The following is a 144179-nucleotide window of genomic DNA, read 5'->3' on the forward strand; positions in this document are numbered from 1 at the left end:
TATTATCACGATTGTTGGAATATAGGCATTTTTTTTTCTCATTATGGTTTTCTGTATTTTCAACAGTGAACTTTTATTACTTTTTAAATTAGTTAAAAAGTAATTGTAAGGGCTTCCCTGGTGGTGCAGTGGTTGAGAGTCCACCTGCCGATGCAGGGGACACGGGTTTGTGCCCCGGTCCGGGAGGATCCCACATGCCGCGGAGCAGCTGGGCCCGTGAGCCATGGCCGCTGAGCCTGCGCGTCCGGAGCCTGTGCTCCGCAACGGGGGAGGCCACAACAATGAGAGGCCCACGTACCGCAAAAAAAAAAAAAAAAGTAAATGTAATATAAAAAAATGCAATGCATCTGATGAAAAAGTTCACGTCCAACAGCTACAGAAAGTAAACCCATCTGAATTAGCTTCCACTCCATCCCCAAACCCTAGAATATAAGAGTAGAAATACCAGGTCCTTATTTGATTTTCTTAGTTTAAGGAATTAGATTTGAGTTCCCTCATTAAGAGAAGGTAATCTTTAGCATCAGTGAAAGAGTTGATCAGGAAATGAGGCAAAAATCAGGAGATCATATTCCTTTATTACATATATGAAATATAAAAAATTAACAGAGCAATATATATATATATTTTGCAAGTCCACAGGACCTCAGGAAAAATATGTTCTGTATGTGAAGTTAATTTTATGGCACTGTGGTTCAGGTTTTATATATTCAAGTACAGAAGAAATGATATGTATAGTGGTTATGCATGAGTACAGAAGAGAAATAATAATGAAAAACTGTAATTTGGTGAACTATCACATACATTGAGTCAAAAAATGAGTGAATAGAATGACCATATACTGTTAATAAAGACAAGGAGGAAACTGTTTCCATATTCAGGTTTAAATACTAAACACAAAAATAAAACAAATTGTGTCTACAATAATTTTTGAAGTGTATACAAGTGCATTGCAAATAAATGGGCTTTTAAAATTTAAAGTCCATTTTCTCTTTATCCAAGCATTTTCTACACTTATGACTCCTTTCTCTTAGAGTCTCTTCTTGTTCAGTTTTTTTAAAAGTTTCATCATGGCCGGTATCTGTGGAATCTAACCTCTATCCCAAAGCTGAGACTTCATGCAAACATATTCTCCTTTCAGGTTGCATCTTCACATAGTTACTCTCAAGTGTTCAAGTTTAAAGAGTACAACTTCCACTTTTTTTCCACACGTAGTGATAGTGCTTCTGTTTCAGCAGGTTTTCTTACGTGCCCTTTTCTTCTTTTTTTTTCTGTCAACGGCAGTCTCCAAACTTTCACAACACAAGTGGTAGGTAGTAAAGTGCTTTATACAATGAAATACTATATACATGTGGAGAGGTTCCATTTAACACCCCACAGACCAAAGTTCACACACATCACGCAAGAGAAGGCTCTTTTTAAGAAACACCTTTTCTGATAGTAGGGTTGGGGATTCCTTAAAATCTCATTAATTACTCCAAGTAGCACAAATGTAAGTAACATATCTGAAGATGGGAGGAGTCCTTGTTACGTGCATTGCCCTTAATGGATTACTGCTAAATATCTTACTGCTATTAAAATATTCTTAATAGTTATGAATTTCAGAATCAGTCCTATAGAAAATAGGTATCGGTATTGGATTTTTCATTCCACTTTATGAAACAAACTATTTAAACATGGGCCCAAAAGAGATAGGGTAGACAAGGGCCATGCATTGGAACATTTCTATATATTTTGGCACTAAAAAAAATTTCCAGTTTCATCTCTGAGGTCTCCTTTCCATTAAATTTGTGTTTTGTACATAGAGAATTGCCATTATGTGCTATACACCTTTTCTGCTACTTGCACTCTCTTTTCAAAATATCCATGACTTTTCTTCCAAGAGATGGTTTCCAGTGCTGGACAAAACTTTTCATATTCACGACTAGTTTGCCTGTTCTTACATCCTCATGTCCTGCTACAAGGTACTCCAAACCTGAAAGAGAACAAAATTAGGGACTATGTAGTATCATAGTTTATTGAAGGGAGAGATGTGACTTTAGCAGTTTTATATATACATGGTTCACGGTTTTATAAATTCATAGTTGAAATAGGGAGTCATATGCAATAATAGCTGACACTTAGTAAATATTTATTATGTGCTAAGTGCTCTAAATGTATTATCTCATTTAATCTTGAAAATAACCCTATGAAGTAGGTATTACCTTTCTTCTTTCCTTGTTTTACAAATGAGGAAACAGAGGCTTGGCAAGATTGAGAAACAGTGTTTGCCAGTAAGCAGTGCACGCTGACTCAAGTTCAGGCCTGTCTGATTGTTGAACTTTTACTCTTTCCCTCTATGGTGAAGAAGTGAGGATTCTGTGACTACTTAACATGCTGCTACAGTTCAATATTTCTTGGAGACTCACTATGTATAGTAGTGTATATTAAGGAGGATTTTATAAAAGTGAAACAATCATTTGGGAAAACGTATTGGAAGAGAGCTATGGATTATACAAAATAACACATATCTCCTATATAAAGTCAGTGTGTTTTTGGAATATAGAATGTTTGTTTGTCATACTTAAAAAAAAGATGAGACTTGACTAGTGCTGACTTTATAATTCAAAATTCTTTTCAGGCTTCAAGTAAAAATTTTGGCTAACAAACATAAAAATCCAAAAGGACAATCTCATTATCCATACATTAATAAAAAGAAATGTGATAATCTCCCTCGGTACATGTCTGTAGTAATATCAATATTAGTATTTTGAAACAATTTTCTTTAATATTATGGGGTAGAGCAAATAAGTAATTACATTTATAAAATAAAACTTTCCTATATAAGATCAAGAGACATATACTTTAAAACTCAAGTTAAGGGAAAACACAAGATGTTAAAATTCAATTGAAAATATCAATTTAAGCTCATGGTTTAATATATACAGTCTTGTTCATTCACTAAAATGGCTTTAAAAATGTCATTCCAGTGGTAATGAACACCTGTAACAAACATAATGTCTCTAATAACAGGTCTCACTAAAGACAAAACAAAACTAAACAAGGCTTCTTGAAGAAATGCTTTTTTTAGGTCCAGGGCAGGAAGATACAAGGTAAGCATGGGATTTCTTATTGTGCTAAAAAAAGCAAGGAAGCTCTCAAAGCTTAATGGGAATCATTTTAAAAGGATACAGGAACCAGCAAGGGAGGGTTATAACTCACCAAAGTTGTGATAATTTGAGCACCAAGAATGTAATAATTGTGTGTGTGTTAATATACTGAATCAACAAAAATCCATAATTCCAAAGTGATACTCAAAAAAGAGAAATCCAGAGAAAAATTAACTTGTCGTCTTGAGACAGTTGTTAAAACCATTCCTTACTTTGGAAATTGAAAATTAAAGGAAAGAATTTAGCATTTATCGTGCTTTTATAATAGGAACTATATTTCATGGTAACCTAATAGCCCAGCTTGGGAGAGAAAGTCCTCTTACAGAATAATGTTAATTGATAAATGAAGGGAATTAGGTGAAATTAGAAAAACATCATTTCTCAAAATTCTAATGAAATTATTCATTGAGGAAGGGATTGCCAATTGAATTGGTGATAAAAATCATTAAATTGAATAGTTAATGGGGTACTGGATGATTGCTTAGTGACTAAGTAACTCATACTCATTGTTTTCTAGTCTCAAAAGGAAACCCAATGGAGAGATCAGACTGTAATCACTCCAACCCCAGAGTCAAGTTTAGCAACCCTGACGGTGGGTCATCCAGGTACTATATATCTTGTGATGTGATTTAACGTGATGTGATTTAACATGAAGCACACAACAATATCTATGATGAATTCTAGACAAAATGTTTATCTTGAGTCTATCAAGCTTTTCTTTATGATTACAAGAAATATAGGAAGTAGAGAGACAAGCTAAATGACACCACAAAGAACCAACCAGACAAATATAGAAGGCAGGATAATCTACAGGACACCTGGCCTGGTTTCTTCAACAATAATAATTTCTTCAATACTAAAAAGAAACTCTGCATGAATAAAAGATACTTGAGGGACTTAAAAACTAGATACAATGTGTGATTCTGGATTGAATACTGGCAAGGACAAACCACGTCTAAAGAACATTTTGGGATCAACTGGGAAATTGGAATATGATCTGAGTATTAGAGTATATGAAAATTAAAACTGAAGGTAAAGATAATAACTGAATAAAATAGGTTGCAGAATGAAGCATATACTTATGATTTCATTTTTGTTAAAATATATACATATATATATACGTAAGATGGATTATAAGGTATTTAAATTCTTTAAAGGGTAACCTTAGCTTCTTCATGAAAAAGAATCCCAATATTTGATTAACAGACTAGTTAAAACATAATCGTCTTAAAAAAAAAAAAAACCCAAAACATAATCATCTTGATATTGTTTGTATCATCTCTAAAATAATAAAATCCTCATTTAAAAATATGATAAACAATTTTTAGGAAACTTTCAGTGTTAAGTCTAGTATTTTAAATGAATTTACTTTGAAACTATAAATAGAACAAATATTATAGGAGTTTGCCATTACTTTGAAGTATAAATATAAATTAAACTAATAAAATGATGCTGAATAAATCCATAAATTATGGAACAGCATCATGCCAAAAGTTAGCATGGAAAACAATGTTACCTGTTGTATCACTTATTAGCATTTACATTTTATCTTCCTATCTCTGCTTTTGACATCTACCTTGCTATAAGTTTTTATTTATTTATTTATTTTTATTTTTTGGCTGCGTTGGGTCTTCGTTGCTGTGCGCGGGCTTTCTCTAGCTGTGGTGAGTGGGGCCTACTCTTTGTTGCGGTGCGCGGGTTTGTCATTGTGGTGCCTTCTCTTTGTTGCGGAGCACAGGCTCTAGGCACGCGGGCTGCAGTAGTTGTGGCATGCAGGCTCAGTAGTTGTGGCTCACAGGCTCTAGAGCGCAGGCTCAGTAGTTGTGGCACATGGGCTTAGTTGCTCTGCGGCATGTGGGGATCTTCCCAGCCCAGGGCTCAAACCCATGTCCCCTGCATTGGCAGGCACATTCTTAACCACTGCGCCACCAGGGAAGTCCCAACCTTGCTATAAGTTTGAGGGTGCAAAGTTTACTTTGTATCCATAGAGAAAGAAAATATAATACTTTAGTGCTAGTCTTGGTATTCTAATATATATGATTGATGAATGAGTAAATGTATGTATGAATGTAGGAATGAATGAATTTGCAGGGATGCCAATTAGATTACTCCTTTTCAAAAGTAGCGAAGGAAATGTTGGCGTGTAAAGTTTCAGAGTTTTCTTATCAGCTTTCTTTGACCTTAGCTATTGAACTTGTAAAATGGAAAAACAAAGTGAAATGAACGAGTGTCTGGTTTTGCTTTGGCAGGTTCTAGTCTTTTCATCAAAGTGAATAAACATGTTTTCAAGAATTCTTTGAATAATTGTGCTTATGTTTTCAATTGTGATGAGCTCAGTTGAAATCTGATTAGGAAGTGTAATTCACTTCCTGGAGGGTGGCTCAGATTGTCAAAGCTTTTGTTTATAATGTCTTACTAAAAAACTGAGTGGATTTCTTTCTTTCTTTCTTTCTTTTTCTTTTGCCAAGATAGTAGAAAGTGCTTATAGAAAGAGCCCCGGGAAACAGAACTTAAATTGATGACTCCTAGTCTCCGGTATTCAAAATCCAAGATTCTGATTACTTCATTTGTTCTTTGTAAACATATTTATTTTAAAATGTCTTTAAATTTTTCCTTATTAAAATTTAGATTAATTTAAATAAAATATGAAGAGGTATAAAAGGGTGTGAGAGATTAGTCAATGGTCAAAAGTCAAGAGTTTTATATCACTGTGTAGATCGTTTAGGTTGTGGGGAATATTTTATTGATAGTTTTTCTCTCTCTTTCTCTCACTCAGTTATCTATTTCTCTCAAATTTATTAACCAAAACCCATAAATGACTTCTTAACATAACTGTGGTTTCCTGGACTTAAATTTGAAAAGAATTAGATCCAGAACACAAATTATGCACCTGTTTCAGCAGTGCCATTAAGGCACAGCTGGCAACTTCATAAACAAGGAAATACAGAAGATTAAAAAATATATTATTTGTTTTACTAGAACTTACTCTGTGGGTACTTTGTTACTATTATTTGGGTACTAATGGTAGGCCCTGGAGATAGTATGGTCAAAAATCTAAATCCCATCCTCAAATTTAATGAGGGAGACAGAAATAAGCAGCTTACGACACAGTATGAGTGTACTTGTAGAGTGAACAGATATGAATCCCATCCTTACTTGCTTGCCTCTATGTCTGCCACAATGTTTTAAAGTGCAAATTTTCCTCCACTCCAAGTTTCTCTAAGATTCTGTAGTTTTGTTGTTGTTTGTTTGTTTTTGCTGTTTCTAATTTGAAACCAAAAGGTCATTTAATGAAAAAGAAGATGATGAGAACTTGAGAGTTGTTTTCTATCCAGGAGAAACAGATGCTTCTCATGCAACAGTAAAAATGAATTCGATATTATTTGCACAGATGGAATTTTGCATTTGAACTTCCTTTTGGGAGCAAGTTCTAACCAGGGCATCATAATAGGACCTAGCTTTCCAATACAGTATTATTGGCAGATAAATTCATGAAAGTGCTTTCCTTGCTACTGACACCTGGAACCAATCTGAGACTTCTCTTTCAGGACAGAAAATATTATATTGCTGGATTTTAAAATATTTTACTTTTATAGAGCATGTGAAAGAGAAAAAATTTTTTGATGTCAGTTCAACGAATTCCATTTGGATTTTCCCTAGATCAGATGGTGAAAAGGAGAGATACTCTTGCTGAGTTTATTTAGGTTGTGGTTCAGAGAATGTAGGACAAGCAGCAAATCAGCAGAAACACGGTAGGTAACAAGCTAGAAGAGACTAATGCTCACCAGGGTTGAGGATTGGACAAGTGCAGCCTCTGTTAGTCCATGATTCTGGATATAATGTTCGTTTTCCTCGTAAAATTTTCAATTTGGTGGATTTTAAGACTTTTTTAATCTTCACATTGACCTCAGCATGAGATCCTTTATCATGAGCTGATAAAATCTTTATTTTTAGCACTGTAACAACACAATTCCAAAAGTCAAAATGCATAGAATTTCATACTATCCTTTGAACTCTGAACAACTTAAATATGCATTTCAGAGTATAATGGAAAAGTGAACCAATGATGATAATGTGGAAATTTGCTTTAAAAATCATTAGGGATTAAGAGGTACAAACTACTATGTATAAAATAGATAAGCTACAAGAATATATTGTATTGTACAACACAGGGAATATAGCCAATATTTTATAATAACTGTAAATGGAATATAACCTTTAAAAATTGTGAATCGTTAGCTGTATACCTGAAACATATAATATTGTACATTAACTGTATATACCTCAATAAAAAGAAAGAAAATCATTAGGCTCATTGATTTTGCACTGACTTCATCTCATTTATCTATATTAACTATCCTCTTCTTTCTTAACATTTTTCAACTGCTACTTCTGTCCATATCACTATGCTAAGAGAATATCAGCCATTTGCCTACTGCAAATAAATCTTAAACACATTCAGCTATCAAATCTAAATAGAAAAAAGATGCACAGGAAGTAGAATTGTTATCCTGGTTTTTATTTAGATTCTGACTATATTATACTCTTATAGCTAGCTTTGTGTAATGTTATGACAAAAAGCAAAATGTTACTGCCAGGACATATTTTACGTATTCTAAAGAGGTTAAATAATATTATTGATTACTTAATTTTCTTCCCTGGTGTAACGCAAGCTGACTGGGATTAGGAAGCTGTCCTACGTGATGGCAGAGCTCCAGTTTTCGATATGACTCCTGATTCTATTATGTTCTTCCATCTATGAAATGGATGTGGATAGGGATCAAGTAATGGGATAAATTGGGGTGGGGAAAAACATAGACCTAAGGAACACTGAATGCAACGTTCTGTATTATTAGGAGAGTTCTTACTGGCTCATCTATATCTTGGAAGATGATGGAAGATTGTGTGTAATAAAAGAACCCTATCTTGGCTGGTACCATATCCTGAGAATATGGCTGTCAGATGGCCATGTTTTCTTTATAGATTCACCAAATGCACCAAATTATAGATTCACCAAATTTTAGATGTCTAAGGGCTCTTAAGAGCTCATCTAGTCTTGTTTTATGTATGAGGAAGCAAGTTTTAAGTGAACTGCTCAAACCTGTATGCCTGATTGATTAGAGGTAGACTTTGGACTAGAACTCTGATAAGATAAATGCATGAAAGGTACATATTGTAGTAGCCCCTTGCACATGGCCAATGCTCAATAAATGTTCACTATTATTTTTCTAGCTCAAAGAGAGCAGGAACCTTATCAATTCACTATTATAACTCAATAAATATTTGCTAAAAGAATAAAAATGAATCGAGTATTTTTTCTATTAAGTCAGAGAATGGGGAGGGGGAGACCATTTTTCCCCAAGTCTGTAGGTGTATTGCATTTAATAAGACCAAGATACTTCATGACATCATTAAAAGCATTCAAGTTCTCTTAAGCAGAAAATAATACAGTTGTATTAAAAGATATCAGTGTGGTTGTAAATTCAGTCAAAGAGCTACTGAATCTATGTGATAATGAAAACCAGTTGATATTTCTATTGAACTGAATGACTTTGGACTAAATTGTCATATTTTTTTGCTTTTAATAGTAAATACCTTTCCCTCTAAACTGACTTTTCTTTACTGGGCACTATGCATTTCAAAAGTTTGCTTCTATTATTTAACCAGGTTGGCAGGTGAAAGGAGGGAAATATGCACATAATTTTAGATAAGATTTATGAGGTTTTTAACATTTGTGTTTTTATCTTTTATGAGAATAAATACAATGTTATCAAGAACCTAAACATTTTGTTTCAGAAATCATGACTTAAAACTTTCTCTTCATTGTAATGCATAAATAATAAATATTGCTGTATACATTATGGAATAATAAAAAGATTCAGACACTAGTCAATGATATGTTGGCAAGATAAGGCATCTTTAATATACTTAATAATAAACATAAAGCCATTTAGAATTTGAAGATAGTAACAGTCTTTACTTAGGGCAATGGCATTTTCCTTTGTCCATACACTGTATTTTCCTGGCATTTGGAAGGTAGAGGAGTCTAGAGTATATAGAGAGGGCAGGGAAGAGACTCAGGCAGAGAGCTTGTCTCAAGGCCTCCCCACTATATTTCCCCTTCCTTCCCTAACACTGACTGAGTATCTAGTATGTGCAAGGTAATGTGCTGTGTGCTTTTCAAAAATCTCATTTCATGGGGAAGGTGGCGTCATCCCTATTTTACAGAGGAGGAAGTCTGGAGACGTTAAGTTACCCACCCAATAAACCACAAATAAAACCCATGTAGGTCTGAGCCCAAAGCCTGAGCTTTTAATCACTGTGAAATATACAGCTTTAAACTGATTTCTGCCTAGTAGTACTACAGGATAAACTGGCTGAGAAATCATTTAAGTGGCTAGAGACTTCCCTTTTAGATTACTAATACAAGAAGCATTTATAAGAAAGGATTACGTGTCATGATTTTTTTCTTTTTCTTGTTTGCCTCTTTTCCACATAGCAGGATAACCCTGCTTTTGCTCTAAAGCCTCCTGCTCTCACCATTACATTCAACACCATCTCTATTAGGAGAATCTAGGTCAAGGCCGACTACTATGTTTACTATTATTATATAAGACTAGTGCTTTGATTTACTGTGAATGTGATAAACCAGGCCACCCATTTCCTTAAAAACTCTTCCTACTTAGTTTGAATAGATCCTTAGAAGCATTCAAGCACTTCAAACTCACCGTATGAATATTTCATTCCACAGAATGCCTTGGAGTTTCTTAACACCTGTTCCTTACACTCACATTTACCTACAGAAAGTAAATGAACATGGTGTTAGTTATTTAGAAAAAAAGTAAAACAAAACAAAACAAACAACAATCGCAAGTAAATTCAAGAAATCTTTGGAAGACTTTCAAAATGCCTTTGTACATAGTCTATAATAGCATTCTTATACTTATTTATGTACCTGTTTCCTCTCTAGACTGTGATCCTTGAGGACGATGGTTATGTCTTATTCATCTTTATATGCTTAAAGCCCAGAATGGATACGATTTTCATTCTTTTTTTTTTTTGGCCATGCTGCTCAGCTTGTGGGATTTTAGTTCCCTGACCAGGGATCAAACGCGGGCCCTTGGCAGTGAGAGCACAGAATCCTAACCACTGGACCACCAGGGAATTCCCCAGGATTTTCATTCTTACTGATTTAACAATTAGATATAATTCTACCTCTTCCCTAACCTCTCCCCTCCTACCCTCACACATTGCATTTTATAGGCACTGAGTGGCATAACAGCAGGTAACATTTACTGGGGAGCACTTACTACATGCCAGACACTATTTTAAGTCTTTTACATTTATTTACTAAGTATTTATTTATTATTTATTTATTTATTATTTATTTACTATTTACAATAGTCTGAGATTCTAACAAATAGAAATTTGACAGGAATACAGAGATAAAAGGATGAGCAAAGAAATGTAAGAGAAAGAGGAGAGAGTGTTCATGGAAGAACCAGTTGTTCTGTTTATCCTGGGTACAGACTGAGTTGAGGATAATAGAAGGTATCATGGAGGACCTTGACTGATATGCAGTTAGGGCCTGAATTTAATTTGTTAGATAAAGGAGAATTTTCAAAGCTATCAGCTTAAAGAAGTTACATGAATTTAAAAATATATACATGAAAATTAATCTGGCATTACTGTATCAAAACTATTGGAATGGAGAAAATATGAAGGCAGGGACCAGTTAGAAACTCGTGAAATTGGTAACACACAACAGTAACTAAATTGAATACCAACTATAAGCCATAAACTTTATAAGGAATTTTATCCATATGATCTTATTTAATATTTACAGTTAGGTTATGAGATAGGTACTATTAACAAATGAAAAAAGGAAGGCTCAGAGAGGTTAATTAGCTTGTTCAAGGCAGCGTATAGCTAACAAGTAGAAAAGCCAGATTTTAAGCCTGGGTTGGGGAGAATCTGAAGCCCCCAATCTTTCCATTGTACTGTCTTTTTAAGGCAGATGGGATGTGGGTCTGAGAGGTGGCCATGGGTGTAGATAGGAAGAAATATCAAGGGATGCTGCAGAGTTAGGGTCTACAGGTCTACAAATCCTGTCACTGCATTGGATGAGGACAAGCATCCAATTTTATGAGGAAGCATAAAAATGTACTTGAAATTTTCAGCCAAGGTGACAGAGAGGATTGTAGTTTCACTAACAGAAATAGGGAAGTTAGGAGAAGGAGAGCATTTTAGGAGTGTATTACATTTTTTTTTTTGTAGTAATCAATAGTCTAACTTAATTATTGAAAGTTTATTGAGTAGCTCATAGAAAGGAGAAAAAGCCGAAGAACCAGAACTCTGAAAGGACAAGAAACAAGAGAGCGCCAGAGATCTATTGGGCAGTCTCTTTACGGCTTTGCCGTTGGAATCATGAACTCTAATCATTTTCAGAATTTGCCACTTTCAGCTCAAGATTTAAACTCTAGGGACAGAACATCTGATTGACCTCTCTAAGACTGTATTAAATGGCGGAAGAGTGGTTCCCCAAAGAAAAACTGGGTTGAGGTACCACAGAAATAGCAAGAAAGAAGGGGAAAGGGATCTGGTCAGGCAAAAAACAACAGAGGTCTAGTACGAGGAGAATATAATGAATTAGAGATGCTGACAGACATACATGTGGAAATGAGAGTGTGATTCTGGTGAGACTAGGTAGGTAGATATGGAAAAAGGAAAATATTGACATATCGGCTCTAGCTAAAGTTTCTTGAGAAACCAGAACGAGATCTGCAAGTAGAAAATCACAGTGGAATTAAATAGTGGGAAAGATTAAATCAAAGATGCTTAAAATGAGCTGTTGTGATTTGTTAAGTAATATTGCTTATCATCTAAACAAAGCAGAGGATTGCTCATTCAGAAACTGTAGTAACCTGAGTGGACAGCTCATGGCCTTTGATGATTCCACCAAAGCAGAAGAGTATGGTAACTACCATGCATATCTTACTCCTCAACATAATGCTCTTCCCTTTGTCCTTGAGCCTATAAGAACATGAGTAGGGAGGGACAATATTGGGGTGGGGGAGTGGGAGGTACAAACTATTGGGTATAAAATAGGCTCAAGGATGTATTGTACAACATGGGGAATATAGTGAATATTTATAGTGAATATAGTAATAACTGTAAATGGAAAGTAACCCTTAAAATTGTATAAAAAGAAAAAAAATTTAATAAAAAGAACATGAATAAGTCTGTTACTTGAAGACCTTTCCTTGGCTGCTTTCCAATACTCCCTTTTCATATGTTAAGAAATCAGACATTAAAATTTGCTTTTGAATAAATCTTTTTTTGATTAGGCTTCAGCCCAGATGTGTTTTCTTAAAAGAAATTTGGAAGAAGAGGAAAACCTATTTAGTTATACTGGGTTGTTAGAACGTTTCAAAAAAAAGTATTGCTTACAGTTCTCTGGTACTAGTTAAAGCCAGTTTTGTTGGACAGGAAGTGAAATTTTACATCTGATGCTCTCTACCCCACAAGAAGTGGTAGAAATTAAGAGTATCTTGGTATAGTGCATTATATTCCTAGTTATGGAAACTTATGGCAGGTAAATAGGTATGTAGGCACATAGATTTGAAAATGAACCACAGTGCTTAGAAAACTGATTATCACTTTTCTGTTGAAAAAGGTGCCCAGGGGCACTATTTTATACTCATTGGGAATATTGCTGTAGCAGGAGACTGAACAGTCTCTTCCTCAATCCGGAGCTCATCCAGATGAATTTCAGAGACTCTCTGGGGACATCATAGACCTAACAGCTGTTATGGATGTGAGAGTCCGGAGTTAGTCTGATGCCAGCACCGTTATGTGCTTCATTAGTGTGCTGCCAGCTCCCTCCCTAGTAACATGATGATTGGCTTAATGAATGTCTTATGGCACTAGAACCTTGATTTTTACAGATTTGGCTTGGCAGACAAAGTTGGAGAATTCTGAAAACGATTGTGTTAGAAAAAGAGAAGAAATCTTTCAAAAGTGGTTATTAAAGTTAACATCATAGAATTCAGACTACGTAGCATTAAGGCACAAAATTAATGGGAAAGAGTTTTCCTTTTCAAATGCTAAAAAAGATAAATATGACAACTTCATATTACCTTATCTTTCCCACCTTCTTTCCTGTTGTGAATTAAAATGAAACCAATTAGGAAAATGATCATAAGATTATGTTAAGTGAAAAAAAACCCATGATATGGAATTGCAGATACCAAGTGTTTCTATAACTTGAGTTCTTGATTCTTGAAAGGTCCATAAATTCTCTATGAGAAGGTGTTAAAACTGTGGTTTCTTACTCTGCTTCAGCCACACTGGCCTCCTTGCTGTTCCCTAAATAAGTCAGGCCTAGTCTCACCTCAGGTTTCTGTACTTGCTGTATCTTCTGCCTAAACTCTCTTTCCTCTGTTATCTGTATAGCTCACTCCCTTACCTTCCTCAGGTTTTTTTCTCAAAAGTCCTTTCATAGGACTTTTCTGATCACCCCATTTAAAAGTATGTCCCTCTCAAGTATTTCTTATCCCACATCCCTGCTTTATTTGTCTATTATATTAAACATCATTAAATATTTACTTGTTTCTTAGCTGTCTTCCTCTGCATGAATGTGAACTCCTTGGAGACTGAGGTTTTTGTCTGTTCAGTTACTAGATTTACAGCACTGGCACGTAGTATGAGTATTCAATAAATATTTGTCAAATGAATGAGTCTATAAAGCATTCCTACAAATTAGTAAGAAAATTACAAATAGGAAATTCACAGAAAAAGAAACCTGAAAGTCCAAGAAACCATGAAAAATTACTAATCAGGAAAATGCAATTAAAATGACAAGATCCCATTTCACACCCATCAGATTGGCAAAAATTTAGAGGTTTGATAACATCAGTTTTAGAAGTCCAATAAATATTGAATGAATTAAACTGTGCCTGAGTTATTAACGAGTTAGAATACTGCTTGGCCCCTTGTATGTGCTATATAGACATTTGTTAAATAAGTACAAAGTACTTATTTGTGAGGATGTGGAACAACAGGGTGTCATACTTTGCTGGTGGAATGGAAATTTATGCAACCACTTGAGAGAGCTATTTGGCAATAAATGGTAAATTTGACAATAAGCACACTGTGACCCAACAGTGTCTAGATTGTACCCCAGAACAAGGGTCAGCAAACATTTTCTATAATGGAACAGATAATAAATATTTTAGGCTTTGTGGCCATGGGGAAAAATTAAAGATTTTATGTAGGTACTTATATAACCATTTAAAATAACTTATATAACCATTTAAACCTTAGAGCAGGCAGCTTAGCCTGTAGAAAAGTAGATGGCAGGCCACATTTGGCCTGAGGGCTGTAGTTTGCCAGCCCCTGATCTAGTGAAACTCCTTCTCAAGTACACAATATAACACATATAAGAGAACATTCATGGTAGCATTATATATAATAGTGGAAAATTGGAAATTGGAAATAACCTAAATGGCAAACAATGGGAGAATACAGAGTGTTGTATTCATATAATAGAATGGATAAATCTAAAAAAAGTACACATTTAACTAAAAAAAAAAAAAATTTAAAGGGTAGGTAAGTTATCATGTACATGATATTTTTAAAACATTACATAAATATATAAATATATTAATTATATACTATTTTATATATATATATAGTAAAATAGTAAAAATGTGAAAGTGGATGATGAACACCAAAATTCAGGTTAGTGGTTATTCTGTGGAGTAAGGAAGGCTAGTCAACTTGTAGATTGGTACATCAGGGGCTTCAAATGCATCTGTAGAATTTAAATGAAAATATGAGGCAATTATGGCAAAATCAAGATTTGATAACACTAGAAGGTGTTCATATGGGTGTTCATATCACATTTTTGGTGTTTGTCGTGTTTAATAATAAAAAATATTTTAATGTTATTTTAAGTTTTATTTGGATGATTTGGTGAGCACTTTACAACCAAATGCTGACAACAAGATTTCTTGTCCACATTTGTATTTGTGACATGATTTAAGTTGATGCTAAATAGAACCACTTGAGTTTCTATGAGAAAAGAATAGAGATAGGATGAACACAGAAATTATGTGTTCACGCCAGTATCACAGCCTGCTCCTCAAATGACAGAACACGTAAACATCACAGGAAAATTAAATCAGAATAAAGAGGAGTATAGACTTGATAAACTCAAGGAATCATATTTATGTAGTAAACAGTGTTTTGGCTTCAGTAAAAATCATTTTTCATATTCAATTAATGTTAATTTGAATTTTATTAGTTTTATTTGGCTTATATTTAGTTTGTAAAATTATTTTTGTTTTATAGTTGGTTAAAAGCTTTAAACATAAGGAGTTCACAGCTAGCTTTTGCTTTGTACTGAGTTACATACACTAGGTCTGTAAGAATGTTTTTCCTTTAAATGAATCTGTACGTTTCCATTGAGTTAGCTCTCAACTGTGTAAAACAGTATGTTTTAGAGAGAGGAAGGGACTTCCCTGGCGGTCCAGTGGTTAAGATTTCGCCTTCCAATGCAGAGGGCGTGGGTTTAATCCCTGGTCAGGGAGCTAAGATCCCACATGCGTCGTGGCCAAAAAACCAAAACATAAAACCGAAGCAATATTGTAACAAATTCAATAAAGACTTTAAAAATGGTCCACAGCACAAAAAAAAGAAAAATCTTAGAGAGAGGGAAACATACCAAAGTATTAACAGTGGGATAGTGAGATTTGGAGGTTTTTTTTTACTGTGATATTCTGCATTTTCCAAATTTTCTGTACTAATTACATGTTATTCTAACAATCAGAAAATAAACAAAAGCTTGTTAAATACCATTTAGCTATGTTTAAGAGTTTTATACTTACGGGGGTCACTACTTTGTTAACCTTAGAACTAGAGTTCCCCTTGTAAGATCCAAAATCTGTTCTCTGGTTTGTCATGAATCACTGTTACTCAAGACCAGACCCGGAAATATGACTAGACGCAGTAATATCTATTGTCTCACCTGAATGTCGAAGTGCAGAAAATCCTTGCTCATCCTCCCACTCCCAGGTTGGTTCACTCTTATTGTGCATGGAATGGAAGTTAGGAATTTCATGATGCCAGTCTATGTCTGTGCTGCTAATAAAATAGAAAATGATGAAGAACTTATTAAGGAATTTCTTAGAACTTGAATGAAATGAATGTATTTCTAGAGATTTAAACCTTATTAGCTACCTTCCCATCCTTTCACTTTTCAGAAATAGTGTTGTAAAGGGCTTATTGTTAAAAAGAATAATTTATTTTGCAGAATGAACCAGGCCATCTCTAGAATCTTGCAAGAACAAATTACTTGACTCTGCACTTTGACAAAAATTTTTTAAAGAGATGTGCAAATACATCTTTGTCCACTAGCGGCATGCAACGTTTTCCAAATCACTACCAGATCTTCAAAAGAATCTGAAAGACACAGAGGTGAGAACAAGAGCCATGCACATTCACCTGCTGATGCAGTCTCCTGTGAGAGGGTCGCAGCTCCCTGCACAGTCACAAGGCCTGCAGCCATAGGCTCCGAAGCCCCAGTATCCCACCATACACCTGTCGCAATGTGGCCCTGCCACCCCAGGCTTGCAAGGGCAGTCACCGTTGCTGGGGTCACAGAAGGTCACTGAGCTGAAAGGAAGGACAGCTGATCCAACTGGATGACAGGAACACACTACAACAGAGAGGACACACAAGGACCAATGAGTAACCAGATTATCTGTGGAGATTAGGCCCAGCCATCCCAAACTGGCTTCCCTTCACCACACAGCATATCTCTGAGGCTCCTCCTTTACCCACTTGGTGTATGCTCAATGAATGAAAGCTAATTAAATGATAGATAAGAAGATATCATCAGAAAAGCACATCTGCTGCTAAACCACCTAATTTATCCTAAAATTAAAGGCATTAAATATGAATGGCTTTTGTTTGGGGTGATGAGAATGAATCAGCAAAGAAAACAAAGAAGGAGCAGTTAGTGAGAAAGGAAAAAATTCATGAGCGTGTGGTGTTCTGGAAGCCAAACAAAGTTTCAAGGAGGTGGACGACATCAACTGTGTTAAATGCTGACAGGTCCAAGAAGATGAGGAACAGGAATGGGTCACTGTACTTGACAGCATGAAGACCACCGGTGTCCTTGGCAGGAACGGTTTCAGTGTAACAGTGAGTGGCGAACCTCACTGAAGAAAACTCAGGAGAGAATGGGAATAGAGTAATCTGAGCAAGAGAACAGACAGCTCTGTTGTGAGCTTTTCTATAAGGGCACAGAAATGTGGTGGTAGCTAATACCGAACGGATATATGAACTGAAGTGAAGGTTTGAATTTTTGTCTGTTTTGATAGTTTTAAGATGGGGGAAATTACAGCATGTTTGATGTTGATGGAAATGATCCAGTAGAAAGGGAAAAATTGATGAGTAGAAGAGAGATGGGAGAATTTTTAAAGGGATACTTGAGTGAGGAAAAAAAGGATGGGATTTGGTGTAGAAGAGGAGGTGTTGGACTTGGGTAGGAGCGTGATTAGTTCATAGTAATAGGACAGAAGGCAGAGCATATGGATACAAATGCAGGGAAGTGAATAGATGCAGTGGTGGGAGCCGATGGGATTCTTCTTCTGATTGCTTGCACTTTTTTTTGGCTGCGCTGGGTCTTTGTTGCTGTGCCCGGGCTTTCTCTAGTTGCAGCAAGTGGGGGCTACTCTTTGTTGCGGTGTGCGGACTTCTCGTTGCAGTGGCTTCTCGTTGCGGAGCACGGGCTCAGTAGTTGCAGCATGAAGGCTCTAGAGCATGCAGGCTTCAGTAGTTGTGGCACGTGGGCTCAATAGTTGCAGTGCGTGGGCTCAGTAGTTGTGGTGCACGGGCTTAGTTGCCCTGCAGCAATGTGGGATCTTCCCAGACCAGGGATTGAACCCGTGTCCCCTGCATTGGCAGGCAGATTCTTAACCACTGTACCGCCAGAGAAGTCCCCTGATTGCTTGTATTTTCTGGATGAAATAGAAAGCAAGGTCATCAGGTGAGAGAGATGATGAAGAATGGGAGTGGGAGAGTGAATGAGACACTTAGGAAGTGAAGTATAATTGCCAGCAGCATAAAGGCCACCTTTTGAGGTTAGTAGTCATCAATTTATAGTGACCCCAGATAAAATGATAGGTTGTTTCTCCAACCCTATACAAGTGGGAGAGTTCAGGTTTGGTATAGGAAGAAAGCTTAATTTGATTTGTTGAACGTTTGTGTCCCCCGGCTTCAGATTTGTATGTTGAAGCCTAATCCCCAATGTGATGGTATTTAGAGGTGGGGGGCCTTTAGGAGGTTTGGATACAATTTGGGGGAGATGAGATTGGTGCCCTTATAAGGGAATGAAGAATGCAGAGCTCTCTTCTTTGTGAAGGATGTGAGGCAACAACAGAGGTTGGCAGTCTGCAACCCAGAAGAGAGCTCTCACCAGAACTGGACCATGCTGGTACCATATTGCGGACTTCAACCTCCAGTTATTTCTCCAACTGTGGGAAATAAACGTTTACCTTTTAAGCCACTTAGTCTATGGTATCTTGTTATAGCAGCCTGTATGGGCTAAGACAGCTCCTCAGACTAGAATCTATAATCAGCCACTTCTGCAAGTCCTTTCTATTAATCAAAAGTCCTTCCCCTCAGCCCTCTCCCAACTCCTGCAATTGCCTACTGCTCAGTTTGACAATCCCCAACACTTTCTTTGTTCATGGGCTAGCAAGGGTAGCTGAACAAAGTAAAAAAAAAAAAATGTGCTTGTTGGGTTTATCACAAATTTGTGTACCCTAACCTCAGTAAGGTCCCCTAACTGATGCTCATTAGCCCTATTTATTCAATTGTCCCTGCCTATTTTTTTAAAATAAAATTCCTCACAGTGGGTGTCCCAAAATTTCTCCAGGCTTTTTAATTCACCCTCACCACTTGGTCTGAAAATTCTGATTCACTGATAAGGTCCTCAGGTAATCTTTTCTCCACCTCAAAATCTCTTTATCTTCAACTTTCCACACTTTTCTCTAAGAATCAAATGAGAAAGCTGGAAGAGATCTTGCTTTATGGCCTTGTCTCTCACAAGCTCTGTGATTTTGGACAAAAAATTTAACTTTTGTGAATGTCGGTTTCTTCATTTGGGTATCTACATTACACGGAGATTTGATGAGGATGAAACTATTTTAAATGAGATTACTTCAGCAAGGTGCATAGCACAGAGTCTGACACCTGCCGGGCCAGCTCTTCCTTCTGAATCTTCTCAATTAACTTTCTAGATCCCACTCCCTCCTTTATCCCCTTGGAAACTTACTCTATTGATTACTTTCTTTGTCATTAAAAGCTCTGTTTGGCTTCAATCTGGCTTCACATCAACTACTAACTGTGTGACTTTTGGCAAGATACCTAGCCTCTCGTTTTCTCAGCTTTCTCTTCTATAAAATGGAAAAGAGAACAATATCTACCCTCATACAGTTGTAAGGGTGAAAGGAGATCACGTATATAAAGCACTTAGTATAGTGTATGGCATATGGTTAGTTAATCGTGAGTTAAATAACTAATGAATTCATTAGATAATTCTTGTAGAAGCATAGAGTCTATGCCTGTATAAGTTATGGTGACTCACGGATATGAGTCAAGGAGCTCATATCCGTGTGGGGGAAACAGAGGAATAAACAAAACATTTCCATAATCTGTGATTAGCACTCTGATAGAGCTCTATAAGAGCACAGAGGAGGGGTGCACAGGCTGAGGGTCTCACATAGGATCCACAAAGGAGGGGTCATTTAGACATCTGAGTTGATTCTAAAAGATGAGTAGGAGTTTGCAAGGTAAAAAGGAGGGGAAGATAGGCAGTTGCTTATTTCAACCTGTCTTTAGATTCTCTCCCCGTTGCATTTCTTTTAAATAATTAAAACAAAATTTTAATTGTGGTAAAAAACACATACCATAAAATTTACCATCTTAACCATTTTTAAGTGTATGGTTCATCCTCATTGCATTTTATGTTTCTGCATTATATGTGGAAGCTCTTCCTGCTTCCTGAAAACGTGAAACTCTTTCATGCCTCAGTGCCCCTGGCTGTGCCTGCATTGTTTTTACCTTTACCCTTCCTTGTCCCACGCCTTCCAGACAATTAACCACCCTCTCTTCTATGCTGCCTCTGTTCTTTGTATGTATTTCTATTCTGTGTGTATCACAGTGCATTATTATTTATGTGCCTGTCTCCCTTATTACTGGACTCTGAACTCATTGACAGAAGGATCTTTATCTTCTTATTTTTGCTTTCTGTGCCCCAGAACAGAGCCTGGTACATAGTAGATGCCCAAATAAGAATTTACGGAATTGACCTGAAGGACATTCCAGGCTGTAGGAGTCATATGTGAAAGGGCCTATTTGGACACTGTGAGAAGGTTACTGTGTCTAGAGTGTACATTGAGTGGAAAGCAGTTGGAGCTGATGAGTCTGAAGAAAAAGCTATAGAGCTACGTTTGGAGCCAGACTGAGGCAGGGCCTAACCCAAGAAGTTGAATTTTGTCTTATGGGTATAAAGAATCATAGGACGTAAAATGTTAAAAAAGCAGAATTACGACATGGTTATAATTTAATTTTGACAGTTACTTTGGCATCATTGTGTGAAATAGACTGCAGTAGGGGGAGACTGATGGCAGAGAAACCAAAGAAATGAGAGAGAACAAGGAACTTGACTAAGACAGCAGGTGAAGGAATGGGAGAAAACCTTATTTTTTTTAATAGTGAATTGATAGGGTTCGGAGGCCATCTGGTTTAGAGGAAGAATGCATTGTTGAGGGACAAACAGAAACTGAGGAAGATTTTAAGGTTTGTAGTTTATGAAAGTGAATGACTAGAGCAGGTTGGGATAGGTGAATCCATGTTGGGGTGGAGATAGGGAAGGGAGGGAGAAGAGAGTGAGTTCAGGGTTAGACATATTAAGTTTGAGATGTCTGAAGGATGCACCAATAAGTTATAATACACAACTGGAAATAATAATCTGAAGTGTAGGAGAAGGTTGGGGTCACAAATACAGTGTTGAGAGTTGTCAGCAGATGGGGATTGAAACTAGGAGGGCTGGATGAGATTTCCCAGGGATAGTGTATAGAGTGAGAAGGCAACCAAGGGTGGAACACTGGTCCAGGCAGATAAGGACCAGATAGAGAGGGAAAAGAATCAAGTAGGTGTTGTTATAGAAACCAAAGGATGAGAAAGTTTCAAGTGATTAACAATGTAAGACAACACAGAATGAGTAAGTCACATAAGATTTATAATAGGACAGTAATGCTGTCAAACAGGAAGGTGTTGGTGACTTGTGAGAACAGAAGCTGAAGAAATGCAGGTATTGATGGTGTAGTACTCTGTTTAGATCTCTTTAATTTTGTTAAGCCTATAATCATTAGTGCAGTGGTTCCCAAACCAGCAGGAATGTGAGAAGTCTGCAAAAGTTCTTTACATCTTACATATGTGAAACACACCCTTCCTCTCCTCCCTTATGCTCTCCTTGGTTGAGAACCACTACAGTAAGGGCATGGAATATTGCCTTTTTTTTTTTTTTAAACAAAAGGTATAAATTATCTTCTTGAGAATATTCATTTATTTGCTTACTCAACCAACATGTGTTAGTTAATAATTCTAATGTTTACGAAGCATTTGTAGTCTACAAAACACAACTGCCCCTTACTCAAACATTTAAGATCCTTCATACTATGGCCCTAGCCCACTTTTCCGGTCTTACTTTTCATTACTCTCTTGCCTATAGCCCTTATTCTAATCGAATGGGATGAATTCTTGCAGCTAGCCTTTATTCTAATTAAATGAACCCTCAACCTTTCCTGTTTCTGTACCTTTATTAATTTCAATAAGGAAATCTTTTCTCCTATATCTATCTTCCAAAATTCTACACGTCCTTTAAGATCTATTCAAGTGTCACCCCTAAAGTTGTCGCTGGAAGGGTATGGTCAAAGCGATTCAACCATTTGGAGCAGTGGAAGTGCTCAAGGTAGCAGCTCTGTTTGCACCTTTCTTGTAAAGACAGAACTTCAAAACTCATATTCAGTGATATTCAGAAAAGAGGTGCAGCACCCTTCCCTCTGCTACCCTCTCCCACCTCACCAAGCATGAAGCCCAAAGCAGCCATTCCAGTTACCCATCTAATGGACAAGTTTACCTTCTTTGAGAAGTCATTCCTTATTTCAGCACAGTTGAATATGATTTCATCCTTTCTTTGAAACCCTCTAGTGCTTTAAAAATAACACTTCTTCTTATCGCTCTGGTCTCTTCTACTTTGCATTTCAGACAGTCAGAGGTTTACTTTTCTCTGTCAAACCGGTATGTAAATTCCTTGAAGGTGAGCATGGGTCTCACTCACCTATCCCCTGAAGGGTTTAGTGGAGGTAGACTTGGGTGCAACTCCTAGCTAAATTTTTACCTTTATGAGCCCCGCATTTCTATTTTACCAGGTGGTACCGAGAGTTAAATGAGCCATGATGTATGTCCCTAGCACTTAACAGGCAATTAGCAGATAGCAAATTATGGCTGCTCAAAAAAAGACTGTTTTTGTTTGTTTTTATTCTTATTCCTCTTCTGTGAAGTCTGTCTTCTTGATCTTTCCCTATTTTCTATTGGATTATTGTTCTAAAACAGACTGTTTAATTGAATTAAAAGGCAGTGATAAAAGAAACTATTTACAAAGGACAGAGGAGGAAAACACCATAATAGATTTTGTTCGAAAGGATAACAATGTGTGTGTTTGTTTAAGGCAGCATTTATTTATCTGTTCACTTACTCAACAGACATTTAATGAGCATCTACTATGTGCTAAATACTGAACAAACTCCTAGGGATAAGACAGTCTTGGCCCTTAAAGAGATTCATAATTTAGAAGAATAATTATTACAAGATTAAAAAAAAACTTACCTAACACAAGAGAGAAGTAAACATTTTGCTTCTAAAACGCTGAATTTCTCAGGAGACCAGTTTTATTTTAATTCATACAGTTACGGTGATCACTATTTCCACATTAAATCCCCAGATATTTTTTCTTTTGGTTGGGCCTCATTATGAAAACATTAGGCATTTTCTCTTAAGATAGCAAAGCACTTTTGATTTTTCATTTGTTTTTAATTAAATAATTTGGAGGTATTATATAGTATGTAACATGAATGTATCAAAATGCTATGACTTTAAATTAAATCCCATAATCCAGTATAAACATTTCATCATTTTGAGGTGACTAAACCAATAGTTACTGTATGATTCAGTTAAGTCAACTTGGTTCTTGACAGCAGACAGGGAGCCAGAAGAAAGACAATGTAGGACTCTCATCTATTATTATATGGTATTCCACCACCACCACCATTATCTTTTACTCTAATAGAAGATCCAATCCCTTCTAGGATTTGACCTCTCTGTACTGCCATGTATTTTATTTTATTTATTTAATTTTTAAATAAATTTATTTATTTTATTTTTGGCTGCGTTGGGTCTTCATTGCTACAAGCAGGCTTTCTCTAGCTGCGGTGAGCAGGGGCCAATCTTCGTTGTGGTGTGGTGGGCTTCTCATTGCGGTGGCTTCTCTTGTTGCGGAGCACGGGCTCTAGGTGCACAGGCTTCAGTAGTTGTAGCTCGCGGGTTCTAGAGCGCAGGCTCAGTAGTTGTGGCGCACGGGCTTAGTTGCTCCGTGGCATGTGGGATCTTCCTGGACCAGGGCTCGAACCCGTTTCCCCTGTGTTGGCAGGTGGATTCTCAACCACTGCGTCACAAGGGAAGCCCTGCCATATATTTTAAAACCTACACACATTTCAGGAATGGCCAGGGAAGAATGTGATTCTATCACATGTGCTAGTGGATTTCTGTCAATGTGACTTTTCACATAATTACAAGATAAAAATACCATTTGGAAACTATGCAGAACTAGCTTCAGGCAGAAGGCCCTGACACCTTTCATGGCATACTTTTTCGGACTGCACACGGAGGCTTGCCTTGCATACCTATCTCTTGAAGTTTGTATAGCAGGCAATATCTGACACACATAATCTACATTTCTTATTTTCTTCCAAAATGCAAATATATTTTCTTCTTGCTTGGGGGGAAAAAAAAGTTTCTTCTTAGATTCTGGTTCAGGTTCTGATCCTCCAACATATATTTCTTTTTTTTTTTAATTTATTTACTTTATTAATGTATTACTTTTGGCTACGAGTCTTCGTTGTTGTGCGCAGGCTTTCTCTAGTTGTGGCGAGCGGGGGCTACTCTTTGTTGCAGTGCGCAGGCTTCTCATTGCGGTGGCTCCTCTTGTTGCGGAGCACGGGCTCTAGACACGTGGACTTCAGTAGTTGTGGCACGCAGGCTTCAGTAGTTGTGGCTCGCGGGCTCTAGAGCGCAGGCTCGGTAGTTGTGGCACATGGGCTTAGTTGCTCCATGGCATGTGGGATCTTCCCGGACCAGGGCTCGAACCCGTGTCCCCTGCATTGGCAGGTGGATTCTTAACCACTGCACCACCAGGGAAGCCCCAACATATATTTCTTACCAATTGTTGATTCTAAAATGCAACCTAAGCACTTACTTTTTATGCATTCATTATGATGAACGTCAAATTAGAACCCAATTGCAGTGACATAAATCCTTGACTTCAGCTTTCTCCTTGTTAGACATAAAACCCAATAGTAAAGATTGAACTAACATCATATACTATTATTCTAAACTTATTTGTTTCATTACCACTTTTGGTATATTCAGCTGTGGTAAATTGTTCTTGACAGCCGAAAATTGCCTGGTAACCAGATATGTTTAGAAACTATGTGGTCTACCTAGGTAGCAAATCATTACTGGAGTAATTATTACCACTACCCCCCAAAAGAAAATTTGCCCTAGGCTGCTCTCACATAATCATATTGGCAAAGCAAAATTATTAAAAATGTCATTTTAATTCCTCACTATTGTCACAAGATTTCTTTAATAATGAAAACATCTTATTTTAAACAGTATGTTCTATACTGGTATGTCCTGTTATAAGAAAACATGACATAGTAATACAAAACTTCCAGAACAGATGAGATAGAGGAAATGGGTACTTTACAAAAGATTTCACAACAATTTTCCTTCAAATAATGAATTTAGATAATTGCTAAATGTTGTACAAATTTTACAAATATATATTAGATATATATTTGTAATTACATCTATTTTGTGAAGTATTGTCCCTCCATAGAGCATGCACAGAAAAGAGGACATGAGCTGCTTTTCTCCTAGGAAACATAACTATTAATGAAGCAATGGGTGAACACGTTTTTAAATAACCTTGTGTATCTGTAAGGCTCTAAACTAATAATTGTTTCAATCACAAAGGCTGACAATAAATACAGCTGTCTGGAAAGTACTTGTAATATCTCAGGAAGACATAAAATAAAGCAAAGGCAATGTAATAGAGTTGGTAAGGGCACAAACTTAGGAGTCAGACTAGAAGAGTTCAAATTCTGGTTATGAGGCTTATTCCTTATATGACTGTGAAATTAACCCCCTCAAGTCTCAGTTTTCTCATTCATGAAGGAAGAATAAAAATACCTAGGCTATAGAGTTGTTTGTGTGAGGACTAAATGAGATAGTGTATATGTGTAGCAATGTTTCAGGCATTTAGTGGTACCATATGCTTAGATAATAACTATTATTGTTATCTGGATGAAACATATTGGTTTTAAAATGTCCATCATTCATTCATTCATTCATTCATTATACCTTTACCAAAGAGTTCTTGAGCTTTAGGGTTAACATGAATTATGCTAGGGGCTGAAGATACAAAGACAAATACAGTCATATCTCTTCAGAGAGGGAAGAGAGATATGCAAATAAATAATTACAGGGCAGTAAATGTTAAAACAGAGGTAGACCAGGGTGCATGGAAACACAGAAGAAAGAATAATAACTGCCTCATTATAGATATGGGTTGTTTTTTTAAGGAAATTAATGATCTAACTGGCTTTCAAAATATGCTGAAATTCCTTGCTTTGCACCTGTGAGGAACTGGTGGCAAACAGCTTTCTTGACTAATCTAAATCCTATAGAATTAGGTTACTCTCTTGTTACATGTTCCTTTCTTTGCTTAAAAAACAAATGAATCGGCTATTACTTTCATTTTTTGGATCACAGTATGTTGAGAAAAAGTAGGGTATTATCTATGATCCTGCTGCTTATAGGGAGATACCCTGCCATGGAATGTAGGACAAAAGTCACAGCTGTCAATCTACATGAACATAATAAGCATGTAAACATGGGTACAAAATGGCCAGGAACATAATGGAAGAGTTATGGCTTCCTTTGTTTTGATGGGGTTGCTAAAGCATTTGGTGGTAGAGTCGCAGGAGACCACTGCTGCCTTTTCATCTTTATTCCCACCTTCACTTGAGCTCTATGAGTCTTCACATCTTTCACTCAGAGTGATCCACAGTGCCAAGTGTGCAGCAGAAACAGCCTGCTGAGTTTAGCATCTCACCTTTTTTAAATTGCCCGAACTCCTTAGTATTACCTGATGGCTCTAGCTTTTGCCATTTTATTAGTAAAAGCTACACTTGGAGCAAAATACCCTGAAAGTATTTGCTCCTGATTTAGCTTTTCTAAAAACAGAACTCAAAGTTCAAGGCCCTCAGCTGTGAAAGAAACTGCTCGTCAAGCCCTTTCACCACTGCTCAGTGGCCACTCCTTCAGCTGCGCCTCCCAGCCTCCCAACATTGTTTTCTCCTGCAAAGGCCAAGGCCCTACAGAATTTCTGATGGAGAATTTTTAATATCAAAGCCATTTTGAAAGCTGTCCAGCTTCCTGCCGAGGTTCTTAGAAGGAACAGAAGATGACTTTGAGATGCAGCTCCAAACAGAAGGAGACAGTATGAACTGTCATTACTATATTAAGTGTGAAGTTAAATGTTAGATAAAATGAAGTCTTCTACATTTTTTGGGCATTATTTTCTCCTTCTACTATCAACTGGTTTTTTTTTTTTTGCTAGTGGATGGATAGCTACAAATAATAGAGAAAAAACTAAATGAACTTTACTCAAAGACAATATGGTTTTTACCCCTTTACTCTCCTAAGGAGCATCTTTTTATTCATCCTTTAAATGTTATATACATTGTATTCAAAGATAGCTTGTTCCACAATATTCAATATGTTAATTTCAAAAAAATTACACTAGAATAAATTTAATAAGAAAATAATCTAAATTAGGATTTACCTATCAGGTACTGAAATGTAATATCTCCTGAACTGTACATCACACACAAAAGAAAGAGATCCATTTATGCATGAGATCTATTCATTCTTGCCTCTATTAAATGCTTTTTAAAAATAAATATAAGGTATTTAAGTGTATTTCCTATCTGTCTTCTATACGCTTTTAAATGGGCAATGCAAATAAATACAAAAGTCATGCCCTTTAAAATTTTTTTTTAAATTCAATTGTTTGAATATACTCCCACTGAATTTTTATTTTATTTATTTACTTATTTTTGGCCACACCACGCAGCATGCAGAATCTTAGTTCCACTACCAGGGATCAAACTGTACCCTCTGCAGTGGAAGCACACAGTCTTAAGCACTGGACAGCCAGGGAAGTCCCAATGCCCTTTATTTTTAATGCTTCACTATGTGACCACTGCTCAGACCCTCAGTTTGATTTCTGTATCATTCCTTTCCTGTTTACTAGTTGTAACTGAGCCAGTTCCTATTTATTTCTGAGTATATCTAAGAGATCTTAGCAAGCTAAATAGCCAATTTTATATTCCTAGGTTGCTACTTTAGTTAAAATTGAAGAAAGTACTTTTGAGTGTACAGACAAATTTTACTATGGGAAAACTTTTTAGTATAATTTTGGACAATGTATTTTGCTTTGGAGAATTTGGTTTGATCATACACCATTATCTTTTTTGTTGAAGACAGTCTTCTATATTCCCAGGCCACTCAGGTACCACTCAGGTGCCTAGTTCCTAGCTAGGCATCTAGTGAGAAACTGGGGTCATCTCTAACTCCTTTTTCCTTTGGAGAAAGAATCCCTATTTACTCCATTTATCTCCATGGAACTGATGGGTTAGCCTCTGCTAGATTCTGTCATGGTACCCTTTTCTTCTTAATACTTAATGCAGTTTTTAATTTACATATTTACTTGGGTAAATTTATTTATAGTTTGTTCCCATGGGGTAAGGGACTGTTTTGTTGTATATACCGTGAATAGGATAGGGCTGCCACATGATAGGCACTGAGTAAATCCTTGTTGAGTTTTTTAAAAATGGATTAATTATAGCCAGTTAATAGATATTTCTTAATGACTGATGGTCTTCTGGCCTCCAATGTAATTTTGTTATGATTTTTCGCCTCATTGCTGTCTCCATAGTACATTGTGAAGGCCTAGAAGGTAGGGGCCATGTCTTTTCATCTCTGTATCCCCAAAACCTAGGACCATGACTGACCCATTTTCAGAACTTAATCTCTGTTGAATGAATGTGCCTCTCAATGAGCAACAACCAGGAAATGATTTTATGTTTTGATGAACCTCCTAAAAGGCTCATACTATTTCTTTTACAGGTTTTTAGTATCTTAGCATCATAGCATTGCAACACTAAGATATTAGAAACAGAACAAACACAGCAAATTCATAAAGAACTGAAATGGTCAAACAGAACAGAATATTCTGAATCTTCCCAGTGCAAGACTGTTCCCTGCATGAGTGCAAGACTGCTTCCTACATTTAATGCTACACTCAGTCAAGTACTGTTATTTATTATTTGCAAGAAAAGTTCTTTATTCTAACTCTGTGGGAGAGATTCCCCACCCCTAAATGCCTCTCACTGGCAGCAAAGCATTTTTTTTCACATTAATCAATCTGAAATTCCTTTCCTCACTTTCATCCAATTATATATAATTATGACTCATTGTTCTAGGTAAGTTAAATTATTCTTTGCCCCTCCCTATGTCCCCTTATACCTTTCAAGTATATGTAAAAAGTTGTTGTATTCTCCCTGAGCAGTTTACTAGTTGATCTAAGAATATTTATCTTCTTTCATATTTATTCATTAGTATCGCTCTTTTCCTGACTGTTTTGTTGGTCTATTTGAAGCACTCTCCATTTACCTTCACCTTTCTTATACTAAGATTCCTTAAGATAAATACAGCTCTTAAGATTCAAGAATGCAAGTGTGTGTGTGTGTGTGTGTGTATATATATATATATATATATAAAATTTCCGATTATTTCTGCTTTTGTTTACTCATTTTGTTTTCGTCAGTTAGGTCACAGTATGGAATCAAGTTCTTCGGATCTTTATAGGTCTTTGGATCAAAGTTTTTGGGGTCAGACAAATCTGGGTTCAAATCTCTGCCTCTGACCAGCTGTGTGAACTTGGACAAATTATGTAGTCAATTTAAGCCTTGGTGTCCTCATTTATAAAATACAAAAGATACCACCTAACTTGTAAAGATTGCTAAATGAGAAAACTTATGTAAATTGCCCAGCACAGTGTCTGACCTATAATAGCCACTCAACAAATGCTAGTTCTCTTCTTTATACCCCATCTAGTTTTGTCTAGGCTTTCTGAGAGTTTAGATATTTTATAATTATTTGCTTGATTATTTAATGCTTCTTCTCATCAAATGCAGAATAGCATATTATTTATTTATTCAGTGAACTGTTCTGGAGACATTTTAGAGAATTCCATGACCTCTCCCACTTCTCTTCCAAAATTTGACTGACTTTTATTATTCATCAGTTCATAAAATGTCTCCTTTTTGTGGTGAATTTTAATGTTATTTAAGCTTTTTAAAGGATAGTCCTAGTATGATTATTACATAATGATATATGTATTTTACCTAGCTCTTTCACTTCTTAACCTTCCGGTTTTACATCCTAGATTTTTTTAAAACTGAGATTAAAGTTTCCCAACTCTTATTGCCAAGTCACTGTTCTATTTAAAGTTTGCTTTTCAAAAACAGTTACTTCATATTGGTTCTATGCTGGAATCATTCACAGTTGCTTCCAAAATAAAACAAAGATGTCTATGTTGTTTATATGACATAAGATGACTTCATGTGGATTTGCTAAAACTACAATTTGAAAGAAAAAGCCCACTGAGCTACTACTGGAAGAAATGTCAGTGACCCTTGGGGAACAATTCTTTTCTGAGATGGACTGGAATACAGGCACAAGAATGAAAAATGGAAGGTGATATTGTGATAAGGTATTCTGAATTTTATTAATTTAACAATTATACTTCAAAGACAATTTGAAGGTAAAGAATAACCATGCTAAAGGTAGAATGAAATAATTGTTAAATAGAGGTACAAGCAGAGAGAGACAGTGATTCTTCTTGCGACCATGTTGAGAAGGTGATATCTGAGTAGACTGTGAAGGATGGAAAGATGGTCTGCAGCAAGATAGTCACCCACTCAAGGCACTTGTATTTCCATCAGTTGAACAGTTTTCATCTAAGCCAGAAAGAAGAAAGAAGAAATAAAAAGCAAGAAGGAACACAAGAGAGATTTGAATGGATGATAGAACTCTTTCTTTACAGAGATAGCTTGCTACTTAGGGTAATGGTAACCAAGTAACCAGACACTATCTTGGTAAACATTTGGTTTAGGTTTTAGGGCAGAGGGACTAAGTTTATTTTTATTCACTCTCTGCTAAAAGGTAGTTGAATACATTTATTTTGTCCCACCAGGGAAGAAGGAAGGGCATGTCAGTTCTTCAAGAGGTTGTTTACTCTGACAGAGAATGAATGATACTTTCTTTTCCATTTGCTGATTTTTCTTTAGATGTAGAAAGAGACTATGCAATAGTCAAAAATATGTCTTGACATAAAAGTCAATTCATTTGTTGTAAAGTAACTAACTGGCTCTTTCCCAAAAAGAGAACTAATTCTGTTCTATAAAGCATTTCTTCTGTTCTATAAAACATCTGTTTCAATCCACGTGTCCCACTAAAGGAAGGGAAATTTTCTATAGAAAAATGTCATGGACTAGCTGTCAATATTCCATACCCAATCAATTTCCCACCCGTTGAACATTTAACATATCCTTTGGTGTTAAAAGAATAGGGAAGCGGGGGAGGATGGGACTTCATGAGTACTGGCTTCAATATTTATTTCAATACCAACATAACATACTTATACTAGTTTAATGCTATGTTCTGGAATATGTAAACATGGAAGTAAAAGCAAATTGTCAATGTAGTGATAAGCTAATTTTATTATAAATTCCAATCTCATTATAATAATTCACTTTAAAGTATGAGGGATTTATGGTAAATAAACCTGTACACTATGAGTAAGGGAGTCCTGTGAATGGAATTGCTTGGTATTTATTTTGAAACTGTTACATGAAAAACAGACATCCTAGAATTCTTCCAGAAATTTTCTTGGAGAAAAGCAGAGGTTCTGAGTTAGACAGCCTTATGTGGGAGAAGATAATTGAATGAATGCTTACCAGCATTTATATCTATCATTGAGTCAGGAAAAACATGTCTAGCCAGAGTTTTAGTAATCCTTTAGGATTTTCCACCAGAGATATGGCTAATTCAGGGAGTGGATTAAGTTATAGATGATAATTAGCTCAAAATCTTTGATCCAAGGATGAAAGTGAACAGAGTTCACACTAGAAACAGGAATAGTATGTGTAGTGGTTCTCACATGCTAGCCTGGAGACCAAAAGGCTGAGTCAGAATCACCAATGATGCTTTTTAAAATAAAATATGAATTTCTGTCCCCATCCCTGTTGGAGATTCTGATTCAGCAGATCTAGGGCAGGGCTCTGAAATTTCATATTTCAGCAACATTTTCCCAAGTGATTCTGGTCCACGTACAGGTTTGGGAACCAGTTACTAGATAGCAACAGTGCTTGAGATCAGATAAGGGGGCTGTGAAAGTGGAAGCCAGACTTTGTTCAAAGGAGAGAAACCATCCCACTTTTGGTTTAGAGTCTGAATTCCTGATATTAAAAATATATATATGGTAGCTTGAAATAGGCCATGGTGGGAATATTTATTTATTTATAATATTTATTTATTATTTATTTATTTGGCTGCGCCGGGTCTTAGTTGCGGCACATGGGATCTTCATTGCCACGTGTGGGGTCTTTGTTGCGGCATGCAGGATCTTTTAGTTGTGGCACGCGGGATCTTTAGTTGCAGCATGCGAACTCTTAGTTGTGACATGCATGTAGGACCTAGTTCCCTGACCAGGGATCGAACCTGGGTCCCCTGCATTGGGAGTGTGGAGTCTTAACCGTGGACCACCAGGGAAATCCCCATGGTGGGAATATTTAAACCATAGAAATTGACCAGTGCTACAAATCAGGGCTTTCTCCCCCCTAGAAAGCCAGCGTGCCACTGTCCAGTAGGATTATTCTATTTTTAATATGCTTGCCATAGGAAAATCTACTTAGGTTATAGGCTACTAAAGGCACATAAGTGACTTTAAAGATTTCAAGTGAGCTACTCTAGAAGAAGCTTCTCTTTATTTATTTTTTTACACAGTAGGTTCTTATTAGTTTTCCATTTTATACACATTAGTGTATATATGTCGATTCCAATCTCCCAGTTCATCACACACACACACACACTCACACACACACACACACACACACACTTTCCCCCCTTGGTGTCCCTACGTCTGTCTCTACATCTGTGTAGAAGAGACTTCTCTTTTAGAACAAAGAGACAGTATTCCTCCAAGTGTCTCAGTACACAGTGATAGTTATATTTCTCATGTATCTTAACAACCAGTTTGCGCCTCCATTCTGCTCTCAGCCCTAGATTCAGCTGGAGAGATTCACGTTGTCTCTTGTGTTTATAGACGTTAAATGCACTGTCTTTAAAAAAAAAATTTTTTTTTCTGAGTTGTAGAAATAAATTCAGTTTCAATGATCTCCACTAGTCTTAAAAAAGAACAAACAACATCTCTAAAATCCTCAGAAGTAATTTCTTGACTATGAAAATGTGTAGTTGATTGTTTGGGTCCCGCAGTTGACTCTAGTTAAGGTTAAAATAAAGAGGAATTGAGAACAAAGATGATTTAATTTCTCACAGGAATAAATCTATTGGCTAGTAGATTTGGTTCAGGGCCCTGTTTATTCAGCTTTGGTGAACTTATGGCCATTAACTACAAGTGTACACATAAGGACCATAGTATTTAGCATGATGTTTGTCAGGAGGAAAAAAATAGCCTAGAACATCCATGGGGCCAGTAAGTCCTGAGTATTCTGTTCAATGTATAGTATATAGATTCTGTGAGGAAGAATAAACATCAATTCATTCCCTTTTCTAGATTATCTCGTTAAAGGCAACAAAGGCAATCATAGATTAGAAAGTAGGACAAACTTTGTATTTCAGCACTTTAAAAGGAAAAAATAAAAACAGCCACCAAGGAAGTATGGAAGGCATCTTTCTAAGGAAGCCTCCCCTTAATTGCCCTCACACCACCCCCAAACTCTCCTTGAGGCACTTCATGTGTCACTTTCATTGCATTTTCCTCATATGATGGGGGGACATTAATACTTTTGTGCTTTTGTGAAAGTTAAGTGAGTTACTAAATATACAGCCCTTTGAACAGTGAACAGAAAAGAGTAGGCACTCAATAAATGTCAGCTATTACTATTATATCATTACCGTCACCACAGTGTATTGAAATGATCTGTTACTATAAATTTCTCCCCATCTAGAATGTAAGATCCTTTAGGGAAGACCTTTTCATCTTTTTCAGAGCTAGTGCTTACTGCAGTGCCTGCCATAGAGGAGATGTTTTTCCAATAAGTGCTTCTTTGGCTAAATTGAGCTATGATTTATAAACTTCGACCTGCTGTTTCAGGCTTTCAATAGTTCCAACTCCTGAGAAGACATAAACTAGGAAATAAGGGTGAGAAGGTTTTGATACATCGTCGCTGATAATCCAATAGTAAACTTTGACCTGCTGTTTCAGGTTTTCAATAGTTCCAACTCCTGAGAAGACATAAACTAGGAAATAAGGGTGAGAAGGGCTTTGATACATCGTCACTGATAATCCAATAGACGGTAATTGTCCAGGCCTATTTAATATTATGTTTGTAATTATTTCACTGATAGAAATATAAAGTTTATTATTTCCTTGATAAACAGTTGTAGGCTCTAGCACTTGGAAATGAGGAGCAAACATACAGAAGGAATCTTCTAGGATATGTCTTTGTAAGTGACTCTTCATATAGATATGGCCACAAGACAATAGCAGTATTTCCCATGCATTCTGTAGAATGCTGGTCCTAAAAGATGCTCTGTAAGAAAAGCATTCTCTGATTAGATTTGGGAGACAGACTTCAGAGCTCTATAGGAGGTTTATCATGAACACTAGCATATTAAAAGCTCTGAGAAATCCTGAAGAAAAGAAACCTTTGATTAATTCACCACTTCCTGAATTTGAAGTCTGTAGAAAAATTTCCCCGAATCTAGTTCCTATTAACACCTTTCGGAGTTAGTGTTCCATGAATCAAACTTTGGAAAATGCTATATCATAGAAACACATTTATCCAGATTTCCATTTTTTTCCTCAATAAATCTCTATGTAATTCATTAAAAAATCTAAGTCTATGTGCATACAAACAGAGATGCAAACTCTGGTTAATTTGGATGCTAAGGGAATAGTGGGATATTCTGTCTGGCTAACTAATTTTTTAAAATTAACTGTAGAGTGAATGCTAACTGCATTTAACCCTTGATGAAAAGTACTCTGCAGCATTCTCAAACTTTAATATAACACAACCACCTGAGAATTTTGGTAAAGCGCATGTTTGATTCAGTAGGTCTGGGGTGGGATCAGAGGTTCTGCTACTTCTAATCAGCAACTGGATGATGCCAGTGCAGCTGGTCTTTGGACCACACACTGAGTATCAGGTTACTTTTCTGCCTTGGTAAGCACAGTAGAGTAAATATAATAAAATTGTTACTTTGAATAACATTGTACATGCTGTTGATGGAACCACACACTGAGATAGTTTAAATTTTTAGAGATATCCACTTGTTTTCTTGATACTACCTTCCTCATAAAAGTAAAGTGGGACCCAATGGGCAGAAAAGTTGTAGCTCTAGCGATATTTCTATCAGCACTTAGCGTGAAATGTGGTGTACTGTAGGTACTTAATAACTGTTAAGTACGTTAACCTATTTGTCATACACTTTATTATCAGCCTTGGTAACTGTAAAGGTGATATAGAGACACATCTGCTAAGGAGGGAGTTAATGATAAGAAAATATTACTAAATAAAAATGAAAATGTTGCCAAACATTGCCAATCAAACAGTATAGTATAGAAAATACTTGAAAGAGAAAAAAACTGAATGTGCTAATAAGTGGTGGAATTTACCCCTGGCGCAGAAAAGGGAAGGGAAGAACCAGAATAATGTTCTGGAAGAAGGTGCCAGTAAGAAAACCCATGCTAGGGAAGTGGACACAGGCATCTCTGCCCCAAACATATGCTGGAATAGTCATAAAGTGAATGGAGATACGCCTTCCTCAGGCAGCCTACCCAGGATCAAGGGTATGTCTAGAAAACGAAAAAAGGAAATACAGATCTTCCATACTAATCCATCCACCACCTACAAATTATGCTAAAAGGACTAAATTGGTACCAGTTATTTTCATAATCCCCCTACTTGGTGCAAGTATTGTGTACATGTTTTTAACTAGGAATGATTAGCAATATGAATTATTGGTAGTAGCTTCTAGCTTGAAGTCTTTCAGTACCCCAGATGCAGGGGAATTCTATAATTTAAGGGGTTGAGAAACTAATCCAGACAAGTATGTTACAATTGTCTTATAATGTTTTCTTCCTCCCTCCCTCCCTTCCCTTCTCTTTCTTTCTTTCTTTCTTTCTTTCTCTTTCTCTTTCTTTCTTTCTTTCTTTCTTTCTTTCTTTCTTTCTTTCTTTCTTTCTTTCTTTCTCTCTTTCTTTCTTTCTTTCCTTCTTTCTTTTAAATATATTAATGTGCTCTTCATGCAGTTTTCATTAAAATAGCTTTGATACCTTTGGTCTTCGGACACTTGGATATTGCCTATAAATATCAATTGGCAGGGTCCAGGTAATTATACTAAAGGTACCTATTGACTGATTATCATCTACTTGTGGATAGTTCAATCCACACCATCTCACTGACTGAGGCGTCCAAGATGAGGGCACCTCTAGCCAACCACCCATCTTCTCTATTTCTCTCATCCTCATACTCCTTTAATGTCCTCCCCCTCGTTTTTTGCCTCTATAACCATTCTGAAATTTTTTCAGTTCTTTGAACATGCTATAGTCTTTCTTCCTTCTGCTCCTTTTTAGCACTGGTTGTTCTCTCTGCTGGGAATATTCCTACCCATGTTATGTTGATTCCTATTAAACTTCAGGTCTCCTTAATCAAAAAATTAACTCTTGTTCATTGCCCCTCCTATGAGCTGCCCTGTACACTCTCTAAACAATACTGGTCATACTTGTGTGATCTAACACACACACGTATATACCACTAGTTGCCTATACACACACACACACATACATACACACACACACGTGTGTGTGTGTATATATATATATATATATATATATATATATACACATTTATATGCACATACACACACACTCATAAGCTCTTTAAAAAGACTGTGTCTCTTGCTAATTCCCAAGAATTAGCACACAGTAGTGTTCAATAAGAATTTGTAGAATGAAAGAATAAGTTTTTTAAATGTCCTAATTTTGCTCAAGTCTATTGACCTTGGAAATCAAACACTATAATATGGAAAATACTGTCTCTATTGACATTTTCACAGGCTAAAAAATAATAAAAAGTTATGTGTTTTGTTAGTTTTAGCTACCTTCTCAAATTTTGCTTATGTTTTTATAGAACTGTAGTTTGGGGACCAAAAACCTATAAAGCCTTTTCGGCACAAGTCCCTAGAAGAGCTATATAAGTAGTGGGGTAACTTTTAAAATAATCTCCTCTTTCATGCTCTTTTTATAAAACTCTGAAGCCATGAGCCCTCTAGGATTTACATAGTTAGAGCTGGCAACCTTTTTACGTTTTGTAAGAATATGAGCAGTAGCTTGAACATAGAACAGTAACAAAACAAAACAAAACACAAGGTATTTATCTTGGCTCCAAGTCTGCCAATAAACCTTTCTATTTCTCTTTTTATTGGTAAGACACAGACATTTTAAAAAAAAGTCACAGTTTTAATCTTTTGTACATTTACCTTACAATTTTATAAAGCTGCAGAATTTAAAGTTTGATTAGTAAAGTAAAATGCAGTGCATAATATGCAATGCTTTCAAATTAATCTGAACATTATATCAGTAAAATATATTTGAAATATATGAAACTTTCCTAATTAAATCACTTGGCCCCCAGTACCCTAGGGAATAAATACTAAAATCTTTAGGATAGCATACAAGACTCTCTAAAATCTAGCCCTAATCAATGTTTCAAAGTTTTCTTTCACTGTTCTTGTAGATCTTCTACTTGTTACTCTAATGAAAGTGACCAGCCATTTGCTATACCAGAACATAGGAGATACTTGAATGTTAGTTAGATATTAGAAACTGGGTTTGTTTTAACCAATGTAAGTAAAATTGGGGGAACCTTCAACTAGACCAGTGTTTCTCAAACTTTAGCTTGCATCAGAAACACCTGGAGGGCTTGGAAAACTCAGATTTCTGGGCTCCACCCAAAGAATTTTTGATTCTGGGCTGGAGTCTGAGAATTTGCATTTCTAACACATTTCCCACGTGATGCTGTTGCTGATGGCCCTGCAACCACACTTTGAGAATCACTGGTTTGCTTGTTAACTTCAACTAAGTTAAAAAAAAAACAGAAAACCCCACAAACTTCCAGTTACAAGATAAATAAGTTTTGGGGTTGTAATGTACAACATGATAACTATAGTTAATACCATACTGTATATGTGAAAATTGCTAAGAGAGTACATCATAAAAGTTCTCATCACAAGGAAAAAAACTGTAACTATGTGAGGTGATGGATGTTAATTAAACTTACTGTGGTGATCATTTCACCATTATACATATACTAAATGATTATGTTGTACACCTTAAACTTATACAATGCTATATGCCAATCATTTCTCAATAAAACTGGGGGAAAATAAAAAAAAATACTGCATCTTGTCACTCCTCATTCCAAATCTCTGGCACCTTGGATCTTTCTTAACTTGTTTTGGTGATAAAAGCACTTATCACCTTCTAACATACTATATATTTCACTTATTACTTATATTTATTGTATGTCTTCTCTGCTAGAATATAAGCTCCTTGAGCACAGGGGTCTTGGTTTTGTTCCTGAACACATCCTAAGCCCTTGGCACATAGTAGGCACTCAATGTATATCCATTGAATGAACGAATGAATGAATGAAGGAATGAATACATTAGGTACTTTGTACAACATACTGTTTCAAGTCAGTGCTATATAACAGTATCTTTTTGAAAATGTTGTCTGTTGCTATACAAGACAGTTACAAGTATCTAAGTTACTCAATGACAAATGAATTTCCTTTCCTGTTTCATCTGCTCGTTAGTCCATACATTCTTATTTTTAGACATTTCTACTAGTGGTCTGAGGATGTGGAATACACACATACATATCTATTTAAATATATCCTGTACAAATGGTGTTAGGGCTGAATATATTCTAGATTGAAATTTCATAAGCAGACCCTTCAGTCAGCACATGGAGTTAAGGAAACTACATTTTAGTCCCTAAGGTACTGTGGATTTTAAAGAAGTAATTATCTTTGACATAAGGTATATTTAGTCAATAAAGAGTAGAAACTCTATAGTATTATTTCCCACTGTCTATCTTATAGGACAACAGTTATTATAATACTAGTTTTCATTTCTTGGGGGCTTACTATATGACAAGCAACGCGCTAAACACTCCACATACTTTAGCTTATGTAGTTCTCATTACAACCCTGTTGGGAGAAGGAAATCGAAGTGCAAAGAGCTTCAACAGCTGGCGTAGGATGACACGGCCGTAAGGGGCAGGGAAAGCTTCTACTCTAGATCTGTTTGAAACCTATTAAAATGAAAGTCTGAGTACAATAAGGAGCAGGAGTAAAACAGAATTCTTGGAGAAATGTTATGACGTAAATCCAAATTTGGGGCTCAAGGTTGAAAGGGAGCTGTTGCACATTCTATCTTCCACAGTCTAAGAGAGAAAGCTTGTAACAAGGAAGACCACTCATATTTCATGTAGGTATCTCCTGCTTGAGGTTAAAACTGTATTTTCAAGAGCAATAGAATTTTTCCTTTAAATTAAAAATGAACCCAAGATTTTAAATGATTGTTTCCCATTGTATTGCTCCTTTCCTGTCACTGTTTTTGATCTAGAACATGGAGTCCTTGGCAGGGAAAGGAAGGGCATGATCATTCATCTCCATTAACAGTCTTGAGTGGTTTCTGTTATCTAATAATTTCTGAGTTGACAGACGTGGAAATGCTCATGTAGTTAAATGACTATTCATCCACACTGGACTTCTACTTAAGCTCTGCATATATCTTTCACAGTCATGTTTCAGGTAATGTCTCATTAATTGAGCAGATCTTTGAAGATTCTACTCTTTTTTCAAATAAACCTCTTCTTGGAGTTATACCAACAAAAAAGCAGAACCATTCTGTAACAGTTTAGTATTTGGGGGGAGAGTAGGGAATTATTGTTATGTTCTAAATTTATTGCTACATTAGAGCAGAGTCAACCAAATTGCGTTCACAATGAAACCAAAACCTGTCATTTTTCAGGTGTTCAAATTCACTGCAGAGATGAACACTAGAGTGACCCAAGTGCAGATAACCACTCTTTCTTTCGTCTATTTGAGTCCATTATTGTCTGCGTCCTACTCATATGTTTGGTCTTAAGATGATCTTAAATATATCTCCCTCTTCATCATTCTTTTTTCTCTCTTATTAGACATCTTGTTTTCCAAAATGTGGTGCTATAGGAAACAATTTTACTTCATGGAGAGTAAAGGACATTGTCTTTAAGAATATTATACTGTTTCCACCTAACAGATTGAAAATTCTTACCCCTTATCAATGAAGTTAACTGATGGGTGTGAGTGGATTGTCTGAGAATTTCATGACTTCTCTCCCATGCGTGAGCAAATGAAGGATGGAGAGTCATCTCTTTTGTACAAATCGACCTTTTTTTTTTTCCAGTAACCATTAATTCACTTACATTTGCAAGCATCTGGGGCAGAGAAAGGTCTTCGGAGGTCCCGGTAGAAGCCTGGCTTACATCGTTGGCAATGCTGACCTTCTGTGTTGTGCTGACAGTCATTGCAGACGCCACCACTACGATTCCCTGATGCCTCCCACACATTAATGTCAAAGTGACAGGCATCAGCATGTCCATTGCACTTGCAGGCTGGGAAAAAGAAGCATGGGAGGAAAACAAAGAATTAAAAATAAAATGACAGGTTCTCTAATATTCAGGCAGTTAAAAGTAGGGTAAGCTGATTCCTAATTTTTAAAAATTTAGTTTTTTCACATTCAGAGACAGAGAGAACAGACTTGTGGTTGCCAAGGGGGAGGGGAGATGGGGAAGGGACGGAGTGGCAGTTCGGGGTTAGCAGATGCAAACAATTATATATAGAATGGATAAACAACAAGGTCTTACTGTACAGCACAGGGAACTATATTCAATATCCTGTGATAAACCATAATGGAAAAGAATATTTTTAAAAGAATGTATATATATGTACATACATCTATCTGTATGTATAACTGAATCACTTTGCTGTACAGCAGAAATTAACACAACATTGTAAATCAACTATACTTCCATTAAAAAAAATTTAGTTTTTTGAGTAGTATACATTTTCACAGTACAAGATTCAAAACAGTATAAAAACATTTATACATTAAGAACTCTTTCACCCCATTTCCTCTGGCCTTCAGCAGCTGCTTTCCTTTCTTCCTTCCTTCCTTCTCTTTCTCCCCTCCTTCCCTCCCTCCTTCCTCCAAGCCTAGAAGGAACCTTCTGGTGGACAGGGTTTAGTAACTTGGCAGATAGATTGATTTACCTTTCATGAAGTACTATTCCTCAGCTATTGCTGTACTGGTGAGTACGAGGTAGTCTCCTATAGAAGCCTTAATTTTCTTATAGAAGAGGCTTGCAGAGTTTCTCATATAACAATTTCTCAAAGGCATTTCTAAGATTATCAGTCAATAGTGCCAAGTGACAAGTCTCTGTGTTCTATATGTGTTTAGATATGCAGCTGGTTTCGGTGGAAAGGGCCAGAATGGCACTCTAGGAATTTAGGAGAAATTCTTTAGATTCTCTTGATGAGTGATTTGAATAAGGATCCAGACTTTTTTCTGGAGGTCAACTGCATTTGAAAATGTTTGTGCTATTGTTTTTCATTGTTTCCTTGATGTGTTATGATACTTTGACCAGACTCATAGTCTTTAAAAAGCATATTGTAAGATAATTTAAGAGTTATGCTTAGAGGAAATCCTTTACATTTCCTAGAAACTAAAATAAATCAGTTATGATTCCAAATTATGTAAGGGAAGAGACTTCTCAGTTTTACCCACTGTACTTGCCTTTAAATCCTAGTAAAACTGAAGTCTGTGAGTGTAAACATTGTTAAGGCCATGTGTATTTCTCTGTGCATGTGTATTTCTATTTCATGTATATTTCATTTTGAATTGCAAAGAAAAAAAATGATTCATGTTCCCATAGTTTTTACCCTTCTATCTAATCTCCAACCTCAAACCCAAAGTTAGCCATGGCAATGTTAGTCTCATTCTTGATGAACTGGCTTAGTTTTAAATCTAATTTGTCACTACAAGTATCATAAGTGAAAAGAAAGGCATTATGGTATTACAGAAAAAAAAGCATTTAATTTGGAGTCTGAAGAGCGGGATCAAGTCCTGACTCTATCATTTACTAACTTTGGCAAGTTACTTAATCTTATTGAGCCTCAGTTTCCTGATCTCTAAAATGGGATTAACACCACCTACTTTATAGGGTTGTTTTGAGAACTGAATTCAAGATAGCTATTTTCATGATTATAATTCAATATCTCAGCTATGATGGTAACTGCACATTCTAATCCTCAGTTGCTCTTGCGTCTAGCCATGTTTTATTATGTCAAAGTCTCAGGGAGGGTGCTTAGGTCCCACATAGTGTCCTAGCAAATGGGCAACACATTATTGGCAAAATAGTATATCGGTGATTTTGCAAGCAGTATTGTTTCCAAATGGCTGAAGTTACAGTGGGCAGTGATATGGTTTATGTTTGATATGGGCTACTACCTTATATTGTGTTTCTAGAGACAACAAGGAGTCCATAGATGTTTACTTTACAAAGAAGGCTCTGAGTCTGTGGTTTGGTACTTACTTCTGCACTCTTTTGGAGACCCTGTTTTGCCATCAGCTGCCTCCCAGGGGCGGTCATTGTATAAAGGTGCACAATGTTGGCAGTGGGTGCCTGCCGTGTTGTGCTTACACATACACTTTCCATGGACCTGCAAACAAAAATAAGTAAGCACTATGAGCACAAACAGTGCTAGGAAAGAACACTCTTCCCACAACCTCATCTCATTGGTTGGCTTTAGCCATATGACATTCATTCATTTTTGCTGAGAAGTTAGTCATCAAGATGAAAGATCCTTTCTTTAGTTTGTCTTGTTGTTAATTCATATCCTTGGCTATAGAATATGTGACCCTAAAGAGCAGTTCTGAGATACTGGCTAGGCATTTACTTAAATTTTTTTGTTTTGTTTTGTTTTGTTTTTTTGTTTTTGGTTATTTATTTATTTATTTGTGGCTGCGTTGGGTCTTCGTTGTGGTGCATGGGCTTCTCATTGTGGTGGCTTCTCTTGTTTCAGAGCACGGGCTCTAGGCGCACGGGCTTCAGTAGTTGTGGCACACGGGCTCAGTAGTTGTGGCTCGCAGGCTCTAGAGTGCAGGCTCAGTAGTTGTGGTGCATGGGCTTAGTTGCTCCGTGGCACGTGGGATATTCCCGGTCCAGGGCTCAAACCCGTGTCCCCTGCATTGGCAGGCGGATTCTTAACCACTGCACAACCAGGGAAGCCCTACTTAAATTTTTAATACCTTTAAATTATTTTATTCTTTACACAGAAGTAATACATCTTCAATATAGAAAACTTAGAAATCTGTAATCCCATCACAAAGTGACATCATTATCAACATTTGAAGCATATATTTGAGGCACTTTAAAAATAAAATTATATTTAATAAAATTTAAAAAAACACAATTATATTTAAAACTTCTTTTTTGGATTGAGATCATCATTTCATGTCATTAAATATTCTTGTACAACACACATTTTAATGGCTCCCTTGTATGATGTAAAATTTATTTGACCAATCACCTATTTTTTGTCATTTAGGCTTTAAAATATTTTTACATACTATATTTTAATTCTATAATGAATATCCTTGTAGCTAACAATTTGTGTACATCTTTATTAGGAATGTGTTTTCTAGAGGTAAAATTGAACAGTCAACATTTGTATATTTTTAAGGCTTTGAACACATTTTGTCATAATGACTGGGCATTTTCTTTTAATCCCACAATTCAGAATAGTTGAGGGTTTTTAAAATAGTATTTCTCACAGGGAGGAATACTTTAGTGGAATTATCTGGGATCTGAGAGTTTTATGAGAATTTTAATATTTTTTGTATTATCTCACCAATAATTTCTTTTTTAAAAATTTTATTTATTTATTTATTTGGCTGTGTTGGGTCTTCATTGCTGCACACAGGCTTTCTCTAGTTGTGGCGAGTGGGGGCTACTCTTCATTACGGTACTCAGGCTTCTCATTGCAGTGGCTTCTCTTGTTGCGGAGCACAGGCTCTAGGTGCGCGGGCTTCAGTAGTTGTGGCTCACAGGTTCGGTAGTTTTGGCTCGCAGGCTCAGTAGTTGTGGCTCGCCGGCTCTAGAGCGCAGGCTCAGTAGCTGTGGTGCACGGGCTTAGTTGCTCTGCGGCATGTGGGCTCCTCCCAGACCAGGGATAGAACCCGTGTCCCCTGCATTGGCAGGCGAATTCTTAACCACTGCACCACCAGGGAAGTCTCCACACATTCACAGATTTCCCCTAGCCTCCTAGCACCGCAGCTTGGTTAATTTTGTTTCCTCTTCCTGGAAAGTCTCTTCCCTTCTGCCTGTCAGAAATACTGCCCAACTTCAAGAACCATCTCAAAACCCAGTCCCTCTCATGGTCCTCAACAACTGCTAATCTATGGTGATTTCTGCGTTCTTTGAATTCCAACATCATTTTGTTTCTTAGGTATTTATTTATTGTCTTGTTTATCTGTAATTTTTTTCTATGTAAATTTTTTTTTTCTCCAGCTACATCATACTTTGCTTAAAGACAGAAAAAATGTTTTGTAATGCTTTGTGTACCAAACATTGCCTAACATAGCAACTCTCTCTTGTAGATATTCATTAAATAATTGTTGACGGGTTGATATAATTTATTACCTTTATGCTGATTTACCTCTTATACTGTTTCTCAAGAAAACAACAACAATACCTCATAGATCCAAATTTGGGAATCCCATTCTGAGCTGCTTTACAAAACGTTCATTTGTACAGTCATGACATCATGTGTCAATAAATGCATTTTGCTACTGGAATTCAGGGCAATACTTAGTTATTAGGAAGTATTCCAGATGATCCCAAATATTAATTTTTAGAAATTTATTCTATCAAATAGTTATTCTATAAAATAACTTCTGCATGGTAAGATTCTTTTTTAATTGAAATATAGTTGATTTACAATGTTGTGTTAATTTCTACTGTACAGCAAAGTGATTCAGTCGTGTGTGTGTGTATATATATATATATATACATATATATATATATATTCTTTTTCATATTTTCCATTATGGGTTTTTTTTTTGTGGTACGCGGGCCTCTCACTGTTGTGGCCTCTCCCGTTGCAGAGCACAGGCTCCGGACGCGCAGGCTCAGTGGCCATGGTTCACGGGCCCAGCCGCTCCGCGGCATGTGGGATCTTCCCAGACCAGGGCACGAACCCGTGTCCCCTGCATCAGCAGGCAGACTCTCAACCACTGCGCCACCAGGGAAGCCCTCCATTATGGTTTATCACAGGATATTGAATATAGTTCACTGTGCTATACAGTAAGACCTTGTTTATCCATTCTATATCTAATAGTTTGCATCTGCTAACCCCAAACTCCAACTTCTTCCCTCTTCAACCCCCTCCTCCTTGCTAATCACAAGTCTGTTCTCTATGTCTGTGAGTCTGTTTCTGTTTCGTAGATAAGTTCATTTGTGTCATATTCTAGATTTGAATGGTAAGATTCTTTAAAGGCTCTAAAAAGATGGATGATCCTTTGTTTACTTGTACTAGATCCTGATTTCAAACAAAATGGAGTCTTTTGAAAAAATGAATAAGAAAAATCTTCCAAAGTTGAAGAGTTTAGTGAAGCGAAGGCATACTTATGTAGCTGGCACAAGTTAGTAGCATAATGAAGATTAGCAGAAAAAGCAGTTTTGTAACTGTCTAAATTCTATAATAACCTGTGAAAAAATAAAAAACAAACCACTACGTACAAAACACCCAGGATACAAATATTTGATAGAATTAGAGTCCAAATTCCTAGAATAAACCATCCCTAATTCATCATTGCTGTTACGGAGATTATATGGAATACTATCTGAGGAGGGCATTTGAAACAATGTTAAGAAATCCAAAGTAAATATAGTAGAGACCAAGGTCAATAATTGCTATCTGTATAAAACTCTAAGTGTGGTCCCTGAGGTTGTGTCTTGAAGAGTACATAGGATTTTCCTTAGGGAGCAAAGACAAGAAGATAACCCCAAAGGAACATTCTGAATAGTCAGTAAGTAAACCAGAGGACATGTGTTGAATAAGTACGTTCTATCTAGACCACGGAATACATTATAGAGCTTAAGAATGATGAATTTATCCTGTAATACTGAAGATCCATTGAAGATTTTTGAGTAGGAAGTGATTGAAAGGTATATTAAATATACTTCATTTTCCTCTCTTTTAAAAGATTTCCTTTTATCTCCTATCTTGTCTGTTATGTTGTTTCTTCCCCCTCCTTTATTATTTCTTTTCCAAAATTTTTACCCCAGCTTATACCTTCCAACAGCCAATGGCAGTCAAATGTATTTTCTGATAATGTTTGGAATTTTAAAAGGTTGTTAATTTTTATTTTATTGCTTTTTTGTATCCTTTCTACTTTTAAAACAACCATTTATTGAATACTATATAAACATAGATGCTGCAAATTATTGCTACTTTTCTTTAGAGGAACTAAACTATCATCATAAGTCAGTTTATCTGGTTTGGTCTTGGAATGCCCAAGGCCTATATGTAATTTCACCCAACTCATAGGTTAGTCCTGGCCCACAAATTCCAGGCCTCAGGAGGCCACAGACATTTAGGGAAACCTCATCAAACATTCACATGTATCACAAGATAATGTGGACAGGTCAGTTCCCTCTGGAGTAAAGATTTCAGAGCATTCCCTCATTCCTGCATGCCAAGGATTGGGATGAACCTCCCAGGGTCTGAAAGATGCCAGCCCAGCAAATATTTCTACACACAGAAAAATTCAAGGAGCTGTCATTTTGAGAATTACCAAAAATAGCTGTAAATCATTACCTAGACCATTTGAAACAAGAAATCCTTCCTCAGCAATACAACTGTTACAGTTCAAGCTTGAAAGATCACCCACTATTTGATGCTCGTGAAAAATGTGCAAGTAAAACTAGGTCTTCACTGAAAAAAAACAACAAAACAGAAAAAGGAAAATTTAGTAACAAGTTAAACATAGCTCTTATTTGGTACACAAACATAAGCTAGATAAAGAGCAGGAAAATGGGATTATGTATTTAAGGCTTAGTTGAAGAGTGGTGTCTGGCTTTATAATTGGAAAATGAGAAATCTATTTCAACAAAAAAATCTACAACTCCTAATTATCTAAGAGGTATACCTCTTAGATAATACCTTGGCATTTTGGATATTCTATGAATTTCATAAACTCCTTTGCTATGCTGAGAGTATGTTTTTTCTGTTGATGTCAAAAGTTTTCCTACCTATATCTGAAACCAAGCAAGACCCTGTGGGACTCCTGGGCATGAAAGCCTTTCTGTGTCCCCTGTTTTTTGTTTGCAGGGAATAGTCTTCAGCCTCCATGACCTTCCCTGAGTTCCAAAGAGCAGGTCCAAACAGTTGCTAATCAAGGAATGGAGGCGATGCAAAGATAAGGGAGGAGCAGCCAAGAAACAGTAGTGCAGCCTTGGGGCAGGGTCCTGCTTCTGCCTCAAGGGACGCACATAACAATATCTTTAAGCTCTTTACAGAACTAAAATTCCCAACAAATGGAAGATGTTAGCATTCTTCATTCCAGAGAAGCTTATCAAGAGAGACTACCTGAGGCCAGATTAAAGGAGTGCAGGCCCTGCACACACCCTGACCCTTATCAACAATTCCGCCCTTGAACCATTGCTATAAAACTCCTCACCAAATCCTCCCAGGTTGGGACACACACTTTTGAGAGGCACGAGCCCGCTGTGTCCCTCTTTGCCTGGCAAAGCAATAAAGCTATTCTTTTCTAGTTCACCCAAAACTCTGTCTCCAAGATTTGATTCAGCACCGGTGCACAGAGGCCAAGTTTTCAGCCTCATGTCTAATAGTATTTATTTGTTACTAATATTAACCTACTTGCAAGTCATTTTTAGCATATTTATCTTACAGGGAGGGAATCATACAAACTTTGAACCAGTAATTTAAGGAATTACTGGAACAGCTTGCTCATTAATACCTGTGCACTTTGACACATATTATATATTAGAGGCAAATAGACATGGAAGAGAAAATACCACTCCTTCATATGTAAGGCTATAGAAGTAAGAATCTAGGTGGGTGCAAAATGAGGAAATGATTCTTTCAAATCCGTCATTGGAAGATACACATCTTGCTTAGAAAAGCTGCTTTCTTTTTTATTTTTTTTATTTATTTATTTTTGTCTCTGTTGGGTCTTTGTTGCTGCGCACAAGCTTTCTCTAGTTGTGGGAGCAGGGGCTACTCTTCGTTGAGGTGTGAAGACTTCTCATTGCGGTGGCTTCTCTTGTTGCGTAGCACGGGCTCTAGGCACGTGGTCTTCACTAGTTGTGGCTCATGGGTTCTAAAGTGCAGGCTCAGTAGTTGTGGCACACAGGCTTAGTTGCTGCACAGTATGTGGGATCTTCCTGGACCAGGGCTCGAACCCATGCCCCCTGCATTGGCAGGCAGATTCTTAACCCCTGTGCCAACAGGGAAGCCCGAAAAGCTGCTTTTTAATTGTTCTCTTTGGGGCAGTAGGCCTTCTAGTAGTCAGCAAACATAGAGTTGAGGAAATTGGCCATGGCAGGAGGTTGTGAGAATCTGGTTGTTTGCCATGTCAAGCATATGGGTTGGACAATCACTTATCAAGATGTTGTAGAATATTTAAACATTAGATGGAAGATTGGCTTTGACAACTTGTAAGGTCCTTCTAGTCTTAAGGTTCTATGATTCTAAGCCCTGCTGTTCTGTATTGTGAATACTGCCTGGTTGTAGGCAACTACCCATAATCCTTTCTGAGCTACCAGATAAGATTTAAATGTCATATGGCTGGGTCCTGTTGGCATCTCTCCAATGCAGCATGTTTCCAAATGATGTGAAAGTCAAACAAGGGAGAGCTAGGAGAATATCTCATCTTTTTTGCAGGTACTACCTGATGTGGCACAAATGAAAAATAAATGTTAATAGTCTCTGAAGATGGATTTGCATTTGTCAATAATGACTATACCTAAACTAAATTGTATTCTTTCTGATTTTTCTTCTACTGTTTTCCTCCTTCTGAACTGCATTTTCCCCATTGGCTTGTGACTAAAGTAATTGTAGACTGTCATTCTAGCACCTGCCTTCCAAATAAAGGTATATTTCATCATCTAGTGATGCTCACCACAGACATTCACCATAATGGAATTACCAAACCAAATAATCAGTCTGGTTAAAGCTTTGAAGGACTCAAATTAACTGAATTGTTTTGTGAATGTCTGATAAAATTTACTTCCCAACTGCTTTCCAAGAAAGAAAGGACCAACTATTGTTCATGTCCTACTAAACTTTATAATGAAAGCGGAAAAAAAGATTTTACAGCTAAATATTCAGAAATTCCTGAATTTCATCAATTGACTAATTTCCTTGAGCTCTTCTGCCATTATTGTTTACATATACATGATTTTATTTTCATTCTTTGAATTCCAATGGGAAATGAATATTCTTTCATACCATCATTGGAACTTTAAAAAATGTTTGTGAAAAAAGGATACAAACAGTGCCTATTCTATGAACCTAAGAAAAATGCCCACTTAAAGGCAGCTGTGGCAATTCACGGACCTCCATTTAGCTATGACAAATGATTTAGAAAGTGGAACAATGCTTTGTGGCACCTTAAGACAAAATGTAAAGGCAAAAAACTGATTTAATTTCTAAAGAGATAGTATGTCCCTTTTAGAGAAAAGGATTAACTTCTAAAAGAATGAACTTCTTATGCATGAAAAGAGATAAATTCTAATAACGGCCAGCCTGTTAGAACCTGCTCCTCTTAAGCAGGGCAAAAACAGGCACAACAATGCTACAGCATAAACCTTTGAATAGAAAGCATTGTGAGGAAAACGCGTCTTTTCATTAACAAATAAAATATTCCTCTACCCCTATTAAAGGTTTGCATGTTTTAATTTAACAGAAGAAGCGGGAGTTCTATGGTGAATATAAAGCATAGTAATTGAGTTTGGTAAAAGGGGGCTTGAAACATACTGTCAGAATGAGATAACACAGGCTGAAGCCCGAGGATTCCAAACCCTTGCCCAGTAATACATACAGCAAGGATGTAAGAAGTTGAAAAGCTCTACAGTCTATTCCTTGGTCTATACTTTAACACTAGAGAAAACGGGTCTTGTAAGAAAGCATGGGCAAAAAAATAGAGGTATAGAGCAGAAACAATTATGAGTAAAGAATGAAAATCAGCCACGAGAGGCTTCCCTGTCAGCCTGTTGCCTGAAATTCTTCCTATTGGGACTCATTCCTTTAGCTTCTGAATGGTGCTTTAGGTTCAAGAGCTCCCTACAAAAATGTACTTAAGCTCAGAAGGCGTAAATCCTTAAATTATTAGCAACAAACATATCAGCAGGGATTATAACCATCTGTTTTCAATCCTAAAACTGTACTCAGAGTTGCTTAAAGGAGGAAGTAGTTTCCTGGTGGAAGGAAAGGGAATGTCTAAAGGGGAGAGGGAAGGAGCCAAAGACAAACTGTGCCTACTTCACTATTTTGCCAAGAACCTTGCTCTGGCTGACAAACCTGGAAAAAAAACAAAAACAAAAAACATGCATGGAGCCAATACAAATTTCATAGGAAAACTGCATGTAAGTACACTGTATGGTAATCGTGTTTATATACCTCTCTCCACTAAACTCTTGCAGGGAAGAAACTGTGGCTTAAATTTCTTTGAATCCCCAGTAACTGGCATATAATAGGTTTTCAATCAATATGTGTTAATTTTATTCAGCCAATGTATATTCAAATGAGCATTGAGAACCTTAGTTATTGAGTTTAGTTCCATTTTAAAAACTTCCCAAGAAAGCAGGGTGCTAATTATTCACTTGAAGTGGGAATAGGATACTTTTGTTTGTCACAGAGCAGGATTTCGGGCAGAGTAGGATTGAAAGACATTCAGCTTTGTCCAGAGTGCTTCTGGTCAAGGAATATTGGTAAATATGATGTTACATAGAGTGGTCGTCTATAGTTGATCTGGGAGAACTACTGTAGGCCCAAGGAACATGGATTAGTCAGGGAGGGAAATGGGACAATAAAGATGAAGAAGAAGATGATGATAATGATGATGATAAATAATAACAATTAACAGTAGTAGTTAATATTGATTAGCATTTACTATGTACCAGGCACTGTTCTAGGCATTGTATAAATAGTCATTGGATTTACACAAGAATAAGGTAGGTATATTACTTCCATTTCATAAATGAGGAAACTGAAGCCCAAAGAGTTTAAGTAATTTGCCCAAGGTCACAAAGCCAGTAAATGGTGGAGCTATTTGAATTCTAGCCATCTGACTCCAGAGCCACCATCTTAACCCTTAAACTATACTATTCTGAAGACCCTGGGGAGTAGGATTTTTGAGGGATCTACTTTGGCCAGATCTCTTCAGTGTGTTACTTAAATAATATTGGTATGTTTCAAACCAATTTGTCCTTGAAGAGCTCCTTGGGACAAAGACTGGTTTGGACTCAAAGTGAGCCATTTCAAGGGTATTAAGTTCTTGAATGGATTATTTGTCCTATTCCTCTGGGAGAAACCTAGCAGTTTTCAAGATGGGTGAATATAGGAAGATTGGCCCCCATTTCCCATACCTGGCATGAATAAGTTCAGTGCATGTACTGGTGGAGAATACTTTTAGATTCTCATTGGTTCAGTGTAAAATCTGTCTGTACACTGAAAATTCTGATGCCTCCTAGGGGCATTTCTGGGCCACTGCAAGTATTAACAACTCTTTAACTTATCAGAAACTCCCCTGAATAAATTTGCAAATGGAGATAATAGGAATGTAAATGAATTCTAATTAAAGATTTGCTCTTTGTGAACAGCCTCCCTTTTGTTATGTGCTCTCCCTATGAGATATGATTTGGTAGGGATAGATAGTAATATTATGTAGTGTGATGGCTTTTAAACAGTTAGTTTTAATTTATAAAGAATGGTAAGTGAGAACACTGTGCATAGCCTAATGATTCAGGTTCATTTTTAGATTCAGGTTGCTGGCTTATTTCCATTTTTTCATGTACAAAACTTTGTATGCCCCAAAGCTTTTATTTATATATCGAAATGGCAGTTTTTCTGTGCCCTTGTGCATGCTATTTATCATATGAAACCAGGAGTTGAAGTAGTATTCAGAAGCGTGAATCCACACACACACAATCTCCAAATGCTACTAAATCTGTGTACTCCAAATTGTGGACATTAATTTTAAGATTTCGTAAAGATGTGTTTCAGCAGACCTCTGTTTTGTAGTATTACAGCTAGAACTAAGAACTAAAATCAAGTTTTGTGGTTTATCTTTGAACATTCATCATGGTGCTTTCTGTGAAATTAGATGATTGGTCAAAACCAAAACCAAAACAAAGCCCAAACAAACTTTCCAAACCAACTTCCCTGCAGAAAGGAAGGCAGAAACTGCTCCAGGACAGAAAAAAGCATTTTGGGCTTTCCAAATAAATTTCAAAACACTTTTGAGTTAAAAAATAGGGTTAATAACGTAACCTTATTTAAAAGCCACATGAAAGAAGGTTTTAAAATATTCCCATTGTTTTAAAATGTACTATTAGCTCAACAATGGTTTTAAAGTGAGCACTTTAGTTTAAATTTTGGGTTCTTCAGTAAATTTTAGGTAGGATTCTCTCTTACCCTTCAGTGATGATTTCCTAGAATAAAGAAAATCTCTCTCTCTGTTAGTCCAGGTGTAGGGACTACTTTTATTTATAACAATGGGCTTAAAAGGTTCAAATGTAGCAAGTTTTGGGAAACAACATTATCAACATTATCAGAATAATTTTCTTTGCATATTTCCCTAATTAACAAATAATGTTCTTTTTGTTTGGTAAAATTCAGATAAACTTCGAAATGCTGCCCCCCCCCCCCCCGCTCCAACCCCACGCCAAAAAAAAAAAGACTAAGTGTTCTGGCTAGCATACTTTTGTGGGTTATCTCTGCTTTTTTTTTTTTTTTAAACATCTTTATTGGAGTATAATTGCTTTACAGTGGTGTGTTAGTTTCTGCTTTATACCAAAGTGAATCAGTTATACATATACACATGTTCCCATATCTCTTCCCTCCTGTGTCTCCCTTCCTCCCTCCCACCCCTCTAGGTGAACACAAAGCACCAAGCTGATCTCCCTGTGCTATGCGGCTGCTTCCCACTAGCTATCTGTTTTACATTTGGTAGTGTATATATGTCCATGCCACTCTCTCACCTCGTCACAGCCTACTCCTACCCCTCCCCATATCCTCAAGTCCATGCTCTAGTAGGTCTGTGTCTTTATTCCTGTCTTACCCCTAGGTTCTTCATGATTTTTTTTTTCTTAGATTTCATATATATGTGTTAGCATACGGTATTTGTTTTTCTCTTTCTGACTTACTTCACTCTGTATGACAGACTCTAGGTCCATCCACCTCACCACAAATAACTCAATTTCTTTTCTTTTTATGGCTGAGTAATATTCCATTGTGTATATGTGCCACATCTTCTTTATCCATTCATCCGATGATGGACACTTAGGTTGCTTCCATGTCCTGGCTATTGTAAATAGAGCTGCAATGAACATTGTGGTACATGACTCTTTTTGAATTATGGTTTTCTCAGGGTATATGCCCAGTAGTGGGATTGCTGGGTCGTATGGTAGTTCTGTTTTTAGTTTTTTAAGGAGCTGTCATACTGTTCTCCATAGTGGGTGTATCAATTTACATTCCCACCAACAGTGCAAGAGGGTTCCCTTTTCTCCACACCCTCTCCAGCATTTATTATTTGAAGAATTTTTAATGATGGCCATTCTGACTGGTGTGAGGTGATACCTCATTGTAGTTTTGATTTGCATTTCTCTAATAATTAGTGATGTTGAGCATCTTTTCACATGCCTGTTGGCCACCTGTATGTCTTCTTTGGAGAATGTCTACTTAGGTCTTCTGCCCATCTTTGCATTTTATTATCATATCACTGAACCATTTTACAACTCTGTAAGTTGTAGAAAATGAATAATAATTCAAATAACTCTTGTCCATAGAAATGCAAATCAGTTGTGTCTGACAATGCAATTGATCATTGCCCTTCATATTGACCTATTTTGCACCTCTTTGTATATTTCTTCATTTACCAGTGTATGTGTGGTTCTTCGAATTTTCCTTTGAAGCAGTTATAAGGTCTTACCGGTACCTCGTTAATTACTGAGTTAAGTAAAATGGTTGACACATGTTTATTTTATATCTGTGTGACAGTCATGGCTTTACTCTTTAAAAATGTATCCTTGGGACTTCCCTGGTGGTGCAGTGGTTAAGAATCCGCCTGCCAATGCAGGGGACATGGGTTCAAGTCCTGGTCTGGGAAGATCCCACATGCCGCGGAGCGGCTGGGCCCGTGAACCATGGCCACTGAGCCTACGCGTCCGGAGCCTGTGCTCCGCAACGGGAGAGGCCACAACAGTGAGAGGCCCGTGTACCGCAAAAAAAAAAAAAAAGTGAAAATAGCATTAAACTAAAAATTGTGATGCTCAGGAAGCTTATGAAGATTATATTTAGATAAGATCATACTATTACCAATTTATGTGATGTTTTTTCTATCATTACTTCCTTACATAAAACTATTTTTTATTTGCTTTTTGTTTCCAATGGTTTTTAAAAATTATTTCTGACTACTGGGCTTTTAAAAATGATGTCTGTCCAACAGGTATATTTATTTGGATAAATCCTACAAATGAATAGTTAGGTTACATGCATAATTTGGTTTCAGATTTGCATGTGTACAATGCAATAAAGTAAGGTACTCTGATTTTAAGACATTTATTTCAGTGTATCTAAGGAATTGCCTCATAATATCAGATTAGCTCCTTTTCTCCTCTATAACAGCTACAATTTCTTCAAGATAAGATTGACAAATATCATTAGAGTCTTGCTGCAGTTCTTTTTTATAGGCAGACTTTGACTTTCCTAAAATACTATATAAGAAACTATCTTAGTATACAGCTACGGCATCTGAAATTTCTTTCAAGCCCGATTACTGCCTGCGTTACTGTGTTGAGTCACTGGGACAGTTGCTGTCATACATAGCAGTGTGACCAATCCATCTCTGCTCTTCGTTTGATCTCAGTTAAGTCTTGGTTTCATAAGTTCACTTTGCACTTGTCTTTTTATATTTAAACTTTTCCAAGGTCACAACACAAATCAGTGGCAAAACAGGGAACAGAACTCCCAAGAGAGTTCTAAAATATTAGAGGCTTCCATCTTAGAACAGTGATGTCATCAGGAAGATTTTTTTTTTCCTTCCCACAAACACCTAAAATAACTTCTTATGATAAAATCTCTGGAGGGAAAAAGGGATCATATCAATTTCAATTTTTTAGTATCTATTTAATTTGAATAATCTTAGAAAGAAATAGCAAAAGTAGAATTAACAATATATAACTTCTCCTATGCTGTTAAAACTATCAGACAAGAACCTAAGAAACTAAGTGAAGGGAAAAACTAGAACTCATTTTGTAAGCAACTTATCTGTCAAGCAGCATTTGATGCAAGAAAGAAGGAAGGTCTTGTGGGGTTTTGTTCAATGTCTTTGAGGATTTAGATGGGTTTTTATAATTAGTTGGGGACCAGGTAAATTCTATTAGAAATGCTGTGGGGGATTATTAAGTACTTTTCACCACATTGACATTCGCTTGCTCAATGTATTCACATAGCTTTTGGTTATTTTAAAGGAAAATTCCTTGTCACCCACTATTTTGCATTCTTATACAAAGTTTTTTCTTTCTTTTTTTTAAAATTCATTCTAGTTCACATTTCCCACTGTTTTCCTTTTTTCTTGACAGTTCTGTTTAACTGTCACTCAGTATTCTATACAGTGCAGAGGGTGTTACAAAAGTTGACTTAAGATAAATGAGCCCCTGATTATAGTACAAGAAGCCAGTTGCTAGGGCATGTTTTCTTCCATAGTCTTTTGTTGTTGAATTAATTCATTCAGGTGCTTCTTTTCATATGGGAAAATTGCTTGTTTCCAGGTGAATCTTGTAAAATATTGTCTTCATTATTGAGTATGCTCATATGAAAGATTAAGGTGGAAGTACTGATATTAAAAACTTATGCTTGTTTGGTAACTCTATCAGAAAGCAGTCATTACCACATCTGTGATCATTTGAATATGTCCAGAAACAACAACCACAGATACTGAAAGATGGTTTTCTTCAATACCCATCCATCCAAAGGTACTGCTTTTTAAAACAGTCGGCTTAATGACTGGGACTTGAAAAGAAATATATTCATTTTGTAAAGTTCCCTTATAACCAGCCATGCGTTGGTTGGTTTGTTTTTTAGCTTTTGCTTTTTTTCTTATTGAGATTATATTCACATAGCATAAAATTCATCATTTTAACAATTGTAAAGCATGCAATTCAGTGGTTTTTAGAATATCCAAAAAATTGTGCAATCATTGCCATCACCTAATTCCAGAGAATTTCCATCACCCCAAAAAGAAAACTTGTGCCCATTAAGCAGTCATTCCCCATTCCTCCCTGAGCTCCAACTCCTGGCAACCACTAACCTACTCTGTCTTTATGGATTTGTTTTTTCTGGACATTTCATAGAAAAGGAATAATACAATATGTGGCTTTTTGTGTCTGGCTTCTCTCACTTAGAATACTGTTTTCAAGGTTCATTTACGTTGTAGCATGTATCAGTACTGCATTCCTTTTTATGGTTGGATAATACTCCATTGTATGGATATACCACAGTTTGTTTATTCATTCATCAGTTGATGGACACTGGGTTGTTTCCACTTTTTGGCTCCTATGAATAATGCTGCTATGAATATTCATGTAAAAGGTTTTGTGTAGACATATGTTTTCAATTCACTTGGGCAGATACTGAGGAGTAGAATCGCTGGATCATATAATAACTCTATATTAAACTTTTTGAGGACCTGCCATACAGCAGCAGCACCATTTTACATTCCTGCCAGCAATGTATGAGGGTTCCAATTTCTCTACATCCTCATTAACACTTGTTATTATCTGTCTTTTTGGTTATAGTCGTTCTAGTGGATGTGAAGCAGTATCTCATTGTGGTTTTGATTTGCATTTCCCTAATGCCTACGAATGTCAGGCATCTTTTCATGGGCTTATTGGACATTTGCATGTCTTCTTTGGAAAAATACCTATTTAAACCTTTGCCCATTTTTAAATTGGGTTCTTTTCTTAGCATTATGTGGATAAATGTGACATAAAGAGAATAAATTTTGGAATTAGATACATGGGGTTTCCAATCCCTGCTCTCAATAATCTTGGATAAATTCCTTAATAACGAGACATAGTTTCCTACCTATAAAATAAGGATAATAGTACTGGCTCCATGTATTTGAGGATTAAAAGAGAAAATATATGTAGATGTGTGACACAATCAAGAACAGTCATTATTATTGATATTTTTAACATTATTATCTGAAATGAATCTCTTATTTTTTCAATGCCATTGATTAATTCATTCATATATTGACTGGGGATTTTTTGAACCCACTATATGCTAGACATTGTGACTATTCCAGTATCTGCCATTAAAAAATCAGATAGTTTAGCAGATAGGGAAAGCTGGATATGTAAGCAAATAACAGAGTGAAGTAAATATTTTAATCGTGATAAGTACAGCGGACTCTTGGAGGTCTGAGGAATGATTGAGGCCTTGTGTCAAGGCCATTAATAACCTACTTGCTTGATAAAATAGACTGTCATTCTTTGCTTTGCATGTTAGTGAAGTTAGATGCCTAAGTGTAATTCTCTTTTTATTACATATGAGAATTGAATTAAATTACAAATGAGAATTAGAAGATAAATATACTACAATTATGATCTTTAGCCTCTATTCAGCATATGGAAATACTACAATTCCATGTTTCCTTTAATTTTAATGCCTACTAGGGGCTTATCTGGGAAACAATGAAACCATTGCCCTTCAGGAATTCTGAGAGCTGACTGAGCCAGCTAAGTTACATGCCTGGTACTGGTGCCCTTAGAGATGCAAAAATTGAAGGACAAAGACACTTGATCAGTGTTTACTTTTACAAATTTCATAATTGTTTGTATATATAACATATTTAATAGTAGGAAAAAGTAATCATTTTTCCATTTCCATATACAATATACTGTAGTTTTTGAAACCATAATTTTCTCTGCTTTTTCTATCTAAAGAGCTCGAGAGTTAAAAAAGTATCAGAATTCTTGATTAAAAAATATGATTAAAATAAAATATAATTAATTATTATTTTTATTTATTTATTTAATTATTAATAATTATTAATCAATTAAAAAATATGATTAAAAAATCTTATTAAGAATTAACAAATACCGTACTACTTCTGTATCCCCACACATGTACTATTTTATTCCATTAAATATTTACATTGCTAAGATGACTCTAGCTCCAATTATAGCATTAAGGTTTTGAATGCCAAGATTAAGAGACCTTGTCTTCCTCACTATTTGAAATGGCTGTGAAGTTCCTCCATCTTGTGGAATAATTATTATATATATCTATATACTTGTCTGTATGTGTGTGCGTGTGTGTATTTTAACCTTTAACTAAAATTCGCCTCATAAGAGGGAACAGGACTTAAATTACAACTTATCTTCTACTGAATGTAATTGTTTTAAGACAAATTGAAGTACATTTCCAGCTCTTACAAAATTGGCAAGACACAAATGAAATACCACAGAGATATGAGACCTGGGGTTGTGAACCAGAAGTCAGATAATCTGTAACCTCAGCTTTTCTCTTTCCATGTAGCTTCACCCTCCACTCACTCCATTATCTTAGCAATTAAACAGGGAGACTAGGCTTTCCAGATCCAGAGATCTGACTCTAGGCTCCCAGCTATCCACAGGATGGACCCCCAAATGCTACTGGACTGAAAAGGAAATATTCATAAGAAAATCGGCAAAGTGAGATATGCCTTGAATATCTGAGGAGTCTTTTACAGTAGGAAAAATGTCAAATTTAAGTTGTTTCCCAATCTATAGAACTAGCAGCTTAAACCTGTTAAACTCATTTTTGTATCCTTACAGTGCCCAAATTTAAGTTGTTGTTTCCCAATCTATAGAACTAGCAGCTTAAACCTGTTAAAGAAACTCATTTTTGTATCCTTACAGTGCCCAAATTTTGACCTAAAAATACATGTGATTCACTTTCTGTAAAGCATGTTCATGAAAAGTTGAATGTACAAATATTATACTATTTGGAGAATCAACCTACTTTCCTATTGGCTTATATTTTACTTTCAGAGATGTCAGCTCTCACACTAACATTTTAGCTTTCTGGTATTTTTATCCTGCAACCTCTCTGTGAAGTAGTCAAAAGCCTATAAACAAATACTTAAAATGTTCTGGGGGAACCCTTGAAAGGAACCCCACAGGGAATTCCTTTCCTGAGTGCAAAAATTATTTTGTAACGCCTCTAGGTTTAAAGTCTTCTGGTTTCCTAATCATCAAATAAAAAGAGTAATCTCAGGCAACTTTTGCCATTAGAAGAGAGTGTGTCTTACTGTTTAGAGGGAAAATAAGGCTAGATTCATTTGCAATCTTATAGTCAAAACACTAACAATTTGCAGCCATGAACATGTTTTACTGACTTGCCCTGATACTAGGAAACACAAGGTAGTAAATGAAGTATAAAGAACACTCTGTACACCTTGTATGTAGTTATTCACTGCCAAGGAACGACTGGCAAAGTTATACTATACTAACGTAGGAATAGTGAAAGAAGAACTCTGAGACCTTGAAATGAATTGAGAATAGTCTCACACTAACTGCATCAAGCTGACAGTTTCTCTTTTGTTAATATTAGGAATACAACATTGCATGCCCCTTGGTGATAGGATTACCCATTCCTCCTGGTCTAATGTGACAAGTGAACTGCTTGGGATTGCTGCTGCCTTTCATTAGCAGTGAAAATGATTTATGGCTAAAGATGGAAGTAAAGAATGGTAGATCCAGAAATCCCTCTTCCTAATAAAACCAAAGATACTGATCAAAGATGATTCATACCCCCCAAAAGATAGTCACTTCTGAATTATTTTCTTTGTAGATTTTCCAAACTTATTGCTTTTACTCTTTCTTTTTTCCCTTTGGGCCATTTCAGTAATGAATAGAAGAGAAGAGAGAATCAATGATAATTTCTGGTTCAACAGAAATTAGATGACTTGGATAGATTACCTATTCCTATAAAAATAGTCTTTTTAATGAGAGTTTTTTTCTTGGTACCATATTGGTGGTGGAGGTAGGGTATGGTAGTAAGAACTCTGAATGTGAGAAATTGCTCCCTATCACTGTGACTACAAGCAGGTAAATTAATCTATCTGTACCTCAGTTCCCCTTATCTGCAGAATAGAAACAAAAATGCTTATCTTCTAGGATTGTAGTAAGGATCAAGTGAAATAATGCATGGGAAAGGGCTTTATAAAATATAAAACAAGGAAACTTTGGTTGTGGGACTAGTGTTTGCTCTCTTGTGTCCTCACTTCCCTCTTTGCTCAGTTTATTTTTTATTTATTTTTTGGCTGGGCCACACAGACCCATGCCCTCGGCAGTGAAAGCTAACCACTGGGCCACCAGGGAATTCCCTTTGCTCAGTTTAGATTCCATGATCCATGATGATAATCAATCGCTTGAGCCCACCCCTACCACACTTGCCCTCCTGTGCTTTCTCCCCTCTTTTTTACTCTGTTCTTGGCATAATATCAAGATAGATTAAGTACAGATTAAGTTTTTAACAACACAACAACAAAAAGAGAATGGGTGGTGAATTTAACCTGAGCTCTACTTTTTATTAACTTTTGGGAAATCAGTTAGCATTCCCAAGCCTCAGGCCTCAGTTCCTCATCTATGAAAGAAAGTGATGATGATACTTCATGCAGTTGTTGTGAGATTAAATTCAATAACATTTGTAACATGACAGCACAAGACCTGGCACACTATAAGCATTTAAAAAGTTGTAACTATTATCAGCAGTATTTATAATCCATGATAATTATTTTTTCTCTGCTGAGAAGACCTGACACTAATTTATAGATGTTCATTTCCAAATATACATGCATGTTTGCTCTATGAAAATATTTTAAAATTCTGATTTAATATTCTCATTTAATAACTTTACTGATTGTTTTTAAACCCTCTGCTCTTTTCCTTAATACCTTGAAGAGCCAAGAGCTTTCTAATTATTATTGTCCATTTGGCTTATTCACAGTACAATAAAGAATTTTTAAAAAGAAAACTATGGTCTTAAATCTGTCCTGAATTTATAAAACATGACATATAAGATATGCAAATATAATACATGAATAAATGTATTCAGATTCAGATGAGAAAAATTTTTGTAATGAAACTTTATGAATGATTCTGAAACTTGCCTTACACAGCTAGGTAGGCTAAGTAATATTTTCCTCAAAACCCACATTATGGTTCCATAGGTTTTAATGTTTTCTTTTAGATTTAGAACACATTAGTCAAAATGTTGACACTCTTTTATAATGAGTTTCTGGTTACAAAAGAAAAATCCACTTTAACCTTAGTGTAACTCAAGGCATTTAAACAATTCTCCACGGCATTCTATGGCCTCTTGTTATCCAATGAATGATATTTTAGTAAAACAATGAAACGTTCCATGTTCCTTCTTATTACCATCCATCATCCAACAGCTGTAAAATCACCAGCTGCTGGGAAAAAGAGAACTACATCAGTTCTCCCCAGCTGCAAGGAGAAAAAGCTTGAGATCTCCTCTTCACATATTTTCTGGGATCCCAGCAGGCTGGAATCAAAGTACAGTTTTCCTTGACACAAAAACTCTAGCCTTGTAAACATGTCAAAAAGCACACACACTATGATTTATTCCTGTCGCTACTCGGGAGAAAGTGTCTGTGAGAAATGTGGTAGAAAAGGCTGAGATAATATAAGATAACAGCAGCAATGTAGATAGAGGCTACCATACGCCAGGCACTGGCTATCATATTTTTAAGCCTCACAATAACTATATAAGGTAGACATTGTTCTCATTTTCTTAGGGAACTGAGGTTCAGTGAGACATTAATTTAGTAAATGCTGTGGGGAGTCAAATCCAGATCTATTTGACTCCAATGCTAGGGTCTTAAACACTGTGCTGTTCTGCCTTCCAGTGACATGAACAGATAAGGAAAAACTGAACTGGTGAAGGCTAAATGGAATGGATTGGGAAGAAGGGGAAACATGGAAAACGTGGTACTACTTTAAAAGACACAGGAGGAGTGTTTAAAGGTAAATGAGGTTGCGAACTGGTACCCCACTTCATGCCTTTTCCTACCCGCCTCTTCCAAAGAAGGAAAATGGCCCTAAAATCTTATGTAGCTTAAGAAACAGACTAAGTATCATTTCCATTAACTTCCCTAGTTCTCTGTCATTAGCCATCAAAAATTCTAGCCCGTAAAACCAGATTTCATTAACTAATTACTCATCCTCACAACATTGGCTGCAGGGGATTTGGCATAGTCTATAAAGCAGCAGCTCTCAAACTTTAGCAAGCACTGGAATCACCTGAGGGCTTGTTAAACACAGATTCCTGAGCCCCATTTTTAGAATTTCTGATTCAGTAGGACTGGATATATATTTGCAATTATAACAAGTTCTCAGGTAATCCTGATGCTGCTGGTGCAGAGACCACACGCTGAGAATGACTGATATAAAGAAAAACTGTGCTAAAGAAAGTCAGATTTATACACACATACCTATGACAAGCTGACTAGTAAAAGAATGCTGTCTTAAGAGGCTACCTTCTGTTCTGCAGGCACAATTTATGAATCTGGTTATTTACAGCTGCATATGTATAATGAATGGTGTTCACAGATACACAAATATGGGAGGACAATTGACCTTATGACCATGCTCTTAATAAAGCAAAAGACTGTGCTTTTAATGTGCAATTTGCTCAGCTAAGCAATCATAGGGATAAGAATATCACATTCAAACCAGGCAACTATGTCCAAATTTAATACCAGCTCTTTATAATCCAGAAAAAATATATACATGAAAATAAAATGCACCTAAGCTTAGGGATGGGAAAAATCTGAAACCAGAACCATTCACATTTCCAGTCATAAGCCTCTGCTGGTCCAATTGCTTATGGCTTTTTTTTTTTTTTTTTTTTTAAAGAGCGTCGAGACAGCAGGAATTCTTCTGGAACCAGATCCCTGCAAGTCATCATGGCCTTGGCCACTTACCTGTTTCTAACCCCTTACCTGGCCCTAGCTCCACGTGTGACTTGGTCTTGCCTGGTTTTGGTACATGCTATAGTTACAGCACTGGGGGCTACCAGCATTGTTGTAGAAGTTGAAATCAGTACGTAAGCTGGGGAGTAGGATGTCACAAGATGAGTATTATTTTAAGAAGATATGGCTTCCAATTTCAAAGGAGCCTGAGATGAGTAAGGAAATGAGGTTTCCATCCCATAGGGTCTTCTAGGATGGAGACTTCTCATTCTAATATCCTTTTGAAATGGAAAAAACCATTTACTATACAATCCCCTTTTCGTGGTTATCCAGATCCTCTTTTTAGGTTGATAGTTAGCTATTTGGGTGGCGGGGGGCAGGGTCTACAGTAACTTTAGTGTAGCAGAGAAACCAAGCTGCAATAAGTCTACATGATTAGAGCAGATGAAGGTTACCTTTCCAAAGGGTAAAGCCTAAGCCTAGCTGGCAGCACACAAAGATTAACACCAAAGCCCAGGGAATTCTCTTGTCTGGTACAACACTGCATTGGCCTATTCATGATATGAAATGAGTGACTGCACAACCACGTTGAATGAAAGTATGAGGTCCGACTGGCCAGAGGCAACATCCCGACAGGAGATAATCACTGAAGAGGTTGCTGAAATAAAGTGCAGTTACCTACTCTCCACTACTCCTTGCTGAGAGAGGTGAGGGTATGGGATGAGCAGTAAATGATGTTCTTCATTCTTCAAGTAAGTAAATCCTGATAGGATGGGGTTGATGGTCAATCAAGTAGTAGAACAGGATGAAAATCTAGGCTAGTTCTAGATCTTTCTAAGGAAAAGAACAGCAGTGATAAGGGAAAAGAGAGGAACATTAAAAATGCCTGCAAGTATTAAAAAGGAGAGCCTTCTTTCTTTTCATTTATGTAAGACAGGAGACGGCATCTTTTCTTTTTCTTGTGGCAGTGGCAGCAGACTTGCTGGTTTTCACAGAACACGATTTCTGTAATATGGTCTGTTGACAAGGCTCCTCAACCACTGGAGGACAAACAGGCTGACCGTTAATGTCAGAGCTAGGTCTTCTCACGAAGCCTTGGACAGGGGCTATTTCACATGCTGGATCCACAGAGGAACCCCCGACACTGCAGGGCGCTTCAGTTAAAGCTTCTGAAATATTACAATGGAGTGATTGGCAGGTTTGGGGGGGCTCTTACTTCCTTACACATGTAAATTCTTACAGAAAAGCTGGAAATATAAGTATGGGGAAAATTTTGTTTAGAGCCACAAAGTTCCAGACACCAGCCACGGATGTTTCTGCCCCATTTCACTACATGTTCTTTTCTGAGAAACACATTGCTGAGTGTTAAGCACTGTGGCTGAAAAAAATGATTCACCCTCCCTCATCCTCTGTGTGAATCTCACAACTGCAGAGGCTGAAGACAGGAAGGTTGTCTCTGTTCCCTCTCATCAGGGGACTCACTTGGTGACCTGGTGGATGTCATGAGCAAGGTAGCCCAGTTGTCTGTGTCCCCTGCCACAGAGATGTGGCTGACCTTTGTCACGTAGATGGAGAATTCCTTGGTCAGCCACTCCACCTGTTCAGGCATTAGCCCTGTGAAATAAAACATGCCACGTTGGTTAGCGATGTTGCTGCCCATTGTGGGAGAAGCCCTCTTTCTTGAGGCTGGAGACAAGCTGAATCCGAATCTAATGACACAGTTGGCCATGCCTTTCACTTCTTGCAACCATTGTTTTTGCAAATCCAGGCTGGTCACAATGGTTAAGGCAGTCAGGGCTCCATTGAGAATACATGGGATGGATCGAGATCTTCAAATGTGACTCCACCCTTTTGGCTTCATCAGCATCTTTGTAGGACCACAGTGAAGGCTCCCACATGCTCACCATGTAAGCCCGTGTTCTTGGCATAGGATCGTCAGAGACAAACACTAATGCCCTCTTGAATGAAGTGGTGCACAGCCCAGACATCCATGTTACCATCACCACTGTCCAAGCCTTGGTAGGCTGGCAGATGATTGTAGAGAACAGTTGTATTTTAAGACTTTTGCCATCAGCAGACCAGGTCAGAGAGGTGTACTGGGTGGCTCTGCTTTGCTGCTGGTACTGATAACTTCTTGCTTCAGTTCATTTACAGTGACCTTGCCCTCCAAGTCCCAGAGCTGGGTGTTGGGGCCCATGGTGGCACAGAGCCAGCAGTGGTTGAGGCTGAAGCACAGGGAATTGATGATGTCCCCACCATCTGGCATATAAAGGTGCTTGCTTTTATTGAGGTGCCACAGCATGACCTGGCCACCCTTGCCTTCAGAAGCACAGAGGGATCCATCTGGAGAGCAGTCACAGTGTTCAGGTGGCCCGGGGGGCTGATATGGTTGGATTTCAGTTTGCAGTATTCCAGGTTCCATATGTTGACCAGCTTGTCCCGGGCACAGGAGATGATGATGGGATTGCTGCTATCGGGTGAGAAGCAAATGCAAGATACCCACCCCCAGTGGCTCTCACCCTGGACAGTCTATTTGCATATACCCAGAGTATATAAAAAAAACTTCCAGAATTTTCTCTTCAGCCTAAGAAAGTGTTGCTAACTCTTTGAAAGTTTACATTCAGAGGATTTACTTTAAAAAAAAAAAGAAACCACTGCTTTTTTTTTTTTTTTTTTGGCCATGTGGCATGCAGGATCTTATTTCCCCAACCAGGGATCGAAACCATGCCCCCTGCAGTGGACGCGTGGAGTCTTAACCACTGGACTACCAGGGAAGTCTCAGAACTATTGCTTTTAAACGCATACTCATGAATGCTTTATAAGGCTCTTGAGAACTCTGGTAATTTAGTTCGGTTGACCAGAGCCATTCAGGTTGTCTCATAGGTCATGAGACAAATCAGATATGGCCTATTCTGGGCCATGTTTTGGGGGCCTCTAAGCTTGTATCTGTCCTTTTGCTCAGGACTCTATCCTGAAATAATCCTATAAGGCTTGGATTACAAAGATAGTTGAGGAAACAAAAGGCCAGTGTCATGGTCCGTTTGGGCTGCTAGAACAAAGTTCCATAGACTGGGCGGATGATAAATAACAGAAATGTATTTCTCACAGTTTTGGAGGCTAGAAGTCTGAGATCAGAGTGTCAGCATGGTCAGGTACTGGTAAAAGCATTCTTCCAGGTTGTAGACTGCAGACTTCTCACTGTGTCCTCACATGGCAGAAACAGAGTTAGCTGTCTGGCCTCTTCTTTTAAGAGCACTGATCCCATTCATGAGGGCTCCCCTCTCATGACCTAATTACTTCCCAAAGGCTCCACCTCCATATACCATCGCATTGGGATTAGGGTCTCAACATACAAATTTGGGGGTGGGGACAAAAACATTCAGAACATTGCAGCCAGCCGGCTCTCCTTCACTAATGCACTTAAATATAATGGCAGAAATTTATTAGCATCTTACCTCATGCAAATTTTCCTGTTTCAGTCTAGTTGGTTGGCATGTATCTAGAATATCTAGGTTATTTTCTATTTGAATAATACCTGAACCCAATTAACTTAGGTATAACAAATTATTCCATCCTTTATTTGAAACAATATTGGTTCAAAAGTCCATTAATGAGTAGAAACTAGTAGATGTTTGTTGAATGAGTATGGCACTCCCTTCAACTTGGAAGCCCCAGCTTCACTTCTAGAAGTAACAGCATTGTTTCTATTTTTGTAACTTCCTGGCTACTGTCCTAGTCATTTCAGTTACCCCAATGCTATTCTGCACCCCAGCAACTCAGCCCAGCTAACACAGACTGTCCTGCTGGCTAACTGGTTCATGGTCCCTCACGGCTGTACCTATATCAGGGCTGGGAGAAAGAAGACAAATGTGTAAGTCTACTCTTTAGGTAATGAAGTAAGGATATTCTGAGGCCTTTTAAGTTTTATTTATTTATTTTTGGTTTGGTTTGATTAGAAGTATCAGAGCAAAACATAAAAAGAAAGAATTAGAGTGCTCTCCTACTTGCCTAATCCTCATTCACAGCTCTGGATGCATCCCAACAAGGTACTTGCTGTCTGAGCCACTCTGTATCTTTTTTGGAAGAAGATGAGGTGAAGACAATGACAGTAATTTTCATCATCTCCCTATTCCTATGTTGCTATCATTCAACCAAACACCTACTGAACACCTTCTTCTGGCTCAGGTAATACACTTGGTCCTGAGGATATGAAGATCACACAGTCCCTGTCCTCAGGAAGTTCGTGATCTCCTGGGAGATGCAAACAAGTAAAAGTTCAGAGGAAAGCGCAATGAGAAGTGTGAGCCTAGAGGAGAGAGCATTTAAGTCTGCCTTAGGGTGAGAGGCTACTCTTTACAGAGGAAAATTACTGTTCATTCTACTGGCTGGGCATTAAATTGAAGTTCTTATTTTTTACACTCTAAAATCTCCTTAACAATGGCACGCATTTACTGTCAAAGCTGGTTTCCATGTGATAATGCCACAAATATGATTATGCCAACCTCTTCTACTGCTCGCCTTACACTTTATATCTGGAAGTCATGGTACTAAAAACTGGCATGGATGTTTTCCAAGGAATATGGTTATCATACTTGACTATTTATAATTCTAAAATGGAAGATTAAAAAACAAGTTAATAGGCACTTTATAGGATGGGCATGGAGTCAGAGGAGTGAATCAGCAGAGGAAGAAAGAAGAAGAACCATGTAAGCACAGACGCACTCTAAGGGAACTTAGACTACCAAATGATTTTTTTTCGTAAGTGAGGACTTGTTTTACATACCACGTGGAATGCTCCAGGGGCCTTGACAGGTCTGAAGCCATCAACAGGTATACACTGATCAGCGTGGCCATTACAGAAGCAGCTGCCCTTGACAATGAAATCATAGATTGCATAGTGCGTAAAATGTTGAGGCTTTGCATTCAGGTTGTTTCTCTGACAGGGACAAGACTGTCGTTTTAGCAGCTGCACACGGAGGTTGGTGATCTTTAGCTGCTCCTGCACTTTGGCACTGTAAGGGTTCTCCACATCATACGGTGGTGACAAAGCTCTGAAAATAACCTGTAAAGAAAAAGAAAATGCTGTGCATATATAGGACTGTGTGCAAACCCTGAACTATTTGCCCCGTGTAGTTCTGTTTTGATTTATACCTTTTATTATCTGCAAGTGATAAGATAACAAGAGGTTTTCAGACCTTGATCACCCCTGGGGAAGAGCTGCCCTGTTATTCTAAGGAACAGATGTGCTGCCTGTTGGGATGCAGAAGAAGTATAAATTGAGTAATCAGCAGAAATCTGACTCTTGGGTTGAAGGCAGCCATACAGAGATCTTGGGGGAAGAGCATTCTGGGCAGAAGGAACAGCCAGTTTGAAGGCCTTGAAGTGGAATCAAGCTTGGCTTATCCAAGGAAGAACAAGACCAGTGTGACTAGAGTTCAGGGGACAAGGGGGCAGTGGAGAGGAGGACAGAGGCCACGTATGACAGATCATGAATAGAGAGCCCTTTATAGGCCGTGGTGGAGTTATCCTAACTGTAGTGGGAAGCCACTGGAAGGTAATAGGCAGAGAAGTGATGTGATCTGATTTGCATTTTTAAAAAAGGTAACTCTCTCTTGCTTCTGCGAGGAGAATGGATTATAAAGGGTAAAGGATAGAAGCAGGAAGACCAGTTAGGAAGTGACTGCAAAATAAAGATGCAGGCACTTATATTTCTAAATGAGGAATGACCCTTTCAAAGACTCATCAGTTATTAATTGGGACCACTTTCGCTATGAGTATTTTTGATTCTCCTTTTCTGGATCTGCCTTGCAACTTGTGGCATATATTTGGAATATTTTTACTGGAAGTAAATATACAACCCTTTGAGGGTGGATTTGATTTCTAAAATTAGTCAGAAGTCACTTGAATCCAAGGCAGTGAGTAATGTACCTGATCAAGTTAGTTAACAGCACTTTTGGTTAAATGCAAGGTGTAACAAAGTAATGAGACTTTTTATTGTGCAGGTTATAGACAGACTCTACAGGCAACTTAAGGCTTTAGTTATGAGGAGGAAACCAGAGGGAGGAAGGCTCAGAAGGGACAGACTTTGGACATGTCTGTGAGTCTATACATTATACAGGGGCAATAAAATGGGCCTTGGGGTGGGGTGGTGCAAATTCTCTAGTGGACCTGTTACCTTGGAGGAGTAGAGGTTAGTGGAAAGGGAAATCACTGCCCATGGAAACCAATGAATATAAATATAATGTAACATGAAGCATTATTATAAGGAGGGCAACACTGTTACAACTCATTATGCAGTTAAAAAAAAACACCTCAATCAATCTTGTTGATTTATATAGTAAGAAATACAAAGCTCCTCTGAAAAATTCTTAAGCATCTCTTGACTTTTTAAAAATATGTCAAAAAAACCCTATTTACAAAAAAACAGAAATATTTTGATAACCACATAACGGTCGTCCCTTGGTATCTGTGGGGGATCGGTTCCAGGCCCCCCTGGATACCAACTTTTGCGAATGCTCAAGTCCCTTAGTTGGCCCTCCATATCTGCAGATGTGGAGCCTGTGGATACAGAGGGCTGACTGTAGTATGAAAGTAAAGTAATTATTAAAAAGTAAGCTTTGGATAAACTCCCATTTAGAGAGAATGTACCTAAAAGTAACTTTCCAGAAAAAAATTTTTTTTCTTTAAGGAATACTTTGGATAGAAAAATTTCATTTTATAAATTGCTTTTGCACGGAAAGTATGAAAAGGCAAGAATCTACTCTGTAGGATCACATCTCCAGGTCTATTGGTACAGAACTGTCCTCAATGAAATATAACTTAAGGGAAGGTGATAATCAGCACTAGGCCTCCTATAGCCAATTCTCCATCCAGCAGCCAGAGTGATTCTCTATTAACAGAAATTGGACCATGTCCTTGCTTAGATCTACACGCACCTAAAGACCTACCATGTCTCTCAGAATAAAATACAAAGTCCTTATAATGGCCCTGCTTTATTTTTTTTTCTTAGTGCTATTACCACCTGCACATTTTAGTTGTAGTTGCTTAATGTTTTACTGTCTTCCCCGTCTAGAATGTAAACTTGATTTTTTTTTGGGGGGGGCCACGTGGCATGCAGAATCTTAGTTCCCAGACCACGGATAGAACCGGTGCCCCCTGCAATGGAAGCACAGTTTTAACCACTGCACCACTAGGGAAGTCCCTAGAATGTAAACTTCTTGAGCGGAGTCACTAGTGTATCCCAGGACAGTGCCTGGCACAGAATAGCTACTCAATAAATTTTTGGTAAATGAATTGATTAACTATAAAATTGTTCTTGGCACTCAAATAATAGGTGAGAATTTCAAATAACTTCCTTTTACAGGGTCCTAAACAGATTGACACACTGAATTCATGTCATAGCACCAGAAGGGGACAGGTGAGAAGTTGTATTAAAGCAATAGTTACCAATAATGAATTACTAACCAGTATCTGCATATGTAGCTAATTTTGAACTTGCAAAACTTAAAAAGGTTTATCTTAAACAATATTCTGCACCATTTATTCACATGGAAAGTGGTAGAAAGCAACATAGTATGGAATAAAATTTTCCAATAAACAATATGTCGCCTATTTGAAAGTCAATATAGAATTAATGTCTTTTTCTTTTAACAACAGCCTAAATCAGAACATGATTTCACATTTTGAATCATTAAAAAAAAATTTTAAAAAGCATTGAATCCATTGTGAGCTTTACATGGAGTTTATTTTCCATATGACTCCCAAACACTGGCATTATGTTAGACATTTGTGAAGAACTCTTGCTCTAAATAAGATCAGTGATGTGGCTGCCTCCCAATTTATCAAGCACAGTGGTGCAAGGACATGGAAAAAGGTAACCAGTGCTAACTAAATAAGTATTCCACTGAAAAGTCTATTGCATGCTACACTGTCACCCACCCATCCTTTTCCTGAACATTGGTGGCAACTGTTTGCTGTCTCTGCTCCTGGCACATACTTACCCTTGACATTTACCCTAGTTCCCTCTGTCTCCCTCCCCGTGAGAATTGTTCAGCACATGCAGGACTACAGGAAGATCTGTCAAGGTTTGTAGGAACTTAGAAGCTCTTTTGCTTCCTGGACCCAGACTGTGGAAGCTGAATGGCGGCTCTGTGCTTGGTGTGCATGACACCACAGTTGGCACGCTGATATCAGCAGGGAACGGACATCATGACCCCTGAGGCTGCGTGCTGGAAAGGAGACAGCGGAGTGCCACAGACACAAAAGTGGATGGGAATTTAAACCATGAAATCTTTTTTCCAGAAAGGAGACGCCTTAATCTGATACCCTGGGAAATGGATCTACCCTGTGTCAGGAAACAAAGAGTGTGCCAATCCAGATGCTTCAAACTTCTGGCAGGTCGCCTTTTGGGTCCCACCCAGTTTTTCTTCAAATATCCCCAGAAGAAGCCTGTATGGCACTACTCAAATGAAGGAAGAAAAAGTGTAGAAGCCCTCCATATAATATCAGCCTCTTCTGTTTTTGTCCCCATCAGGAACTGGATGTACCTATGGGCCCATCACTGTTCCTCTGCCTGTGATTGCCTCTGAAGATGCACTCCTAACAAGACATAGTTAAAAAGCCAGAGGAGGATTAGGATCAAGCCCACTTTGATGTTTCCAGCTAGTTAGTGCCATTGGCCAGGATTTCATGATCTTATTTTTTTAACTAAGAAATTTGATTATGTTTTAGTGATTAATACTATGCTCATTACAGAAAAATCTGTCACTCAAAATGTAGAAGACATTAAAAAACTACAATTCAATCCATCCTAAAGGCAACCAGGGATACCAGCTTGATAATATTTTTCCATCTAAACTTCTATATGTATAAATACAGAATATAATGTAAACAACTTTGTTTCAACTTAGCAACACTTTGTGAATATTCTTCCAAATCGTTAAAAATAACTCTACATACATCAGTAGTTCTCAAAGTGTGGCCCCCAGACTAATATCATCAGTATCAACCTGGAAACTTGTTAGATATGTAAATTCTTGGGCCCTACACCAGATTGACAAATCAAAAATTCTGGAGATGGGGCCCAGAAATCTGTGCTTCAACAAGCCTTCCAAGTGATTCTGATGCACAATAAATTTTGAGAAACACTGCTACATAATTTAAAACCTGGTTAGAATTCCATTGTGTGGATATGACATAGTTTATTCAGCCAGACTGCTACTGTTAGTCATCTAAGCTGTTTCCAACTTTTCAGTATAACATTACAATGTACAGTCTTGTAGCTAGAATATGGAAGTTTATAATAATATCCTGACACATTTTCAAATGAGAAAATCAAGAGTTAAAGGAATGCATAGTTGTTTTTTTTTTAAATTTTTTTAAAAAAATTAATTGATTAATTTATTTTTTGGCTGTGTTGGGTCTTCGTTTCTGTGTGAGGGCTTTCTCTAGTTGCGGCAAGCAGGAGCCACTCTTCATCACGGTGCGCGGGCCCCTCACTATCGCGGCCTCTCTTGTTGCGGAGCACAGGCTCCAGACGCACAGGCTCAGTAGTTGTGGCTCACGGGCCTAGCTGCTCCGTGGCATGTGGGATCTTCCCAGACCAGGGCTCGAACCCGTGTCCCCTGCATTGGCAGGCAGATTCTCAACCACTGTGCCACCAGGGAAGCCCCGGAATGCATAGTTTTAAAAGCTATCTGAGTTTCTTGAATGAATCATGGACCCTTTCCTACATAATCTTTGGAATCTTCACATTTCTCTGGTCTTGCCTCACTTCTCTAATCCTGGAATCCCTCAAACTTTGCCTAAGGATCTGGAATCTTGGCTTAGGTTCTGCCACTTCTTATGCCCCACTAAAACAAAGAGATCTTTAAGAAGTTCTGAACAGGTTAGAATCACCTATATGTTCTTTCTTTTCTAGAATACTTACAAAAAACTCTCAATAATACTGAAAGTTAGTAAAAATTGTATTCTTTATGTGTTATTTATACTCTGAGATAGAAATTTCAACAGAGTATTAACACAGTGTGAACAGAATAAGAAGTAGAGGAAGTATTTGGTACGTAATAATCAAGGAATTCTTTCAGTATTGAACTCATACCTGACATATTGCTTTGTACCTAAAATTTTATTGCCTGTGTTGAATCATAATAATTTGAGAAACTTAGTTATCACATTAAAAAAAAACTTTTCAGCTGCTAGCTTGAGGAATATTTCAGGTCCAAGTTCATTACCATCCCACGGACTCCTCTGGCACTTGCTCTTTCCATGACAGCATTTTTACACTAGTACATTGTTATTGCCTATTTACTTGTCTGTATCTCACATTAGACTCTGCTCAGTGGGCAGGCACCTTGTTTGTCTGGTTAACAGCTGTGTCCCCCAGCATGTCCCACAGTCTTTGGCATATTGTAGCATTTCATAATTATGTTGAACGAATAAATGAATGAATGATTTCTCTAAATAGCATTTTTAAAAGGAGAAGCCAAATAGGGAATAGGGTTTAGAAAAATAAAGAAAGCAAGATGGTCTTACCACCAGTTCTGCACTCTTGATGAGGAGCATGTGAACACACACATTTGCATAAATACCTATGTAAAAATAGGTAATACATTTCAAACGGCTTTATGGATTCTTTCTCTTCAGTAGCACACAAGATCTTTCACGTTCTTCAGAAAACAAATCAGGCAGGCATGAGCAAGCACCCAAACACATACAAATACTAGATATTTCCCATGGTTTCTGGTCTAGTTTTCTTAGTTACCAAAAATAGAAGCTTCAGGATCATAACTGCAACTGTTATTTAATGGTTTTTGAAACCCTAGACATCTTCATATTCTCAAAAGAGCAGCTTTTGGTTTCAGTGATTTTCTCTATTTTTCTATTTCATTTTTGCTTTTATCTTTATTACTTTCTTCTGCTTCCTTTGGGTTTAATTTTCTTTTCTTTTACTAGTTTCTGAAAATGGAACTGTAGATCATTGATTTGAGACCGTCTTTTCCCCTAAGTGCTTCTTTAGCTGCAGCTCATAAATTTTTCTATGTTGTGTTTTCATTTTTAATTCAGTTCAAATGCTTTCTAATTTTCCTTTTGATGTCTTCTTTGACCCATGGGTTATCCAAAAATATGTTATTTAACTTCCAAATATTTGGGGATTTCCCAGATACCTTCCTATTATTGATTTCTAAGTAATTCCTTTGTGGTCAGGGAATATACTTTGTATGATTTGAATCCTCTTACATCTATTGGTACTTGTTTTATGGCCCAGAATATGGTCTATCTTGATAAATGCTCCCGTGCCCTTGAAAAGATTGTATATACTACTGTTGCTGGTGAAGTGTTATATAAATGTTAATCAGATCAAGCTGGTTGACAGTGTTATTCAAATCATCTATATCCTCACTGATTTTCTCTACTTGTTCTGTCAATTTCAGAGAGAAAGTTGTTGAAATCTCCAACTATAATTATCAATTTATCTATTCCTTCTTGCAGTTCTTGCTTCATGCAATTTGAAGCCTTGTTATTAGGTGCATAAACATGTAAGGTTGTTATATTCTCTTGATTAATTGGCTCTTGATCAGTATGAAATGTCCCTCTTTTTTTTTTTTTTGCGGTATGTGGGCCTCTCACTGTTGTGGCCTCTCCCGTTGCGGAGCACAGGCTCCGGACGCGCAGGCTCAGCGGCCATGGCTCACGGGCCCAGCTGCTCCGCGGCATGTGGGATCTTCCCGGACCGGGGCACGAACCCGCGTCCCCTGCATCGGCAGGCGGACTCTCAACCACTGCGCCACCAGGGAAGCCCTGAAATGTCCCTCTTTATCCCTGGTAATATTCTCTTATCTGAAATCTACTTTGTCTGATAATAATATAGCCACTATCAAAAGCTTTTGATTAGTGTTAGCATGGTATATCTTTTCCCATTCTTCTCCTTTTAACTTACTTATGTCTTAATATTTAAAGTGGATTTCTTATAAGCATCATAATTGTGTCTTTTAAAATTTTTTATTCAATTTGATAATCTCTGCCTTTAATTGGAGTGTTTAGACCTTTTAAATTTAATGTGATTGTTGATATGGCTGTGTTTAATCTACCATCTTGCTTTTTGCTTTATATTCTGTCCCCTTCTTTTTCTCTCTTCTGTTGGATTGAACATTTAGGGTCCTTTTTACTTCTGTTTTTGTTTATTAGTCATAACTCTTTTAGAAAAAATAGTGATTGCTTTAGGGTTTATAGTATACATCTTTAACTTAGCACAGTCTATCTTTAACTAATGTTTATCACTTCACATATACTTTAAGACACTTACAGCAGTGTACTCCCATTTCCTCCCCTTAATCTGTGTGGTTTTCATGCATTTGACTTCTATATATATTATAAAGTCCATAACACATTGTTAATATTTTTTCTCTAAAAAGTCAATTATCTTTTAAAGAGATTTTAAAAATAAGAAAACAATTATTTTACATATAGCCACCTATTTTCCCTTTTTGATGATCTTCATGCCTTTGCACAGATCTAGATATCCATCTGGTATCATTTTTCTTCTGCCTAAAGGACTTTTTTTTTAACATTTCCCATAGTGCAGCTCTGCTGGTTTTTTGTTTTTGTTTTTGTTTTTTTGCTTTTTATGCCTGAAAAATTCTTTATTTCTTCATTTAAAAAATATTTATGTATTTATTTATTTTTGGCTGCATTGGGTCTTTGTTGCTGCTGCGCACAGGCTTTCTCTAGTCGCGCTGAGCGGGGGCTACTCTTTGTTGCAGTGCACGGGCTTCTCATTGCAGTGGCTTCTCATGTTGCGGAGCACAGGCTCTAGGCGTACGGGCTTCAGTAGTGGCGGCGTGTGGGCTCAGTAGTTGTGGCGCATGGCCTTAGTTGCTCCATGGCATGTGGGATCTTCCCAGACCAGGACTCGAACTCGTGTCCCCTGCATTGGCAGGCAGATTCTCAACCACTGTGCCACCAGGGAAGTCCCTTCTTCTTCATTTATGAAAGCTATTTTTGCCAGGTATAGAAGTCTAGGTTAACAATTTTTTTTGCTTTCAGGATTCTGCCCCACCGTCTTTTGGCTTGCATTGTTTTTGTACAAAAGCTGCCATTCTTGTATTTGTTCTTTTGTACATAATGTGTTATTTTTCCCCCCTCTTGCTGCCTCAAGGTTTTCTCTTTACTATTGGTTGTTAAACTATTTGATTATGATGTGCCTTGGGGTATTTTTCTTCCTGTTTCATGTGTTTAAGCTTTGTTGTACTTCTTGGATCTGTGGATTTATAGTTACAGTCAAATTTAGAAAAATTTCAGCCATTATTTCTTAAATTTTCTGTTCCCCTCCTCTCTCTTCTCTCCTTCATGGACTCCAACTACACATATATTAGATTGCTTGAAGGTGTTCCACAGTTCACTGATTTATTTAAATTGCTGATTTATTTATTTATTTTTCTGCATTTTTTTCTCCCTGTGTTTCATATTGGATCATATTTCTATTGCTCTATATTGAACTTCACAAATCTTCGCTTCTGTAGTGGCTAACCTACTAATCCCATTCCATGTTTTTTTTTTTTTTTGTCTGTGCCACGCAGCTTGTGGAATCTTAGTTCCCTGACCAGGGATCATCAAACCCAGGCCACCAGGGAAGCCTGTGAATTTTACCTTGTTGATTGCTGGGATATTTTTGTATTCTTGAGTTCTTTTCTGGGGTGCAGTTACTTGGAAATAGCTTGCTCCTTTTGAGGCTTGCTTTTAAGTTTTGTTAGGTGGGGCCGATGGATTCATTAGTATTGGGCTGGCTCTGTACTTTTACTCAGGCAGTACCCTTCTAATTACTCTACTGATGCATCACAAGGTTGAATTATAAGGTTTTCCATTCTGGCTGACTAGTCCTGGTCCTATATAACCTCTGAGGATTTTCTCCCTCTGTCCTTTAGGGTGGTTCTTTCTCTGGCCTCAGGTAGTTTTCTTAAACACATGTGTTGATCAGTACTCAGTTGCAGACTTGAGGGGGACCATCTGTAGATCTCTGGAAGCCTCTTCCAGTGCAGCTGTTTCTTCTCTGGTACTCTGCCCTGAAAACTGTAGCCACCTTGGCCTTCCCAGACTCTCAGCTCTTTAATTCAGGAAATCCATTAGGCTCCTCCTAGGTTCCTCCTCCCTGTACTCCAGCCTGGAAACTCCAGGCAATAAGCTGGGGCAATCATAGGGTTCACCTCATTTGCTTTTGCTCTCCCAGGGATCACTGTCCTCTGCTGCCTGATGTGCAGCACCTGAAAACATGGTTCATATATATTTTGTCCATTTTTTTTTTTCCAAGTTGTTTCAGGCAGTAGGGTTAGTCTGGTTCTTGTTATTGCATCTTGGCTGAGAGCTGAAGTCTAAAGAACCAAGAGAGCTTAATTGTATAAAATACAATTTATAAAACTGTAATTGGACTAAGCCCTTATTTTTGTATAAAAATATCATAGAAATGACATATTGAAATTTTCATAATAAAGCTAGAAGTGTGGTTCCATTCTGCAGTTAAAAAGGCTTGAAGAACAAATGAGTTTTCTTATGGGGCTTATCAAACTAAGAAATAGGAAAAATAATTGAAAACATAAGCATTTAAACTTTATAAGTTTATTCGATAATTCAATTTTGGTAATTTGTATATTTTAATAGACAGGTAAACCTTCACTATAACTTTCTTTATAATTTATGATACTTATTATAATCTTCTACTTTATATTTTTATGTTTATGCTATGCTGTGATGCATCTTTGTATTCCCATGTACTACTGTCTGATAGATTCTCAACAATACATATTGAAAGACTGAGTCAATATAGAATCATGTTAAGACAGATTTATTTTTATTTTCTGATACAAGAATAATAATATGGGAATTCCCTTGCGGTCTGGTGGTTAGGAATCTGCGCTTCCACTGCAGAGGGCACGAGTTTGATCTCTGGTCAGGGAACTAAGATCCCACACGCTGCATGGTGTGGCCACCCCCCAAAATAATAATAATATAAATGTAATAAAATTTTATTTATATAATGTGAATTTTATTCATAAGAGAATATACTAGGCACATAGTACTTCACAAGAAACTTTATCATCTTAAAGGTATCTTAGTTGTTTGGTAATCTTATACCACTTAAAAGTTTTACTTAAAAATTTTACTTTATTGAAAAAAATGGATTTACTATTAGTCAATATGAAAATACTTTTTGAGTGCCAAATTTGAATAATGTATTTTCAGTAATAAATTTACACCAACTGCCAGGATGACAACCCATTTAGAGAGGAATCCCTGGTACTTTTGCCTAATATAATCTACAGTAATAACTAACTCTATATTAGAAAAATAATCACACTTCTTCCCTACTCTGCTTAAGCCTGGTTAGAGTAACATCTGTATTAAGAAATATTTCCTTTACAGATGCCTTTTTTCTTCTTGATTTCATTTTTTTAAAATATGTAAAACATTTTTGCTTCCATAGGCAAAACTATAATATAGAGTCTATCTAGAAAAGTTTCATATTATTGATGTCCTCTCCCTCCTCTGAAGGCAGTGCCTTTTATTTGTTCTTAGTTTTCCTTCCAGTGTTTCTTTTGGAAATATATATATATATATGTTTTATTCTCTCTTAAAAATTATGTTAAATATAAAAATATATTTACCTCTTTTTCAATGGAAAAAGAAAAAAAAGAAATATTTCCAATTACATTATAAAGCCATCATTTGTTTTATGTGGTTGTTTACTAGTTGTTTACAAATAGCATCTGATAAATTCATTTGAATCTCATAACTACTACACATTGACAACTGTTCTGTATATTGTTAGGTTGATGACACACCTAAGACCTAAACACAGAAACTGATATATTTGTCTTCATTTCTGCTGTTTATCAAGCTATCTCTAAAGTGCAAATTCCCATACTTAAAAAGTTCCTAAAATTTAGTGCGATCCACACACTCTAGTTTTATACTGTCACCACGCAAACAAGGATGGCTTTATGTCACTTGACTTCTGAAGTTAGTTGCTGGCACCATTTAAGTTGAGGTTTTAGGAATTTGAGACGAAAAGCTCAAAGAGCACAGATTCTTTGAGTACATGTACCCTAATATGTTTCTGAAACCAGCTTTCTGCTTTCCTGGGTAGGTAACCTTTGGGAAAGTATGTGAAGTTTCAGGCTTTTTAAGGGTTGCCGTGAGTGGAGAGTTCCGGTTTCATGGAGAGAGAAGGCTGGACAAGGAAAAGATAGCATAATTAACAGGTGGGCATCTGTGGCGGAGCAGCTGGTTGGTTTAATTTTAGAACATTTGTCCTTGTCTGTGCCACTTTAAGTGGAGCACCTGCTTGTCTTAGAGAAGTGTGTCTGTCTTTGGGCAGTGCCAAAATCCTTTTGCTTACACTCTAGAGCATTAAGCACCCTTTTTCATCAGATAGCCCACCTTTTAAAGTGGGAGAGTCTTATCTACTCAACTAGTTCTTCTAAGATAGGACAATATAAGCTAATAAAGCTCTCAATGGAGCAAGCTGAGGAATGCAGTGCACTCAAGTGACTTATTTGTACTATAATAACCTCGATTTGTAAGTACACAAAAGCCTCTTTGCATGTTTCAAGGGCATATTTACAGTTTTAAAATGATGAAAAGGCAGCTTCTTAAATATCTTCAGGGGGAAGGGAAACGACAGAACTGCAAGGAGGAACAAGAAACAAGACAGAAGACCAAAATAAAAATAAAGATTGAGGCTAAAAATAAAATTTAAAACATTTTTCAATACATTTGGAATCCCAGCTTTTCCTTTGCCCTCAGTACTTGGAGTCATAGGATTTGAGTGTCAAAAGAGTCCTTAGCAATTGATGATCTAGTCCGACTAGTGGAAACTGAGACGCAGAGTGCTTAAAGTGATTTGCCAAAGGTCAATCCATAGGCTTGTGACAGAGCTAAGACTAGTACCCAGTTTCCTGACCTCCAGTCTAATGATTTTTCCATTATATCCCACTTTATACTTGTTTGGCAGCTAGCCATTCCTGAATTAAAGTTAAATTTAAAGTGGAGGATTAAGGAAAATATTATATATGATTTATCCCATTTCCACTTGTCATGTTAATAATGGATGGGACTAACTGTGCCTGCCACCTTTATTTTATTAATGGATGTGAATAACTGTACCCTTCATAAAGGTAACGATAGCTACTCTTGTTTGGCTCACAGGGATACAGTGAAGATTTTTAAAAAGATATCAGATATAGAAACACCTTGAAAAATTACTGCTCTTTATAAATAAAATTGATTGGTGAATAGCTTTTTATTAGGGACCTGCCTTGTTTTTGCCAGTCTCTCTTCTTTGGGACTGAGCCCTATCAGTAAATGCAGCCCAGTGGCTAGGATTCATTGACGGGCCCTTCAGATGTGGATTGTATGTCAACCTGAGTAACTTCTCAGCATTTACCTTCTGTTTCCTAGAACCATGTTCAGCCTACAGTCTGGAATACCCTCTGCTTCATCTTGGGTCCCTGATACCTTCTGTTTGCCTCACCGATGCTGGAAATTGCATGCATGATCTCTCTGCTTTCACTGCCTGTGAAAATTCCAATTCTTGCTCACTCTCTGTGTACTCAACTTTATATACTCCAGTCATACTGAACACTTTCTGTTCCTAGAAAGCGCCATGGTCTCTCTCCCTTCCCTTCCCAGCCTATGCCCATAAAATTCTACTGCCTGGAATACTTTTCACACCTCTTTGCCACTGTCACCCACTGCTTGACCCCCTTACTTGGCCAACTCATTACCTATCTTTTAGGTGTCATCCTAGATGTCACTTTCTTCACCATTCCTCTCCACTGCACGCCTAGACAAGATGTTCTTCCAACGTGCTACTTCAAGCACCTGTTATTTCTTTCAGACTTAAAACTTAACCATGTCTATTTTAATTGCTTATATTCCTCTCTAGACGGTGAGCCCCATGAGTACAGAGGGCCTTGTTTGCTTGCCTACCAGTGTACAGCGAATGCTTGGCACATAGAAGAGTTAACACATATTTGTGGAAATACAATACTCATGCTTGATAAGGATTTACATGTCACAAACTGCGTTCACCTTTATTTATCTCATTTCATCCTTACAGTGAACCTATGGTGTGGTTATTATTCATTTCCATTTTTCAGATATAGAAACCCTGAGAAGGTGTTAGTTGACATGTCCAAACTTACCTACCTAGTAAGTGACAGAGCTAGTACTTGAACCCAGGTTGTTGGAGTCCAAGTTCAGTGTTATTACCATTACATCACAACTAATTTTGTTTGGTTATAGAATAATTAAAAGTCTAAAGCAAGTGATCAGGGGATATAAATAATTGGAGCAGGAGAATAAATCTGGCAAAGAGAAGAGCTTGAACCATGGTGGAGGCAGTGGGGGAAGGGCGGGGCAGAACACCCATAGGTGAGAGGCAAAAAAAATGAATATTAGAACAAAAACTAAGAACTAAAGGCTCAGTTTTAGGGGCCACTCATAGTTAGAGGCCAGAAGAAAGGAGATGAGCCAGAAATAATACAAAAGAAGGATCAGTGAGCAATGTAGGAAAATAATGAAAATTCATTTTCCTAAAAGCCAAAGGAAGTGAGAATGCAAAGAAAGAAAATGTAGTTATTAATGGCAAATTCAATTCAGGAGGCAAGGAAGAAGATTGAGGAAAAAAATGGGGGAGGGGTTGGCTGGCTCACAGAAGACTTTTGAGAGCCTAGATGGAATAAGGAACGGTTTGTAAAGGTTTCAAGAAAGAATAAGGGACAAAGTAAAGGAAGCAAGAAAGAAGCAATTGAAGAATTTTGGCAGTTTGTTTATTCATTCATCCATTGATAGACATTTGGGTTGTTTACAGATTTTGGCTATTACGAATAAAAGTGCTAAGGTCATTCACATAGAAGTCATTGTGAGAACCTAAGTTATTTTTCATGGGTACTTAGAGGAATTTCTAGGTGGTTTGATAAGAGCGTGTTTAACTTTATTGGGAATTGCAAGTCTGTTTTCTAAGGTAATTGTACTATTTTGCATTTCTCCTAGCAATGTATGATGAAAATTGTAGTTGCTACACGTTCTCACCAGCACTTGGTATTGTTAGTCTTCTTAATTTTAGCCTTGATAGTGAACGTGAACAGTCTCTCATTGTGGTTTTAATGTGCATTTCCCTGTTGACTAATGGTGTTGAGCATCTTTTCATGTGTTTATTTGATATACATCTTCTTTGGTAAAGTATCTGTTCAAATCTTTTGCCATTTTTATTCTTGTTGTTTTTCTTCTTGTTGAGTTATGAGTTGTGATATGTAAATATATATTCAGATATGTGATTGGCAAATACTTTCTTCCAGTCTGAGGTTTGTCTTTTTCATTTTCTTAATGGTGTCTTAAAAGCAAAAGTTTTTAATTTTTATGAAATTCAATTATAAATATTTTCCTTTTATGATTTGTGCTTTTTGTGTCCCAGATAAGAAATTTTTGCCTAACTCAAGGTCATAAATATTTTCTCCTAGAAGTTTTATCGTTTTACCTCTTACATTTAGATATGCAGTCCATTTCAAGTTAATTTTTCTATATGGTGTGAACTAAGTGCTGAGAACTAAGTTCTTTATTTTCTTTCTTCTTCTTCTTCTTTTTTCTTTTTTTGCATGTGGATATCCAATTATTCCAGCACTGTTTGTTGGAAAGACTAGCTTTTCTTCATTGAATCACCTTGACGGCTTTGTTTGGTATAGTTTTCTTCATGTTTCTTTTGCTTGAAGTTTATTGATCTTATTAGATCTGTGGATTTATACTTTCCATCAAGTTTAGAAAAGATTTGCCTGTTATTCCTTAAAAAACATTTTTTTTGTCCTCTGCTTATCCTTTTAGATTCCAACTACATGAAAGTCAGATCACTCAATATTGTCCCACAGTTCACTAATACTCTTTTCATTTAATTCTCTTTTCTCTATGTACTTCATTAATGTATAGTTTCCATTGTTATGTTGTTGGGTTCACCAGTTTTTTCTTCTGCACTATCTAATCTGCTGTTAACCCCTTGCAGTATATTTTCATTTCAGATATTGCATTTTTCATCTTTAGAAGCTCCATTTGGATCTTTTTTTATATCTTCTATTTCTATCTTCAGTGTTTGTGTTTTCTTCAACATATGGAGCATATTTATAATAGCTGCTTTAATTGCCTTTGTCTGCCCATTCTATCAGCTGTGTCATTTCTGATTATGTTTCTATTAATTGACTTTTCTTCTGATCAGGAGTCATATTCTCATGGTTGTTATTTTTTTTTGATCTTTTATGTTATTTTATTTTTATTGGAGTACAGTTGATTTACAGTGTTGTGTTAGTTTCTGCTGTACAGCAAAGTGAATCAGTTATACACATACATATATCCAATCTTTTTTAGATTGTTTTCCCATTTGGTCATTACAGAGTATTGAGAAGAGTTCCCTGTGCTATACAGTAGGTTCTTATTAGTTACCTATTTTGTATATAGTAGTGTGTCATGGTTGTTAATTTTGATTAATCATTAGACATTTGTAAATATTATGTTGCTGGTTGCTGGATTTTGATGCATTTCTCTAAGTAGGGTTAGACTTTGTTCTGCAGTTAATTTACTTGGGGTCAAATTGTTTTGAGCATTGTTTTTAATTTTCGTTAGGGTGAATCCAGTTTAGTCTTTATTCTAGAGCTAATTTAACCCCACTAGTAAGGCCATCTGAGGACCCTTCTGAGAACCCTTCCCAGTGCCTGTGAATTATGAGGTCTTTCCACTTTGGGTGGTAGGAACATGAACTATTCTCAGCCTTCTGGGAATACTAGGAATTGTTCAGCTAGCCTCTGCATTCTATCAGTTCTTTTCCCCCTCTCATAGAGTTTTAGTTCACACATAAGCAGCTCAGTATTCAGCCAAAGATTTGAGGGGACCTTTGGACAGATCTTTGGACTTCTCTCTTTCTGCAGCTTCCTCTTTTCCAGTATTCTTCCCCACAAATTCTAGCTGCCTTGGCCTCCTTGAGCACTGATCTCCTCAAGTCAGTGAGATCACTGGACTCTGGGTTCCCCTTCCTATGCCATGCCTTAGAAATGCCCCATCAATAAGCTGGACAGTCACAGGGCTTGTCATATTTGTTTCCCCTCTCAGAGATCAGTCTTGTGCTGCCTGTTGGCCAGTCTGAAATAATTGTATCACATATTTTTTCCTCGTCTTCTAGTTTTTTAATGTGGAAAGGTAATTCCTACAGCAGTTAATCCTTCACAAGCAGAAGAAGAAATCCCATTTCAAATTGCTAACTTTTAATATGTTGCAACTTCTTGAGTGTCAGAAATGAGACAAAAGGGAAAACCTAACTGATTTTAAGGAGATCACTTTGAATACTTAAATGTAATTATTCTTTCTTTCTTATTCCTTCCCTATCCATCTCCCTTTCCTCCCTAAAGGGTAGAGGATTCTACCTGAGATCTTTCCCTTGAGCAAATGAAACTTGCAAATGAAACTGCTTTCTATAATTTGTTGTATTTGGAGGTGTACTCAGTACTTAAGGAGCAGAAACCATAGTGTTGCAGATATCCCCCCCTTTTTTTTTCAAAGTAGATGATATTACAATAGCTCTGGGTAGCTATTTCACTTACTGAATTAAAAGTTCCTAGGGTTTCACTTTGGCCCTGCTGTCATTCAACACGATCAGAACAAAGCTCTTTACCCTCTTCTATGCCTCAGTTGCTTAACTGTAATATCAAGGTACTTTAATGCAGAATGTAAAATTGTGCACACGGAAAAGTGAATTTTCCTGAAGCACAGCAATTGAGATATTCCTTTAAATGAAGTGCACTAGAAGAGTCAGCCTTGGATCTCCAGTTTACTTACAAAACCTACCCACATTGAAAAAAGATAAACCATGAACACTCAGTTGTTAACACCCAGAAGAATTCTCTAAGTCTACTATATCTACATTTCTATAAATACGTAGTTCTTTTCTTTTATCCTCCTCTTTAAGAGTAAGACAACTCAAAAAAAAAAAAAAAAGAGTAAGACAACTCTTAAACGCTAACAAGACTGAATGCCAGGAAAATTGTCCATTGTGGCAAAAATTTTCAGCCATTTTTTCATGTTAAAGGCTTTAAAATTTTTATTCCCCTCTGTTTATCTCCTCAATTAATCTTCCTTATAAAAATGCATATATACGTATAAGTTAAAAACAAACACTTTCCCTAACTATGTACCATAGAAAACCACAGATGGCAATTAGCTTGACTTTATTTTATTTTATTATTTTTTACTATAAATTTATTTACTTATTTATTTATCTGTCTGGGTTGGGTCTTTGTTGCTGCACGCAGGCTTTCCTCTAGTTGCGGCATGCAGGGGCTACTCTTCATTGCAGTGCATGGGCTTCTCATTGCGGTGGCTTCTCTTGTTGCAGAGCACAGGCTCTAGGCACCCGGGCTTCAGTAGTTGTGGCATGTGGGCTCAGCAGTTGTGGCTCTTGGGTTCTAGAGTGCAGGTTCAGTAGTTGTGGTGCATGGGCTTAGTTGCTCCACGGCATGTGGGATCTTCCTGGACTAGGGCTCGAACCCATGTCCCCTGCATTGGCAGGAGGATTCTTAACCACTGTGCCACCAGGGAAGTCCCAATTAGTTTGACTTTAAAACTAGCTTTCTTATTGAACATTTGTGTGCCTATTGGAGGATTTTCATAATGCAAACCTCCACTAGAATGTGCTTTCAACTTTTCATTCAAGAGACTTAATCAGGAGCAACCAAAATGTACTGCTTAAGGTTTAAAAAATATATCAAACTTTAAACACTGTTACCCTGGAGGGGAGATCCTGGCTACAAAACAAATAGACTTCAAAGGGACCTCCTGACTTTCTCTAAACCACAGATAAATATTTGCTATTACTATGGTAATAGGTAGCATAGGGCCACTTTGTCCTTCACTTGTAGGAGACCTTGAAGATAGGTGTTGATCGCCACCATGAAAAGTTTTCCCAGTAGAGATAAATCTCATACACCTTTTCCCATTAAGTTCTAGTCTGACATACAAGGATTAATTGCAAGAGATTAATTAAAGAAGAGAGCTGAAAGCTAATTAGAAGGAGAAACTTGCAGAAATAAAAGCCAATAAACTGGCTTAAAAGATAAAAAGTAGATATTATTTTCTCTACTTTGACCTACATGTAATGAAGTACAATCAGTTCAACTGAAAGACTGGTATCCCTAATTTATATGTTTGTAGAGATAGAAAACAAGGGACTTCCCTGGTGGCGCAGTGGTTGAGAATCTGCCTGCTAATGCAGGGGACACGGGTTCGAGCCCTGGTCTGGGAGGATCCCACATGCCGCGGAGCGGCTGGGCCTGTGAGCCACAACTACTGAGCCTGAGCGTCTGGAGCCTGTGCTCCGCAACAAGAGAGGCCGCGATAGTGAGAGGCCCGCATACCGCGATGAAGAGTGGCCCCCGCTTGCCACAACTAGAGAAAGCCCTCACACAGAAACGAAGACCCAACACAGCAAAAATAAATTAATTAATTAAACTCCTACCCCAAACATCTGAAAAAAAACAAAACAAAACACCATGTTCCGTCAACGAGCCAAGTTCTTTCACAATATTATTATTTATAAAAAAAAAAAAAAAAGAATCCGCCTGCCAATGCAGGGAACACGGGTTCGAGCCCTGGTCTGGGAAGATCCCACATGCTGCAGAGCAACTAAACCCGTACGTCACAACTACTGAGCCTGCGAGCCACAACTACTGAAGCCCGCATGCCTAGAACCCGTGATCCACAAGAGAAGCCACCTCAATGAGAAGCCCGTGCACCGCAACAAAGAGTAGCCTCCACTCGCCACAACTAGAGAAAGCCCACGCAACAAAGACCTAACGCAGCCAAAAATAAATAAATAAAATAAATTTATTAAAAAAAAAAATCCGCCTGCAAATCCAGGGGACACGGGTTCAAGCCCTGCTCCGGGAAGATCCCACATGCTGCAGAGCAACTAAGCCCGTGCACCACAACTACTGAGCCTGTGCTCTAGAGCCCACGAGCCACAACTACTGAGTCTGCACGCCTAGAGCCCATGCTCCACAACAAGAGAAGCCACTGCAATGAGAAGCCCGCACACTGCAAGGAAGAGTAGCCCCCACTCGCCACAACTAGAGAAAGTCCGCACAGAGCAATGAAGACTCAACGTAGCCAAAAATAAATAAATAAAAAATTTTTAAAAAGATGGAAAACAATAAATACTATAAAATTAGTCTATGTTTCCTTCCACTCCAGAGTAGAGATTTATAGAGAAGAACTGGAAGTACAGAATTTTCAGGATGTTTAAGCCATTGAGCTTACAGAGCATGAACGCCCATAACAAAAATCCCGACCTCCAAAGAGAAACAAATTAAATCTCATTTCAGTTTCTAAAAATGTTTTTTTCTTATACTTTAGATAAGAAAAAGACATTTCCAACCTGGATAGATTGCAAGCTTGGCTAATATAAATCCTAATTGTGTCTCTTATCAGCAGTGTCATTTCTGAGTGATGACAGAGCTGTGATTAAAGATAAAATTCCAGGTCTATGTGACATTAAGCCTTTTAATCAAAGAAGCATTTATTCATTCAACCATTATTTATTGAGGAGATACTTTGTATCAGGCACTGTGCTAGGTACTCTGGATACAAAACTGAATAAGAAAAATCAGTCATGCGTAGGATTTCAGTTGTTCCCGAATTCTTGAAAATTGAGCGAGCTCTGTGAAAAGCGGTGTCAGAAAACAGCCCCAAATATTATTTTTTTAAATCAGAAGAGCACGTAAGGCCGTTTAACCAAATTTCTCAATGCTGGAAGTTCCTCTAGAATGGCTGATACCCATCTGTTCTCTATTAGATCCCACACCCTCATCAGGCAGCATATTTCATTTTTTGATGATTCTAATTATCAAAAAGTTCCTCTGTGTTAAGCTAGATCTGTCCTCTGTAACTTCTAATACTGATCTTGAAGCTACACAAAATAAGTCTATTTTACTTTCAACAAGCAAGTCCTTCAAACATTTAACGGCAGCCACCAACTTCACTTTCATTTTCCAGGTAAAATATCTACAGTGTCTCATATCATGTAGTTTTTAGACCATTTACCACTCTGGCTAGGTAGCAAATGACCTCTGTTTTATTTATATATGTAAGCAACCAATGACACTATTTTCCTCACATTTCCCCCTCTAAGATGTCAAACAAATTCTAAACTCTACTGCTGAACATTTTTTCCCAATTCTTTTTCAATCCAAATGCATTTCAAAGGTTTTTCTGTAACCTAAGGAATATTCAGATTTTAAAACACCTATAGTATTTCAATACAGCTATTTGGGAAGAAATGGAGTTGATGAGTAGGGACAGTGGTATGAAAGTAAAAAAAAAAAATGAATTCGCCATGAGAATATTATTTATGTAGCCTACTGAGCACGCACCTACAATCACGGTAAAACAGGGAGGCAAGATTGCCATTCCAGTGTCATTATTTTGGGAGGTAGGGAAGGGAAGAGTCACTTCTATATGTGAATAGAATGTCGTAACATTATCTGCATATTTCCATAGTATCTGTCATTGTATTATTTAGTTCATGAGAAAATAATATTTCTGGTTACACACCAACTAAACTGACAGGCAAACTGGCAGGTAAGGCTGACGTAACGAAGCGGAGTTGGGGGTGGCCACAGCAGTCTAAATATTCAGTAGGTACATATGAACAGAATTGGTTCCCCCTGTCTCCATAAGCAGCTGAAGGGATGAAGGTGACTGGTTGAAACTGACCAGGAGATTAAAATGGCCTCTGAGGATGAAAGTACCAGCGGCCAGCTCCACAAGTAACATAGCCTTCTGGTTACACTTACGGCACCTGCTAGAACGTCCAGAAGTAGCTAAATGCTTTCTCAACTGGGCTTTTTAAAAAGGAGAACTAAAAAGGAACAGCAATAATACATCACTGAACTCTTGGCCCATGAATTTCCACGTGCGCCTGGTGCATATTTTATAAAGTTCTTGGAAAACAGGTGTTTCCCACCTGTTCTGGTTACAGTATTTCAAACTGATAATCTTTTAAACATGTTATAACTCCCTGACTAACTTGAACAGGACTTCAAGAGAGACTTTTTCAAGCATATTGTTTTAAAAGACCATTTATTTTAACAACAAACCTACCATACAAAGTCACGAAGAGTATCTATTCTTAACAAAAGAATAAAGACAAGTCCAAATAGGGAATCCAGACCAGGGTCAGGAACTGAACTTTGCTCACTCACTCTGAGTTCCCTACAGAGCAACCTCTTACTGGGATCACTTGGAGATTCCTCCTTGGAGTCCGAAATACCAACAAGGTGTAGGTGGATACATTTTTTTTCAGTTTTGATAAGAAGTTTTACTTTAAGCTCATACTTATCTCTTAACATAACTTTGCCATCTAAAAATATCTTTTAAAACTTAGTTCTTTATCTTGTACTTGACATTCATAATATAGTTTTAAAAGAATTTGTAGAGTCACAATAGATATGTAGAACTAAATATGGAATGAAGAGACATGAATTGTTCTTTGTACATCGGATTTGTTCATTTTTCTCTAAATCTAACTCCTTCTAGTCTATTTTTGCCTGTTTGTGAAGATGACTGGGCTACTGCTTTAATAAAAAAAGTATATAATTCTTTATATTCACTCTACTATGAAATGACCAAGACTGATGTGTTCTCTAATTAAATAGCTGTCCAAAAGCACTAAGCAAAAATGTAGACCCTTGATGCTCTTGAAAAACATTGACAGTTAACCAATGTTAGTACAGGATGTCCCTAACTTACAAGTGGTTTGTGTTCTAAAAATTTATTTGTAAGTCAGTTGCCTGGCCTTTAGAATGCATTTTATGTCTATTTTTGTTTACTACTGTATCCCCAGAGCCTGAGATAGTGCTAGACACATAGTGGGCATCCAAATATTTGCTGATTGACTGGATGAAGTGACCTAAAAGTGCACTTCACTAATAACGTGATTGAACTATATTATTGTTAATAATAATTAGCATTTATAGAGCACTTAGCCATTTATAAAACACATTTATATGTGCCTTATTTTGTCCTTTCTCACATTGATTCAATTTACAAATGAAGAGTCTAAGACCCCTAAATTAAAGAGAGCCATTGAAGCTACTTGAGAGGATTGGGTGTGAGATGTGGAACTTGAATTAAAGTGGTAACAGTGGAGGTGAGAACCAATTAGAGACAGAACCACCAGAACCTGGTGATGGACCTGATATGGGCCTCCAACTCCTACACTTATGCTATCACATTGCATTAGAAATACAAGCTATAGATAAAATATCATCTATACATACAAAATAGAGACTCAGAGAGAGTAGGGACTCATTTCTTTTTCTGCTGACACCCTTTTCTTTAGCAGTTAAGTGACTTCCTTATGTTCAGTGGTTAAGAAGAAGGACCCATTCACCTTGCAAGAAATGAGATCTCCCCAAAAAGATTACACCAAAATTGAGGGCTCCTGCCTAGCTAGCAGGAAGACTGATGTGACTAGCTAAGCAGTATCCAGCCCAAGACCCCTGCTATTGGAGTAGTTTGGATGTAAAGAATTTTCTTGTCATTTACTCACTCTATGGCATAACCCATGTATTCAGAGGTGGATGAGACATTAAGGGGTCCTGAGACAAATCTTCAAATCTGTACACAAATCCTTTCTGTAACATCTCTCATAGAGGCTCACTCAGCCTTAGCTGAAACATTTCATGGGATGAGAAACTCAATGGATCTCACTTTGTCTTTTGGATACATCCGTTTTTTAAAAAAGTCTTTCTTTGGTCAAACTCTTGCTTTCTGAAAGCATCAGAGTCCATTTAATCCCTCTTCAAACATCTGAAGAATGCTAGCAATTCCTGAACATCCATAAATCCTCTCTCACAGGCGAAATATCCCAAGTTAATTGTTCATGATATAATGAGGTTTCTAATTGATCTCACCAATTCTGCTCAGCTTTCTCTAAATAGGAATATCTTGACCTGAACATAATATTCTAGCTGTGCTTTGACTACAGAACACAACAAAAGGACTATTCTCTTTTTGTTTGGAGCATTATTTTTCTATTAATGCAGCCTAAGACTGCATTAGCTTTTTTGGCAGTCGTGATGTATTGTTGACTCACATTGAGATTACAGTCAAACGAAACCCTCAGGTCTTTTTCACATGAATGGCTGATAAGTCACACCTCTTTGGTGGTATTACAGCTGATTTTTGAAAAGAGGAATTTATCACTATTAAGTTTAATCTCATAAGTTTTGCTCAAGAATCTTTCACAACGTTCCCTGAGTTGTCTTTCTTAAACAGTTCTGATTATGTTATCCTTACCCAGAGCTACTGATTGATCTCCACTACCCACAGGATCAAGTCCAAAATACTCTGCACACTAGACCCTGTATAATCTGAACTGAGCCTTCAGGGTTAGCCTCATCTTCCCTCATCCCTCTCTCTTCTCCATTCCCCACCATTCCATACTCTCCAACCATTCTGAGCATTGACCTTCTTCACACATGTGCACTTTTCCATGGAATTTCCTTCTCCACCTTTCAATTATTTTTTTATACTTTAAGAGACAGCAATTTAAAAGTCCCGATCAGACTGTGAGCTCCCTGAAGGCAGGAATATACTACAGTGATGTTCAGATAATAAGAAAGAGACATAACTTACAAGTTTTATATTTTTAAGTTTTTTTGGTTCGATTTTTCAAAGAAAAGAATATTTAAACCTCTTTCTTCAAAGCTAGTTTCTCCTCCCAGCTCTAGAAATGCAGGTGAGTGGGGTTTGGCTTACTTGAAATAATATTTCTTAGGGATAGGGAGTAACAACTTTGGCAGTTTATCTGAGTGAACCAGATAGCTGCACAGGTTTGTCCAGAGGCCATGTCATAAGGTGATTGTTTTCCAGAATCACAAAAAAACCCCACCTTTGCACCCAACACAGCATTGTGAAAAGAAGCCCAGCTGGAAGCACTGCAGGAGCAGAAGCATGAGGCCCTCTATTCAATCACTTCCAATGATTTCAATGAAAAACTAAACAAAATCCCCCAGTTAACCTTTACGTGCACCTTCTGCTGTTTTCCAACAGGTGTTGATAGATCTGTACCTTTCCATCTAAACTGCAACCCTTTGTACCAGGCCTTTGCAGATTAGAAATAGAGCCCATGGTTTGGGTTTGCAAAGGGATGGAGGCTACGACATTGTTCTTGTTGAGAAATTGTACTAATTAACTATCTGCCTTAGGATCTGTCATCCTAAATGGCTAACTTAACAGACATTTAGCAAGTCATCTCTCAAACAGACTGTTTAGTGTGCCTGCAGACCAGGTGCTCTGCCATAAAGATGAACAACAAAAGGTAACAAATAGTTATTATAGATAATCTTAACAATAATAATGCCTCAGAGTTCATATATTTGATAAACAGCTATTTAGCAGGCAACATGTTAGATGCAAGTCTAGTGTTTCTCGAAGTGTGGTCTGGACTGCCTTAAGGAGCTCACAGAACAATGCGATAAACGCCATGACAGAGGTAAGCGTGTGATAAGGGTGCACAGGTGTAAGGCACATACATAGTGCACCTAACCCAGGATTTTGGAAAGAGGTGAAGTTTAAGGAAAGTCCTTAAGGATCAATAGCAATTATCTATCCTTTCATCCATCCATCCAAAAATATCTGAGTGACAACTTAGCTAAGTGGATGAGAGGTAGGACTTGGGGAGAGGAGCATCTCAGGAAAAGAAAGCATGTGTGCAAGGGTCAGAGGATAAGAAAGAGCATGGCACCTTGGGGTAATACGATGGTTCAATAGATAGAGCTGGAGGCTGGGGTATAAGCGGCAGTGAAGAGGCTGAGGCAGCAGGTATTAGAGAGGACCTAGCGTGCCCCATTAAACAACGTGGACTACGTTATGAGGAAACTGGAGAGTCAGTGAAGGGTTTTAAGCAGAGAAGTGACATTTTAGATTTCATAAAGATCCTTCAGAGTGTGGTACAGAGAACAGATTGGGAAGCAAGCAAGACAGAGTAGAGAGAACCTTCAGGAGAACATTGCAATAATACATAGAAATGATTTGCACCACCATTTGTAGCTGTGGGGATGGAGAGAAGCATACGTACTCAAGAGACACTGCAGTAGCAGAATGGGACAGGCCCTGGGGACTGGCTGAGGCTGGGTGAAGGAGAGAAAAGAATCGAGAATGAATCTCAGTTTTTGCCTTGATGGGTCTTTCTGGGTTAGACAGTGATGCTGTTTGTTTAGGTCTTTATTTTCTCAGTGAGGTAAGAGGCAAACTCTGGCTGAGAGCAAGCAATGGGTGTGAGAAGGGGTTTTAGGGAGAGGAGAAGACACTTTGAAAGAGTCATTGCAGGAATGAAAGGGAGCTGACGGAAAAAGGACTTCCAGGGAAGTTTGAGGGCCAAATTCAGGCTGGAAAACATAAATCTGTAGAGGTATCTCTCAGCACAATTGTGTTATTATTTTTCCCATTAGAGTTCAGCTATTTAGCTGAAGGAGCGAGAAGGCGAACAGTAGAATTGATCTAGAATGGGGATGTGATGGACAGACAAGGGGGCAATGGAGTTGAGAGAACTGACAAAAGATTCCAGAGAGAAAATCATGGGAGCAGGCTAGGTATCATGTCCATTTTTGCAGACAAATAGATATTTGGGGGCCAAAGAAGAGATAAAAGAAGTGGTCTAATGTGACATAACTAAATTGTTAAAGAGAAGAAATAAAAATTAGAAAGAAAAATGGCCAAAAGTAACAAAGAGGATTGATAGAGCATGTGGGCAGGAGTTGACGATTACTTCTGTTGTTGCAAACTATACCTCTTCACTACGTCCCCTGCCCCAGAAAGGATTCCCCAGTGGGCCTATGTTCTTCTGAACTCTGGTAATCATCAGAGAGAGAGCTATTGTTACAACAGGCTGAGTGTAGTGTCCTCCCCCTTTGGGTGTGTTGGGATGGTGAACATGGGTTGTTGGAGAGTGAGGTGCCTAGTTCTTCTGACAGAGAAGTGGTTGATGTGGCCTCCATTTACTTTTGCTTTTTATTTGGAGGTGGGAGTGGAGTCAGAGGGTTATTCATTGGGACACAGGATATGAGAAAAATGTAGACATCAATTACAAAAGGAACTGATGGAAAGCCTCAAAGACCTCAGCAAGGTCAGGTTGGCTGAAATAAAAAGAAACACAAATTCTTAATGGAGATTAAACAGTATAAGGGAGTGATTACATTTTCTCTCTTTGATTTAATTTGAAAACACTGAAACCTTTTTCAGTAGCTGCCGAAAGACAGAGTGTTAGCACAGATGATGTCATGCAGAAGGCATTTGAATGTTTTTCATACTTTTTTTGTTTTGTTTTAGGAACTGTGATTATGAAGTGTAAAGTAACATCGGCAAACATAGCTGATGCCTTGAAAGACTTCTGCTCCTGTCAGTTACAGGAAAGTTAGGAAGACGAGTGAAATAGGACATAGAAAGAGGGTTGGTGTTTTGTTTTTGTTTGTTTGTTAACAAGACAAACTATCCAGGAAAAGAGCTTGTTTCTTAGAGATAAAGTGAGATGTGTACAAAATGCCCAACATAATAGAAACTGGCACATTATACTGTGATCTCTAAATGATGCTTTTCTCTTCTCCTCCTTAATAGAACAACTAAACATTAATACATAAGCATTAATAAAAACATTAATATTTTTCAAGATTGTGAAAATGTAAATACTTCTACATAAACGGGATTAACTGCACAGCACCCTTGCCTTAGGTAGATGTTCTCCATCACATTTTGCAAATTAAATTTCACAACCCACTAAGCAGAAAAAATGTGTACAATGCTATATTTTAATTTCATTTCCAATACTGTAATAGCTCAGGGGCATTTAAAAAATGCCTTTTAAAAAAAATCATTCCAAAAAATTGCTCCTATAGCTGGAATTGTGGGTCAAAAAAAGATTAAAAGTTGGATGGGTCAAGATAAAATGGAATGTGAGGCCCTTAAAATCTGAAAGCACCTAAAATCAACATTTCTCTTTCAGCATGATATTTTCAAGGGTTATCATTCTCCTTCAATACTGTTCCCTCTCCCTTTTCTATCATCATTTATTACCTGCTCAGTGCTTTCCCTTCTCCTCATTTGTTTCGGTTCATCTTTTGAAAACCTAAAGTTGCAGTTCTCATGCCTTCCTTCTGACTTTTCATTTTAGATTTGTACCCTCTGTTTCGACTGTAGCAAGTCAGTGTTATTCGAATTCATGTTGTTGCTTAATTAAACAACCATTTAATTACCAACCCGCAGATTGGTAAGACTGGTTCTTGTATAAGCCTGGGCAGTTCCAAGCGTTTATGGTAATGGCAGCATCAGTGGACTTAACTTTGATCCTCTCCTGGGCTCAGTTCTTGGACTTTCCTCTTTTCTATCCACACCCATTCCCTTGATGATCTCATCCAGTTTCATGGCTTTAAACATCATCTCTGCACTGATGACTCCCAAGTTTATATATTTAGTCCAGAACCCTCCTCCTAACTTTAAGCTCACAGATCCAACTGCCTACTCGGTATTTCCACTTGGATGTCTCACAGGCAACTCATACCTAACGTGTCCACATATAAGCTCCTGGCATTCCTCTCCAAATCTGTCCCCTCTAGAGTCTTCTTCATCTCAGTAATTGGCCATCCCATTCTTCCAGGTGCTCAGGCTAAAAACATGCTTACTTCTCTCTTTCTCTCATACCCTGCATCCAACCTGTCAGCAAATGCTGTTGGCTTTTATCCATAAAACCGATCCAGAACTCAACAGCTTTTTACCATTTCCACTGCTACCTTCTGTCCAGGCACCATCAGATCTAGCCTGAATTACTGCAACAGCGTTCTAGCTGGTCTCCCTGCTTCCCCCTTTGGTCTTTCCTTAACACACAAACCAGAGAAATCCTATTAAAAATAAATTGATCATATTGCCCCTCTGCTCAAGACTCCACTGGCTTCCAGTATCATTCAGAGTAAAACTCAATGACTATAATAACTTATTGTCCAAACTGGGATCTCTTTGAGAGTGAAAGGGGATGCTACAAATAATGAACAGGATTTAAGTGATCTAGGTGTAAATTTGGGCCATCCTGGGCACCTGTTTATCAGACTCCACATAATCTCCCACACCTCCCCGTTATCCCTCTGACCTCTGACCTCACCTGTTATACTACACCTCAACCCCTCTGCTTCAGCACCAGCCTCTTCACAGTCTTATCAGTAGGAGGCAGACTTCCTCAGGGCCTTTGCTCTTCCCCTAGACATGCCCATGACTCATTTCTGCTTCCCTTCAGTTCCTAATTTAAAAGTCACAGTGAGGCTTTCCCTGGGAGCTCTGTCTAAACATTTAAAACCCCCTTCCTACTTCCTAGCCCCCTTCCCTGCTTTTTTTTTTTTCTTTCTTAATTTACACTGATTATTGATACTATCTAACATTCCATATATTTTACTTACTTAACTTGTTTAGCACCTTACATTTAGAATGTAATCTCAGGGGCAGCAGTTTTTGACTTTTTGCTGTGTGTCCGCAACTCCTAAAATAGTTGGCACATAGGAGACACTATACAAATATTTGTAAGAAGAATGAACGAATCATGACTAGTTTGAATGGATACTTAGGAGTCGTGTAACATCCAACACAATTAGTCAACAGTATTATCATTTTACAGTTATTTTCCTATAATTCAGTTCAGCACCAGCCCCCTCGCTGTCCTGAAGTATTCTCCACATGTACTCTGGACATTCATGCCCTGTGGGGATCTGTGCTAGGTTCAGAGGTTGGGGGCCTGGGAGCCACAGAGTGAATACAAGGAGAGAGGAGACAAAGTTCCTCACGAAGTGACCACTGTAGGAATAGAAGAGACGGGGGACGTGATATTATAGTTACATGTGAGTGACCAGGGTGCATGGGAGTGCAGACCAGAGAGACATTACGTTCAGTGACTTTTCAGACAATTCTGATTACTGATCAGAAGCAACAACTTCCATATTCTCTGGCATGATTCATTTTCCTCATCTTCCAGAGCCCCCAACCTCTAATACTCCCAGCCTGGTTTATGTTCTCCGCTCCTTGGTAGGAAGTTACCTTGTATGCCCAGATATACCTGACCTCCAGGTGTCTGTTCCTCATTGTCTGGCCTTAATTTTTCAATATGAATCATCAGTTACTAACGCAGCATTTTGCAATCTGATCTCTCAAAGTTTCCAGAAAATTACAACCAAATACTGGCAAAGTTAAACCATCAAGTAGAGCAAATACGAAGCAAGCAGATGCTAAACAGATTTTTTTAATAGCTAGAAAGAAGGTATTTGGTGGGGGGGTATTCACCCATTGAAATCAATAAGTCAAAGTTTATTGATTTAATTTCTGGGTTTGTTCGAATTTTTAATGTAGCTCCTTTGAATAATTTTATTTGATAACCATCCTGTGGGTTTTCCTTAAACTAAAGCCATTTTTTAAAATGTGCTGTTGTAAGTCTCTAGCCTCACCCCTACAGGAAGGGAGTAGCCCCAGGGTGTGGATAATTGAAACACTCTAAACAAATATATACAACATTTTATTTTCAAAAAAGTTCAACAAAATTGTAGCTGAGAATATGCTTCAAAGCATAACATTAATAACTTAGAAGAATTACTTAAAGCGGTTACCAACTAGATAAAAAGTATTTCCCTTCCACCCAACAAACAAATCAATCAAATAAAAAGTATGCTAAATGGTACTGAAGAACTGTAATACTCATTCCCATATAGTTTATTTTAAATGATCTTGGGTAACATTAAGTGCAAAGAATCTTTACTTGTTATTTTTCTATCTAATGTAAAAAAAATTAACTTTATTATGCAAAGTTCACAAACCCATATTACAAATTATCAATTAAACTGTAAGTTTTACAGTTTCATAATTACCAGAGCAATTTAGTTTTAGTTTTGTTTTGTTTTTAATTTTGGAGTTATAATAAAACCTAATCATATAAATAATTTTAAAGCAAGCTAATCATCCCAGCTCTGGCACAGGTTAGCTCATTACTTACTTACTCTGACCCAGTTACTCTGACTCACTAAGTCTCAGGTACTTTGTCTGTAAAATGGGGTCAATACTTGTACCCAACTAACAGGGTTCTTGTGAAAATAAGGCATGCAGAGGACTCTACAGAATGCCTGGCAGATGGGAAAGCTTCAGTAGATAAGAGCTGCCACTATGACTCATGACTGATGCTGCTGAAAAAAGAGGCATGAGCGCATTTCAATGACTGAAGAAAACAAGTAGCTAACCAAAGAGTAGTGTTTAGAAAGCATTTCTACTCATGTATTACTTTGTTTTATCTTTTCAGTTTAAAAATCCTAAATATTGTCTAGGACATTATACATATAAATACCTGTAAAAACCTGATTAATTTATCATTTTCTGCACATTTGTGCCATATTGACTTTATCACAAGGTATCACAAGGTATTGAAATATACTCCTTTTCAATGGCCTAAAGAGACAAACAGATACTCAGATCTTGCAAAGCACATTATTTTCACAACATACTTGGGGAATTAATCATGCACTACCTCATATTATTTAATCAATCAGTCCATAAATTATCACATGTAATCTCTCACCCACTGGACTGTAAGGATTACGAAGGAAAGGAATGTATATAGTTTTTGTATCTTTCACACTACACAGCTTGGTACAAAGGAATTTCAAACTAGGATAATGGAAACAGCACTGGGCTAGAAGTCAGGAAGTACGAATTTCAGCTGAGTAATTGTAGACAAGTCACTTAACTCTCTTCAGGCTTCAGATTACTCATCAGTCATGTGCTTTTCCATCAATGACATTCAGGTTCCTTTTCAAATGCTCTCATTTTAAGAAACACTAGCAAGAGGGATTTTTACCAGTGTTTGTCATTTTAATACACAACTTCATTTTTCCATATCAACAGGTTGAAAGAATGGGACCCTTAAGTACAGATTTTGTTCACTCAAGAAAACTTGCCAGGAACTCAGATTTCTTGTCACTGTCTGTTCCATCAAACACAAATCCTTCAACCTGTTTTAAAAACAGCAAGCCCTCCCCTGCCAGCATTCCCTATCCCCTACCCTGTTTTATTTTCTCCTTACTACCTATCACACTCTGGCATACTGTATATTTTACTTAGTTATTTGTTCTCTATCTCCCCCTTCCCCACCCCCATTCCCAGTACCATGCCAAGCACCACATCTGCCTGTGCCTTTTTTAAAAATAAAATGGAGGTATATTTGAAAATTAAGAATTGCATGTATTTAAGGTGTACAATTTGATGATTTGATATACATAAATATTGTGAAATAATCACCACTTTCAGGTTAACATTTCCATCACCTCAGATAGTCACCACTTTTCGGTATGTGTGGTGAGAATACTCCAGATCCACCCTCCTAACAATTTCAAGTACGCAATAAAGTATTGTTAACTATAGTCATACTGTTGTACATTAGATCTCCAGAACTTGTTCATCTTGCATAACTGAAACTTCGTACCCCTTGAACAACACCTTCCCCATCTGTGCCTTTTACCAGGATTTTGGGAGCACTTAATACCTCCACCCCAGCATTTCCCAAGTTGTGCTCTGAGGATCTCTAGAGTTCTGAAAGATAGTCATCGGAGTTCTGCAAAAAGAGGGTTGCATGGGCAAGTAAGTTTGGGGATGTCCCATCCTATACTTCCCACTTGGAGACAGAGGACACATAATGAGAATATTTATATACTTATAAATGTCTAATTTTGTTAAACCCAGTCAGTGTTTCCCAATCTGGTTTGGCCATGGAGACTTTCATTCCCAGAACACCACTGACATCTCAGAGGACATTCCTGCTCAGGAGAAAGCCATCTGGCAAATTCTTTTTCACCTTCATGTCACATCCAAATGAATAGCAAATGTGAGAGAGTGAGCGAGGAGAAAGGCAGATAGCTCTTTGCTAGCAATTCTTAGAGGTAATGGAGAGAGAACATGGTTTTCTGAAACAAATACTACACTTAAAGTCAGAAGACTTGTGATTTAGTCCTAGCGCTGCCACATAACTAACTAACTGTATGTCGTTGGGCAAATCGCCCTACCTCTGAGCCTATCTCCTCTCCTGTAAAGGAGACACATTTTAGGATAACCATATCCTATTCTTTGAAACTGCTGACCAGTTTAGAAAGTTTCTGTGTAGTAGATTTGACTTGGATTTAAAAAGTATTTAAATTTAAAAATTATTCTTGGATTTAAAAAGTATTCTTCTGGGTGGATTTTTCGGGCCTATATTTTTAAAGTCCTTTTTCAGATGACTGGTGCCTTCCACTCTGAAGATGGGCATATCTGATTTCTTAGACATGAAACTACAGGACTCTCTAGGGCCCTAAAAGCCCAAAGAAATATTTTAGAATGAATAATGGAAACAAATTAAGTCTGGGATATATTTATGTTAGTCTGAGTAGTAGGATAATACCTAGAGAAAGCCTGAGAAGTCTTATATAGAATGGAGGAAGATACAGGTCTATAGTATTATAAATAAGGAGTAAATGAAATTTGAGACTACTTATTTGATGCTAGATTAATTGGCTTATTTTTCTGATCACTCAGTTTTCAAAGAGAGTGATTGAGGATACAGGGTTGTACTGAAAAATTAATTTGTAGCTCAGCACTAATTTATATTCCAAAGCAACATGCGAGAGGTAGATAATAATCATTTCCTAGGGGGCTTCCTCTGGTCCTTACCTTTGAGGAAGACTCTCTTCTACTCTCTAACTCAGGAGGGAAAGATTCATTCTCAAACCTGTCTCTGAAGGGAAGAAATTCTATGATGGTTTAATGTACACTTGCAAATAATGCTCTAGAGAGAACTAGGTGGCCCTTGATGTTTTTCTTGCCGTTGAAATATGTCTGCTGAAATAACAACTACAGTAAAAAAAATTTTTTTAACTGGATATAAAAGGTGACTGCACATTGAAAGATCTATCTAACGTAAATTTTAGTCTCTGCTTGAAATTTGATGTAAGCGTTGATGACAATAAGTAGTTTGGCTTTAAAGAAGACAAGATTTTGCTCTGCTATAGGTTAAATAAATGTTCCTTTAGTCATCTCTAAGTAATTGCTGGGCCATTGTAATACATTCAATATGATATTTGCTAAGCAAGCATGCCTGCCATCTGGTTACTGAAACTCTATTTTTGCTACTTCATAGGTACACATGGCCCAGTAGCACTGAGATGCAGGCAACTGATAGGAGCCTGTGGATCAATTCCAAAGCAATTTGAGAGTTCAAGCCATTCATTTGTTTGCAACACAAAGTGTTCTCCACGGAAGAAAACAATGAGTCTAACTTATCTGTCTCTTTCCTGTCCTGGTATCTTTAAAAATGTCCATCATGACAGGGTGCATGCAGGTTTACAATATTAAGCCAACTTTAGAGAAGAATGGAAAGAAGACTAAGAATGGAAAATAGTCTGTGTGCTGCTTGTACCACATCCTGCTCGGCTCTGGTGCCAGCAACTCTGTTCCTGGTCTGGGGAGTGTCCACAGAAGAAGAAGTAGCTGGGTAACATGGCAAAAGTCCATATGGGTCTGTGGTAGGAGGGAGAAGAAGTTTCCAAACCAGTCCTTCCATCAAGTCCCTGGCAAGCACCCCTGTCCCCCAAACCAAAGACAGAATTAGCAGCACTGAGTACAATGCCTGACACACATAGTAGGGGCTCAATGAATGTTTACTAAATATAATCATCTGGGAAGCCTGTGAACAGTAATATAAATGACTGCTAGAAGAATGATTATGTTAGTCTCTGAAGCCATTGTAATACATGCATTGGATATATGCTTAACACCTGGTCCAGGCTTTCTCGGCTTTGACACTATTGACATTTTGAGCTAACAGTTCTTTGTTGGGAACAGGAGTGGGAGGGATGCTATCTTGCCCACTGTAGGAGGCTTAGTGGCATCCCTGGCCTCCATCCTGTCCCTCTCCCCAGCAAAAATGTCCCCCTCGTGATGGGGGGGTAACAAAATCACTCCTTGTTGAGAACCACTTATCTACTCTGTGTGTTTGTGTCATGTACTAGAATTAGAAATACTATACTCTCTCTTCTCTTTTTTCCTGCATTGATATTTCTTGATCTACACGTTGAAGGTATTTTATTCTTTTAATCTGCTTTCTCTCAATTGCCTCTAAATTCCATGTTTTCACATATCTCAGTGGGGGAGGGCTTTCTAGGTACATCTGTACAAGTTAAAAAAGACATGTTTCCCCCTTAGGAGAGGGGAAATATGAAACAAAAAGTAAACATTCCATACAGAAATTGGACTAGTAGCTAAGGAGGCTGTTTTGCAGAATGATATTGAGATGGTCTTGCGCCCAGGATAGACCCCAGACTCTAAGCTGCAACTATTGTGTATGTGTGTCCAAAAAGAGTTTCTGCATCTTAAAAGAAACTACCTTCATTTGTTTGCTATGCACTCTTGCAATCTTACCAGTAAAACTTCTCTGTTATATAAAAGTATCCTTCTGACAAACATATTTTTTTCTCCCTTGGTTTTGTTTTTATTTACTTCCTATTTATGCTAACAGTTTCAGGAAGATACCAGCATGGGCTCCAGGAACAGGCTGTCTCAGTAACTCTTGCCTCTTCAGAAGCACAGTAATCAGTCCTGCTAACTGAAGAAATCAGTAGCCTTTTAAACCTCTAAGGCAAAATGATAATGTTGTATATTTCCTCTTTCTTAAAATGAAAAATATTAAAATCTTAGAAATCTGACTTAAACCTAGCCAGTGGGCAACCTGCTTGAAAATGATTACACATCCATGTCTAAGGGTGAGAAATAATTTAGACAAATAAAGCTCATGAAAAATTCTAATTTCACTCATGTTGCTACAAGTATACCTTCATGCTTTAAAAAAAATGTGGGCTGGTAACATTTTTCTACCTTACTTACAGTGTAGAGTTAAACATGTGCCCTTACCTCTCCTCCAGTGCACGGGAAAGGATTGGAGTATCTAGAAGTGCAAATAGCTCCCTTCTTGACAACATCATCTTCCAGGCCAAATGTAGCCGGGCAGTTAGTTGCAAAGTACTTGTAAGGCTTCCATGTTTTCCCAAAGTCCTGGGACCGGTCCAGCACCATGGCTGCCGGCCTAGGGGACTTGAACACCATAATCAGATGAGTGAAGTAGAATTCAGCTTCCAGGTCTAACTGGATCTTTTCTCTGTGCACATCCTCAGCAGACTGCCACCACGTGCGAGGAAACCTGAAGGATGAGTCTGCCATGGCAGCTGGCAGGTGAGCCAGGTGAGGCTGGGCAGCACTGCATTTGTCACATTTGGGCTGCTGACAAGTCAGATCAGTGTTCTCACTATAGAAGCAGTACAGTTCAGTGGCGTTCTGACCACAGGTGGTGTCTGCCCAGAGTTTTCTTCCTAAAGCCAAATTTCCCATGCGAGGGTTACAGGCTTTTTCACAGCGGGAACTCACTCCAGCCACTCCACTCAGTCCTAGAGATGGGAGAGCATATGTTATTCAAGACAAACCCATCTGGAAACTTCTTTTGTCCACCTAGTCCATCTTCAACAGTCGAGTTATCCCCATATTGCCCCAAGGCTTTCAGTAAAGAGGAAATGCTACCGAATTTGAGCATGAATACTGTTCTGCATTTATACTATTGGCATATGCAAGTGTGTGAATGTGCATGTGTGTGTGTGAGTGTGTGCCTGCGTGCCCGTTTCATGTAAAATTCCCATAGAAGAAAATAAAATCAGTTTGGGTAAAGGGCAAGAGGAAGGAAAGTGGAAACATTGGGTAAAGATAATGGGACTGCTTTCTAACAGTCTCTATTTTTGAAATACACTCATTTGCTTTTGAAGTCATGACATAAATAATACCAAAAACCAACAATGTTTTTAAGATCACTCAATTTAGTCTTTCAGATATAATTTGAGTCTTTACCATTATCTAACATGTTTATGAGAATGCATTAAGGAGGAAATGTAGAATTCTACTATATTTTTAAGACGAAAACATGAAAGGACCAATTCCCTAAGAAAATCAATATGAGGTATTGGTATACAATGGGATCTCATTTAGGGATACAAAGCTAGAGAACACTGGAGCCAAGATGTGCAATATCTATTTTTAATATCAAGTAAATATAAGTAAGAAAAAACCCTCTAAACTGCCAAATGACAGAAAAGCTTATTTGACACCCTCTCTGCCTCTTGAGTGCTTCTACCTATGACAGGTTCTACAGTAGTTACCTGTTTGCTTAACAGGAGAATGTTTACAGTCTGGCAGCCACTAACAGGACCTTTAAACATAATCTGTGAACTAAAACACCTTCCTAAAGAAACATGCGCTTCCACCCAAACAAAGGTCCAACAGACTTTAATGTTTCAAAATTACTTAAAATGATAAACATTATACACCTACTAACATCCTGACTACATAATATAATCCTTAATTTGGGCTTGTCATTTTAATTATGAATACCTGAAGCAAAATTATCTATTTTAAAAGTTAAAACAGAGAGGGAAAAAAAGGAAAAAGAAGTCAAACCCCAAATTCCGGCTAATTGAACGTTTCTGCTTCTTAAGAGGGAGCATCTCTGAATCGTTATCACTATACTGTTGGAGAAGCCAAATGACAGCTTAGACCAAAAGAGAGACATTTCACACACTCAACTGACTATCACGAGCCTCACGAGCCTTATGGTTCTTTGCAACCATAAGAAAGGGCTTCCTTAGGCATATTTTTTAAATGTCAAATTCAAGTGTGCGTTATGCCTGGACTCTGTTTGCCACTTTTCTGATTAGCTGGGGCAACAGTTGCTTGTGGCCAGGATCACCCAAACACACAGTGTGCTATGACTCACCTGTAAAGCATTTCAGGGAAAATCATATACTGCCCGTACAAGTATTTTTGACTTGAAACACTTGCCTTGTGATATTTATTTACAACCTCTTGATTGCTTGCATGTTTTTGCCATAACACGGTTTGAAAAGGGAAAGGTTTATTAAAGTTCACCTTGTGGCTGGGGGAGCATGCATAACAGCATGCAGGGGTGCATAAGTAGCAAGAATTAAAGTAAAAGCTTAGACCTTTAACGGCTCCTTGGGAAAAGTACTGAATAATTTTAGATGTCCCCACCCCAAACTAGGAAGAAATCCAGAAAAGACTGGAGCCAGATAAATAATCGGTGGACACAATACTTAGAGATCCCTAAAGAAGTGACCATCCAAGTATAGCAAGGATGCTTCTAAGAGTCCGACGCGTTTGGGATGCAGACTCCAAGCCTGGCTTTTACTTCATGCTAGCGTCTCTGGGGGCTGAGTGGATGAAACCGAAGGGAAGGGAGAAGTGTGCCAGTGCTCTCTCTCCACCAGTCCGTCCCTCCAGCCCACACTCCCCTTTCTGGAGCAAGCGAGATGCGTTTGAGAGACCAAGTGGCCAAAGAGTTCCTCACTTTCTTTCCCCCTTACACCCTGAACCGCACTTACGCCTAGCTGGAAACCAGGTGACCTGCAAGAGGAGGGAGAGGAGCAAAAGGGGTTCCCAAATTTAGAAACGGCAAGCTAGGAACGGGTGGCCAAGGGCAACCCAAGGCAGCCGGGACGGGAGTGGGAGGGAGAGCGCATCTGACGACGCCTCTATCGGTCGTCCAGTTACCGAGACAGGAAGCAGACCCGCCTCCGACCTCCCGCGGAGCCTCGGCCAGGGTACCAATTCCCCAAGGGCGGCAGGCCGGCTCCGTGCAACCCGGGGCGATCACTACCTATCGTCCCAGCCCGGGGTCTCACTGAGTTCTAGCCACTGCCCAGGGAGAGGCCACTCACCCCGCCCCAGGTGTCCCTACCTGGCTCCCTAGTACCCAGCATGAGGTCGGGGACAACGGCGATCGCTCTCAACAAGAGAGCGGCCCCGGCCCACGCGCGCCCAGGGTCGCTGGGCCACCCCTCCCCATCATTCCTCAGGCCATGAAGTGCCGGGGGATGGCGAGCTTGGTCCTTTGTTCCCTCACAAAATGGAAAGGCAGTTTTTTACAAGTCCAAACCGAGAAAAAAAACCAAGGTCGCGCTGTCTCCGGCAGGGCGCACCCAGGATATCGGGTTATCCAAAGGCATGTGTATCGCAGTTGCAAAAAAAAAAAAAAAAAAAAAATCAGTAGTATTTTAAACTGCTGAGACCCGGGGAAAGGAGGCGGAACATGGCCACTCATTTCATCCTTGGGAGCTGAGCTCTGCGCTCTCAACCTGCACTCGCCCGCACCCCCGAGTTCTGAGGTGGGGCACACAAGGGGCGAAGGAAGGGGGTTGGGGGCCCGGCAGCGTCACCACCCACCTGCGGCCACCGCGGAGCAGCCCCAGAGCAGCAGCAGCCGCGCGCAGCTCCCCATGGCCGGGAGGAGCCGGGAGGACCCGGGCCGGGCGGGTGCGGGAGGGAGTCGAGCCCTCGCGGCCGCGGGATGAAGCGCCAGCAGTCCTCGGGAGGAACCGGGCTCTTTATTTCTTCCTCCTTCTAGGGCGCCAGGCTCGGTCAGTGGGCGCCGGCGGCGGGGAGCTGCGGGCTGGGGCCGCGCCGGGCGGTGGGGTGACCCTCGCGCACCGGCCTGGAGGGGCGCGGGCACCTCGGGGGCGGCGGGAGCCCCGGCACCATAGCCCGCCTGGCCACGCTGCCCCGCGGAGCGGTCCTGCGAGCTCCTCCGCCGCTAGCCCGGGGCTCGGCGCCCGCAGCAGCCGCTGAACTTTGCGAGACCTTTCACTTCCCGGCCGCCTCCGCCGCCGCCGCCGCCGCCGCCACCGCCTCCTGGGCGTCCTCCTCCGCTTTTACCACGTCCTCTTGCTGCTGCGTCTCGGTCCCGTCCTTCTCCATGGGCAGTTCCATGGGATGCATTTTTATTGCACCGACACCGCGGCGCTCCGGTGCCAGCCCTCCTCCCCTCGCACCTCCACCCCTTCCTCCCGCCCGCCCCCCGCGCTCGCTTGACAGCCCGGGCGCAGTAGTCCTCGCGGTCGGGTCGCCGCCGCCGCCCGGGGAGGGATCCTCTCGCCCGACCAGCCGCCCCCGCTGCCTCGCTGCCAGCTCCACCCGCCCGCCTCAGCCCCCGCGCGCGTCCGTCACCTCGCACCCCAGCTTCTCTCGTGCCCCTCCCGTCTCTTGCCCTGCATCTCCCTGTGTGACCCCCCTGGTGCCCTCCAGCACCCACAGGCCTCCTCTGGAAGCAGTCTCCCACCTTCTCCCGGAACATTCCAGAGAGCAGTTGACTCCCTCTTGATCAGGTCAGGGCATGCCAAGGGGCTTAAAAAACCGCGAAACAGGCTAGCTCCTACTTCCTACATCCCCCAACAAAAACAAGCCCTCCTCTTCTCCCGCCACCCCTTCTCCCAGAGTCTAACGACCCAGGGATGGAACCCCTGATCCAGTCCGGGGTCAAGGGCAAGGGAGAGCTCATTAACTGCTAAGTGGCATTCGCCGCTTCTCTGCTGACTTTCGGGGGGTGGGGGAGGGCATCCTGGCTAAACAATCAATGCTTACTTCATCCGAGGTGTATCTGTTTTGATGTAAAACGTGTTCCCTAATTCAAACTCAAGGTGCTAAAAGAAAAGGGTCACAGGATTAGCTAGTACCCAGTTTAAGAACATCCTTGTCTAGGGGCAGGGGCACGACAAAGACAACCTCTTTGGTCCTTCCAAGCACTCTCTCTCCAGTTGTGCTGCGAAACAATAATGTTGTGTAATAACGTATGGGGAACAATTTAGTAGCGACGGCAAGCAGCTAATTGTGGATAGGATTGCTCAGGGCTGCTGCTTATGGAAGACGATTACACAGCCCTTGAGTCTGGGACTTTTGCAAGTTCTGTGAAGATATAATTCTACGTACACATCCAGGGAAATTGGTTAAAGTTAAGTAGAAAGCAATTTTTTATTGCAGTGTTCATTTTGTGCCTTTAAATATTTTCCAGAAAATTATCTACTTTACAGATACCATTCAGTTGTGTGTGTTACTGATGACGACAGTTCAGAGCTCTGGGGCATATGGATATTATTTATGACTCAGCTGGGGACACGTAAGAAGTTTATATCTCCCAGGAGGGACTGGGGCAAGGTCAGCATCATCCATTTGGGAGACATTAAAATTATTCTGGCCAACACTGGGAAGTGGCAAAAGGTGTGGAACAGCAATTTATGTAACACTTTAGAAAATAAACCCTTTGAATTTTTCAAATATTGGTAGTGTTAGGGCTTTCTTCATATCTTATAGACATGTTCCCGATGAAGTCAGTGAAATACGTCCCCAAATTATTTTTCTTACCAAATAAATGATAGGAAATTATAACAACCAAAGGCTCTAAGCACCAATATTAACCTAATTAACAAAGCAAATCTTTAAAAAAAAGAAAGAAAATGCACTTTTATTATTAACTTCTGATTCTACTATATTGAGGCAGAACTACTCCATTTCTCATTACAAGTGTTAGGGGCATAATATCTGCACCAATCCTGCCTTGATAATATACTTCCTTGATTGCTCTGTAACTGGTTCCTGTTTCCTTTAACAAGAGAGTAAATGCCTTAATGGTCAAGCAGTCTTTTATACTTAGTCTATATAAAACATTATTATGTTTTTCTTTTATTCGTAACTGAGAACACCTGCTAGATATATAGTAAATTTTCATTAAATGTTTTTGACTGAGTAATGTTAAAATTATTACTATATACTAAGAGCAGGGATTAAGAAGAAAACCAGTGAAATCAGAATGATTCTCCATAGTCTAAAGAAATCTGTATGTTTATACCAAGATGAAGCAGCTCAGGAGAGAAGTAATTAGCATTCTAATAAAGTTCATTTGGTGGTATAGTCTAATTTAGTTATAAATTTTATTTTCATTTAAAAATTTTGTTTTTCTTTTTTTCTATTTTCATTTTGAAGAAACTATACAGGAAAAGTTTACCTACCTAAGGAAAATTTTGCTCAGTGATCAGCATATATTGCCTATGATTAAGTGTTTTTGAAAATTTTAGTAATGAGTTTAGAATTTTTTTAAAAAATTATGAATTAGTAGGAAGCTTAGCATGGAATTTTGATAACCAGTTTTCAGAAGCCACATAATTGACAAATCTAGACTACTCCTGAGAACTTGAAAGAAAGATAAAAGGGCCTTTAAGAACTAAAATAGATGGCAAAAAGTCCATGCACCAAAGACCTTACTCACAGGAGAGCTCTTTAGGTCTTCACTTAAATTATTCATGCAATGTTAATAAGTTTGGTTATGCTGTTATCCTAGACCATAGCATATTAGAAGTAACAAAGTAGAATGAAGCAGAATCCTGTTAAAACAAGGAATGAGTTGCAAAGTGGTAAGAAAAAAGTAGCCATAAGGACCCAAAACCCCACAGCCATCTGAAGACTTTTAGTTTAGAGGCAAAGCACCAAAAGGCTGCAAAGGTATCATTCGAGTATAACTTAGTACAGTAAATGAGGTTTCTAATGGATCATGGGATTATTTTAGCATCAAAAGGAACCTTAGGGGTCTTTGAGGCCAACTTCTTACCCCATCGTGAATTCTCTCCACAAAATCTCTGTCCAATGGTCATCCAGTTTCTGTTCTAGAAATCTCAGTAAACAAAAGCAGCCCTTTTCATTTTTGGTACTATTTTGTTTAACTGTGACATCTTTCTTCTTAAAATTCTTCCTATGTTTATAGTTTAGTTGTCTGCAACAATACAGAATAGGTCCAATCTCTTTTCTAATAGGTATTTGAAAATTTGAAGTCAAGTTTTATTGCTCCTCCTAACTATTCTCTTCTTCAAGTGTTTAATTGCCCATGTAGCATGATTTCCAAACCTTTAACTATCTTATTCACCCCTCTTCAGATATACTACAGTTTGTCAATGTTGCTTTTATACTTTGCATCTAGAACTCAACTCCAGGTTTGTCTGAATCGGTGTGGAATAAAACTGAACTAGTAGTTCCTTTAACTTAGGTCTAGGGCTTATATTTCATTAGCCTAAAAATGTATTAGAAGCTTTATGATGTCAGCTGATATTATGCTTGAAGCAAACTAAAATCCCCTTTTTATATACTGCTGTCTTAAAGAGTCATTAATAGAACATAAAACATGTTTTGTTTAACCAGAAGGAAAGAGTTCCACTAAAATACACTGCAGATAGCAAGCATTCAATAAATATTAAGGAAAAAAAGCAACAAATTCAAATTGCTAAATTTGAAAAATGGTTAAATTCTTAAAAGGAAACTGTTACTCCTGAATGGGATAAGTATCTATTTTCTATAAAAATCATCACTTCTATGGAAAATTTGATTCAATAACACAGTATACATTGGTATTACTATACATTTCCAAGGAAAGGAGGGACTTTGAAATAGTGATATTTTTAGTATACCTACTATCTTTCCTCCATGGAACTATAAACAGTATCTCATTTATCCTGGAAGCATCAATGTGTGGGAAGGAACAGGTATAATTTTGCACATTTTCAGAGAGAGAAAATGATATGAAAGATATAAATGCCAAATTAAGATCATCCAATAAATATACACCAGAGATAGGACATGGGTTTCCAGATTTGTTTGTTTGTTTTCATCATTGCTTATCCATCAATTTTCCGTGAATACAATCTTCTCTTTTTGAACTAGAAGACTTTTAGGAGACAATGAAATGGAGAATTGTTTCCATTGAAATAATCCTATATTTTGTTTTCTACCTGGTCTATGCCCTTCAAATGCCCTTTAAAAACACCGTCCTGGGAATTTCCTTAAGCTTTAATCTAAGCCTCCTGCCACTGGCACTGTGTTTCTTATTTCATCTGCTTCCTGGCTACAGCTGCTCATTCCTAGGAAGGGAGTAAGAGCCTTTGAAAACACATGTGCTCTTCCAGGAAGGTAAGCAGTACTTTCCTTAAAAAAAAAAAAAATGCACACATGTTCTCTCATGTTCAAATTAATTATATGGAGTCTAGAAAGTTCAAATAAACAAGAACAGTTCTGTTGTTGTTACAGAGATAGCTACTCTGGACAACACTGTATTGGCACGAATTTTAAACATTTTCTCTTCAAAATAGCTCTTAGCTAAAACTTTCTATACATATTTCTATTTCTGACATTAATGAAAAGATGCTCAGAGACAAATAACTACTTTTTTAAACGTAGGGAAATAGATAAAGAAACAGCTACCAAAGGCCTCATGAGGATGAAAGAACAGTAAGCAATATGGGTAATTTCTCTTATTTATATCTTTTATATAGCAGTATAGTAATTAGGAGCATGGACAATGGGGTCTGACTCCCCAGATTTTAAGCCTGGCTCTGCCACCTGCTAGCTGTGTGAGTGTGGGCAAGTTATTTAACCTCTTGGTGCAACCATTTCCTTATTTGCTGTATGGAAATAATAACAGTATCTAATTAATAAGGTTATTATGAATATTAAATGAGTTTATATTTATGAAATGGTAGAAAAGAGCAAGACACATTGGAAGCACTTTAAGTTTTGTTAAATACATAATATAGTAAACTACAAATCCATCAAGTACATACAGTCTCTTTTGACCTGCCCTAGAATTCCATCTTCAAGTTATATATGGATATTTAATAGGCAGAAATGAAATCGTTGCCCTGGCTTAATTTTAAGTGCTGTTTTAGTTGTGTAAAAGGCATTGCACAGGAGGTGAAAGTATGAAGCAACAAATCTTTTTTAACTAGAGGGAAAGAGGGATTGGCACTGATGGAGCAGCTGCAATTTACCAGGCACAATGTTGAATACTTCGTAATTCTCACAGCAACTTTATATGGTTAGGTTGTCAACCACTTGATGAGAAAACTGAAGCTCAGAGAAGTTAAATATCTGAGCCAAGTTCAAACAGCTAAGTAAACTGACAATGCAGGATCTGAACCCCCAGTGTGTCTGACTTTAAGCACAGTATTCTTTCCGTTTCCTCTTTCAAGAGAGGTGGCATAACAAGGCAGTTAAAGAAAGTGTGTGAGACTAGATTGCCAATTTCCTCATTGGTAAAAACACTCATAGAATATTTTCTACCTTAGCAATTACCGTTGAACCCACTGAGCCATGGATTTAACTACCACCTACCTTGTTTACTCCCTAACGTCACTCGTGGGCCTCAGCGCTGTCAATGGACACCTCCACGTAGACATCTCAAATTCAACACATTTAAAACTAAACTCACTATCTTTCTCCCCTAGCAGGTTACTCCTCCTGTGTTTACTATCTTAGTAGAAGGTCACAGCTATCCATCTACTGGATCAACACAAATGAGTAGTATTTTCCAAACTTCTGCAGAATACTCATGCTCGGTGAGATATACTAAGTGTTCTGAGGAAAAACAGTTCTATTGTCAAATGATATCAATATTAGGTCAAACAAAATTAAATAGGACTTAGCACCTTTCCTATGCTAAGTTCATTGCCAATCTTTAAGAAATGCACATAACATTATATTACATAGGATTGCATTCAGTTGCGTGGACTCAACTCACTAGCTTAACCAAATTGAGATTGATTTTCTTCCCATGACAGGAAGTCAGGAGGTAGACAGTCCAGAACAAGTGCAGCTGCTCAAGGAAGTCATCAGGACTTGCGTGGCTTTCTTCTTCATGGTCGCAAGAAGGCTATTCCACCTCCAGGACTTGTATCCCCCTTCTAGGCAAGAGAAATGGAACAGAGAAAAGGAAAAAGAATGTACGCCATCTGAGTCTTAAAAAGCTTCCCCAGCAGCCCCACCCACCTGCTTATATCTAATTTCCTGAACTGGGTTATGTGGCCTTTCCAGACCCTGAGGAAGTCTGAAGAGGTGAATATTTTAACTGGGCACATTGCCACCCTTAAAAAATCAGGCTGCTTCTATTAGAAGGAAGAGGAGATTGAATGTCAAGTAGACGTACTGTGTATGTCATCAAATTGTTAGTAATATTTCACTAGTGTATCTGACCCAAGCACCTATTAACATATTTCATGGCTCCACACCTTTGACAGATGGAATTCATGCTGCTTGGCACCCAAACCTGCTGTGATGTACCAGTTCCTGCCACAGGGTCTCTGGCTCCACCCAGAGTGAACTTCCTGCAGTCTCTGAGTGGGTAACGGGCTTCATGCCTCTTGTTTCTGCATGCTCTCTCCCTTCCTTTGCCTCCTCTTCTCCTGGCTAATTCTGGCAGGTCCTCGGAAATTCAGTTCAGACAATAACTACTATGACACATTTCTCTCTTGCTCTCTCCTCTTCCAGCAGGGTTAGTTGCCCCCTCTATCATCCCATGGATCACTTCATTATCCTCAATTATAGTTTTTTTCTTATATATTAAGTGGGGGAAAACAGGAAGCAAAATTATGTTTATGCTTTAGTTAGAACTATGGGAAACATACATATGAAAAAGGCATGGAATGTATCAAAAATACTAGAGATGCATGTTTCTCTAGCTTCGAAACTTTCAGCAATACCATATAGTTGTTATGATCACATTTATTTTGTTTGTTTGTTTGTTTGTTTGCGGTACACGGGCCTCTCACTGCTGTGGCCTCTCCCGTTGCGGAGCACAGGCTCCGGACGCGCAGGCTCAGCGGCCATGGCTCACGGGCCCAGCCGCTCCGCGGCACGTGCGTTCCTCCCGGACCGGGGCATGAACCCGCGTCCCCTGCATCGGCAGGCGGACTCTCAACCACTGCGCCACCAGGGAAGCCCTGGATATTTTTTAGTACTAAACTTGGGCTGCGATTTCAAACACAAGCACTTTTCTGCATGTTTTTATTTCAAATCTCACAAGATTACAATGCAATTTAGAGGGCAAAATGGTGACATAATTTCCTTTAACCCTAAATTCAGTATAATGGACCTCATTGTAGAAGAGAGATTCAGTTACCAGGAACATCAGAGAACCTCATTAAATAATGTCGAACCATAACACCATCCTCAGAGCTCAAGGTAACAGCTTCAGGGTATTAATACATTTTGAAAGCCTATAAACTGAGCAGTAAAGGATATTGGAAGGCTATAGCCACTCAAGTTTACAATAAAAATAATTTCATTTATGTTCCTGCAAAATTCAAAATAGCACCTCCAATGTTCTACTTTAAACCTTCTCTACTTATAAATGCTATTTACTCACAGAAATAGTGCCTATTAAACTTGAGGAATAAAGGCCTTAAAGCCAAAGTTAATACAAAATTAATATGAAAATAGTCATTGCTCTGGTGAAGTCTAAGCAATTTTTCATGTATGCAGTTAGTCTCTCTAACATAACTGTAGAAGATTCCTTCATCATAAAGGAATAGTACATCATTTTCCCACCTTCTTCCTTCCTTCAAGAATGTTTGAATGGACTTCCCTGGTGGCGCAGTGGTTAAGAATCCGCCTGCCAATGCAGGGGACATGGTTTTGAGCCCTGGTCTGGGAAGATCCCACATGCTGCAGAGCAACTAAGCCCATGCGCCACAACTACGGAGGCTGCTCTCTAGAGCCCGTAAGCCACAACTACTGAGCCTGCGTACTGCAACTTCTGAAGCCGGCGCGCCTAGAGCCTGTGCTCCACAACAAGAGGAGCCACTACAAGGAGAAGCCTGCACGCCGCAACCAAGAGTAGCCCTGCTCGCCACAATGAAAAAAAAGCCTGCGCCCAGCAATGAAGGCCCAACGCAGCCAAAAATAAATAAATTAAACAAATTATTAAAAAAAAAAAAGAATGTTTGAATGAAGGCAGGTTTTATTACAAACAGAAAAGAAGGAATCCTCTTTTAAAATGATAGATTATTGTTAGAATACATGATATCCCTATTATGGACAGAACTCTGCTTTTGGTAATGAAAGCATATAGAATTATATGAACACTTTTAAAGCAGTATTAGAATTTATATTAAAAAGAATCCTGAAGCAGTAGGAGATTTCTCAGTCTACTAATGACCCTATAGGAAGTTTGCTCTGAAATTATCATATTCTCTGTCTTCCTACCGACCCAACAGGGGAAAAGAAAGAGGTACAGATTACTATCTCTTACTCTGGGAAAAAAAAAATCAAAACCTGCAGACTTGAAGTAATATGTAGCTAAACAGTAGCTTTGAATTCTTTTCTCAGTCTCACTGGTGTGGTCCTGGGTATATAGTACTTTTGCTTTTTCCCATGCCTCTTTGATGCTTCTTTTGTTTATTTATTTATTTATTATTTATTTTTTTAACATCTTTATTGGAGTATAATTGCTTTACAAGGTTGTGTTAGTTTCTGCTGTATAGCAAAGTGAATCAGCTATATGCATACTTTTAAATACGTGAAGAGAGTCAAATACATTTGTGGTTTTCTAGTATGTACTTTTTTTGTATACAAAAGGATATTTAATGGCCCCCTATGGACTCAAAATATCCTGCAATCAGTAAACAAATATCTTGAATATGCATGTAATCCAAAGGGATCAGTAAATAGAAAAAAAAAATTCCCTATGCAAATTTGGATGAACCTGTCCTAATGTGCTTACTCTCGATGGGACATTGTTTTTTAAACTATTATAACCGGTAACAATAGCTAGTGTTTACTGGGGACTTAAAGCACAGCAAGCCCTGTGCTAAACAGGTGACATACGTTATCACCTTCAGTCCTCACAGTCACAATAGGGAGAAACCTTCAGTCATCATCCTCACTTTACAAATGAGAACTGAGACTCGCACAGCAGAGCTGAGACGGTAATCCAAACCACTGTTCTCCAAAGCCACTATGTCCATCATGGGTCTTTGGAAAATATGGAAAAGCGGCAAAAAGAGCAAACCCATCATACCAAGAAACCAGTTTTCATTTTGGTATATTTCTTTCTGATTGTATTTCTATCCATACAATTTTTGTTCCATACTCTTTCACTTATTATTATTAATTTATTAGAAATTATTTCAAAATATCAATTTTCATGGCCATTAACTATTCCAGTGATTGGATATTCCTTGTTCAACTTAATGCCACACTTATTTGGACACTTGGGCTATTTTCAAATTTTTGCTATAAATAATACTTTTATAGCTATTTATGTGAATTAAATATTTTCTTAATCTGGGATTATTTGTTTATGATCATTAAAATGGAAACACCAGGTCAAATACATACATTTAAAGGCCACATTAAATACATTTAAGATCACATTGCCAAATTTATTTTCCAAAAAGATTACATCAATCTGTACAACTACCACCAATGTGGTGCCTATTTCACCTCACCCATACCAGCATTGGGTATTATACTTTAGAAATACAAATTTCCTAGTTCAGTATGTGAAAAGTGATTTTTTTATTTGCTTTTCTTTTACTGGATTATGTGCAAAATTGAACATTTTTTTCTATGCTTGCTATTCAGTTTTATTTTACCCTTTTCACTGGATTCCTAGGGTGGAAGCTTTGATTATTGTTTTTAGTTCGCTTTTTCTGATATACACATTTAATGCTATAAATTTTCCTCTAAGCAAGTTGATTCTGCTGTGTCCCACAAATTTTGATAAGTTGTACTTTTATTTTTTCTTTAATTCAAAATATCTTAAAATTTCTCTTGAGATTTCTTCTTTGGCTCATGAGTTACTTAGAGGTATGCTGTTTAATTTCCAGATATTTGGGGATTTTCCAGTTATCTTTCTGTTATTTGTTTCTACTTTAATTCATTGTGGTCTGAGAACATACCATGTTTGGTTTCTATTCTTTCAAGTTTATTAACGTGTGTCTTACGGCCCAGAATATGGTCTATCTTAGTGTATACTTATTGTGAGTCTGCTGTTGTTGGATGGAGTATTCTGTAAATGTCAACTCGATCAAATTGACTGATCTGTTCACGTCATATATACCCTTACTGTTTTCACCTTTTTCAAATTATACTCGCTTAAAAAATTTTATTTGTTTATTTATTTATTTTTTATTTTTGGCTGCGTTGGGTCTTCATTGCTGTGCACGGGCCTTCTCTAATTGCGGTGAGCAGGGGCTACTCTTCGTTGCGGTGTGCGGGCTTCTCATTGCAGTTGCTTCTCTTGTTTCGGAGCACGGGCTCTAGGCGCACAGGCTTCAGTACTTGTGGCACATGGGCTCAGCAGTTGTGGCTCACGGGTTCTAGAGTGCAGACTCAGTAGTTGTGCCACATGGGCTTAGTTGCCCTGCAGCATGTGGGATCTTCGCGGACCAGGGCTCAAATCCATGTCCCCTGCATTGGTAGGCGGATTCTTAACCACTGCGCCACCAGGGAAGTCCTATACTCACTTTATACAACTAGTGAACAAAACAACAGAAGAGAAAAGTAAATTAAAAAACTTAATTACACTTAAAGTTTATAATGGAGGAAACAGATTTCCATGCATGCTTTTCATGAAGTTTTTCATTTTTGCCTATTACCTCTTTCTAACAATGAAGAGGATGTATGAGAGGAAAAGCTGGGTGAGAGTGTAAGTCAGAAACACAGAAGAAAATGTTGAAAGGAAACACCAATCACGTCACTAGTCTGAGATTTTTCCGTATTCTAAATGATGGTTTCATGCCTATTGAAAAAGAAAAAGCTTATTTTATCTTTGTCTTCTTGAGAATTCATAATTTTTAATTAAAAAGTAATAACTCTTAAAAACAACATCTATAATCCATATTTTGAACTGACCCTGTTTTCACTGTAAAATACCAGAAAATCACAGTTATAGAGTCGTAAAGGTAACTGTAGTACAGAAAGTTTGACTGATTACATAGTGTTATAGTTTTAAGAGCTCCTTCAAAAGCAATCAGACTATTTGGAAAACCTCTTTCATAATATATGTGTTCTTCCTTTAAAATGTAAACACTGGGCTTCCCTGGTGGCGCAGTGGTTGAGAGTCCACCTGCTGATGCAGGAGACACGGGTTCGTGCCCCAGTCCGGGAAGATCCCACGTGCCGCGGAGCAGCTGGGCCCGTGAGCTATGGCCGCTGAGCCTGCGCATCCGGAGCCTCTGCTCCGCAACGGGAGAGGCCACAACAGTGAGAGGCCCGCGTACCGCAAAAAAAAAAAGTAAACACTGAGCCAATCTTAGAAGCAAACACTGACTGCATACTTATATCAAGTCAGTTGTTGCACTTTAGTTATAGCAATCCAAAAACGTGAACCATAGGTTTACTTTTTAACTCCAACCCTGTTCAAAGATCACTTATTGGCCTCTGAAGGAACAGGTGGCATGTCTGTTATAGTTTAACAAGTGGCCTTTGAGTGAGGTATAGTCATTCAGATACCTCTGGATGCTTTGGATGCTCTCATGTGTGGCAGGGTACACTTGCTAAAACATTCTCCTCTCTAGATCTGGAAACCTAGAGTCTGTATCTTAGGCACTGGGCTGGTATTCCAGACTTCCCTTCTGAGTCATAGATGAAAAATGCCATCTTGCAACTGAGATAGCACTTCCTTTGCCAAGAAATCACATTCCTAATTTCCTAATGTTGACATTACGATCCAGTTCTTGGTATATAAGACAGCTTTTCTCTTTGCAGTGTACATATATCTGAGCATTCATCTTTCTGATAACAAACTTTACAGGGATTTTTTTTTCTATCAGAGGTACCGTTAATTATATTAGGCTCCCCAGAGAATTCCAGAATCACTTCAAATACCAGCAACTCAATTCTATTCCACTACTCACATCTGTTGAGTTGGGTTGAATTGGAATTGTGTTACATTAAAAGTTAATTTTAGGAGTATTTACGTTTTTAGGAAATTGAATTTACATTTTTATGCGTATGGTATAACTCTCCATGTATTTAAGTCCTCTTTAAGGCATTTCAATAGAGTTTTATGCTTTTCTTCATAAAAATCTTGTCAATCTTTAATCAGACATTCCTAGACACTATTTTTGGTTATGTTTATAAATACCTTTTTAAAAATAATATTTTAAAAATCGTTGTTGGTATAATGGTACATAACTGATTTTTTGTGTATTGATCTTATATCTAGCAACCTTACTAAATTCATAGTTCTGATATTTTTACTTTTTGGATTTTTCTGTATAAACAATCATATCATATGTGTATACACATGGTTTACTTCCAATCCTTAAAACTTTTGTTTTTCTTTGCTAACTACGCTGGCTAGAACACTTAGTACATTTTGAATAGTCACAATACTGGAGGACTGGTGATTTCCCTTATTATTTTGTGAGGTAAGCAATGTGTTTAAAAGATTTTTTTTAACCCAGCACTAGGTGTTTTGCACTGAGAGAAATCAAGTTGTCTAATCTGCCCTATTGCTAGTCATATCCTACCTTAATCATTTCCCATACCCTTACCTTCTTTTTCTACTAGGTGAATTGCTCTTTATACACTTTCTAAGTCCATGTTTTAAAATCACTTTTCTCATTTCCAATGGTGTATTTTTTTTGAAATTGATTGTGAAATCAATACCCTATTGAGAAATTATCTTTCTCTTTACATTCAAATTACCTCTTAATATTCATGGCTTCCAGGAAAAACTTAATTAAAAAATGAAAGTACTTTCAAAGACAATGAGATGACCATGGGTCTACCTAGCACATTAATGAAGCATTCTTTATATCTTCCTACAATATTTCCGGTACTTCCGAATGTGCAGCTTGCTTTGTTGCACAACATCAGAGGCACCATTCACATCACTGTCTCTGTGAATGGCGTTTCCTGAAATTTTCAGTGCACAACCTGCAAGGCTGATGTAGTGGCCTTGCCTGTGTGTTTCATTTAGGACTGTGGGTTCTCTCTCAAGCAAGTAGTGATAATCTGCAAATGTCTGGCTCCAAAAATAACCCTAAATGTGTTTCAAAAAGATTCTTTGGCTGCAAGCAGAAAAATAGTATGTCTAGGAGATGGGTTACGATAATACAGCTTTAGTAGGGTAGCCTCTTCTTCCACCCCAAATCAGTATTGATTCAGTGTTCTTTAACTTTAGTATTATGTAATTAAGTAAATTGTCACTTCCGTTTATATAAACACACAATTAGGATGAGGTAAAAAAAAAAAAGGAAAGTCGGGGCTTCCCTGGTGGCGCAGTGGTTGAGAGTCTGCCTGCCGATGCAGGGGACACGGGTTCGTGCCCCGGTCCGGGAAGATCCCACATGCCGCGGAGCGGCTGGGCCCGTGAGCCATGGCCGCTGAGCCTGCGCGTCCGGAGCCTGTGCTCCGCAACGGGAGAGGCCACAACAGTGAGAGGCCCGCGTACCGCACACACACACACACAAAAAAACACAAGGAAAGTTGGGTGAATTGCTTGGGGGAAGAGTCAACATAAAACTAATAAATTACAAATCTCACTAGTAGTAATAATATTTGTGATTAGATAATGGTAAGGTGGTAATGATAATAATGAATCGTAGTTGTTTGGCTTAGTTCCCTTTTTTTATTGAAGTTATAGTTGACTTACAATGCTGTGCCAATCTCTGCTGTACAGCAAAGTGACTCAGTCATGCACATATAGATACTTTTTTTCATATTCTTATCCATTATGGTTGATCACAGGATATTGAATATAGTTCCCTGTGCTATACAGTAGGACCTTGTTGTTTACCCATCCTATATATAATAGTTTACATCTGCTAATCCCAAACTCCCAGTCTTTCCCTCCCCCACCCCCCAGCCTCCTTGGCAACCACACATCTGTTCTCTATGTCTGTGAGTCTGTTCCTCTTTTGTAGGTAGGTTCATTTGTGCCAATATTTTAGATTCCACATATAAGTGATATTATATGGTATTTGTCTTTCTCTTTCTGACTTACTTCACTTAGTATGATAATCTCTAGTTGCATCCATGTTGCTGCAAATGGCATTATTTTGTTCTTTTTCATGACTGAGTAGTATTCCATTGTATATATGTACCACATCTTCTTTATCCATTTATCTGTCGATGGACATTTAGGTTGTTTCCATGTTGTGGCTATTGTGAATAGTGCTGATATGAACATAGGGGTGCATGTATCTTTTTGAATTATAGTTTTTTTCTGGTCTATGCCTAGGAGTGGGATTGCTAGATCATATGGTAATTCTATTTTTAGTTTTCTGAGGAACATCCACACTGTTTTCCATAGTGGCTGCACCGACTTACATTCCCACCAACAGTGTAGGAGGGTTCCCTTTTCTCCACACCCTCTCCAGCATTTGTTATTTGTAGACTTTGGCTTAGTTCCAAATTTAAACTGCATTGTGGCTTAGTTTCTGCCATAAAAAGTTCTTGAGAGACAGAGAAAGAGAGAGGATTATATAGCATAGCTGCTACTTTCTCACTAAGAAATGTCAGTGTTAATGATGTATGCCAAACATACAATGATACCAGATTCTCAACTGTTTGAACTATCATCTCGTGCCCAAGCAATGTCAAAGTTAATTTTATCTGACTGAACCCATAAAGTTCTCTTTAGAAAGGCAGGTCTTTAGTTATAGACTAAAAAGGGCAAAGATTATAGCCAATTCATCTTTATAGCTGTACATCTGCAGTTTTAAGTTATATATATATTTCACTTGCTCATTCATTCAGTATTGGATAGCACAGTTTTAGACCTCACAGCAGGTAATACCACAAAGGGAATAACATGTACTGGGTGCAAAGTAAGCGCATGCAACCAGCTTGCGCTATCAGAAAAAAAGCACTGGATGGAGCCAAAAGAAGAGTGTAGATCAATCATGACCTTGATAGAAAAGGATAAAGTTTGGATGCTTGGACACATTTGCAAATAATGATGCTAGCATAGAAGCTAAACAGAGGGCTAAAATAGAGACCACAGGTTATACGAAAAAGTTATGAATAGTCAAGAGTTCGAAAGCAACTTAAATGAAAAAAATAAAAACAGTCTGCCCTGGCAATGTGTAAGGTATATTAGGCTTGTCACTAATATGAGGTGGCTAGGGACATCAACTGTATTACTTCATCCTTATATCACCAGTGCCAGGCACAGAATAAGTTCTCAATAAATACTTGTTGAAAATGGAAGAAGGATGATCAATTAGATACCTATGTGACCTAATTTAAAATATTCTGGGACTTCCCTGGTGGTGCAGTGGTTAAGAATCTGCCTGCCAATGCAGGGGACACAGGTTCAAGCCCTAGTCTGGGAAGATCCCACATGCTGCAGAGCATGCACCACAACTACTGAGACTGTGCTCTAGAGCCCGCAAGCCACAACTACTGAGCCTGCATACCACAACTACTAAAGCCTGTGCGCCTAGAGCCCGTGCTCCACAACAAGAGAAGCCACCGTAATGAGAAGCCAGGGCACCACAACAAAGAGCAGCCCCTACTCGCCACAACTAGAGAAAGCCCACGCCCAGCAACAAAGACCAATGCAGCCAAAAATAAATAAATTAATAAAATAAAATAAAATATCCCAACTCACAAATGTCACATGTGGCTAAAGAAAAATCTGTTTCTGAGTTGTTTTTATAGGTGTGGTTCAGCCAGCATTGGTGACACATCAGGAAAGATGGCAAACAGACTGAGAACAAGCTGTAAAAAAGTGATCTCACTGTAAGCAGCATGGGTGGGCCTGGTAGGTCAGTTCTCATACAAGCACATTCATTCTAGAAAGTTCTCATATGACTAAGAAGACGCTAACAGAAATTGAACAGATTTCATCATTAAATAAATAGGAAACATCAAATAGGTAATGGAAAATGTTGAATGATGATGGGAGAAGACATTTCTAGATAATTTATAACCTCCTTCCTTTCATTCCCTTTCACATGTTGACTTCTCCTATTCCCCTTGACCTCTTCCATCCCTACCCTATGAGGCAGGGATGTTTCCCTGTAATCCACTCAAGAGCACTATCTTTGGAAGTTAAGTAACTTGCCCAAGATCACCTAAGAAGAGACAGAGCCAGGATTTGAAAAATTGGACTCCAGAGCCTGTGGCTATTACCATTCTGCTAAACTAGATTATGCAGTAGTTACATGGCAGGTAGAAGGTAAAATGCCTTAAAGTTGTCATGGGTTTTTTCCCTATTCTGTCATTAAGCAGCGTTATCCTTCAACTCAATCAACGATTCCAACCTTCCTCACCAGAAAAAGCCACCTAAACATTTCTAATTACCTAACAATATAAAACAAGAGAACACCAAAGATCCAGAAATCTCCAGGAATAAAGAATAGAGGTGGGAGGGGACAGTGAGCATTTTACTGCCCACTTAACCTCATTCATAAAATGGGAATAATAATAACATGTATTTTGTAGGTTTCCATAGGATTGAATGAGTTAATTAAAGCACTGAGAATAATGCTTGGCACATAGGAAGCATTTAATAAGAGTTAACTATTATTTATTTTTTTCCTATCAGGGGCAGTGGATTGTTTTTTCTACAAAAAAATTACAATAAAAAAAATTACAATATCACTACATGTTTTCAGTTCCTGTAGCCCAAGAATGTGATTTCTAGCATGTACTCATATTTCTTAAAATCCTATAGAACTTATTTGGATATTCCATGTTGTAATACAACATACCTTAACTTACTATTTTAACCAGGAATTCATATTGCTTTAACAAAAATGAATTAAAAGATTATTGATCATGTTGCAAAGGCAGAATAGTGAGATGCTTAGAGACCAGACTCTGGCATTCTAACTCTAGAAGAATCCCAGATCTTCCACTCATTAGCAGAGTGACTTTGGGCAAATTATCTACCCTATGTATACCTCAGTTTCCTCATCTGTAAATTAGGATAGTAATAGTATCTACGTCATAGACTTGTTATGAGGATTAAATGAGTCATTACAAGTAAAGTTCTAGGAATATGCCTTGCACATAGTCTGCACTTACATGAGTTATTATTTCTTTTATACTTTTTCCATATAGTTGAAAAATGTATTTTGTCAATTGATTTTTAAAAATCTATCAGCAAAATGTCCATAGGAAAATATTCAAATTCCCCTACTCTAAATGCCTAAAATATATTTAATATGTGGTTGAAATTCAAGCCTTTCTATCTGTCTAATTTTAGTATATTGTAATTATTGCTTTAATTCTATTTTAATCCTCAGATACTTAATTCGGAGTAGTTGCCTTTTACTGTCTCAGCCTGTTACTTTTCCTAAAATCCATGCTTAGGTTTAAACTTGCTTATATAATTTTTTTAACATCCTTATTGGAGTGTAATTGCTTTACAGTGGTGTGTTAGTTTCTGCTTTATAACAAAGTGAATCAGCTATACATATACATATATCCCCATATCTCCTCCCTCTTGCATCTCCCTCCCACCCTCCCTATCCCACCCCTCTAGGTGGTCACAAAGCACTGAGCTGATCTCCCTGTGCTATGCGGCTGCTTCTCACTAGCTATCTGTTTTACATTTGGTAGTATATATAAGTCCATGCCACTCTCTCACTTCGTCCCAGCTTACCCTTCCCCCTCCCCGTGTCCTCAAGTCCATTCTCTACGTCTACATCTTTATTCCTGTCCTGCCCCTATGTTCTTCAGAACCATTTTTTTTTAAGATTCCATATATACGTGTTAGCATACGGTATTTGTTTTCCTCTTTCTGACTTACTTCACTCTGTATGACAGACTCTAGCTCAATTCACCTCACTACAAATAACTCAATTTCATTTCTTTTTATGGCTGAGTAATATTCCATTGTGTATATGTACCACATCTTCTTTATCCATTCATCTGTCGATGGACACTTAGGTTGCTTCCATGTCCTGACTATTGTAAATAGAGCTGCAATGAACATTGTGGACATGACTGTTTTTGAATTTGGTTTTCTCAGGGTATATGCCCAGTAGTGGGATTGCTGGGTCACATGGTAGTTCTATTTTTAGTTTTTTAAGGAACCTCCATACTGTTCTCCATAGTGGCTGTATCAATTTACATTCCCACCAACAGTGCAAGAGGGTTCCTTTTCTCCACACCCTCTCCAGCATTTATCGTTTGTAGATTTTTTGATGATGGCCATTCTGACCGCTGTGAGGTGATACCTCATTGTAGTTTTGATTTGCATTTCTCTAATGATTAGTGATGTTGAGCATCCTTTCATGTGTTTGTTGGCAATCTGTATATCTTCTTTGGAGAAAAGTCTATTTAGGTCTTCTGCCCATTTTTGGATCAGGTTGTTTGTTTTTTTGATACTGAGCTGCATGAGCTATTTGTAAATTTTGGAGATTAATCCTTTGTCAGTTGCTTCATTTGCAAATATTTTCTCCCATTCTGAGGGTTGTCTTTTTGCCTTGTTTATGGTGTCCTTTGCTGTGCAAAAGCTTTGAAGTTTCATTAGGTCCCATTTGTTTATTTTTTATTTTATTTCCATTACACTAGGCGGTGGGTCAAAAAGGATCTTGCTGTGATTTATGTCATAGAGTGTTCTGCCTATGTTTTCCTCTAAGAGTTTGATAGTTTCTGGCCTTACATTTAGGTCTTTAATCCATTTTGAGTTTATTTTTGTGTATGGTGTTAGGGAGTATTCTAATTTCATTCTTTTATATGTAGCTGTCCAATTTTCCCAGCACCACTTATTGAAGAGGCTGTCTTTTCTCCATTGTATATCCTTGCCTCCTTTGTCATAGTTTAGTTGACCATAGGTGCATGTGTTTATCTCTGGGCTTTCTCTCCTGTTCCATTGATCTATATTTCTGTTTTTGTGCCAGTACCATACTGTCTTGATTACTGTAGCTTTGTAGTATAGTCTGAAGTCAGGGAGCCTGATTCCTCCAGCTCCGTTTTTCTTTCTCAAGATTGCTTTGGCTATTCGGGGTCTTTTGTGTTTCCATACAAATTGTGAAATTTTTTGTTCTAGCTCTGTGAAAAATGCCATTGGTAGTTTGATAGGTATTGTATTGAATCTGTAGATAGCTTTGGGTAGTAGAGTCATTTTCAGAATGTTGATTCTTCCAATCCAAGAATATGGTATATCTCTCCATTGTTTGTATCATCTTAATTTCTTTCATCAGTGTCTTATAGTTTTCTGCCTACAGATCTTTTGTCTCCTCAGGTAGGTTTAGTGCTAGGTATTTTATTCTTTTTGCTGCAATGGTAAATGGGAGTGTTTCTTTAATTTCTCTTCAGATTTTTCATCATCAGTGTATAGAAATGCAAGAGATTTCTGTGCATTAATTTTGTATCCTGCGACTTTACCAAATTCATTGATTAGCTCTAGTAGTTTTCTGGTAGCATCTTTTCCGATTTGGATTCCTTTTATTTCCTTTTCCTCTCTGATTGCTGTGGCTAAAACTTCCAAAACTATGTTGAATAATAGCAGTGAGAGTGCGCATCATTGTCTTGTTCCTGATCTTAGTGGAAATGATTTCAGTTTTTCACCATTGAGGACGATGTTGGCCTTGGGTTTGTCATATACGGCCTTTATTATGTTGAGGTAAGTTCCCTCTATGCCTACTTTCTGGAGGGTTTTTATCATAAATTGGTGTTGAATTTTGTCGAAAGCTTTTTCTGCATCTATTGAGATGATTATATGGTTTTTATCCTTCAGTTTGTAAATATTATTTATCACATTGATTGATTTGCGTATATTGAAGAATCCTTGCCTTCCTGGGATAAACCCCACTTGATGTGCTGTTGGATTCTCTTTGCTAGTATTTTGTTGAGGATTTTTGCATCTATGTTCATCAGTGATATTGGCCTGTAGTTTTCTTTCTTTGTGACATCTTTGTCTGGTTTTGGTATCGGGGTGTTGGTGGCCTCATAGAATGAGTTGGGGAGTGTTCCTCCCTCTGCTGTATTTTGGAAGAGTTTGAGAAGAATTGGTATTAGCTCTTCTCTAAATGTTTGATAGAATTTGGCTGTGAAGCCATCTGGTCCTGGACTTTTGTTTGTTGGAAGATTTTTAATCACAGTTTCAATTTCAGTGCTGTGATTGGTCTGTTTAAATTTTCTATTGCTTCCTGGTTCTGTCTCGGAAGGTTGTGCTTTTCTAAGAATTTGTCCATTTCTTCCAGGTTGTCCATTTTATTGGCATATAGGTGCTTGTAGTAATCTCTCATGATCCTTTGTATTTCTTCAGTGTCAGTTGTTACTTCTCCTTTTTCATTTCTAATTGTATTGATTTGAGTCTTCTCCCTTTTTTTCTTGATGAGTCTGGCTAATGGTTTATCAATTTCGTTTATCTTCTCAAAGAACCAGCTTTTAATTTTATTGATCTTTGCTATTGTTTCCTTTATTTCTTTTTCATTTATTTATGATCTGATCTTTATGATTTCTTTCCTTCTGCTAACTTTGGGGTTTTTTTATTCTTCTTTCTCTAATTGCTTTAGGTGTAAGGTTAGGTTGTTTATTTGAGATTAAACTTGTTTATATAATTTTATAGCAATTTCCCTTACTAACAAAGCAAACTGTTAAGATATAGTGAATGTGATAAGTACTTAGAATATTTTATTTTTTGTACAGACTCTGCTAAACGTCATAAATCTTAGAGCTCAAAAATTAAGCAAAATACATGTACTTTTTTGTACATATTTTTAAATTTTATGCTTAAGTACCGTTTATGAGTATTGAAATTAACAACAGGCTCAAATCAAGAAGAGAAATATGCCAGTGACTCATCACATTTAAAAAAAATAATAAATAAATTTATTTATTTATTTTTGGCTGCGTTGTGTCTTCGTTGCTGCGTGCGGGCTTTCTCTAGTTGCGGAGAGTGAGGGCTACTCTTCCTTGCGGTGTGTGGTCTTCTCATTGCGGTCCCTTCTCTTGTTGCAGAGCTCGGGCTCCAGTAGTTGTGGTGCACAGGCTTAGTTGCTCTGCGGCATGTGGGATCTTCCCGGACCAGGGCTCAAACCCATGTCCCCTGCATTAGCAGGTGGATTCTTAACCACTGCGCCACCAGGGAAGCCCCGCATCCCATTTTAATGCTGCTTAATTTTTAGGCTTCCTGTGTGAATTAGCTAAGAGATACAGCAATTTAAATAATAATGATAAAACCTTTTCTATTTCCTGCTTGATTTCTTTCTAAAGGAAAGTATTGTTTTTAAATATTTCTCAGGCATTCTCTATAAAAATAAAACCAGGAAATTAGAATTCTCTTAACAGGCATATCTTCTAGAGCTAAGAATTTCAGATGAAGGAGAAAGTGAATAGAGAAAAAGTATTTTTATGAGTTTAGAAAGGATAGGTCTCTGTAGATCTAGAGTTTAAAGAGTCAGTCAAGTGTTGTCTGTGTCATGTTAATAGAATATTATTTTGTGAATTCTCCAGTCTTGTCCCAATGTCTGGCATCATTCACATACCTGCATACCAGGTATAGGTGGCATGAAGGCAGCACACACTGATAACCTCCCCTTGGAAAAAGATGAATAAAGAATATTTGCCATTTGGTTCACTCCTCGGAAAATATCAGAGGCATAATAGGAAAAAGAATTAAAACTACAAAAAAAAATTAAAAGAAAATTAACTTATAAAGAAGTCAGAGTGATCAGCTTTCTTATTTATAATTATGGAAAACAATTTACTCACATTACTAACGGTATAGATAAGACTTTCTTTAACTACAGATATGTCCTTTCATAGAACTGAAGATTTTAAAATATAATGTACAAAATTTAAAACCTCTATTTATCCAAAATCAATTGACTATTCAAAAATTTGTGTCTTCTTCTGCTTCCATTTCATGATTAACAAGGAATTAGTTTCAGCACTCTTTTTAGAGCATAGGTTGAAAAGGCATTTTAATTTCCATCTCAGGGTAATTTTAAAACCACATCAATTATTTTTCATGTGCAGCTGTTTTTTATCCACAAATTATTGCTCTAGGCATTTTTACTTTACCACACATTTCAGAAGAGAAGGAATGAAGGGAAACCAGCTAATCTACAAATGTTTCACCAACAGTAGATCAGACCACAAAAAAGTGAAGGAGGAGTTATGAACCAATGTTTCTTTAGGAATAAGAACTGCTTATTGGATATATATTATATATATATAATATATAATATAAACACTGGCTATATAATCCACTTTAATTGCATTTAATTATCACTAAAGAATTGATTTCTGATTTGCTTTCCCCCTACCATTTATTCATTTAATACATATTTATTTATGTGCTGGGAAACATAAGTGAAGCATAAGACTGTTCTCAAGAGGCTTACATCTGATTGAGAATACAATAATTGCACTTAAAACAAACAGAGAATGATATAAAGCAATAAAACACACCAGAGACTGGTGTGCCAAGAAGAGGAAGGAGAAGGGTGAAGGAAGAAGGGAGAAGGGAGAAGGGGAAGAGGAAGGAGAAGGAGACGGAGAAGAAGGAGAAGGAGAAGGAGAAGAAGAAGAAAAGAAGAAGAAGAAGAAGAAGAAGGGCAGCTAAGATTTGGATAAGCTAAAGAAGGGCAGGGAAGACATTCTCCAAAGGCAGGAGTGAAGGTTTAAAGTGAATAAAGAATGTTTGGGATACACTGGGTAGGCGTGTCATAGGAGCAGGGTACACAGAGGTGAGTAGAATAATAGAATTTAGCCTGGAAGGGAGCTTAGATGTCATCTTTCTGAACGTGCAAAAATCTCTTTTATAACATCTCTGGATGATAGTCATTTAACATCTACTGTTACACGTTTCTTGTTTGTTTAGCAAAACACTAATTATGCTCCAGGTACTGCTCTGAAGAGTTCACAGACATTAACTCAAGTGGTCTCATAACAGCCCTCTGACCAAGGTATGTTCATCATCCCTGCTTTACAGATAAGGAAGTGAGGCAAGGAGAAGATAGGTGATTCGCCTCAGGTCACGTTGCTGGTAAGTGGCTGATCCAGGATCCTCATACAGATGGTCTGGCTGCAGAGTCCACACTCTAGCCAGGTGTTTACCCTTTTCCAGGGTAGATGGCCCTTCCACCGTTGGCCAGCTCAAATGATTAGACATGAAGTTGAGAAGCTTCTAAAATTTTTCTTATATTTCAGCATTATTTGTGATATAGATTCGCCTCATAAAAATTCAGATTTCAAGCAAAGAACACTGTGGAACTCTAAGGATTTGAGTGCAGGTCTTCCTTGACTTACGATGGGATTGTAGTCTTATAAACCCATTGTAAATTGAAGATATCATAAGTTGAAAATGCATTGAACCTACCGAACATCATAGTTTAGCCCAGCCTACATTAAATGTGCTCAGGACTTCCCTGGTGGCGCAGTGGTTGAGAGTCCGCCTGCCGATGACATGGGTTCATGCCCCGGTCCAGGAAGATCCCACATGCCGCGGAGCAGCTGGGCCCGTGAGCCATGGCCGCTGAGCCTGTGCTCCGCAACAGGAGAGGTCACAACAGTGAGAGGCCCATGTACCACACACAAAAAAAAGTGCTCAGAACACTTCCATTAGCCTACAGTTAGGCAAAATCATCTAACACAAAGCCTATTTTATAATAAAGTGTTGAATATTTCATGTACTTTACTGAATAATGTGCTGAAAGTGAAAAACAGGATGGTTGTAAGTGTGTCAGTTGTTTACCCGCATTATTGTGTGGCTGACTGGGAACTGCAGCTCACTGCCACTGCTCAGCATCATGAGAAATTGTACCACATGTCACTAGCCCAGGAAAAGATCAAAAGTCAAAGGACAGTTTCTACTGTATGTGAATCGCTTTTGCACTGTTGTAAAGTCAAAAAATCATAGGTCCAGCCATCATAAATCGGGGACCTTCCATATAAGTGAGTTAAAGTGGTCACAAAAGTTACCTAGTATTTGTTTGATACCAAAACCAATGGTGTCTATGATTTTTAAAAAATTCTCTTAAAATATATAAAATGAATCTAATTTGACCAAATCTAGTGATTCTGTATGCAAAAATAAATGTAGTTGATTTATTAACTTGTGAAAGTCTTTAAACAACCTAGTGACTCAGGATACCAGAAAATATATAAAGACCATTTTATCATGATCACTTCAGAGGTAGAACTTTCTCTGTGAATGGGTGTTTTTTTTTTTTTTTTTTTGCAGACCGCGGGCCTCTCACTGTTGTGGCCTCTCCCGTTGCGGAGCACAGGCTCCGGACACGCAGGCTCAGCGGCCATGGTTCACAGGCCCAGCCGCTTTGCGGCATGTGGGATCTTCCCGGACCGGGACACGAACCCGTGTCCCCTGCAGCGGCAGGCGGACTCCCAACCACTGAGCCACCAGGGAAGCCCTTTCTCTGTGAATTTAAAGAATGTTTAAAATTAAGAATGCTTCTTGGTAATCTTTAAAAATCATGATGTTACTTGGCGAGTGGAGACTGTGAGAACTGAGACAGGCTTCTTCTCCCAAAGCCAGAGTCACACAATCCTGAACACTGGATTCGCTCACCCATTCATTCAGTCAATACTGACTGAGTTCTCTCGATGTGCCGGGCATTCTTTCAGGCACTGGGGATTCTGTGGGAAATAACACAGACCAGGTTTCTGCTCTTGTGACGTTTAACATTCTTTGGGGGTGAGGGATACAGGTGGGATTTAATCAGGAGTGTAACATATTTTCTGTTTGGCCAAAATTATACTTTATTGGATTCCCATCTGCCCCCAATTACTTCTATTATGTTAATAAGAAGGAGAAAAGACTGTAAGACCTTGAGATATGCTTACAATGCAAGGAAAAGGAGACATAACTTGAAACAGAAAGAAAGTCTATTTTTCCAAGGAGCAGCATGAGGAAGGAGGTGGAGCCAGCTTTTAGGAACGCCTGGGTCTGATGCTATCTCCCAACAGTCCTCACTGAACTCCCCAAACTGAGAAATTCTAAACAAAACATGCTAATAATTTTTAAAGTGTCAATAATGATGGTAAACACTTAAATTTAGCATATGGTATTATCATATAAAAGCAAAATATTTTATCACAGAACCAGAAATTGACAGAATTATCAAATGTTATTCCAAGATTTTGGCTATAGAACTGGAAATACGAGTCTATTGATTAAGCCATGGCTCATATAGATGATTTCCTCCTAGGAAAAGGTTGGTCTTTCAATTAAGCACTTATGCTAATAGTTTTTATGAAGATCAAATGTTTCTAAATTCTAAGGCCAGAGAGAAATAGTTAAATCAATAACTGAAAATTTAGAGATTATATTGGGTAAATGATTAAATATTTAGCTGTGAAAATATGTTTTTCTCCATAGAGTTAAAAAGTTTATATTGATCATTTTCTTTAAGAAAACATCCTAGGGGCATTGTCAATTATAAATAAGGATCAGAATACAGGTCTTTGCTTTAAGGAAACAGAGCTCTTAATTTTTAATTGCCCAAATAAAACAGCTGCAATGCAGCCTTTTATACCTCTGATAAAGGCCATATGTTCTTTTCTATTAGGATTGTGAAAGTTTTTGGTGGACAAATAATGAGAACCCAAGACAGATTCTGTTCTCTTATAGCAGGTTCCGTTTTCTACATGTAATTTCACAATGGGTGCTATAACTGGATAGTTCTATACAGAGTCATTGCACCAAATCAGGACTCTAAAATACTCTTAGTTTATTTTACCATGGCCTTACACATGTAGTAGGGTTGCATAATAGGAGAAAAATAAAGTCTGGTGCAATTCCCACAGCATTAACATAATCTCTATTGAGTAAAACTACAATTTAAAAAAACTGGCCCAATATATCTACTGTTAACTATGGCCTAAGTTGTTTAAATAAAAAGAATTGTCATGTTAAAGAAGAATCCTGTTTGTCTTTCAACACCTGCTATTGGTAGATTGAGAATGACTAACAGAACTGAGAGTTTCTAGAAAGAGGGGAGGCCTTTTGAATAAGGGAAGAATTTGAAACAAAGAAGATAAAGAGGTTTCAGACTTATTTGATTTTGAGTATCTTTACACTATATAGTGAAATTTCATTAACTTGAATTCATAAAATCAACTACTATCACCTAGTTTGGTGCTAAAGATTACTTTTGAACTATTTATTATGCAAGAAAATCAATAATAAAAAATTAAAATAGTTCATTCCATTTAGAATGCATAAAATGAAAAGAGTTGGACAAAGGGGCACAGGAAATATTTTTAATTTGTGGAGCAATTCCTGGGATTTAGTTTGCTCCGCAAGGAAGAATAACCTTTCAATAAATATCTTAGCAAATAAATATATTATTACATTTTTTTCTTTTCTTAAATATTTTTATAGGAAAAAACATATATATATATATGTAAATACTTTGATTCGTATCTATAAGCCAGATATTTCCAAAGTAGATATTGCCCACGATTGGTTAATACCTGAATTTACGGGGTTTGTTTCTATACCTTTCATTCACACGATCAAATCGTTAAGCCCCCATCATGTGTGCAGGCCTCAGATGCACATTCTGGTTATTGCCAGAGCGAAAGCAGCGTTTAAGAGGCTCAGGAAAAGCACCTAGGCAAGTGCTTTTGCCTATCTCAAGCAGGGGATCTCAATCTGGGGCCCCTGCAGGAGCTTTAATGAGCCGAGGTCTTCAAATCTGCAGAAACTGCATGAAAAATTTTTGTGTGTTTATATGAAATTTTTCAGAGAGTGCCTTTTTTGTTTTGTTTTGTTTGCGGTACGCGGGCCTCTCACTGTTGTGGCCTCTCCCATTGCGGAGCACAGGCTCCGGACGCGCAGGCTCAGCGGCCATGGCTCACGGGCCCAGCCGCTCTGCGGCATGTGGGATCTTCCAGGACCAGGGAACGAACCCGTGTCCCCTGCATCGGCAGGCGGATTCTGAACCACTGCGCCACCAGGGAAGCCCCTCCATGTTTTTCATGATTATCAAAGGTCATTATCCCCCTAAAAAGGTAACAATTATTGATTTAGGGAGTCTTTGTTCATGGAAGATCCAGTGCTCCAATAAAATGCAATACAAGATTGGGATTGACATATAATCATTACTATGTATAAATAGATAACTAATGAGAACCTACTGTATAGCACAGGGAGCTCTACTCAGTGCTCTGTGGTGACCTAAATGGGAAGGAAATCTAAAAAAGAGGGAAATCTAAAAAAGAGGGATATATGTATATGTATAACTGATTCACTTTGCTGTACAGCAGAAACTAACACAACATTGTAAAGCCATTATACTCCAATAAAAATTAATTTAAAAAAACCAAACAACAACAACGAAAAAAAATACAATACAATTTTGGATTAAAAGATCTGAAATGAGAATTCCCTGGTGGTCCAGTGGTTAGGGCTCGGCGCTTTCACTGCCAGGGCCCAGGTTCAATCCCTGGTCAGGGAACTATGATCCTGCAAGCCTCAGGACATGCCTAAAAAAAAGAGAAAGATTTGAAATGATGTCCCATCCCCGCTGACCACAAACTTTCCCTGGAAAACCCTTCAAATACCTAGCTACCATTTGCAAGAAAAACTGTTCTAAATGTAATGTTATAGATTTTGGTAATATTAAACATTTCTTCTGTTAAAGTCTCATATCCTTTGTTCAGTTAACAATATTTTTGCAAATGTATTATGTGCAGATGTTGAGGATAAAAACGATGAACCAAAATAGACATATCCCTCACCTTCCAGGATGGATATATAGCAGAAGACACTCTCAGTTTTCCTTGTTCTCTATATCAACTGGAGGAAAAAAATGTATAAGACATACTCAAGTTCATCTAATTTCAACTAAAAGCGCTCACGTTAAACTAAATGAATGAAGTAAAGTGACATCTAGCGTTGGTTAAGTGGCAGTGAGATATGTATAAAGGCACTGTAGCTTTAACTTATTCTTTGGAAATAATGTTAAACTTGGCTTGACCAACCCTTAAAAGCATAGTTTGTTTTCATTCTTTTTTACATTTTAGAGTAATTTTGAAATAATCTGAATTTAAATGTCGATAACCTTGTTTTTACTTTCATAAAAAAAATCTCAAAGCACAGGGAGAAGTATTGCATAGAGAATAAAATAACACTCATGGATCTATCACCCAGTGTTGGCATTTTGCTGTATTTGCTTCAGATAGCTTAAAAGTAAGACATAATAGACACATTTGATGCCCTGTGAACTCTCTCCTAGTTCATTTTCATCTTTTTCTCCTCAGAAGTAACCGCTATCTGGTTTACGATTTCTGTGACTGTTTTTATATTTTTTATTACATATTTATGTACCTGTAAAATTTATAATATTGTACTTTTTATGCTTGATATAAATAATACCATCCTGTATAAGTCCTTGCAGCTTGCTCTTTCTGTTTCAATATTATGCTTTTCAGATTTATTCATATGGATCATTAGCTCTAGTCATTTATTTTAACTGCTGTGTGGTAGTAATCCATTGACTAAATTATAGCACAATTTATGGTACAATTGGTGGACATTTGGGTTGTTTCCAGTGTCTTGCTCTTTTAAACCATGTTACAGTGAACACTCATATTCACTCACAGCACCCTTGTGCACACGTTTGAGAGTTTCTGTAGTCTGAATGCCAAGGAAGTAGTGCTCAGATATATATATATATATATTTTTTTTTTTTTTTGCAGTACGCGGGCCTCTCACTGTTGTGGCCTCTCCCATTGTGGAGCACAGGCTCCGGACGCGCAGGCTCAGTGGCCATGGCTCACGGGCCCAGCCGCTCCACGGCATGTGGGATCCTCCCGGACCGGGGCACGAACCCGTGTCCCCTGCATCGGCAGGCGGACTCTCAACCACTGCGCCACCAGGGAAGCCCTCAGGTATATACTTTTATATTCAATTTGCATCTCCCTGATTAGTAGTAAAACTGAGCTTCTTAAAAAATATGTTTTTACCACCCAAGTTTCCACTGTGAATTGCCCGTACCTCACATGTGCCTGTTGGATTGCTAGCATTTTCCTGACCGAATTCTTGGGGTTCTTTACGTACTCTTGCTATGAGTACTTTGTAGGTTTAATGCACTGCAAATATTGTTCCCCAGTTTATGGCTCGGCTCTTCACTATGTTCATAGGATCCTTTCTTTTTAATGTAATCAACTTTATCTATCTTTCCCTTTTTATAGCTTAAGAAATCCTTTCGCAAGCTTTCCTCCTTTATTTTCTTCTAGAATGTTTTAAAGTTTTGATTTACATATTTAGGCGTCCATGTTGCTAACTTTTGTGTATTGTGTGAGGTTGTGAATTTGTTTTCTTTTTTCTTATAGATAGTAATTGTTCCAGCATTATTCATCGAAGAGACTATCTCTTCTTTATTGTTCACTGTAGAAATTAGTTGTGTCAAATTTCTCTTGTATGGCGCTACTTGAATAGGACCTTGAGTTTCCCTCAATTGAGTCAAGTGTATCTACTGACACATTCCACCTGTGGGCTTTTCCCTACTCACATGCTGAGCCTGATTTGCCATCTGCCTGAGAAATATTGGTCAATCTCAGCACCATTCTTCCTAATGTTCCCAGACTGTGTCTGTGTTCTCACCACTGTTTCTTTTCTTGCAGTCCATACCCTTGCCGTTTGCACTCCTATTCTGGATTCTGAGTTAGGGTGACCAACCATGCCAGTTTGCCCAGGACTGAAGAGTTTTCCCAAAACAGGACTTTAAGTGCAAAAACTGGGACAGTTCTTGGCAAACTGGAATGGGACAGTAGGTCACTTTTGTTTTTACCTTCAGTTTCAGCTTCCTCCTATACTGACCCCTTGACTCTTTAATTTGGCGTTATCTCTGTGCTCACCAATCATCTTTACATTGAACTTATATTTGTTGAGCACCTACTATATTAGAGGCTGTATGAAGCATTTTCACATATAGTATCTCACTGAACACTTACAACAGCTCTGTATGTCTTCCTTTTATACACGAGGAGAGTTGCATATAATTGGCAAGGATCACAAAATTAGTGACACAAAAGATTGAAACCCAAGTCTCTTGACTAAAAGTATTTTATTTCTACTAAACTTGCTATCATTCTAGCCTGAGGAAAGCACAGTTGTAGTTGCATACATGGGGTCTACCTCTGTACTAACTGAACTTCTGGGTGGAACCTCATTACACCTAGCCTCTCGCTGTTCATACCTTTTTGGTTGAATGTTATTCCTGGTACATTTGACAGTGTATGAAGTCAACTTCATATATTATAAAGCAAAAGTCACAATTCCATTTGTTTTGCAACAGTACAAACATCTCAAATGTTTCATTAGGATAAAAACTAAGAATAAAGAGAAACATGAATATTATAGCATGGCACACCACACTGCCACATCAGATTGTATCCCTCCAGTCAAAGCATCACTGCATGGATGTGGGATCTTTTCATTTTATTGCATCTACTTTATCAATTGTTCCCTTTTTATAGCTTATTTAAGAAATCTTTCATTAAGTTTTCTCCTTTACTTTCTCCAAATCCCAACTCTTATTTGTACATTATTAACACAAAATATTGTTTGTGTAAATATTAGTTCCCCAAATATCAACAGGAGCTAGGTAGGGGAAAAAATAATCCAATTAGTGTGGGAAACAAATTTCTTTATTATAGAACTTCTCAATCTTTATTTTGTTAGTTTGCATTGTTGTTTCCCCATACAGAGATAGTATAGTATCTTCCAAATGATTTGACCATGAAACCTTTTTGTTTTCTTTTTTCATAACTTTTCCCATACTTTGGAATATACATAGGGAAATTCTGTTTTCATCTGTCACAGCAGAATACCCTCTAGAGGGCAGCAGATTCCTTTGGCATATGGCCAATCACCTGTTCATTGAACAGGTTGACAAGGGTCCTGGAACATGTTCTATTATTATTCAGTTCATGGATGTAAAATTTCTAGTTCCTATAGCAGTAATAGGCATTGAAATTTAGCTTAAGCCTGATAATAAAATAAGTGTGTGGCACTAAGATAAATACTCAAAAATCAACTGAGTCTCTGATCACAATTACATCATTGTATTATAAAGTTCAGATAACAGATCATATCTTTTCCTTCTTCCTTTTTATCTTCAATCAAACTACAAATATTAATCAAATGTTCTATAAGGAATAAAATGAAGTATTACAAACAGTTCCTTTCCCAAGGAGCTACTAAAAGATTGGGGAGATGTTTACATAAAGCAACAGTTACCTCAGTGACTGTCACACCTGCCTGTAATTTTGAATCACCTAGAGGCACTTTTAAACAATAACAATGTCCAGGTCCCACCTCAGAACAATTAAATTTGAATCCCTGTGTTTGGTCTCAGGCACATCATTAAAATAAATATTTTCAGATGACCTGATGAGCAGCCAGGGTTGAGGACCACTGTTTTATAATGATCAAATACTGTTTTAGGGAAGTAGTTTCTGACCTTTTCAAAGAGGAGCAGAAATTTAGGCTTCTTATCCTAGAGGAAGTGCTTTAAATGTGGAAGAAACGAAAAGAAAATAGTCATTCTTACATCCTCTGTCCAAAGTTAACACGTGTCAACATCTTTATTCTTTCTTAGCCATCAGGATTGCATACAACAGAATCAAACAAAAACCCCACATCTTAGAGTTCCTAAACTTAAATTCAGAAAATATTTCCTAGTCTTACAGCAAAAGACATCATGTTTTTGCCTCCAAAAATTCATTATAGCTCACCTTAGTTAACAAATAGCCTGGCACATTCCAAATAGATCCACTGGACCCATGAGGGCCTCATCTGACAAAAATAAATTCTATTCAGTTGCTACTTGAATAGAGCTAAGAGGTTTATTTGTACAAAAACTAACTGGTGAGACAGAGGAGGAGAGAGCAAGAGATCAAGAAAATATGAATGACTTTATGTCTTTCAGTTGCAAAGAGATATGGAACAAGAACCTGCCTGGATGGCTGGAATGAGAAGTGTAGGCTGTAATTATGGATTGGAAGTTTTCTTTATGCAAAATGAACTGGTTTACAGTGGGAAGTGAATGCATGGAAACGTGTCTCGTTAACATCACATTCTTTTTTAAAATTAATTAATTTTATTATATTTTGGCTGTGCCGGGTTTTAGTTGCGACGCGCGGGATCTTCATTGCGGGGCATGTGGGATTTTTTTTTTTTTTTTTGGTTGCGGCATGCAGACTCTTAGTTGTGGCATGTATGCAGGATCTAGTTCCCCGACCAGGGATCGAACCCGGGCCCCCTGCATTGGGAACGCGGAACCTTATCCACTGGACCGCCAGGGAAGTCCCAAAATCATGTACTTACCATGAGCTCAGTTAGTGTCAATAACCTGATAGGATGGCTGTTTTTAGGGCATCATAGAACTGGAGACCTCCTGAAGACAATGACAAGTCTTTGAACTAAAAGATAGTATTTGAAAATAAAATACAGGCAGAAATAATGGGTGCAGTTCTTCTGAGAGCTGATAGATATTTTAAGCAAAGAACCAGATCCATCTTTTGCAAAAGGCTTTAGAAATCAAACTAAAAATGCTTAGCTAGGTCTAATGAAGTGTGCTTTGAATGATCCAGAGGAAATATTATTATCCCTATTTTATCGATGAAGTATCTAAAATCAGAGAAATTAAATAACTTTCCCAGGCCTGCAAGCAAATAAGAAGCTGACTGGCTTCAAAGTCTTCATGCTTGACTACTACACTGTATTGCCTCAGAACTTACAGAAAAAATTTCACATTGCAATAAACACATGTATGTACATATCACACAAATTACCTGTTCTAAGGCACATCTTTCAACATCTCTAAAATTGGGATATTACCAACCCTCAATAGGGCCTACAATTATAATTGACACCTATATTGATACATAAATGATACCTATAATTATAACTGAAACATAACTGGTACATAAAACAATGGTATGTCTTTGAAGTATAGTAAAATAAATCTCATAGGCACTTGCAGTTGTTCCTGCCCATAGGAAGGTGTTCGTAAAATCAGAAATCCTTTTCTTTTTTAAGAAAAGTGATGAAATAAATACAAATTTCTGTGAATGAAAGTTCATTCACTATTTTAACTAATTTCTTGAGTTTGGTGATCAAAGTAGCAAAAACTCTGGAATCAGATGGACCTGTGTCAAATTCTGCCCAAACTATTTCCAAGCTATGTGACCTTGAATAAGGTACCTAATCTCTCTAAACCTCAGTCAAATGAAGATGTTAACAGTAACTCACAGAGTTATCATGAGGATTCAATGTAATAATTCATTTAAGGGACCAGCACAATGTTTGGCACATTTGATCAATATTATCCACTATTATCACTATTAGTTTAAAAAAGTCTGTTACACGCCTCCATTGTGTCACACAGAGGTCTAAGGTTTGGTAATGACCTTAAAACAATGAAATAAGGAAAAGATTTTGCTCTCATAACGCTTATATATATCCTAGGAGAAAAGGACACAATTATTATTGTATTTACTATGTGATCAGCACCAGGCAAATCACTTTGAGTTAAAAGGTGAGTTAAGATGACTTGCCTCTCCTTGATTGATTTACAGTGTAGTAACCTAGTTAACTAATATTTAAAATCTAATTGTAGAAAGCCTCTTTGAAAGTAGTTATGTCCCTAACAAGGTAATTAAGACATTTCCATTTGAGGTCTAGTAAGAGATTCAAACTAGATAATCCAAAAATATTTGTCGAATCAAATTGGGATGCATATCTCTTCTTTCTAGTTCGCTGTGAGTTGGGAAACCAAATGGGGCCTTCTCCCAGACAGTTTTTTAAAAACCAGTTTTCCTTTAAAACTCTTACTATAGAATCACAGGAAATTTTAAAACATTAAATAAATAGCATCCACCTTGCAATTACACATTCAGATGTTTCACTCATTGCCACATGTATTATCCTCACATATTAACTAAGTTGTCCTTTATCACTACAGTAATGATCTTCTATGATAACGATGTGCTGAGTCACCAAAAAATTCAATCCACCACATAAGGTGAGTTAGGCCCCAGTGATAATTCTTCGTGATATTTTACCCACCTCTAACAAACTTCACATTTATATAAGATGAGAACAAGAGGAAGTGAGATGGTTTTGTGGCTCATTTTCTTTATATCAGATGAGAACTAGAGAAACCATGGTGGTTTCATGACTCTTATCTCATGGCTCAGGAAAAAGTAGCTGAGCCAACAGCAATCTAAGACCATGTTCCACTTAAGTGATATTCCTGGTCTCAGTTTTCTTATTTGGAAATACAGGAATTGAAAGAATTTTTTTCTTTAAGTATTTTTTGCAAATATGTAAGTAACATATATACTGATTTCTGAATAGTTGGAAAAAACAGAAAAATATAAAAACAACCTATAATATCACCCAGAGAGAGCCAAATATTAACATTTTGACATATTTCTCTCTAGAAAGAGGAAAAGACAGGTGAGCACATATATATACAAATTAGGAATGGGCTATGACCAAATGCATAGGTGAAATCAACAGACTACTTATTACTTTATGAAAGTAAATAAAAACAAGATATGAATGATTCTCAGGAAAATATAAATTACATTAATTGACTCAAGAATAGTAGAAAACCTGAATAGATCTATAACTATGAAGAAAACTGAAAACACTTGCAGAACCATACTTCCACGAGGTAGGTACCATTACAACCCCCATTTTATAGAATGAAGAGGCTACATGTCAAAGAATTAGCAGAGCTGGGACTTGTCAGTGGTTTCCATGATCGCAATCACCATACTCTAAGTAGGTCTGGACCCCAATGAGAAAAGACTCATCCTATGGTAGGCAAGTTATTTAACAATCAGTAACCCAGCACCTTCTCTGTGCATTGTTCTGGGTGCCAGGGATGCAAAGATGAATAAGTATGCCATGGTCCCTGTGTTCAAGAAGCTTCTGGTTGACTCAAGACAGACAAAGAATTATACAGATTATACAGACTATATTGCAACATGTTAATTGCTATAACAGAGGTAGAAAAAAGAAGCATTGCTAGATCCCAGAGGAAGGAGTGATGCCATGGGGGACAGGGAAGGGATCATAATGAATGTGCCATTTGGGCTGGCTCTGGAAAGGTCAGCAGAGAAGGGAGAGAAAGGCATTCCATGAAGAGGGATGTGCTGAGGCAAAACGCTATAGATAATCGATACGTTGATGTGTCATTAAATCTCTCTTTAAAAACAGTGCAAAGAGACATTATGCTGCTTTTGACAGAAGGCAGCAGTTGTCGGCAGCATCTTTTCCTTCTTCCATCATGACAAAAACTGCTGTTAGTTCACATTAAAATGGTAGCGATATTTGGCAGAAATCTACTGTATTCTTCCTTAATGAGTTGTCAGAGATTCTGCCATGCCATTTGTCTTCTAAACAAGTTATTATGAAGGCTGTCAGTAAAGAGTAAAGATGAGGATAAGCAATATATTCACCAGTCAGCAGGGGGTTGAGAATCTGTTCAGTCAGAATCAGCAGGGGGCTGTGGGAAAATGTCTGTTCTTTAAGCAAGCCTATGAAGGACTACCATTCAAAAGAGAGGGTAGGTTTGTAAGAAGCTAAGAAAGTCTTCCTCTAATTTAAACTCCCAGGAGCTTTCTGTGGGCACTCTATCTGCTTACGGACAGAGAATGAAATAAAGAATAGCAGACATTCGGATATAAGAGTGATCTTAATTTTGACCACTCACCAAAACCTAATTTGGAGACTGACAGATGAATCTGATACTATACAGAAGGTCATGTGTATGGGTAATTAAGTGGACAATCACATATGTCAAAATAATTCACACTCAGTCTGCAGTATAGAAATTTCGCTCTTACTTAGGCTATTAATTACATGCGGAATTAAGGATTAAGATTGATTGTGTGTGTTTGTTTTCCCTGTGTTTCTTACAGTTTGGATTAGAAGTGCTAAGGAGCAAAGTTAGGAGAAAGATCCTGGCTCTGAGGCTTATTCCTTGTGGGACTTTGTGCAAATTATTTAGCAATTCTAGCTAATAATAACTGCTTAACAGAATTGCTGTAAGGATTAAATGAGATAATATATGTAAAGTGTAGGCACATAAGTGCTCAATAAATGGCAGTCATAATGATGCTGCTGCTGGCTTAAATATTATTATTATACAGATCCAAGAACAGTCTAGGCTTTCCTCCAAGCATAATAAGTTCCTGTAAGGAGAAGCAAATTTTTATTGTCTAAATAATTATGGATAAGTAAATTATATTATGAATAAAAATATTTTCTGCTGATAAATTTAATCTTTTGTCAGTAATAAAATCTAATTTGTTATCTATGACTGGATAGAAACAGAATCAGTTTCAGTTCCCTTTCTTAAATTATTACATTTCTGATTGCTCTATTATATGTCGAGAATCAAGATACAGATGTTAACAGCAGCATTGCAAAATCTCACTTTACAGTGTATGGCTTTAAAAGAATTATATTTTACTGCCTAACATTCTCAACATACATGGAAAACTGAAAGATTTAAGCTATGAGACACTTACTGAAAAGCTATTCTGTCTTTGGGAGGATGAAGGGTTAATCTCCTGTAATTGAAGCCATAGTTACAACTCAAGGGATATTCTTTATTTTACTCTTCAGTTCACTCCAGCTATTAATTTAAACTGTCAGAGAATAATAGTATATTAAAGGTGGAAAAGTCCTTAAGATGATCTATTTCAATCCCTTAATTTGACTAATGCAAAACTAAGGCCTACAGAAGTCAAGGGACTTCACGAAATATCAATGGGACCAAGGGTAATATTAAAAATTTTTTTGTTTTCAGAATTGCAGCAGCTATAAATAATATAACCTGATAATTGCTAGAAGTAAATAATAGAACTAACTTGGTATGGAATAAATCTGACTTTTTAAATCTTAACTGGTTCTCACACATGGGGTTAAATATCAGCTATTTGGGACACTGTGAATAAAATTAGGTGCTTCATTTCTACAGCTCCTTGAATAACAGCCCACTACATTTCTACAACACATGGACATGTTCTTCAGTGCCTTAGAAGTTAAAGTGCTAGGGCTTCCCTGGTGGCACAGTGGTTGAAAGTCCGCCTGCCGTTGCAGGGGACACGGGTCATGCCCCGGTCCGGGAAGATCCCACATGCCACGGAGCAGCT

General features: G+C 37.8%; 1 protein-coding gene across 2 annotated transcripts; it reads right to left on the reverse strand.

The window, feature by feature from the left end:
* Positions 1-555: 555 nt before the first annotated feature.
* Positions 556-106795, reverse strand: NTN4 (netrin 4). 2 transcript variants are annotated; one of them, XM_082666265.1, is made up of 10 exons: positions 106689-106795; positions 103320-103849; positions 68065-68343; positions 42580-42706; positions 40411-40599; positions 16653-16866; positions 16177-16289; positions 9875-9943; positions 6932-7102; positions 556-1972 (listed from the first exon to the last, which is right to left on the reverse strand). In XM_082666265.1, the coding sequence occupies exons 1-10, from the start codon at positions 106741-106743 to the stop codon at positions 1836-1838; spliced, it is 1884 nt and encodes a 627-aa protein (XP_082522391.1). In that variant the 5' UTR covers positions 106744-106795; the 3' UTR covers positions 556-1835. The 2 variants fall into 2 exon arrangements, with proteins under 2 accessions (XP_082522391.1, XP_082522390.1); XM_082666264.1 differs by having other exon boundaries at positions 16177-16292.
* Positions 106796-144179: the final 37384 nt, after the last annotated feature.

The sequence above is a fragment of the Grampus griseus genome (assembly GCF_964374135.1).
Source record: "Grampus griseus genome assembly, chromosome: 11".
Lineage (NCBI taxonomy): Eukaryota > Metazoa > Chordata > Mammalia > Artiodactyla > Delphinidae > Grampus > Grampus griseus.

Excerpts from the sequence above, each read along its gene's own strand:
- NTN4 (XM_082666264.1), bottom strand. The coding sequence starts at position 106,743 with ATGGGGAGCTGCGCGCGGCTGCTGCTGCTCTGGGGCTGCTCCGCGGTG. Across the intron at positions 103,850-106,688 it reads CTGCTCCGCGGTGGCCGCAG|GACTGAGTGGAGTGGCTGGA; the intron begins GTGGGTGGTGAC and ends TCCCATCTCTAG. Across the intron at positions 16,867-40,410 it reads TGCCCCAGATGCTTGCAAAT|TGTGTTCCTGTCATCCAGTT; the intron begins GTAAGTGAATTA and ends TCTCTGTTGTAG.